The 144,179-nt window shown below is 36.3% G+C and overlaps 8 protein-coding genes, 3 long non-coding RNA genes and 1 other non-coding gene across 15 annotated transcripts; 7 read left to right on the forward strand and 5 right to left on the reverse strand.

Annotated features, from left to right (window-relative positions):
- Positions 1–2,886: 2,886 nt before the first annotated feature.
- On the reverse strand, positions 2,887–8,098 carry LOC110800376 (thioredoxin M3, chloroplastic-like). The gene is made up of 3 exons (XM_022005686.2): positions 7,918–8,098; positions 4,981–5,219; positions 2,887–3,564 (listed from the first exon to the last, which is right to left on the reverse strand). Exons 2-3 carry the CDS (start codon positions 5,189–5,191, stop codon positions 3,245–3,247), a joined length of 531 nt encoding a protein of 176 aa, XP_021861378.1. The 5' UTR covers positions 5,192–5,219; positions 7,918–8,098; the 3' UTR covers positions 2,887–3,244.
- A 10,081-nt stretch (positions 8,099–18,179) lies between these two features.
- LOC110800368 (pseudouridine kinase) lies at positions 18,180–25,554 on the forward strand. 4 transcript variants are annotated; one of them, XM_022005680.2, is made up of 9 exons: positions 18,180–18,370; positions 18,489–18,621; positions 20,715–20,817; positions 21,197–21,244; positions 21,726–21,823; positions 21,992–22,106; positions 22,765–22,847; positions 23,249–23,813; positions 25,048–25,554. In XM_022005680.2, the coding sequence occupies exons 2-9, from the start codon at positions 18,517–18,519 to the stop codon at positions 25,104–25,106; spliced, it is 1,176 nt and encodes a 391-aa protein (XP_021861372.1). In that variant the 5' UTR covers positions 18,180–18,370; positions 18,489–18,516; the 3' UTR covers positions 25,107–25,554. The 4 variants fall into 4 exon arrangements, with proteins under 4 accessions (XP_021861372.1, XP_056698178.1, XP_021861371.1 ...); XM_056842200.1 differs by having other exon boundaries at positions 18,218–18,370; positions 18,489–18,616; XM_022005679.2 differs by having other exon boundaries at positions 18,225–18,381.
- Positions 25,555–34,177: 8,623 nt separating this feature from the next.
- Positions 34,178–35,399, reverse strand: LOC110800371 (uncharacterized). The gene is made up of 3 exons (XR_008918959.1): positions 35,258–35,399; positions 34,797–35,113; positions 34,178–34,618 (listed from the first exon to the last, which is right to left on the reverse strand). It is a non-coding gene; the product is annotated as an uncharacterized lncRNA (long non-coding RNA).
- A 13,035-nt stretch (positions 35,400–48,434) lies between these two features.
- Positions 48,435–55,173, forward strand: LOC110800370 (HVA22-like protein k). The gene is made up of 8 exons (XM_022005681.2): positions 48,435–48,670; positions 48,813–48,871; positions 49,002–49,099; positions 50,589–50,640; positions 51,846–51,909; positions 54,056–54,151; positions 54,551–54,623; positions 54,821–55,173. The coding sequence occupies exons 1-8, from the start codon at positions 48,638–48,640 to the stop codon at positions 54,934–54,936; spliced, it is 591 nt and encodes a 196-aa protein (XP_021861373.1). The 5' UTR covers positions 48,435–48,637; the 3' UTR covers positions 54,937–55,173.
- A 1,747-nt stretch (positions 55,174–56,920) lies between these two features.
- On the forward strand, positions 56,921–59,911 carry LOC110800377 (deSI-like protein At4g17486). Its single transcript, XM_022005687.2, has 4 exons — positions 56,921–57,420; positions 58,190–58,458; positions 58,890–59,177; positions 59,324–59,911. Exons 2-4 carry the CDS (start codon positions 58,248–58,250, stop codon positions 59,566–59,568), a joined length of 744 nt encoding a protein of 247 aa, XP_021861379.1. The 5' UTR covers positions 56,921–57,420; positions 58,190–58,247; the 3' UTR covers positions 59,569–59,911.
- Positions 59,912–61,227: 1,316 nt separating this feature from the next.
- Positions 61,228–64,145, reverse strand: LOC110800374 (NEDD8-conjugating enzyme Ubc12). Its single transcript, XM_022005685.2, has 6 exons — positions 63,985–64,145; positions 63,523–63,636; positions 62,557–62,665; positions 62,034–62,112; positions 61,789–61,905; positions 61,228–61,693 (listed from the first exon to the last, which is right to left on the reverse strand). Exons 2-6 carry the CDS (start codon positions 63,629–63,631, stop codon positions 61,553–61,555), a joined length of 555 nt encoding a protein of 184 aa, XP_021861377.1. The 5' UTR covers positions 63,632–63,636; positions 63,985–64,145; the 3' UTR covers positions 61,228–61,552.
- A 1,195-nt stretch (positions 64,146–65,340) lies between these two features.
- On the forward strand, positions 65,341–70,836 carry LOC110800372 (dolichyl-diphosphooligosaccharide--protein glycosyltransferase 48 kDa subunit). Its single transcript, XM_022005682.2, has 13 exons — positions 65,341–65,743; positions 65,833–65,969; positions 66,484–66,609; positions 67,017–67,070; positions 67,169–67,282; positions 67,418–67,473; positions 67,580–67,621; positions 69,198–69,273; positions 69,432–69,503; positions 69,604–69,729; positions 69,815–69,919; positions 70,400–70,483; positions 70,605–70,836. Exons 1-13 carry the CDS (start codon positions 65,476–65,478, stop codon positions 70,650–70,652), a joined length of 1,308 nt encoding a protein of 435 aa, XP_021861374.1. The 5' UTR covers positions 65,341–65,475; the 3' UTR covers positions 70,653–70,836.
- Positions 70,837–71,298: 462 nt separating this feature from the next.
- LOC110800375 (uncharacterized) lies at positions 71,299–75,050 on the forward strand. Its single transcript, XR_002536608.2, has 3 exons — positions 71,299–73,306; positions 74,397–74,576; positions 74,659–75,050. It is a non-coding gene; the product is annotated as an uncharacterized lncRNA (long non-coding RNA).
- Positions 75,051–83,163: 8,113 nt separating this feature from the next.
- On the reverse strand, positions 83,164–83,312 carry LOC130460527 (small nucleolar RNA snoR83). Its single transcript, XR_008920383.1, has one exon. It is a non-coding gene; the product is annotated as a small nucleolar RNA snoR83 (small nucleolar RNA).
- A 2,655-nt stretch (positions 83,313–85,967) lies between these two features.
- LOC130471869 (uncharacterized) lies at positions 85,968–90,598 on the forward strand. The gene is made up of 4 exons (XM_056842208.1): positions 85,968–86,175; positions 86,518–88,762; positions 89,271–89,414; positions 89,501–90,598. The coding sequence occupies exons 2-4, from the start codon at positions 86,519–86,521 to the stop codon at positions 90,476–90,478; spliced, it is 3,366 nt and encodes a 1,121-aa protein (XP_056698186.1). The 5' UTR covers positions 85,968–86,175; position 86,518; the 3' UTR covers positions 90,479–90,598.
- A 32,020-nt stretch (positions 90,599–122,618) lies between these two features.
- On the forward strand, positions 122,619–123,457 carry LOC130472131 (uncharacterized). Its single transcript, XM_056842579.1, has 2 exons — positions 122,619–123,238; positions 123,430–123,457. The coding sequence occupies exons 1-2, from the start codon at positions 122,619–122,621 to the stop codon at positions 123,455–123,457; spliced, it is 648 nt and encodes a 215-aa protein (XP_056698557.1).
- Positions 123,458–138,953: 15,496 nt separating this feature from the next.
- LOC130459420 (uncharacterized) lies at positions 138,954–140,815 on the reverse strand. Its single transcript, XR_008918807.1, has 2 exons — positions 140,440–140,815; positions 138,954–139,392 (listed from the first exon to the last, which is right to left on the reverse strand). It is a non-coding gene; the product is annotated as an uncharacterized lncRNA (long non-coding RNA).
- Between the last annotated feature and the right edge of the window lie 3,364 nt (positions 140,816–144,179).

Below are 144,179 nucleotides of genomic sequence, written 5' to 3' on the forward strand. Positions count from 1 at the left end.
TAAGGGGTTTTATTCACCTTATTTTTACTTATTTTTATTATTACTCCGTAATAAATTTAGATAAAGATTAAAAAGTTTATATAAGGGTTGATAGGATTATTAGGATATTTTAGTTCAATTTCTAGCTAAAATAAGTTCTAATTAATTCATATATTTCCAGATAAGATTGGATAAATGAAAATTATACGGTACTCTGTATTATATGCTCATAAATGGAGGTCCCACCCGTAATATACGAAACTCCAAAGGAATCAATTCGAGTATAGTAGTCAACCAACTAGCTAGCTCAATCATGCTTTGAATACTCTGGATCCCTGCTTAGGAAGGTATTGACTACTTGTGCAGTTGATCAATCACCACCAAGACCGTCATCATCATGGTTTATTACTTAGAGCAACATCAACGCTAAGTCGTAAGATTTGAATTTTGCTGACATGTCATATGACTCATCTAGTCTTAAGATTACATATATCAATTTGTAGCATTGAAGTGAGATAGTCTTAATAAAATCTTAAATGGAGTCTTGAAAAACTAAGACTCAATGTGTGAGTTAAATAAAATAAAAAATTAAAGATGTTATATTATTTGAAATGTTTTAAATGAGTTTGAGGGGTGAAGAGCTAAATTTTGATGAGTCTGAAGAAATCTTAACAAAATTTAATTAATTAAATATTAGTGGAAAACTGACATGGCATATGAAGAAAGTCTTAAAATAATACTCCCTTGATGTTGCTCTTAGACTAATCTTCGTTATTAATTTCAATGGTTTGTAACATACACGATTAACCATATTCAACACGTAAAACATCAAGATGTAATCGTTAATTAGACTAATCTTCATCATTTCTTTCATGGTTTATTAGACTAATCTTCATTGTTTAATTTCCAAATCCGGTTTGCCTAAGAGTGGTATATAAATAGACCTGTTATTGGATAGTGTAACCCAATAGGTATAGAGTTTGGGCCAAGTTAATAAGGTTCTGATTGGGCACGACTCTTATTGGACATGGTCTTTATTGGACAGGATTAATATAAGACCAAACTTAAAATACATGAATTTTAAAAACTAAAATAGTTAAGAATTTCGTATTCACTTAAAAATTTATATGGATAGTTTCGTATTCACTTGTATTTGCTTACGACTTTCATTTTTTTCTTTTTTCCTCCCTCGTTTATTGACCCGCATCCCACTTTGACTTGTCCATCGTTGACTTGCTAAAAACGACCCTTTGTTCACCCGACCCTCTTTCAACCCGTATTGACCTTGAACCGACCCGTCCAATAACCAGATCTATATGATATTATGTAGGTCCACGATTCCCAGGAATATATGAATCTTGACACATGTGTTATAGGATGTTTTGTTTTTAATTTATTAGCTCAACTCGACCATATCAAAACTCAAAAGAGAGGGCTATTGTAATGTACTACTACTCCCTCCGTCCCGGAATACTTGAAACCGTTTGATCGGCACGGAGTTTAATTCATTATAATTGACTTCTTATTTAATTGAAAGGTAGTTAGTAGTGGGGTATTTTTTTTTAATATAGATAGTGGGATGTGGTGGGGAGTCATGAATTTTTTAATGTTTATTTGGGGTAGTAGGGTTGTTGGTGGGCCTTTAAGTAAGGTGAGAAAATAATAAAATATTATATAAAGTTTCTATTTTTAGAAGCTTTTCAAATAATCCGGGACGACTCGAGAAGGAAAGCGTTTCAAGTATTCCGGGACGGAGGGATTACTACGTATGACGCATTCCGGATTTCCGGTGCCATATATGTTAGTGTGAATGTTTGTGGTGTGAAAAGTATTAATTAAAATAAAATGGTCTAATCATTTGTGGGAAGGGGGTGTAACATAAAAGTGATGGACAAATTGATTTTCTATAAATTTATTAACAGTCAACAATTTGATCTACCAGAAGGGCTTTATGATATTGTAAAGGTCTTGTTGGAAAAATTTGTACAAATAATATCAATAAATTGAATATTTAAATAAGTAGGTAGTACAGAAAAGATGTTTTAAGATAAGTTCCAACACTATATAAAAGAATATTCAATTATTCATCTTACTACATACGTAGATGTCACTTATCACATACTTCCTCCGTTTCGGAAATATCGCACCATTTGTTTTTTACACTATTCACACGACGATTTTGGCCATTTATTGTGATTCGTACGTAAGGAAATTTTAGTCATGTGTGGTCATGTTAGATTCATATCGATATATATTTTCTAAATATTAATTTTTTATAATTTTTACATGCACACGATTTGAGATATTAAGAGTCAAAGTAGTGGTTAAATGAGTAAAAGTCAACCATGGTGCGATATTTCCGGAACGGAGGAAGTATAATATATTCACATCTAGAAGATTTTCACATCATTTATATAAAAAAAATATTAATTGAATTAAAAGGGTCTCTTTAGAACTTTCATTCATTAAAAGTGCAATAATCATAGTGCAAACAAAAATAATCATCAAAATAAAAAGTTATCTTTGTAAACTAGCTAAAATGAAAAGGAATTTAATTACTACTAGGAGTATAATAACAAAAAAAGCATTTGAAATGTTTTGAAGGAACAAATCAACACAGTCAAGTAGTGAAGTAGTATCAATTGTCCGTTGGTTCAGTGGTGATTAGGGCTGAACTTGGTAGGGAGGACCCGTGTTCAATCTCCCGCAACAACAATTGGGAGGGGACTGGAACCTATCCACCCAGAACTCACCCCGAATCCGGATTAGCCATAAGGATGAACCGGGTGCTAACACAAAAAAAAAGCAGTGAAGTAGTCAACCACTCCATAATCCATATAGCCAAAGAACAAAGCAGTTGATTTGCCTAAGACTCGAGTAATATTCACAATATGAATTGGCCCAATATGGCACAAACAAATTAAACTTAAATTGGCCCAATAGGGCATAAACAAATTAACTAAAACTGTCCCACACATCCACACTCGTATCAACATAAAGGTCTTGTATACACCAGGTGAATAGTAACAACCTAACAACAATCTCAATCACCTGTTACTCGCCCTTAATCACATAAAAATCACTCCTTTGCGAAGTAGACTTTCATATGATTTGAAACAATTATGTTGTATACGATACACCTATGTACAAGTGTTTGCCTATAATACACGGAACTTAACCAACCAAACAACGTAAAATGATTGAAAAGGGGAAAATCGTTTTCCATGAAAACGTTTTACGCCCTACCAAACGGAGCCTAAGGTAGTTAAGAAGCCAACATTTTCTCAATAGCAGCCACATAGAATTCCTTTGGCATGGTACCGATGACGCTACTGTGTTTTCTCCCATTTTTGAACAGAAGAACCACTGGAACAGCTTTGATGTCATATTCCTCTGCCATTGCTGAATCATTGTCTGTATTGAGTGTAAAGCACTTGAGTTTACCCTTGTATTCCACGGCTATTTCATTGATCACTCGATGAACCATCTGACAGGGCCCACACCAACTCGCGTAGAACTCAACAAGAACAGGAGATTCATTTTTCGTAACTAGATTGTCCCATGATGTCTGTGTTACTGTTCCAGCTGCGCCAGATACATTCGGATGAGAAAATGTGAAGTGTTAACCACATCAATATATCCGTAAATCAAGCACGATTTTCAGATTATACGATGCAGCAAACTCCACACCCTTTTATAACATAAGCAGTTCGAACTTCGAAATATACACCATGAAAAGTAAGGGTGTAAAGCTCAAATTTCAGCATACTATGCTATGTGTAAGGATCCTCTCTATTTCTTTCCATCTATTTCCTATCTTAAGATAATGACACCAAAGGTAGTTAGAAAAAGAATTCCCAAATGCGTTTACAACTGTTGATTTAAGAAATGAACCCATCCATTTCTTTAGGAAATGGAGAGGGTCCTCACTCCCATGCTATTGGCCTCTGTGTATCTTAGTTAGCTGCAGATCCCTGATGGAAAATCCTAGCGTAGCTTAAGTTTTGTTATAAAAGTCTAAATTTATAATACTATATTCATACTCTCAATATTTTTTTTTTACATTTGTCTCACGAGTAAAAGATCCTAATTGATTCGAGCATATGGTGAATGCTATAAGATTACTCTTCAAATAGCGTAGGAATACTTAATTTACGCATTATAATTTTCTTGATTAATTTATTGACAATCAAACTCTATTAATCTACTCTTCTAGATATTATACTACATATTTATTTAATCAATCTAAATCTATATATTTATACTTCAAGATTTTAGTTTACACGGAAAAATATCGCATGCTTATATGACGCTCTCTATGTTGTTGAGAAGTTTTTGTTTTATATAGATCGATGCTCCATTTTAAACCATCAATTATCATGAGATTTTACATAAGCCAAGCATATCCAGAGGCGGATTACTCGACTAGAACAAACAATTGTTTCCCATGGCTCCGGGCAATGAGGCACCAACGAACTAAGATTGAAATATTTTGGGACAGGCAAAGCAGACTAAATTCAGTCCTGATAAGCCAGAAGCACAGACAAAACTAGAGCCTTATAGCTCAGGGCTTTTAGCCCTCTGAATTAAGGATGTATCATGACAAGTATCAATGATTCACTTGTTTCCAAGATTGCTCCCTTGCCCTGATAAGCCCCACTAAGGTATTACAAGCCCAATCAAATATTTCAACCATCCCAGATGAATTCCCTAGTTCAGTAGTTCTTAACAGACTAATTTTTTGGTCCAATTTTGATAATGTTAACCATTGATTTGCAAAATATGTTGTAATAGTAGCATTTATCCTGAAAATTTCTTTCCAAGATTAAATTCTGGGAACAGCCAACTTTGATCTTAGATACAACAAAAGGCAACTGGGGCATCTATAATTCTATATGAAACACATTGAGTAGCTAGCAGCTTAAAGTTGCAGTTGAAATAAGGATGATAAAGACAAAGTCACAAACACACTTTGGATAAGTATATGGGGTAAGTACTTACTCTTGGGGCGGATGGCACAAACAACTGAAGGGCGTCGTGTTGCTCTGAGACACCCTATGTGATTTTTCTGATGTAGAGAGAGGAAAGACGGAGCTGGAAATAATAATGCTCCCGGACTTTCATATGCAATTGGAAATCTTCCCTTGTATTGCTGGAAGCCTTGGCAACAATCTGAATATGAAATTAAGGCTACAGAGGCTGCTGATGCCATTTAGGAAGGATAATCGATCGATTCGATCCTGAAAAGTACACTTAAACTTTGAATTCTACATTCATATCAAAACAGTCCCAAGCCGTGAGGCCTCAAGTTCACACTTGCCCAAAAAGGTGCATTGAACCACAAACAAAATTCACAGAGATCATCAAATAATCCAATGATTCTTTAAAACCTGAAAATCCAGTTGTTGACATTCTATTCTCTTCTATATTTCTGACTTCTGAGCCTCAGGTCATTGCAAAGTATTTTCTAGGGTTCATTAGCTTCATTATCACTTTATCAGCTTAACGGTGGAGAGGGAACTTGCTTTAGTTGCTTATACTAATTTAAAGAGAAAAAACACTTGAATGAGTTGAATGCAACTTCTGGTCCAGGAAACTTGATTATGTTTTTCCAAAGTCACACAGAACCTACCAAGTAATCTAACAGAAATAGTCCATCGGTCCATCCATCAAATCATAATTGCATAAATAAAAGTGGAATTCAAGTAACAGCTTGAGAAACACAAGTATACAACAGGCACAACCGTACAAGCTAATATACCTCCCCTTGTATCCAAAGAAGAATCATGACTAGTTCCCAGACATCGAAAAGGAAGAAACAATATCATAGTTATCCTCTCTTTCTTCCTCCTCCCTAAAAGAATGGTAGACCAGTGACATACTGACTCCCACATAAATAAGTAACAGCAAAATTTACTCTCGCAAAATTTTATTCAGAAAAGCTTACATCTTGTGCTATGACTTGAGAAATACGAAGCATATTTGAAGGTTTTATGACGAAGGGGTATGACACTAGACTTGTAAAGTGCTCAGGGACGTCTTAAAGAATTAGGGTGGTAAAGAAAGATGAAAAATCGTTGAGGGCGTATGGCCATATCCTTTGGGACCAAGCATACTCATACAGTCATACTACTTGTTTGGTTCCAAATTCCCATCCCTGAAACTGATGCTTGGACCCCACAGAAATGGGGTTCCATTTGCTTGCCTCACACCCCCTTATTTCAATGTTGACGCCTGACTTTTAAAGGCTCTACTGAAGCTGTACTCACGACCAAGTTCAGGAGCAAGTGCTTTGTGTTGAGTTAACAACACATCTTCTCACAAAAAGCTCGACCACATCCCCATCCTTCGAGGATAATCCTGTGAAACGTAATCCTTCGTGATCCTGAGTAACCTAGAGTCTTAAAACATCTCTTTTCCCATTAATCTTCTGCAACTATATCCCTTGACTTTCCTCACTGCTTTCAGATTCAAGTTGTTCTTTAAGCATGCTCTTTCTATTCACATTATATCCCAAAGTATTTTTAGAATAAATACTTAGAACAGTGGATCTAAACAAAGACCTAATACATTAATGCTAGAAAACCCATCCAATGGCATTGCTCAAGAAGATCTGCAATCATATCTTCAAATCTTACTCATAATCCCCACTTTGATAATATCATTAATAAGTACAGTCCAAGTGATTTGCTGCTGATTGTTGTGGCTGAAGAATTATATGAAATACACACCTATATTGAACTCATGGAGCCAAAATGTTCCATAGAAAATAACCAAATATATTCAGCTCTTCCCAGACTCCTGCTACCATGTATGATCTCCCATAACTGTAACCTCCTTTACAGAAGCAATGCCAATACAACCGGGTATATTCCAAACATAGGCATAATAACTTCAACTGGACATCATATAAATCCACTATCTCAAGAGAAGTAGTGCTACCAGCCCCATACTGGACAGCCCCCTTGGAGTTACCCCACCCCCCATAAACACATTTGCATATTCACAATTGCAAGAGCTGCAATCAAACTAAGTTACATCAATAGCTATCAACTGGAATTAGTACAAGTACACATCTGAGTCGAACCTAGATGAGATTTATCTTTGCACCAGCTGCTCGACCATAAACAACCCGCAGAGGAAAATCACCCAAACACGAAAAAGACAAGCCATCCATTCCAGTACCTTAAGGATTACATGAGCATAAATACACTTCAAATACATTGCTTCTAATCAAGGCCATAAACCATAATTTAAGCAACATTGTTACTCTATTTCTTAAACAAGCAACAATGTAACAAAAACCGTCAAAATCTAAACCAAGTCTCCATTCTAATCTTCGGGCCAACAGCAATTATTGACATAAAGTTCCCTATATCCTACAGGAGGCGCGACTCAAGTGTATTTGCTGTACATCTCCTTAGAAGTTTGAAAAGTCTTTAAGATAAACAACACATAATTAACTGCATTTGACCAACTGAATCAGCAACCTCAGTTTTATCAAAAGTGAACCACCAAAATTCTAATTTCTAACCTCCAAATTTAGTAAGTAGCCAATAACTGGAACTGGATCATGAAATGTTAAATTTTGGGTAAAACTGAAAGGATATACAGTACCTCAATTTTTCACACTTTTCTCAAATCAAAGGGTAAAAAGATTTCAATATTTACTGCTATATACATGAAACATTCCAAAATCAAATCACTAAGACACTAACTCGCAAAAAAATTTAAAAGTTCGTCAAATTTTCAACTAATTAGTCCAAAAAAATCAATAAAAAGCCCTAGAATTCATCAGAAATCTGAAATTACAGCTCATTATATACACCATTACACAATTAATCACGAATAACAGCTTACTTAATCAACTATTAACGAGTGATTACGAGTGAATAGACAAGAAAATCAAGATTTGACTTCGTGATTTGATTCACTTACAGTGGAGGGTGATCGCGTGACTCGCGTCCGTAGTGAGCAAGCTGCAGACGAAAAAAAGAGTTTGGTACTTCTCCCTTGGCCCTTGCTCGGTTGCTCAGTTGCTCAGTAGTTCGCCAAATCGCCGGTAATGAAGAAAATGAATATGCATTTATTTATTATTGGTATGGTACTTTCGAATGTTAAACACTACCAATGACTCTGAATTTATATAGACTAGATTTTAGCCCGTGCGATGCACGATTTCTATTAAATTGTTACGTTAAAATAAAACTCCTACATATATCAACCGTTATATTTTATATATTAGATTAAATTGATTTTTTTTTTATTTTGGATTGAATTTCATTTTAAATTTATTTTTTAATTATTATAGTGTTTGATTTTGGATGAAATTGTATATAAGAAATATTAATAATTATTTAATAAAAATATATACGCGGTACCTAATTATTTATCTACGTGGCATTCAACTTTTTAATTCAAAACTAATTTTGAAGTCTTATTTTTCATTGGCTGAAACCGTTAGATTTCCTACGTGACGCTCTAATATTGGATTAATGTTTGATTTCGGATTGAATTTTGTTTTAGATTTATTTTTAATTGTTAGAGCGTTAGATTTTGAATGGAATTGTATGGAGTATATTAGTAATTAATTAATTAATTTAAATATCTACATGGCACCTAATTAATTATCTACGTGGCACTCGATTTTTTTAATTCAAAAATAAATTAGAAATCTTATTTTTCATTGGCCGAAACCATTAGTAATCCTAGGTAGCGCTCTAATAGTTCAGCAAATATGTCTCCTTTATATATGTATATTAGATTTAACTGAACTTATATTATCTGAATTTATATAGATTTAACGAATTTATATTATCTGAATTCATATAGATTTAACGAATTTATATTATCTGAATCTATATGGATTTAACTGAATTTATCTGACTTATATGAACTTAACTAAACTTATTTTATCTGAAATAAACTTATTTTAGTATGAAAATGTCTGAAACAAAATTATTTTTGTTGAACTTATATTATCTGAACTAAACTGGACTTATCTGAACTTATTTTGTCTGAAATAAGTCAAAATAAGTCGAACAGAATAGAGCCTAAGTTACTATGTGTGAGGCAATCACAATAATAGGAGTAGTCCAACTCTCGACCAGGAGGAAAATTTGGACCAAAAATATTACTCCCTCCGTTTCTTTTTGTTTGTTACGTATTTTTTTTAGGGTGTTTCACAATGTTTGTTACGTGGAAGAATCTTTCCTTTTATAAACTTATTATACTATTATTTTTTGTGCCATCTTTTAATTTTAATTGGTCCAATTGTTTCAACTCATTAAATTTATTTACAATTTCCCAAGTATGTTAAGTTAGCAATCTTTGTGCTTTTCCATTATTGGCTCATTTTGATAAAAAAAAAAACAATATTATTGGTTGTTGTAATGATTAGTGGATTGAGGTTTTACATATTTTTTTTAATAAAAAAAAGAATCTTTATTATACATTAATAAACGTGCAAAAGTCCAAACGTAACAAACAAAAAGAAACGGAGGGAGTAATAGGAAAATAATCAAATATGGACCAGAAAAATGAATCAATGGTATCAAGGGCATGATATGTTGCAAAAATGAGTCAACGGTGTCAAGGGCATGCTATGTTGCAAAAATGAGTCAATGGTGTCAAGGGCATGCGATGCCTGAAATTACTTCGCATGAAACATCGATCTCAAGCAACCATGGGGCGGTTGAGCATCACAAGCAACATCGCAGGCAACTAAGGGGCGGTTGGGGCAAAACATCACAACTTTGGGGGCGGTTTGGCATCGTTGGGCTCCATTGTCGTCCATTAGGCCCGTATCATCGCCCATCGAGTGCGCCCTAAGCTCCGAGAGCAGCTCACCTATAGTGGTTTATTTTGGATTGACCAAAAATTTATAGTTAACACCAAGGCGTTTGCGGGGTGCAAACGATATCCAAGTGAGTCAAAAGTAAAACTCACGTATTTTGTGTCAATAAAGACCATGGGCGGACCATACTTGGGTTTGAGGCCTGCAAATATGGGTTGGTGCAGCAAGGTACTCGATTGTGCAATGGAATTGCGTAACATAATAATGGAGCGTTTGGGGGGCCACACGGTATCCAAATGGGCCAAAACTTGGGGTAACTGATATCCAAATGGGCCAAAACTTGGGGGTCCCACGTATTCTGGGCCAGTAAAGACAATGGACGGGCCATAATTTGGGTTTGAGGCTCGTAAATATGGGTTGGTGCAGCAAGCTACTCGATTGTGCACCGAAATTGTGTAACATAATAATGACCATTTGGGTGCCAAATGATATCCAAACAAGCTCAAACTTGGAGGTCCCACGTACTTTTAACCAACAAAGACAATGGTCGGGCTAGAAATCGGGTTTGAGGCACGAAAAGAAATGTATTCGGCTATGCACCGTAATTGCGTAATATAATATAATATAGGGTTGTCTGGGTCCCAAACGATATCTAAATGGGCTAAAGCTTCGGGGTTTCACATATTTTCAACCAACAAAGACAATGGTGCAACCAAAATTTTGATTTCAGCACTGAAAATATGGGCCGGTGCATCAACGTATTCAGTTGTGCACCGGAATTGTGTAATCCTCGTACGTCAGTCAACCCACATAGTCACATACATATTCATCCACCCTGCTATACGCGGATGATTTTTTTTTTTTGGTGTTAGCACCCGATTCACCCTTAGGGCTAATATTTGTTCTGGATGGATAGGTTCCAGTCCCCTCCCAATTGTTGTTGCGGGGGATCGAACACGAGTTGTCCCTACCAAGTCCAGCCTCAATCACCACTGAACCAACTGGACCAATGATAGGATGTCGTACACCCGTCAAAAATAAAATCCTAACTAAACCTTCTAACAATGTAGCCGGGTAAGTAGGGTCGAATACACACTAGTAGAAAAAACCTTTATTGCAGCGGGCTTTTAGATCCCTGTTGCAGCGTATATCGTATGCTGCAACTGGGGGGCCGAACTTGTTGCAGCGTACAATGTTCGCTGCAAAAAGTGCTTTTTTGCAGCGTACATATGCATGTACGCTGTAACAAGTGCCAAAATTTCGCCAAAATCTTGACTTGTTGCAGCATACAAATTCGTGTATGCTGCAAAAAAAACCACCTGTTGCAGGGTACATCTATTTGTACGTTGCAACAAGTCTGAAATTTTGCCAAATTTTACACCCTTGTTGCAGCGTACATATATATATGTACGCTGCAACAAAGCACTTTTGGCGGGAAAATTTTAATCTTATTTAGGGTTACCTAGAGTGCCTTGCACCAAATATAGAAACCTGTCACAACAATAATAATATCACAACCTGTATAACAATTATTAAAACAATAACTGGTGTTTTAATTTGTATATTATATATCCCAAAAAAAAGTGCATGTAGTACATTTAAATATATGTACGTTCCAATTTCAACGTACCGCATACATTTTAATATAAGATATTGTTCAATAACATCTAAGCCAACTCGATCAAACGCGCTCAAGCCAATAATAAATACTTGCTGGTAAAAAACTTAGCCCATTGCTCACGAACCACATCAATTTCCTCACTAGCATAAGGCGCATTCCTCGTAGTATAGACCTTCAAAAACAAAAATTTGATGGGAGCATTAGATTAAATGTCATTTTAGTCTAAATATGACCTATAACGACCCAATGAGCCTTAAATGTGCATAAATAGATTGGAATGAGTATTGAAAACTTTAAAACTAAGCATATTAATCATGTAATAAGTTTGAAATAAGTCATTAGGTTATTTAGTTCAAAGTTGGGAACGAAAATGTCATTTTAGTATAAATATGACTTATAACGACCCAATGAGGCTTAAATGTGCGTAAATAGTTTGGAAGGAGTCTTGGAAACTTAAGACTAAGCATATTAATCATGTAAATGGTTTAAAATGAGTCTTTAGGTTCTTTAGTCCAAGATTAGGAGCAAAAATGTCTCATTTTAGCCTAAATATGACCTATAACGACCGAACAAGTCTCAAATGTGCATAATAGATCGGATTGAGTCTTGAAAAGTTAAAAATAATCATATTAATCATGTAATAAGTTTGAAATTAGTTTTTAAGTTCGTTAGTTCAAAGTTGGGAGCGAAAATGTCATTTTAGCCTAAATATGACCTATAACGGCCAAAGAAGTCTCAAATGTGCATAAATAGATTGGATTAAGTCTTGGAAAGTTAAAACTAATCATATAAAACATTTAATATGTTTAAAATGAGTCCTTAGGTTCTTTATTTCAAATTTGGGAGCGAAAATGCCTCATTTTAGCCTAAATATGACCTATAACGACCAAACAAGCCTTAAATTTGCATAAGTAGATTAGAATGAGTGTTAGAAAGTTAAAACTATTCATATTAAACATGTAATAACTATAAAATGAGTCATTAGGTTCTTTAGTTCAAAGTTCGGAGCAAAAATGTCATTTGAGCCTAAATATGGCCTATAACGACCCAATGAGCCTTAAATGTGCATAAATAGATTGGAATAAGTCTTGAAAACTTAAAACTAAGCACATTTATCATGTAATAAGTTTGAAATGAGTCATTAGATTCTTTGGTTCAAGTTGGGGACGAAAATATCATTTTAGCCTAAATATGAGTTGTTTATAAATGAGAAACTAAAGACTAAGGTGATGAATTTTTATGCTTTATTATTGTTTTTCATGAAGTTTCAGTTAATTTTTCATAGTTTGATGATGGTTTGGAGATATTGGCCTGACTCCATGTTGTATCGATCCATATAAATTAAGGTTTATTGTAAAGTAAATCCTTTGAGGATTGATCATAATAGCAAGTAGTGTTTATTACTCCGTACTTTGTATCTATTAAGGACCAACAAGGAAAGTAGGAAACACTCCACTTGTTACCGTATATTAACCATGTTCTAGGACTTGATTTCAGCAAATATTATTGCATTAGTCTCTAACTTGCAGCATCCTCAAGCCCAAAATCTCCAAATTTTAATAACGTGGTTCATTTAAACCGAAGGATATAACATGAAAACATGAAAACATTCAGAATTTGGTCGAAGAATGGTAAGGGGCTAACATTCAGGATATAACATGAAAACATTAAACCTTATCCTATTTTTGGTTTCTAACAATCAGCAGAAAGTAGCTCACATCTGCTACGAAAGTTGTATAGTAATTCCATCAAGATGATGAAGAATAGCATGATATTTCTCTTTAGTTTGTAATGACAATGAACACAAACAGAGAGAGCAGTGTGAAATTTTCAAGATGGTCAGAAAGTAGATAGATCATACCTTCACTTTCTTTGAGTTAGGAATGATCTTTTACAATTTTGTTTTCTCTTTCTTCTTCTGGCTTTTCTAAGGATGTCTGCAGTGTCTAGCTCCAATTCGTCCATAAAATAAATATCTGCATTTCGTGTGACATAAAACAGTGAACTTAGTGGTTATGAATCATGGCGTAATTTGTATGAACGACATGAAAAGGAGGATGTACTAGAATCAATGTTGTTAGTCCAAACTTATGTTACTCCAAGGTGGCTACAAGATTAGCTCGATCTCAAAATGCTTCTTTCTCTGCACTTAATAGTTAAAACACAAATTCTCAATTATTTGATTATAACTCTGTTACATTTACTACCAGATGAGGTCTTCTTTGTTTCAGATTTTGTCCATGTTGATTTGAGAAAGCAATTTGCTCTGCTTTTATATAACAAATGGTTCAGTTCAATTAGTGGAACAGAATTAGTGTGCTAGCTGAATACTACTGTGAGAAAATACAACAAATGGTTCAATTCAAACTCTATAAAGCTCCCTGTGCAGATAACTACTTTCAACAACCTAAATGCTTAATAATGTGGTCCTGCTGAGACTCTACATTTACAATAGCAGATTAGCAGGTGATCATGAAGTTAATATAGCATTACAGGAAGCTACAAAGTGATTAGATGGCTATTCTGTTCTTATGCAAAGCACATTTGGTAATAAGAAAAAGAACCCAGAGAATAGTGCTTCATGCATCATGACGCTCTTGACCCAAATATAATCTGAAACAAAGCAAGAACAATCTGGAGCTAGTGGAACTTATTCCAAGTACCTTATTGTGAATGGTTTCTGTAACGAAGAACCAGCAGCAGAAACCTGCAGCATTTAGAAAAGTGAGATCTATATCCTCCACATGTTACAACCCATAGCCCCATAGATGACGAATATGATGAGTACCTTTGGCCGAAGAATGGTAAGGGGCGAACTCTGATGTAAAGTTTTTATGCTGCACATAATCTCCTGCTCAAGAAGTAAATAGAAAACTGTCACTTGAAAGTTAAAATGGACTACAAAATTAAAGTCAACTCATCATCAGATAAATAACACTAGGTATATCAGAATGATAGTAATACAAGTACATTAGATTCCAACACACAAGTAAACGAAATAAGGCATGTCAAAATGGTGGACCTTGAAACGGGAAAGTTCACATTCCTTCAGATCTCTAGTGACTGAATATTCTGATAATTAATGGCATTCTGCTCGTGCAATTTCAATACTAGCACAGGGCAATCAAATTAAAAGTAGAGATCAATCTCATAGACATAGGGTTAATAACAGTTAAAAGCTACTGGAAATCAAATTACAAACTTGAAATAGGTACTTTCGGAAAGGATGAAACAGGTATGCTTGCAAATGCAGATGTCAATGTCTCTTGTAACGAAATGGGCAACTTTTTTCTACTTTGAACTGTCTCAAAGTAAGCATCATAGCCAACTATTGTCGCAGTATCCATTGTTTTGTTCTGTGATTTATCCATGTTTGAATTAACAGGAAAGATCTTTTAAATTTTCACTTATAATCTAAACTCATCAGATTCATAATTTCTGAAGTTAGTAAAATTGTAACAAATCACTCAGGATAATATCATAACAATTAACAAACACAGAATATGAATTCGATTACGTTTCCGATAAAATGCAGGCTTATATATTTCTTCAAGGATTCCAATATTTCAAGGCAGAAAATATAATTACAGTTTCTTATTATTATGACAAACTCTATCTTGTTCCATTTTCTTTTGTGGTATTCTTGTTCCAGTTTAGGTTGCACGAAAACAGACACGGATACCGCGACGGAAAACGACAATCTTAAGGCAATCTGTGACTGTAGTGCAAAATAACAATAACTAGATACGGAGTATAAAATAGTTATGGAGATTGATAATACCTGTTGGCTGTTGCAGAATAATACCCAGAATGATAATACCTGTTGGCTGTCCGAGTTTCTGAAACTACACTTCAATGCACATTGCGACAGGAGTTTCAGATATACATTTGGAAAAAAAAACTTCTGATGTAACATAGAATAACCTTTTGTCGATTAACGATTTAACAAGATAGTCATAGAGTCAAAAGAGGAATGTTTGATAGACTTTTTGGGATCGGTTCCATTAATATAGTTTATGCTGAGATCACTTCATCACAAGACAGCTAATAAAAATCTTTACCAATATACCTGGCAACACCAACAATATAAACAACTTTCTGTCTAAATGCCACATAATTTTAACACCATGTACATAATACCTGTAAACAACTATGTTGTACGGAGACACAATTTTCATCAATTAGGAAACTTGGTACCCAAAGACTGAACCAATAAGATGGTCTTAAGACAAACAATTTAGTGAAACATCATTCTATTAACTTAACAGCCTGCATAACATAAAGCCAGACCAGGTAATCCATTGCTTAATTCGTTAACTTCCCAACTGACCACTAAACTAATACTTTGTTTAACTTGCCAACTCCAGTTAACTAAATCAAATCAACCTACAATCGCAGTGCACAAGGCTCTTGATTCTTGAATTCATATTTACAAGGTATAAACATAATTGCACAAAATAATTCAAATACAATTTAATTAGTAATTTTAATTGAAAATACAAAAATAACAAAACAGACCTAGCTTGCTCCGTCGACCACCACTGCGGGCTGTCGTCGGTCACTCACGCCGCTGCTGTGGACTGGTTCCGAGTGGTGCTCTGCCGCCGATACGAAAAGCCCTAACTCCCAAATCCCCAAATTCTAATTCACAAACCCTAATTCCCTAAACTTAATTCCAAATGAAAATCCCGGCAAAAACCCTTATTGATCAGTTGCAGCGAGGAAATAGACCCTTGCTGGAGTTACCACCGGTGACAGGCGAGACCCAACGGCGACTGGCGAGAACCACCGGCGACGGGCGAGACACAGGGAAAACTGAGGGAAGAAGAAGGGAGTACTGCGCGGGATATGATTTTAGAATTTGGTCTTCAAGTTTGAGATAAAATGTTGCTTAATTCGTTAACTTCCCAATTGGCCACTAAACACTTGGTCTGAATTAACTTTGCAGCGAAAAAAGTTACAACATGCAATTGCAGGGGGCTTTTACCATGTACGCTGCAAAATAAAAAGGCTATTGCAGGGGGCTTTTACACTGTACGCTGCAAAAAACTCTTTTGCAGGGGACATTTAATTTGTACGTTGCAACAACCCTTTAAATGATTTGACCCGCGTTGACCTTCTTGTTGTTGCAGCGTATAAATACATGTACGCTGCAACAAGGGGGCTGCAACAACGTATAATTTTTTTTTTTTTGGTGTTAGCACCCGATTCACCCTTAGAGCTAATATTTGTTCTGGATGGATAGGTTCCAGTCCCCTCCCAATTGTTGTTGCGGGGGATCGAACACGAGTTGTCCCTACCAAGTCCAGCCTCAATCACCACTGAACCAACTGAACCAATGATAGGCTGTCGTACACCCGTCAAAAATAAAATCCTAACTAAACCTTCTAACAATGTAGCCGGGTAAGTAGGGTCGAATCCATAGAGAGATGACTATTTAAATCTAGCTTTCAAGGTATGGCGAAACTAACAATGTCACGAAATTTAGGATTGAATGTTTAAACTAAAATAAAGGAAAATAAACTAAAAGATCTAGGGCAATGGTTCACCATGTTCATAGTTCAGAATCAATCAAAACATCATCAACAACTCAAATATTCAAATTATCTAGAGCACAAGTTAATCCTACGGTCGAGTCTTAACACTCTCAATTCAACATATGCAGTACGATCGCTAACATAATCAGAATTGCTAGTTGTAGGTAAGCCTCTAAAATTCGATCTTTCGATTCTAAATCCTATTAGCATGATTTAATCAAACAATTGATCAGATTGCAAAGATTAACAATATAAACCTAATCAACTAGAAATATCAATGAATAATCAAACCATCAACAATAATAATAAGGATTCATAATATAAACATGGATTCCCAAACCCTAGAAAGCGAACTACTCAATCATGAAACGAACAATGAAAATCAAATCTAAGAATGAAAACATAATTAAAAGCAATAAACAAAATAAAGAGAAAAATCGATAATACCTCAAAGAGTTACATTGATGGAGTTTTAAGAAAATCTAGGGTTCATGAAAGGAGAAGAGAAAAGAAAACGTTAAAATAGAATTCTAAGGGAATTAAAACCTAAAGAAAAATAAAGCATAAGGGAAATAAATTAATTCCCTTGAAGTATTTATATGCTACCTAAATTCTAAACAAAATAGGAAATAACAATAATTACATAAGCTATGATTTAATTGAACGATCACGAGAACGAATGCAACGAATCCACGCGGAAACCATATAGGCGCAGAAACCAGCGGGCCCACTGGTGGGTCGCTGGTTTTCGCGCCCAAGGGGAAGAGTCGGGCCAGCTTTGTGGGCCGTGGGCAAATCGGATAGTCGAGCCACCTTGTTTATATCATAACTCTTGTTCTACAATGCCTATAGGGACGTGTGACCTGTCGTTGGAAAGATCTTGAAGCCTACTTTCTAGAACAATCAAAATCGTCTCATTCCGACATGTAGAACTTGAGATATCATCAAAATAGTAAACGCTTGTCCGTTTTGATGCTTAGAAAAGTAGAGTTTAGCTTCGTTGTGGACTCAAAATTATCCCTAGAGACCTGCAATGATCCTCGAGTCAACATTCTATCCGTTCATCATCCAAATCAACTCATAACACTCCGAAAACATCCAAATGACCGTAAAATCACCTGAAACATTAAGAAAACACAAACGGGTTCGCGGATGATAGTAGATCAGCAATCCGTGTTATTTCCCTTTTCTTCAATGATAAAATCCGTTAAATCTATCTTTTACTAACCCTGGTTTAACTCATCGCCGTTGTTACCGGTTACCACCCCTCATCTTCGCACTATTTAACCTCCACACTCCCCCCCCCCCCCATTGACCATTGTTACCACCATTCAACGGTTTCACCTCCACTTCCTCTTCCTTCAACCTCACTCTGTTTATGAGCAGTGGTCGATTGAGGGTGCCATTGTTGCGGAAGGTTGCGGAAGGTTTTTGAAGGTTGGTAACTGGTAATGATTTATTGTAGTCTAAATTTTCTCGACTGGGGTTGCTGCCGATCATCTTCTTTGCCCTTAAATTTAACCCATCTTCATTCCCTCTCTTTCTCTGTGTAAAGGTTAATTGTTGTGTAAGGGGCAAAAGAGATGAAGAAATCAAATGCAATGCCAATTATAATTGGAGGAATGGTGTTGGATATTCATGCCACTGCCTCCGTTCCTTCTACTGCTAAAAGCACCACGCCTGGTCAGGTTTGTTTGTGTTTCTTTTACCCCCAATAATTTCCTGAACTTTTTGAGCCCTAATATCCGTTGTTTCTCCTTAGATTTAGATGATTTGGATGAATTTGCTAATCCTCAAAACTTTGTTGGTAGTATACAGTTTGCATTTGATGGATTGTAATTTGTTGTTAGCTAATTTTCTGCATAATACTAAGAAATGAGCACCTCGTACAGTCGAATCGCACGAAAATTAAGAAATCGCGAGTTTCTCAATCCTTAATCAGATGATCTGTATTTGTCCTGTTAGTATGAGGAATTACTTGTGTTTCTGAAGTTGTGTTGAATTAATATGAAAGAGCTACAGGTACTAAATTGACTCTGGTAATGGTTTTTATCAAAGAGTATCTTGGAGAGGTTAGCTGGACTAGGATTTTAAGGAAGTTTTGGATGGAATGAGAAAGTACAACACTGATGTTTAAGAAATGGATATAGTGATGAGGAACCTAACAAAGTGAAGCGAGAGAAAGAATGAGATTTGAACTCAGAGGAAGATTGTGATTTGTGAATGTCTAACTATTTGCACATCTAAATAGTTTGATACTCTGATATGAGAATTGATTTGTGTGAGATGCTAATTTTCTGTGTATAGGTATTGACGTATAGCAAGTAGTGAATGAGTTGTTATGTGAATGAGTGTATCTCCCGAAAATGAGGGGTGAGCTATGTGAAGTAATAAACGAGTTCTAAGTGGATCATTCATATCGTTAATGGTAATGAAATGATGTCTTTTACGTAGCACCCATTGACATTTTTGTAAGGAGTGTCTCCTTGTGAGGAGATTATGTGGTCTTAAAGAAGAATTGGTAGAAATTAATAACATCAGGGCCAATAGAGTTCTAAAATTGATGGATAAGCAAGGTTTTTCTCACTATTGGCCCCCTATTCCGTAAATTCAAAATTGGTCTTAAGAGTGACTGTTTATTCCTGGGTTTAAAGGTAGATTATGGCTGGGGTGACCCTTACTGCTAGTTTCCTATTCCTGAATCTAAGGGTTAGCATTCACATTAAAAGAATGAGAAACCCTGCACAGTTGCACACACATTCGAGGCCCACTTGAGTTGAATTCAATTCAAGAAATACCATGTACTTCTTTCAGCGCCTTCCTTGGGAGGTTGAGGCAGAAATTGAAGAGGAGCAGGATCTGAAAAGCGGTGGCTTCTACAAGAATGGAATATTCCAAAGCAATTCGTCAGCGAAGGAAGGCCAACCGAGCGAAGCTATTTCTATGACAATGATTCGGATTTGGGGATTGAGTTTCACATACGTGTATTCGATTATTGTATTTTTTATAGTTTCAAAATACAAATCTCATATTACATCAATTTTTTCATTAAGTACATTTAAGGCCCATATGGTGGTTCGGATTGAGACTAAGAATTGGTGATCAAAGGTTCAAACTTCAAAACATTCTATGCCATTGGATAATACTACCAGCCAAATGCCATAATATTTTCCATGTCTTATGTAAGTGTGATGTGGTGCCAAGTTATTGATGGGGTGGGGAGGCAACATGGAGGACTCTTCTGAAATGTTGCACCTTTTAGACAAATAGTATAGGTTCATTTGCTTTGCTGCTGCAGTTGAACCTTTGTTAGTGAAGCAAAGTCAATGTCTGACTGTTTGGTCACTGAACTCTGAAAGTTATGGTAGAGGCCTCCCGGCTAAGGATAAGCACACATGTCATCATACTGTCTGGCTTCATGTGCCTAGAGGACAGGTCTGAGATAGAAGATGAGTTACTTCCCACAATGGACAAGTTCGCTGGTAATTTGCGCATCATATGCGGAGGGTGTTCAGCTGTTCTAGATTCAATCATGAGCCATCTTTGAATTTAGAGTGACACCAGATTCTATATGCTAAATACACGTTTTGGTGGTTCCTCTCGAGATGTCCATTCCAGATTCTGTAATTGTCCCTAAAGTTGATGTCTTAGCACATTAATTCCTGCGTGTGGAGATTTTGGAGTATTGACTAGTGGGTCTGTTAATGTATTTGTTGCCCAAGGTATATCATTGTCAGAATGTAAAAAATTCTGAACACCACATCCCTTTTTTCCTCTGCAGAATGAATTTATACTAGGAGGTGTAGCAAGGAACATTGCTGAGTGCCTGTTAAAGCTTGGAACAAAATCGTTCATGATCAGTGCTCTGGGATGTGACCTGCCAGGTGCTTTACTGTTTTGTTTGATAATTTGCATCTTGATTATTTCAAATGTGCTTGAACCTGATGTCATTTCTTGAATTATGCTAAATAACTGTATGGAGCTGGTTATGTTTTCCACTAATTGAGTCCAAGTTTCTGCAAAGTTCTGTCTCTACCAAAATCTCATACTATTGAGTATTGACTATATATATTGTCTAGTTGTCTTTAAAGAACATAAATATACATATTACTATTAGTTCCCAATGCAACTTTTATTAGTCAAATCAACTAGATTCTAGCTTGTGGATGTGTTAATTGCCCATTATTTTCCCGAGAAATTAACCAATTTGTTGTGGAAGCTACTTGTCATACTATGCCAAAAATGACACCTTTTGCTTAACAGGAGACTTGTTGTTGGAACAGTGGAGATCAGCTGGGTTACTGACGGAAGGTAACTTTTTACTGGAACGTGATTGCCAATTTATGTACATTATTGTGTTTATTATCGATGATACTAGGGCCTCTCATAGGCTTTTTTACGGCATAGAAAATTCTAGTTTTAGGCCCTTGGTTGGAATTTGTTGGCAGAAATGCTGCTTTGCAACAAATAAATACAGGGTGATTCTAGCAGGACATTTGATGCAGTTTGTAATAAACTATAGTTGAAGTACAATACAGGTGCTTTCAGCTCCTTCTATGCAATGTATCTGATTACTTATAAAGAACTCATAACTAAAGAAGTGAAGCCACTTAGTATTCAAACACTCTTAAGATAATTTTACCGCCCGCCTCAAGGGTGTAACCAATATCACTGTTATTGAAGCATCCTTGAGAACCTTTGGAAGTTAGATATTAGTACGTATTCTGTTCCAACTAATGCTATATTTATAAAACAATTATTAAGTTCTAATACTGATGGTCTCACTGATCAGGTATACAACGAGGCCTGGACATTACGACAGCTTCTGTATGCAACATGTTCGACATTAATGGAGATTTGACAGCAGGTGTTGCTAGCGTGGAATCAATTGTGAGTGAGAGGATTCATTATTTGTACCTTGATATGTGTATGTCCATTTGTGACATGGTTTTGTTAAGTTAAAATCAACCAGTTCTTGAAATTATTATAGTTTCAAATATGTAATTTTGCTACATCAAAGGGGGATAAGGGCTAATGTGTCTTAACAATCATATTCAGGAAAAATACGTTACTCCTCAGTGGATTCAGCAGTTCAAGTCCATTGTACATTCTGCTCCAGTGATGATGGTTGATGCTAATTTGAGCCCTGAAGCTCTCAAAGCTTCCTGTAGAAGTAAGTACACCTTTCTTCTTTGCAACTATTCAGATTAAACCGTGTGTCAGGGTAGTGAACTTCTATATTTTAAATTTCCTCGATTTTAGATGTATCTGACATAGACTTGGTTGTTACTAACAAATCCTCTCTTGGTTGTTACAAAACAAAACCTCTCATGTCCTGGCCTGCTCGTGGGCTTGCTGAAGAAGATACTCTTTCTCATTAACTTAATGCAACAAACATACAATTTAGAGCGTGACCCTAAATTTCTTGCTTGTTAGTTTGAGATGTCTCCCTAAATGGCCACCTTTCAGCAATTGAGAATGTCTGCTGTTTTCTCTTGAAGCTACTTATTATAGTCGATTACTTTGTAGAAGTGAGACATTTGAACTGGAAGGGAGATCGGAGGAAGTATATATATATATTTTTTTTTGAGCTTCAATTGCTTAGATAATGAGATTTTTCTAAGTTTTACATTAGTTCCTCTGAGCTTCATTTGATGAGATGTTACAAAAATTTTTGCCTTTTTTCTTTCCTATATTTTGTCTTCTTGATTTCTTAGGGGTTAAGGCAGCATACATCTTGACTTCCCTAGACCCTATCTTGCATGAATTTTACTTGATTTTTGTTGTTTTGGGTCTTATTTCCTGAAGCTTATGTGAGCTGTACATTTCAGTGGCCGCTGATTTTGATGTTCCGGTGTGGTTTGAGCCAGTTTCAGTTACAAAATCTGAAAGAGTCGCTGCAATTGCCAACTATGTGAGTACCAAAATCTTCTTGCTATAGTACACAGCAAATTGACAGTGAATGAAAACATCAAGAACTTTTAGAACAGATTCCGACATATTGGATACTAGATCAGATTTCAATATATTGCTCAGTAACAAAAAGTGGTAGTCATCAAGAATGTTTAGATTTAAATTTGAAAAAAGATGTGTGCAGTTGTTATAAAATGGGAGTTGACTTCTCTGTGATGCTACCCACTGATATTGTGGATCTTTTCTTGGTTTGCTTCTTGAGTCATATGTAACAGTCAGTTGATTATAAGATTTATAACCAGATTTCGATCCGAAAATAAGAGTTAAAAAGTAGCAGTCTCAAAAATTGCATACCATCTGTGTTCTGGTACTGTGATCTTAACACCGCTTTCCTTTCAACAGATCACTTTTGCCTCTCCAAATGAGCATGAACTTATTGCAATGGCAAATTCCTTGTCCCGTAAAAATAAATTTAGGCCTATTGAGAGGGATCAAAGGAAGATGAATGCTTCCATAGAGTCCTTGTTCAAAGAGCTGAAACCAGCAATCTTAGTCCTGCTGCAAAAAGGTATCAAGTATGTGCTAGTGACACTTGGACCTGATGGCGCATTCTTATGTTCCGGAAGTGGGCCCTCTGGTTTGAGAGAATGTTTGAGCAGCACAAAAAGTTTTGATAAAAAGAGAGAGATCTTTGATAAGGTCAGCAATAGATGCCCTACACATCAATATTTGGGTCCCACACCATACAAAAAAGGCTCTCAGTTATTTGTAATGCATTTCCCTGCACTTCCTGCAACAGTTGGTAGGGTTAGTGGTGCTGGAGATTGTTTAGTTGGTGGGATGCTTGCATCGTTGTGTTCGGGTTTGGATGTCATGCAGAGTGTAGCTGTTGGTGTTGCTGCTGCTAAGACAGCCATTGAGGTGAAAACCAACGTGCCTGACAAATATGATTTAACAACAGTTGCAGGTATATGAGCTATCTCCAACACCTTGAAATCAAGTTTTTACTCCCTCTGTCCCCTTTTTGTTATTTATGTATTTCATTTCGGGTGTCCCATTTTGTTCTTTACATTGAAAATGTTTCCTTTTATATTATCACATATATGACTTATTCTATAAAAGTTTGTGCCCAAGGATTATTTTAACCCACAAATTAGAAGATGCACCCGGTTGTATGTAGTTCTACATGCAACCGGGTTAAAAACAATTTTTTTTACGCCTTAATAGCACATTTTACCTATTTAAAAGCACATTTTAACGATTTAAAGCACATCATCTATTTAAAAGCACATACTTGTATATCTTTCGTTTCTTTTACTTACAACACTTTTTTTTCCATCTGTAACAACATACTTATGTGCTTTTAATTTGTAAATATGTGCTTTTAGGAGGTTAAAGGTATAAAACAAACCGGTTACATGTAGTTCTACGTGCAACCGGGTGTACCTTCTACCAATTGATTTTAACCAATTAAATTCATTGAGGGTATTTAATCTCTCACACTTTTCCATTGACGCATTAAATCGTTCTCATTTTCCCAATATCAGATTTTTGATAAAAGTGAAAACGTTTTAAATAAACGTAATTTGTCTTGTTTAAATAAAAAAAATTAGAGGAATCTCAATGCATGTTAATTAGTCATTAAATTGCGTGCATAATACCAAACGTAAAGGACAAAAAGGGGCAGAGGGAATATTTTGGTAGAGTGCTTTAGAAGAAAGAACAGGGATCCCCCTTTCACCACTATTAAGTTAGTCTAACATGTGACTCTAAGATAGATATATGAAGATATATCCCTTCTCTCGAACCCTTGGAATGTGGGTGTGAGGCCTTTTCTTCATCTCTCGTCTCTTCCCTAGTTTTCATCTTTTAAGCTCGGTCTTGACATTGAAGTTGAAACTTGGTAATTTAGATCAGTGGCTTTATGCGTGGGCCCAAATTTCTATGTACCATATTTTCATCAGTGGTCGTAGGATCATAGCTTCAAAGGAATAGTCTTACTATCCTGCATGAGCAGATTAATTAAACACAGAATTCTCTTATGAACTTCACATTGTAAAGGTTTTGAGGAAAAATCAGAGCTGAAGATTTTACACTGATTTAATGCTTTCTAATCTCTGTTACTTCGATTATTATCGACTTTGTGAGGCCTTGAAAGTATTGATCTATGTAACTAACTGGTGTAATTTCTGCGAATGCAGATGATGCAGGCGCGGTATACAGTGCTGCCAAAGTTGTGTTCCAGGAATCTATGTTGTGAAATTCTCAGACACGAGTAAACAATCAATGAACGATTTACAACTGTGTTTGAGATTGAGAATCCGCGTTAGCCTTTTTGGCTAGAGATCGGGGATTGGATTTGATGAAACCATTTTTAAGGTGTAAATTAGAAGGAGATTGAGATGGGAAAGGTAAGGCTGGGAAAAGGTTTGGTTAATGTACATGAGATTTGATACATTAGGAGTAGGAAAGTTTCATACACTAAGAGCTAATTATAAGTGGTCTATTATTTTGGGACGGAGTTAAATGTGGTCTATTGTTTACGACCAAAGTGAGTGTAAATATATTGTCCTATCAAAAAAAAAAAGAAAAGAAATGCTAGCAGTATTGATTGAGTTTGTCGATTTACACATATTTGTGTAGGTAATTGCCAACAGGAATTCTATAAGCGTTTTTTGAAAGAATTACAATTTAATCATTGTTTTGTATTTGATGGAGCTTACTAATTGTATTGTCATGCAATTCATAATTGAAAATGCTGGAAAGTTTGACACATCTCAAAGGAGAGGTATCGGTGTTGTTTTGGTCTAACGGTTAAGATTTAGAGCCTTGTATATAATAGGTTAAGTTCTAATTTCCCCTCCCTTGTTTGTAATTTATACTAGATTTTATCCCGTGCGATGCACGGTTTTTATTAAATTGTTACGTTATAATAAAACTCCTATATATATCAACTGCTATATTTTATAGTATTAGATTAGATTTTTTTTTTTTTTTTTTATTGAATTTCATTTTAGATTTTTAGATTGTTTTTTGTAATTATTATAGTGTTTGATTTTGGATGAAATTATATATAAGAAATATTAATAATTAACTAATAAAAATATCTACGTGGCATCTAATTATTTATCTACGTGGCATTCGACTTTTTAATTCAAAAATAATTTTGAAGTCTTATTTTTCATTCATTGGCCGAAACCATTAGGTTTCCTACGTGACGCTCTAATATTGGATTAATGTTTGATTTTGAATTGAATTTTATTTTAGATTAGTGTTTGATTTTGAATTGAATTTTATTTTAGATTAGTGTTTGATTTTGGATGTATTTTATTTTAGATTTATTTTTTAATTATTAGAGCGTTTGATTTTGGATGGAATTGTATAGATTAGTAATTAATTAATTAATTTAAATATCGACGTAGCACCTAATTAATTATCTACGTGGAACTCGATTTTTTTAATTCAAAAATAAATTAGAAATCTTATTTTTCATTGCCCGAAACCATTAGTAATCCTAGGTGGCACTTAATAGTTCAGCAAATATGCCTCCTTTATATATATATATATATATATATATATATATATATATATATATATATATATATATATATATATATATATATATATATATATATATATATTATTACACTTATAGTTCATCTGCACCCAATTTATTGTACACCACTTGTAAATAAAAATTGGTGTATTAGAGGACTCTTGTCAAGAGAAGATGACGTAGATGAGCAGAGAGACTAAAAGTGGTCAATGAAGAGTTAACACCACTATTCTTGCGTGGACATGCCTGTTCACAATAATATTTAAGTAAGGACCCAAAGCCAACAATTTTCTCTGGCAACCCCTTTACACATAACGATATTTATTGTTCTTATACTAACTATAAAAAAATTGTAACACCAATTTTCTTACTGTAGATATAGTAAACCTTTTTTAAAACTTAAATCACATTATTCAAGCGTAACTTTATTCAAAACACCAATTTAATTATAACCCTAATAAACATGCAAAAATAAATGAGTGTTTTCCGACAATAATGTTAGTAAATGCAGAAAATCCCAAAGCGCCACAATTTATGTATAATCATTCTACCTTACACATAAGCCAAAGTTACTAAAAAATATATCTATATATATTTTCTAGGTTTAACGATAAACTCGCTAATTCAAAAGACAGTTTTATATTGAAGCAAACAATTGGTAGTTTACTTGTAAAAATAATTTATTAAATATATTAAAATGCACTACACACGCACACACGCACACACGAACAAATTGTGTAAACATCACTCAACTAGTTTCTAGCACTGGCACAAGCATGCCCACATAGTATTTTGTAACATCTAAAATTGCGTGAAGTAGTTTCTAGCGCTGGTAACATCTAAAAATGTGTAAAGTACTGTAGTTTCTAGTGTTAGAAATAATCATGTAGGCCTACATGTATGACAGTATGTGTAAAAGTTATCTTAAAGTTAGCCCATAAAAGTGATCGGTTTTATATTTAGGTATCTTATTTGGGCTAATATGTGTAGAGACCCACTTCTATATCTCTTATTTTATGATGGGCTTAATAGGGAATATGGAAGACCCTATATATATAGGTGCTAGGTGTTAGAATCTGTTAGGTTATGATACATATGACAAAATATAAATCATGCGGAAAACCTTAATGCCAGGAAACATATTATTTACACATAATCATATAGCATAATTTAGATGCATACACTTTGTAGCGTGCCTTCCCTAGCTGCGCCCGAACCGAACAAGAACAAGTCTTTAGGACTCCAAGTGTCGTCCCTCCGTAGATAGTCCACATCACGTCCGGATCCGCCTTAAGCTTGACCAACTAGAATCGCCCTTAAGGTTCCTAGGATTTTCGGCTAAATGGTTGCAAGTGTTTGGCTGATTTTTTGCTTCAAAATCTTACCTTTGAATACTTCAATGTTGTATGTAAATATGTGACCCTAGGCACCTATTTATAGAGTTATGGAAAAGGAATTATAATCCTATTAGAATACTAATTTAGTTTAATTAGAATCCTGCTAGGACTCTATTTAAATAAACTTTATCTATTAGGATTGGATTTAATCATATGACGAATCCCGGTAGCTTTAGGATTCGAGTAACACACACGAGTGGCGCACAAGCACCGCACGCCCACACGCAGGCCTTGCGGCCCACGCCGAGCGCACAGCAAGGCCCAACTCGTCGCAGCCCCTTTGCTCCGCATGCGCGCCCAAGCCTTGGCTGGGCCTTGGCTTCGCGCTGGGCCTGGTCGAGGCTTGGCATGTGTTTGTTGCGCTTTGGCTTGCTGGGCGATGACCCGGCTTCGTGTTGGGCCTTCGTCTGGCAGGCCTCGTCCGATGCTAATTCGTACGATACGCTTCCGATTAAATTCCCGATTCCGGAATTCATTTCCGATACGAACAATATTTAATATTTCCGATTCTGGAATTAATTTCCGTTTCGAACAAATATTTAATATTTCCGTTTCCGGAATTATTTTCCGATTTCGATAATATTTCCGATTCTGACAATATTTCCGTTTCCGGCAATATTTCTGATTCCGACAATATTTCCATTTCCGATAACATTTTCCGATACGTACCATGTTTTCGTTTCCGGCAACATCTACGACTTGGATAATATTTATATTTCCGATACGATCCATATTTCCGTTTCCGGCAATATCATCGTTTCCGGAGTATTCATTTCTTGCTTTTGACGATCTCAGCTCCCACTGAAACCAAGATCCGTCGATTCCGAATATCCATAGATGGAGTATTTAATGCCATTAAATACTTGCTCCGTTTACGTACTATTTGTGTGACCCTACGGGTTCAGTCAAGAGTAAGCTGTGGATTAATATCATTAATTCCACTTGAAATGAAGCGGCCTCTAGCTAGGCATTCAGCTCACTTGATCTCACTGAATTTATTAACTTGTCAATTAATACTGAACCGCATTTATTAGACTTATCATTAAATGCATACTTGGACCAAGGGCATTATTTCCTTCAGTCTCCCACTTGTCCTTAGGGACAAGTGTGCATTTCCTAATTCCTTTGTCGCTCGATGCTTGCTCTTGAACATAAGGTAAGAGATGTCATCCTTATTACGTCCAGGGGTGTTTCTCGGTTTCAGAGTTCAACTGATCAAATAAACAGATAATCATAGCCCATGATTCATCTGAGCACGACCATGCATTTTACAGTTTCTAGCTCTCCGAGTGGCCTTGTACAACTTTTCAGCACCTCATCCCGATTTATGGGAGGACAATTCCAATCTTGCGATCTTGAGATTAGACTTCGTTTGATAGGTGATTACCTGAGCGTTGCCTTTATAGCCTCCTTTTACGGTGCGACGGTTGGTCAACGTCAAAGTAAGCATTTCTCAAACAAGTAATCTCAAATCACTCAGGTATTGAGGATTTAGTGTCTAATAACTTTAATGAAATTTACTTATGACAGATTTTCATCTCTTACAGTAAAGTTTCATAGGTCTGTCCGATACTAGTCTTCCCAAAGTAAGTATCTATGCAAATGATTATGACATTGCCATGTCCACATAGTTCAAGAAACAGAACTACTAGTCATCTTGCATTCTAGTCGTCTAACGTTTTCTATGCGTCCATATTTATAGAAAACTCCGACCAGGGACCATTTTCAACTTTTGATATTCAAGTTCACTTGATAGACATTTCTTACTCACAGGACTGGTCCTGACAGTCTATCTTGAATATTTCGTCAAATTGAAGGGACTCATCATTTAATAAACCACAAATTAAATGGAAAAATGAATTCTATTCATTTATTGTGAATGATTAACCAATAATGTTTTACAAAGTATTAAACTCTAAAACTTTAAAACATTAAACAAGGACATCAAAGCCATTCTCCAATATGCTTGATTCCCATAGCTACAGTATGCGAGTTGTGCTTCGCCTGCGGCAGAGGTTTAGTCAATGGATCTGATATGTTGTCATCAGTTCCAATCTTGCTTATCTCGACTTCTTTTCTTTCAACGAACTCTCGTAGAAGGTGAAATCTACGAAGTACATGCTTGACTCTTTGGTGGTGTCTAGGCTCCTTTGCCTGTGCAATAGCTCCGTTATTATCACAATACAGGGCTATTTCCTTTAATGGAGGGGACTACACCAAGTTCACCTATGAACTTCCTTAGCCATATAGCTTCCTTTGCTGCTTCATGTGCAGCAATGTACTCCGCTTCAGATGTATAATCCGCAATGGTGCTTTGCTTAGCACTTTTCCAGCTTACTGCACCTCCGTTGAGGCAGAAGACAAACCCAGACTGTGATCAGAAATCATCTTTGTCGTTTTGGAAACTTGCGTCCGTATAGCCTTTAACAATTAATTCATCATCTCCACCATAGACCAGGAAGTCATATTTGTGCCTTTTCAAGTACTTCAGAATATTCTTGGCAGCAGTCCAATGTGCCTCTCCTGGGTCTGACTGGTATCTGCTCGTAGCACTGAGTGCGTACGCAACATCCGGGCGTGTACATATCATAGCATACATTATTGAACCAATCAATGATGCATATGGAATCCCATTCATTCGTCTACGCTCATCAAGTGTTTTTGGGAACTGAGTCTTGCTTAGAGTCATTCCATGAGACATGGGTAGGTAGCCTCGCTTGGAGTCTGCCATCTTGAACCTTTCAAGCACCTTATTGATATAAGTGCTTTGACTAAGTCCAATCATCCTTTTAGATCTATCTCTGTAAATCTTGATGCCCAGTATGTATTGTGCTTCTCCTAGATCCTTCATCGAAAAACATTTCCCAAGCCAAATCTTGACAGAGTTCAACATAGGAATGTCATTTCCGATAAGTAATATGTCGTCGACATATAGTACTAGAAAAGCAATTTTGCTCCCACTGACCTTCTTGTATACACAAGATTCGTGTGCGTTCTTGATGAAACCAAAGTCACTGACTGCTTCATCAAAACGTATATTCCAGCTCCTTGATGCCTGCTTCAATCCGTAGATTTATTTCTTTAGCTTGCATACCTTTTTAGCATTCTTTGGATCCTCAAAACCCTCAGGCTGTGTCATAAACACAGTTTCTGTTAAAACGCCGTTTAAGAAAGCGGTTTTGACATCCATCTGCCATATTTCGTAATCGTAATATGCAGCGATTGCTAACATTATCCGAATAGACTTTAGCATTGCAACTGGTGAAAAGGTTTCATCGTAATCCACACCGTGGACTTGCCTGTAACTTTTTGCAACCAATCTAGCTTTGAAAACTTCAAGTTTTCCATCCTTGTCCTTTTTCAGTTTGAAAACCCATTTGCTTCCTATGGCTTGGTAGCCATCTGGCAAATTGACCAAATCCCACACTTGGTTTTCTGACATGGAGACTAATTCAGATTGCATGGCTTCTTGCCATTGCTTGGATCTAGGGCTCGTCATAGCTTGTTTGTAAGTCGCAGGTTCATCACTTTCAAGTAATAGAACGTCATAGCTCTCATTCGTCAAAATACCTAAGTACCTTTCCGGTTGAGATCTATATCTCTGCGATCTACGCGGGTTTACATCTCTAGATTGTCCATGATTCTCACCAGATACTTCTAAAGATCTCCGAGTTTCATCCTGAATGTCATCTTGAGCATTCTCTAGAGTTTTTTGTTCGACTCGAATTTCTTCGAGGTCTACTTTTCTCCCACTTGTCATTTTGGAAATGTGATCCTTTTCCAAAAAGATACCATCTCGAGCAACAAACACCTTGTTCTCAGATGTATTGTAGAAGTAATACCCCTTTGTTTCCTTTGGATAGCCCACAAGGATACATTTGTCAGATTTTGGATGAAGTTTGTCTGAAATTAATCGTTTGACGTATACTTCACATCCCCAAATCTTAAGAAAAGACACATTTGGAGGCTTTCCAAACCATAACTCATATGGAGTCTTTTCAACAGCTTTAGACGGAGCTCTATTTATAGTGAGTGCAGCTGTATTTAGTACATGTCCCCAAAATTCTATTGGAAGTTCGGCCTGACCCATCATTGATCTAACCATGTCTAGCAAGGTTTTGTTCCTCCGTTCCGACACACCGTTCCATTGTGGTGTTCCAGGAGGAGTCAATTCTGATAGAATTCCACATTCTTTCAGATGGTCATCAAATTCATAGCTCAGATATTCACCGCCTCTATCAGACCGCAGTGCCTTAATCTTCTTGCCTAATTGATTCTCTACTTCACTCTGAAATTCCTTGAATTTGTCAAAGGACTCAGACTTATGCTTCATTAGGTAGACATAACCATATCAACTGAAGTCATCAGTGAAAGTGATAAAGTAGCTGAAACCACCTCTAGCATTTGTACTCATTGGTCCACATACATCTGTATGGATTAAACCCAATAGTTCAGTTTCTCTTTCTCCAACTTTAGAGAAAGGTTGCTTTGTCATTTTGCCAAGTAAACATGATTCGCACTTACCATAATCCTCTAAGTCAAATGGTTCTAGAATTCCTTCTTTATGAAGTCTTTCTATGCGTTTCAAGTTAATATGGCCTAATCGACAATGCCACAGATAGGTGAGATCTGAATCATCCTTTTTGGCCTTTTTGGTATTTATGTTATATACTTGTTTGTCGTGATCTAATAAATAAAGTCCATTGACTAATCTAGCAGATCCATAAAACATCTCTTTAAAATAAAACGAACAACTATTGTCTTTTTTTAAAAAGGAAAATCCCTTAGCATCTAAGCAAGAAACAAAAATGATGTTTTTAGTAAGACTTGGAACATGGAAACACTCTTCCAGTTCCAAAACTAGCCCAGAGGGCAACGACAAATAATAAGTTCCTACAGCTAATGCAGCAATCCGTGCTCCATTTCCCACTCGTAGGTCTACTTCACCCTTGCTTAACCTTCTACTTCTTCTTAGTCCCTGTGGATTGGAACATAAGTGTGAGCCACAACCTTTATCTAATACCCAAGAAGTTGAATTAGCAAGTATACAGTCTATAACGAAAATACCTGAAAATGGAACGACTGTTCCGTTCTTCTGATCTTCCTTTAGCTTCGGATATTCTCTTTTGTAATGGCCTATTCCATCACAATAAAGACAACTTGATGTGGACTTGTCCTGCTTTGATTTAGCATTGCCCTTGGACTTTCCACTTTTCTTGAAGGGTCTCCCTTTAGCCTTGAGTAAATCTTTGGCTTCACAGTCGAGTATTATCTCAGCCTTTCTGACAAGGTGAACAAATTCTGCAACTGTTTCTTCTCTAGGTTCACTTAGGTATAGTTGCTTGAAGCGACCAAACCCACTGTGCAGTGAATTGAGCAAGATAGAGACTGCCATCCTTTCGCTTATTGGTGTTCCTATCAGACTCAAGCGATCAAAATATGAAAGCATAAGCTCCACATGGAACCTCAGTGGGACGCTTACCCTCTGTTTAGTGCGAAGGAGCTGAACATGTGTTTCTTGGACCTCCATCTTATAACACCTGTTAGGAGAACTAACCTTTAGACCAGACATTGATTCAATCAACTCATGGACGTTTAGGTCCCTGTCACTACTAGAAAAAGGACATTTAACGACGAACAATTTCGTCGTTAAAAGCATCAATTTTCGTCGTTAAAAGCTTTAACGACGGAAATTATGTCCGTTGTAACAGGTTCCGTCGTTATTGGCTTTAACGACGATGTTCGTCGTTAATAATTAATGTTTACTAACGAGGAATTATTATTTCGTCGTTAAGCATTAACGACGGATTATCGTTTCGTCGTTAACTTTTAACGATAAAATCATAATTCGTCGTTAATTATTAACGACGAAACGATAATCCGTCGTTACTTGTTAACGACGAAACGTTAATCCGTCGTTAACTGTTAACGACGAAACAGTTATCCGTCGTTAGAAACTTATTCCCGGTGATCAAGAAACAACGACCAACAAATCCCTTGTACAATGTCCCTCCCTAACAGTCAAAATTTTTGAAATTTGACAACAACGACCAATTGTTATGTCGTCAATATTGTACTCATAATAATATTATTTGCGTCCTTCGAAACACCTACATTTTCCCTATGAAATAATATAGAAAACTATAAATATCAATCATAAACAAATGAAAATTTCATTACTCAAAAGATGGTTGACAATACCATTTAAATTCTAAGAAACTAAAAGATAAGTCATTCTTGTTCAATCTAAAAGAACAAAATAAAATCTAACTAGTTGAAATGTTCCCTCTTGAAATGCCATCTCTTGCTTGTAGAAACACTTCTTTAAATGATTTAAGCTCATTAAGCTTATCAACTGTAGGTGCATTAGAAATCTGCAACAAATTAGAAACTTGATCAGAACACCAATTGACCAAAGAACAGAAATCCAAATAAACATAGACCAAACAAGTTCAGTGCATAGCAACAAGATGATAAGATTGACAACAACTCCAGAATTTTGTTGGAGCGTAAGCTCATTCCAGATAACACCTCTACTTTGACAAACCTGATAGTTTCCTTAAGTAGAAACCATGTATATTTTTGGGAAAGCATTAGCAAAGGGAAGATCTTACATAGATCAAGTCCTTCCCCTAGATTGTATATTTATAATTAGAGATAAAAATATTGCTCTCTTACTATAGATCAAGTCCTTCCCCTTGATTTTATATCTATAATTAGAGATAAAAAGACTGACCTGAGAGTCCCGGAAATATTTTATCCAATTGCAGATCATTGGAATTGTATCATTCAAGGTTTCACACATATCTTTTTCCTGTACTGCAAATGAACACATTAAATTGCATTATTGTGAGCAAAAGCTATGAGATTTCTCTCCTACAAGTTCAGAATGATGAAAAATGAAGACACTTAGGATAAGAGAAAACATTAAACTACAAATCAATAATACAACCTTCATATGGAATAGAAAACTGAAATCAAATTTCAAAGACCTCACCTTCACATGCATACATGCCTTGAATGTTTTTTTGAATAACACTCTTTGCAAATTCCTGAAGCGGCTCTATTGTGAGATTCTCCCTTAAAAGCCCAGCCTAAAAGATAGAGTTTCTAACATCACAACTACACAGGCTTTAGAAACCTACTCCTAATTTGATCTTAGTATTAAAACTCTAAACACAGAAACTAAATAAGGAGCAGGACCTGAAAGATTTGGTGCAGCAAGGTGCCAGTTAATGTTGCAGTAGAGGTTTCACCACCTCTCAACCTCTCATCCAACACTGCTCGTCTAGGACAATTGAAACTACCAGCGATCTAAAGGGCTGTCAGTTTCTTTTCAAAATCCTTCTCAGAGAAAATTGAATCAAATTAAATCTTAAGCCTACTATCCAAATTCTACACAATTGAGGTACTCACCCAAAATAATGCATAGATTTGACAAAAAGAAGAAAAGATTACCCGAGTCCCGGAAAGTAGTAGGTTTGGGTGTATAACAAGAAGATTATTGTCATGATTTAAATAACTAGTTCCCTGGTTATCAAATTCTCCAATAACTCGTACGGAGTCTCCATGCTCAATCACACACAATCACACTGTAGAACCTGCATGAGCAAGAACATGATTAACAATTTTAGACACAAAACTCGCCTTTTTTTCCCATCTCATAAGATAAAAAATTCTACTAGTTTATCTACAGTTCGAAATAAAGTAGGTAATGGCCACATATTGTAGCTATGTGGTGACTTGGAAAAGTGCAAATGATGTGTAATACCCCGAAATTTTAAATTCGATTTATTAAAATTGAAAATATTTATTAACTTAATTTCGTTTTAATTAAATTACGAATAATCGAATTTCGTTATTTTAATCGTTTTTACGAATTATTTTAAACGATAAATTTATAAACTGAAATTATTTATTTTCGTTAACGATAATTTATTTATTTTTAAGGAATTATTTTAATTAAACATTTTATTACAAATTCTGAATTTTTGCCAAATATTGTGAATTTATTATAAAAAAAAAAAATAAATGAAAATGTCAGCTTTATTTTCTTGCTCCCCACGCTCAAACCAGGAAGTCAAAAACTTCCTTCCTTCCCACATTTCAGTCCAAATGCAAATGCTTGGACCCCAAGCACAATTCCTAGCTTGTTCAACACAGTTCTCATGTACAAATTCAGAAACTTTAGGTGGAATTTCAACAACAATCAAATTCAATCTCAAACTCACTCCCTTGTTTCCTTCGATTCAGTCCACGAACCACCACCGCAAACACCACTGCAACCACCAGCCACCACTACTGCCACCACCGTCCAACAACCACCAGAACCACCCTAATCAAGCACAACCGCCGCCACACCCACCGCAAGCACCACCTCACCTCCCCTGCTCTCTTCGCACTCCCCTGTTCTCTCCCCTGTTTCCTCCCCCTTCGCCCCACCGCACCAACACCACACCACGCACCACCACCTCCAGCCACCTTCACCACCTAGGCAACCACCTGCTGCCATCACCGCACCGCCCTGTCGCCGCCCAGAACCACCCACGAAACACCCACCCATTTTCCCCTGTTTTCACCCCTGTTCGTGCTCCTTTCCCCTTCCCTCACTGATTCTGCCGCCGCGAACCACCCCACCGTCGCCTCCCGGCGCGGTTTCGGTGTTGCTGCGCCGCCCAAGACCCCGACCACCACCCCTCCCTCCTCTCTTTCCTTCCCCGCTCCTCTCCGTCCTCCCTCCCTGCTCGTGCCATATTCCCAGAAAAAAAACCAAAATCCAATTTTAGTTTAAGGCTTTGTTTTTTATTTTCCCTCAAAACCCACATTCAAATTTGGGCCATAATCCCTTTGGGCTTTTGGGTGAGTTAAGATTGATTTATAATTATCAGATTTTAATTTGTCAATGCTTATGATTTAATAATTTTTCTAAATGCATATTTACTAATAAAAAATTGGTTATTATTTTTCAGATTTTATTATCAACAAGATTCTAGATTTATTTAACAAAAATGGAATTTAAATAATATTCATGACAAACATTTTATAAAATAAATATATATATACATATATATTTTGATTGAAAATTTGATTAATATTAGTTTCATTAAATTTCAAAAGTATATTTTATTAAAACTCTTTATTTATAAAATTTATTAATTATAAATCTATGATTTTATAAACTATTAATTTTAAATTATATTATCAATTTAACTAAAATAAGTTACTAAATGGATTTATCAAGGACAAAATTTAAATAAGATTTTCGTGTAAATTAACTAAGGAAAATATATATATTTCGATTGAAATTTCAATTAATTATATATTCTTCACTAAAATTGGCGTTTAATTATATTTTCATTAAAACTATGAAATTATATATATTTTTTTTAAAACATTATTATTAGAAAATTGGTTAATTATAAAGTTTCGAAATTATTAAGTTAAATTATTTATCATTTTGGTACTAATTCAATTATTTAATATTTTGAAAGAAATTGGACTCGCAGCTCATGACGAACGAACCAACGAAAACCCTTAGCAAATCGCGGAAGTGAGGTAATGGCTATTGCTAGTACCCGCAATTCCCTTATAAATGTGATTATGAAATTACAACGTATGATTGATTTATTAAATGAATGTTTTGACATGTTTTATGAATTGCGGGAAATGAAATATGATTGAATAATTTATTATAATATGATTTGATGGAATTATTCCTTATTTTATGATTGATTATAAAATGCTATGATGATTGATTGAATTTCTTATAAAATGCTGTTTATAAGAAACCAGGAAAGAAAGGATGTTTGATCTTATGATCCAAAGGAATTATGTTACTTCAACTGAAGTAAAAAGACTAAAATGTAAAATTAAACGAAACATGATAAACGAAAGTGACATTCCTAGTCCGTTTGGCAGTATGTGTTCACAGGTTACGATTCTCGGTCATGCATGTACCCATGGGGCATCTGCCCATTGAGCCAAGGCTCTCATGTTTTCGGGCCAAGGCCCCATGTTTATGGACAGCGGTCCATCGTGGAAGACGTTCCACCATGTCATACTTGCCACGACTAGCATGTGCACCCTAAAGTTGAAAATGAATTAAATAAAGAACTTTATAAAATGTTTTACATTATTCTATTCTCCCTGTGTTATTAAATAAAATGAATTGAAATGAATTTACGTTGCTAGAATAGTTCGTTACTGAGTCTTCGGCTCACCGTTATTTTGTTTTCTGTTTTAGGTACCGCTGGGATCGATGGGAACGAGTAGTGGCGAGGATTTCACTTTAATAATTCCCACCTAGTTTATGTTTTAAGTTTTAATAGTTTAATTAAAGACTTTTAGTAATTTATGCACCTTTATTTTGGTAATATAAAAGATTATTATATTAATTTTTGGGATTTAATATCTTATGATTGATGGTTGCCTTGTAATTCCCAAGGGGGAGTTACGGCAGGTAAGACCCGACCGAATTAGGTTAATTCCGCTGCTAATTATGCTTTAATAATGTAATTAAAGGTCGGGGTGTTACATGATGTCTTACTAATGTTATCACGTTGGGAAATTTAAAGGATAATCAAATACCGAGTTGAATGTTAGCATGTCATAAGTTAAGTATTTCAAAGGAAATTCAAGTCAAATACATTATCAGTGTATCACGCTACATTTCTGTTTGACCTTTGGTAGAAAACATTATCATATCCAATCTTAAAATTACCTTCAACAAACACTGAGCTCCATCTGAAGTAGTGGCACGTTTCTAAGTGACCTACCAAAAACAAACAACGCACAAGACCATCTAAATCCACAGACAACAGCTCCAACAGATGCAACAAAGATAAGAAAGGGTTGGTGACAGGGGTTTAAGAAATGTAGTACCCTTAGAAGAGCATCTGGTGTTCGACACATACCTCTAAAACAAGAAAATAAGGATCAGAAAATTGCAAACTAGCCTCCTCTGGTGCCTTCATTTCCACTTTATTACTAGTTGACTTAACCTTTACAGGTCTCTTATCATTGGTTTTACTGCAAATACCAGATGAATGTATCTGGTCTTCAACCAAGCTGACCCTTCAACTGAAATTGCATTCTCTACTTGATCTAGAAGTTCAAGTAGGTCCTAAAAAAATCCGTGTATAGATAATAAGATAAGATAACCATGAGTTTTCCAAATTAAACATTTCAATAGTTTCTGTTAATTTTCTCTAAGCACACATGACATTTTAGGCATAGACTTGAAAGGTAACCACATAAATCGTAAAATGCATCACAATCTTAGGCACCGCAGACTAAGTTAAGTCATGTCCATTCTCTTAGACCGTCTTTATGAACATCACTCTCAGCAGGCTGCACTAGATATGGCCCATAAATTTCTGAATATTTTAAACCTTAATTCAAAAGACCCATATGTCTAGTACCTCATATGAGGTACATACGCAAAAAATAGAGGTTGTTGACTGCCATTCCAAAGCTAAGAAACAAAAATTGATGACTTTTTTTGATGACAAGTTAAAACCTGGCAACCTGGTGTGAACAAGTAGCCCATTTCTGTCATATATCTATTCAAAAATAAATATGCAGGCTCCAAATGTAAAATGAGGTTTCTTTAAAGCTAAAGTTTTCACATGCAAAAATATTATTTACTGTTTCTCAAAGGCATCGAATTTCCAGGGGATGCGAGCAATACACTATCCATACCAAGAAAAAGATCAACCTTCGATCAAAATCTAAACAACTGTTCAACATATTCAAACATATTAAATCATATCACTGGTCAGACCAAAGTCTAAAAGCTAATTATCATAATCCTTATTACGAAAAAGCTTACAACTACATAAATTCATGGGTAAACTTACAACTCTAGATATAAAGGTCCTTATATAGAAAGACCAAATGAATGATGCACTGCATACTGGCGTTAAGATATTGACTAAAAATAAGCTAAATGAGATTCCAACCAGAAATCCAAAATGCAAAGAGGATATTTAAAATTTGACCAACATACAATTCTAATTTCTACTCAAAGCAATACTATATAAAAGACAAAAGCTTCCATTCCAAATCAAATGATTCAAGGTAATTTACCTTACACATGCCTTGTGTTGGGTAGTATGAGAAGCTTTTAATTCTAATCGTGAGCTACAAAGTAAGGTTGTTCTTCCATAACTAGCCTTAGAAATAGATATTGAATGGGAATTTCATTCCAAATTCTATCGTATGAATCAAATTACAACTCAGAGAAGTAGAAAAAGTAAAATTGCGATGATAAAAGTCTGAATTTCCTTTATTCAACACCAAATGCTAACTTCTTCTCAGTTAAAGAACTAATACCATTTAGAACTTTGACTTTAAAATACTAGAATCACAAGCACCTAGGATAAGGCTATAGGGAGTGTTGAACTACATTTTTTTTAAAACTACAAATAATTATTAATGCACTAACTAAGTACTTATCATTACCACTTTCTTTCATTTATCTAGCTGCTCCGGTGCAGACGATTAATGTTCAAGGTCTGCAGCTGCTAGATAATGCACTAACCAAACTTGGTAACTTCATAACATAATTAAAAAAAACTTAGGAAACATTGTATACTTGACCAGAAGATGAAAAGGGGGAAGGAAAATACTTTGGCAGCCGCAGAGCATAATAAAAAGGATCCTAGAGGGAATTACAGTTCAAATTCTATCAAAATTTTCATATTGCAATTCAGATAAATAAAAACAGTAAATTTGGGATGATGGAAATACAGTCCACCTTTGCATTCAACAAAAAATACTAATTTCTTTCAATTTTCATTTCGGAGGCTATCAATAAAAAGAAATCAAAATTCCACAAACAGAGCAAGCAAATGGCCAATAATTAACAAAACAACAATAGGAATTCAATAACCCATCTGAGATATAATCACTTATGTTTCGTGTTTCAATTTAATAAATAGAAGAACTTTCAAATCGCAATAGACACTAAATAAGGATTCAAATCACAACAATTAACGTTTAGAAATAATTGTACTCCGTATGAATCAAGGAAAAAGAGAAAAATTACCAGAATTGTTGCAATTCGTGAATGACAGCTAGGTCTGAACCTAACTTCATCAATCAATTAAACCAAGAGGATAAATCAAACTATATATCCATCAAGAAGTAAAGTAATCACTTGAAGTAGAAAAGAAATTTAGAATAAGAATTTGGGAATCTCAAATGGAGGCGAGTTCAACGAGGGTTTTAGGTTAGAGGGGGGTGAAATTCAAGGCGGGATTCGAAACTCAAATATTGCGCTTATAGAAATGGAAAATAACGACGGACGTTTTATTTTGTTTTATTTTTCCTTTTTCTTTTTCACCAATTACGAGGAATTAATCCCTTTGTCGTGTATATAATAGGGCATTTATACTGTTAACCACTAAATATTGCTTTCGTCGTTATTTTGTTGTCGTTATTTATACATTTTTTAGTAGTGTGTCCTCCGTGCTTCCACGACAGATATCCCTCAGATTTTTGATGAGCGTAAAAGGTTCGTAAGCTACAAACCTTCTAGCCCATTCATCAGGGATATTGTTCAGCATGAGACTCATAACCTTTTTGAGATCCGAATCCCAGGCGGAAAATCTTTCAGGGGTCATGTCTTTGGCATAGTAGCTTGGCATGGGATATAACAGCACATACTCAAGTCCATTGAGTCTGACTATTTCAACTAGCTTAGCTTCCCATTCAAGAAAATTCGTTAGGTTCAGCTTGACCATATGCTCAGAACCCATGATGATGTTTTGATTGTTGTTTGCCATAATTAAAACTACAATTGAAAATGAATAAACAAATAATTAATCATTCACAGTTTCTCTTAATAAACTTAAATCCTAGCATACATGCATAATTTAATGTTCATTAAGCATTTTATTCAAGTTATGTGTTCCGGCAGGTGTGAATAAAATGATTCCAATACCCTAAAAATCATTGAAGAATTAAGCACATTATGTATTTAGACTCAATTCTAAAATCTTTTAGGTAAGCAAAAGCCTTTTGCTAATAGTCTAGAAACTACTCTTGGTTAATAGGTACGTCTAAGAGCTTATTAGGTAAACCTATCGATTTTGCCACGACATAAAATGACTCCTTACTTATATCGTTGAGTTTCACCAAAACTAACATGTACTCACAATTATTTGTGTACCTTACCCCTTTAGGATCAATAAGTAACACCTCGCTGAGCGTAAAACTATTACTAGATTGATGTAAAGGTTATCCAAGTAAGTGTTATTTTGGCATGGCACCTTTTAACTCAATTTTTAAAGTTTGGAACTTAAGGCTCTTACTATGTTGGTTAGATTTTAAGTGAACTAAAATCCTTAATCATGCAACATAATCAAGCTTCAATCTCATGCATATTTAAGACATATTTAAAAGCAATAAATAACTTAAAACATGCATAAGATAAATGTGATCTAGTATGGCCCGACTTCATCTTGAAGCTTCAACTTCAAAGTCCGTCTTGAAAATGGATTGGAAACTACGTCTTGAATTTCACTGTGGGAGACGTCATTTTCTTCAAATAGGAGCAGCTATAATTAAACTAATTACAACTATTTGATGGTACGCAGACCATATTTGAATTGAAAAATAAATAAATTTGGTGAATTAGACTAATTACATTCAAATTAATGGTACGCAGACCATATTTTCTATCCTATTTGGGTCATACTAGTCACTTCATAACCTGCAAAACAGCACATATACAATATATACCATTCACCCATTCATTATCATGAATGGCCCACATAGCTGGTTAGTAAAACACGTTGTATGCATCACATAAATATTTGCAGCAATTAATCAAGAGCACCAATAATCTACCAATTATTCAGTCCTTATTAATTCTAATCGAGTTGTTTAACCTTAAAGGATTTGTAGACCTAATCAAGAGTTTATGACCAAAATTGCTCCCACTTAAACCAATAACTTTATATGCTTTACTAATTTTAAACATAAAATTGTATTTCTAGTCTAACCGGAAACATACAAGTTTAATTAAAATTTAAAGCTCAAATAAAATTATAATCGAATCCATTTATTTAATTTATTTTTCAATTGAATTAAATAAATTTAAATTAATTCAAGGTTTAATTTTAGTAAAATAATTAGTATAAAATAAAATTTATAATAATTATAATATTCAAAATTAAGATCCGAGAAAACAATTTAAATTATCAATTTTAAAATTATTTAAAATTATTTCCGAACTGAAAATTTAAAATTAAAACGAAACACATCAATAGTTTGCAAGACGAGGCACTTGGGCTTGCGCCCAAGCCCCATCGAGCTACGAGGCCCATGCCCCGTGCCATTGATCGTTGCACAAAGCCCGCACAGCGACACCGCACACACGCCCCATGGCCACGCACACACGCAGCCTCAAGGGCCACGCTGCGCGCAGCTTGGTGTTGTGTCGTGGCTGCCTACCTTGCGGCAGGCTTGGTGCGTCGTGGCGCAGCGTGCTGCTGCCCACACGCATCTCGCTTGTTGCTGTGTGCCATAGCCCTCGCCCATCGCCTTGCACGCACGCCTAGGCCTGGAGCCTTGCGTGCCGCATAGCTCGTTGCTCGCTGCATTCGTACCGCACGGGCGACGAGCTCCCTTGCTCGTCGTCACGTGCCCGCACTATACAACACCCCTTAAGGGTAACACGTAGCTTCCATTGCTTTGTGCGTGCAACATATATGGGCGTTTTCATAAAAACTGCATTCGTACCGCACAGGCGACGAGCTCCCTTGCTCGTCGTCACGTGCCCGCACTATACAACACCCCTTAAGGGTAACACGTAGCTTCCATTGTTTTGTGCGTGCAACATTTATGGGCGTTTTCATAAAAAATTAAAATTTTTAATTTAAAATTAATGACAAATTAATAAATCATATTAATTTCATAATTTTAGGGCTAAAAATCGAAAATTTATTAATCAATTAATTTCTGATTAACATGGATTCAAATCTAGGTCATAAAATTTAAAATTTATCACAAATTAAAAATTTTTATGGTGGATTTTAATCATGGATACCTAATTAAATTATTAATTAATTATGAAAGTCAAATCAATTCTAAATTATTCGAATTCCAACAAATTAATCATAATTACAAATTAGGTTGTATAATTAACAAGTCTAGGCATTCAAATTTGTTGAACATATACTGTAGGTCAATCAAAAACTCAAGATTTATCAACAGGAATCGCAAATATTCAATTTAACATCTTAAATTTACAAACTTTTGCGTTTGAAAAACTAAAACCTCCGAAAAGTCATAGTTAGGCTTCGAATTTGGGAATTCTGGGTTTTAGCGAAAATTATTATTTTTGTCAAAATTTTAGAATGCCTTTTACATGCGAAATTGACACAAAAATCACTCGATTTGGTTGAGTAACGAATATTCTTCCGAAAACCTGCGTACATATAATTAAATAAACGCAATTTGCAATTAATTACGAAAAATAATCACCCCTTTTAATTCCTTGCAAATTTGTAAAATTTAACCATGTTCATGCAATTTAGATTATGAAAATAATAAGAGGCTCGTGATACCACTGTTAGGTTATGATACATATGACAAAACATAAATCATGCGGAAAACCTTAATGCCAGGAAACATATTATTTACACATAATCATATAGCATAATTTAGATGCATACACTTTGTAGCGTGCCTTCCCTAGCTGCGCCCGAACCGAACAAGAACAAGTCTTTAGGACTCCAAGTTTCGTCCCTCCGTAGATAGTCCATAGCACGTCTGGATCCGCCTTAAGCTTGACCAACTAGAATCGCCCTTAAGGTTCCTAGGATTTTCGGCTAAATGGTTGCAAGTGTTTGGCTGATTTTTTGCTTCAAAATCTTACCTTTGAATACTTCAATGTTGTATGTAAATATGTGACCCTAGGCACCTATTTATAGAGTTATGGAAAAGGAATTATAATCCTAATAGAATACTAATTTAGTTTAATTAGAATCCTTCTAGGACTCTATTTAAATAAACTTTATCTATTAGGATTGGATTTAATCATAAGACGAATCCCGATAGCTTTAGGATCCGAGTAACACACACGAGTGGCGCACAAGCACCGCACGCCCACACGCAGGCCTTGCGGCCCACGCCGAGCGCACAGCGCAAGGCCCAACTCGTCGCAGCCCCTTTGCTCCATATGCGCGCCCAAGCCTTGGCTGGGCCTTGGCTTCGCGCTGGGCCTGGTCGAGGCTTGGCGTGTGTTTGTTGCGCTTTGGCTTGCTGGGCGATGGCCCGACTTCGTGCTGGGCCTTCGTCTGGCAGGCCTCGTCCGATGCTAATTCGTACGATACGCTTCCGATTGAATTCCCGATTCCGGAATTCATTTCCGATACGAACAATATTTAATATTTCCGATTCCGGAATTAATTTCTGTTTCGAACAAATATTTAATATTTCCGTTTCCGGAGTTATTTTCCGATTTCGATAATATTTCTGATTCTGACAATATTTCCGTTTCCGGCAATATTTCTGATTCCGACAATATTTCCATTTCCGATAACATTTTCCGATACGTACCATGTTTCCGTTTCCGGCAACATCTACGACTTGGATAATATTTATATTTCCGATACGATCCATATTTCCGTTTCCGGCAATATCATCGTTTCCGGACTATTCATTTCTTGCTTTTGACGATCTCAGCTCCCACTGAAACCAAGATCTGTCGATTCTGAATATCCATAGATAGAGTATTTAATGCCATTAAATACTTGATCCGTTTACGTACTATTTGTGTGACCCTACGGGTTCAGTCAAAAGTAAGCTGTGGATTAATATCATTAATTCCACTTGAACTGAAGCGGCCTCTAGCTAGGCATTCAGCTCACTTGATCTCACTGAATTTATTAACTTGTCAATTAATACTGAAACGCATTTATTAGACTTATCATTAAATGCATACTTGGACCAAGGGCATTATTTCCTTCAAAATCCAACCCTCCTTTACTTGTATTTCTCCTTTCTATTGCTTTCTAGGATCTTTCTAATAGTTTTCTAGGCTTTAGGGAGAATTATTATGTTATTGTAATTCCAGTGTTCACTGGCAAGTTTTAGCTAATTCAAAATAAACCTCTATGAGGGGTATGAACCAATACCTCTCATCAGAAGTTGTCTTTGCTTAATTCATGTGTTGTTGCTAGGCTTTATAGATATTGTGTTGTCGCATGATTTTAAGCTTTTCAAGCTTTCCAAGACCCATCAAAGTCCCTCGTAAAACAAATACACTCTCGTCGTCGGTCCCGCTTATGCCTGTTGTGCGCACACAAGCTCCCCGATCGACCCTCGACCCTCGCTCTTGTCGCCAATAGGCAAGAGTGCTCATTCTAAAGCAAACACCCGCTCGTGCCCGATCCCTGAGATTTACTTTCCGCACAAGGCTTGCCCCCTTGCCGCCCCATAGGCAAGAGCTCGCCGCACGGATCCGGTGTCAAAACATTCGGACCGTGACACTAGGGTTAGGGTTATGGTCCCCGATTCAAATGGTTTTCTATTCTCTCTGACATCCCATCATCAATAGAATATCAAGGGAGACCATATAGAATTGGAAGATCCAAAACCCACCGCTAATCAATGCAATGGAGAAAGGTACGCTTCCGCAATTATACTACCGATTAATCTAGTATGAAGTATTTAGTTTGGATTAATTACAACATCTAGCACTGACACACATGCCCAGCTAGATTGTAGCGTGTAAAATCGTGTGAAGTAAACCGCCAACTGAGGGCATTAGCATTAAGGGGTTTGTGGAGATGTTTGTTTCATCTTTTTGAGGTTTGTTAACAAACATTGCTATTGTTGGATGAGGTTATAAATGAAGAGGTTTGTTTGAGGTTTGTTTTTACAAACCTCAAACAAACCTCAAGTGGAATAGTTGATGCATGGGAGTAGTTGGCACATGGAAAATGTGTTGTGGAGGATTTGCAAAAGGTTGTCCCCTAGACAAACCTTTGTCTATTGTTGGTCGCAAAACCTACACTTACCCCGTGGGTAAGTCTACTAAGCATACCCTTTCACATAATTGGTTATGTTTGCCAAGTCATATCCTAGTCAGTTCCTAACCAGATTAGAAATTTTCAGACCCTATTTGAATTTGAATTTCAAAAAAAAAAACTTATTTTCCTTTTAATTTTGATCTGGAAATTTTGATGAAACCAAAGTGTTTCATCCATTCTTGTTTTTGATCTGAAATTGATATGCTATGTCCTCCTCTACAGGCTACTTGAAGATTTCGATGTTGGATTGTTCATGTTTTAGTTTTCTTCCCCCATCAAACTTCATTTCGTTAACACATTTCCATTCAGACCCTCGAGTTTTTCAATGAAACCAAAGTTCAAGACCGCTTCAATGTCGATGATACCGAAGTTGTAGTTTTTGCGTTTTTTTTGTCAATCCATTGCTTAATTGCTGAGTGTTCCTGAATCAAGTGAATAAATCCCTTGTTTAATTGCTGAGTAAGTTTGGTCTGCGTTTTCTTTCCTTATTTTTTATCCTATGATTCAATTGAAGATATCAAATTTATTTTGGTGGTTTCGTTATTAAAATCAGATCTCGAATAATTTATCGAAAAAAATTAATGACTTTGTTGGTTTCTTAATTAAAATCCGAAATGAAACGAATTTTAATAAATGACTTTGTTGGTTTATGGAACTTATTAGAAACTAAACATAAGTTTTAAAATGTAATGACACAAAAGTTTGATTAGCATAAACTATTTCCAAGATTAACAAACAAATACATTAAGAAGATGAATTAAAATTTACCTTATAAAATTTATGGTTGTACATTGTAATGATAAGGTTGTGAGGAAAACAATGGAATATATATATATATATATATATATATATATATATATATATATATATATATATATATATATATATATATATATATATATATATATATATATATATATACATATATATATATAATCGAAAAATTGGGCGGTAGATTTTTGGCAGAAAGTTTGGTGAAATGAAATCCCCCTTATACAGGTGATAGTGGCGGTATTATCCCCAAATTTCCCCCCTTAGGTTAGTACTTTCCCCCCCAAAACATAATTTTCACTAGTTGATGTGTCAAGAGCCCATTTCAGGGTATGGTGATTAGACCTACCCTTGGGGTAAGTGTATGAGCTCCTATTGTTGGTGAAAGTGTTTGTAGAATAAGAGGTTTGTGTGATGATAATGTGGCATATGAACAAACCTTGAAGAGGTTTGTTCCATTGCTCATGCCCTAAGTTAGTGGTTTACTTTATTTAGCCGCTAATTCAATCGACGATTTTGTACTGACTGATTAAAAGAAAAAAAAGTAGACAGATTTTCTTGCTTACATGGATGATATCATCATAATTAACATAAATTGGGGTGTGTTTTAGGAATTTTAGCATCTTCTAACATTATTGTTGAAAATCGCTCAAACATATATTACTCCATAGAAAAAGAATTGTGAATTTCGTTTAGACATGACCCACAAATAAATTAAATTTAATATAGACCCGGTCCATTTAAAAATTGATATCAAATTAAATTATGGAACAATAATTTCCAGCAAAATTACCCCCATTATTAAGGGCACTCACAGTCCTTAGACCTTAAGTAATTGTCTGTAGTCTAAAACTTTAATCAAACAATAATACAGAAAATTACCTGGCAAGCGGCAATCTAAGCTAATTGATCATTTTCCTTCGACTTTCTTGCAAAATCAAAATTACAATTCAATTCTCAGAAATCAACCCAAATTTCCTTCGATTCCCCAGAACAAATTTGAAATTCTGTCATCAATTCGTCAATGGCGTTTCCTGGATCAATTAATCCACTCGAGGTTTCTCTCTCCATCCTTTTTGTATCATTTTCGGCAATTTTTCTAGGGTTTTCACTGTGAAATTCAATGAATTCAATTAACTTAGGGTTTATTTTTTTAATCATTCTGAAAATCAATTTCTTGTATTACTAATTAATTGCAGGTTGGTTTGCGATTGCTACTGAGTCCACCAGGTTCCAACATTGTTGTTCGAACTGCATGGTAAGTTTGCATATTTTCCAGAATTTTGATGTAAGAAATTAAGTTCGTAAATTTGTTGATTGTTGTTAATTTATTTTACATGAATTTTAATAATTTTTTGGGGATGTGTTTATATATTTTGTTTTTTCAGCTGCTCAGTGGGGGTAGTTTTGCCTGTTTATAATACTTTCAAAGCTATTGAAAGGAAGGATCCTGATGAGCAGCAAAGGTGTCTTGTTTACTGGGCAGGTTATCAAATTATCACTTGCTCCTTGTTTTTGGTTTTATCTGTTTCTGTTGGACTTATGTGTTTCATTTTGTTTCATTTTCGGAATATTTGGACTGATTTTTTTTTTTCTATGTATTCATTTTCGACTTCGTTTTCTATTATTTGGTTTGCATTGTTAAAATTTAGAGAGGAACGGGAGAAGGGAGATCGAGGGGTGGAGAGGAAGCTATTTAAGCTAAGGCATTGGGTGTAAAATGAGGCATTTCTTCTCCAATGAAGATAACTCTTTTCCATTCTTGGGAAAGATTTTTCGGCCCAACAAATTGTTTATTTACTCTGTACTTAGCAGACAAAAGCCGCAAAACATAGATCAATTTGAAATCTAGTTTTTGGAAGAGGACACTCTCTTCAATCAAATACCCCCTTCTACCAATATGCCAACAACTTTCATCAAAATGCACCATAGAAGCTTCTGTGAGGTTTAGATCCTTGTTAGTTGACATAGTTTTCTTCCACTTCATTGATCTTTAATCAACTAGTTATCCTGTTTTAATTTACATCTTGGATCCAAGAGCGCTTTAGATGGTTGTTGGTTTCCCAGGTTGCAAGTTAAGCTTCTAGAATTCTAGGTGAATAGTGAATTGGTCACCTAAATCGGCTAAATGTAATAAGCGGAACTGAGTCCTGTTTTCTTTTGTCGCATACTATTCTTCACCTCGTGTGATTGATTTGAAGTACTCAAGTACCTGTATTTGTTAATTGTGAAGCTGGTGAGGGGACCAATTTTAGTATCTCTTGCCTACAGTTGTATTGCTAAGATCTTCAGACTTCAGTTTGGGAGTTGTCTCTGTTACTTATTAAGTGAAACAAGCAGTTGTGAACATTCGAGCTTAGTGACTTATCTTGTAACCAAAAATCGCGTAAATTTTAATTTAGAAAATTGTTTGCTAAAGAGACAAAGGGTTGACATTATGTTCACGCCTGGAATAAGTGAAGGACACTATTAGACTTTGTTCTTTTCACCTTATTTCCACTTATTTCATGAAAAATAAGTTCAGATAAGTTCAGTTAAGTTCAGATAAGTTCAAATGATAAGTTCAGGAAAAATAAGGGTGGAACAAGTATAATTTATAACTAAAATAAGTTTTGATAAGTTCTAATAAGTTTTGATAAGTTCAGTTAAGTTCAGATAAGTTCAGTTCAATAAGTTCAGGAAAAATAAGTGAAAATCAGGTGAATCGAACTCACCCTTAGCCTATTAACCATCTCTTTTTAGAACTAAAAACATGACCCGGTTTTAAATAAAATAGAATGTTTAGCAGGTTATTTTATATTTTGCCAAGGTCAAGCTTGTATGTATGCAAACCCACTGGTATTGTAGTTCTAGGGGCATTGCTGATCATTTGTCTGTTTCAGATTCTCTTAGTTTTATTATTTTAGCCCATAGTCTACGGTGTTTTTTTAATAATATATTTCCCCTTTTTGACAATAACTCTTCTTCATCTGCAGCTTATGGCTCGTTTACTGTAGCTGAAATGATCACTGACAAGTTCATCTATTGGTACCTTTCTTATGCTTGACTTGGTATAACATCAGTACATCACTATATAGCTCTCAGCAGCTTTCTTGTGATTGAATTTGAGCAAGATTGAGAACTTTTATTTTCGTGTATTCATTAATTGCACAACCATTATTGTTTATTTATGCACTTGTTGTTTTAGAGATGTTAAGAAGTTGTGAGTTTCTTGCCATCCTTGGACAAATTTGCTTTGCAGATTAAACAAAGATGTCAGATGGTAAGTGATCTCTTGGCAAAGCATGAGTCATCAACTACAGTGTTGATATCACAGTGATATGCTAGGGTAGAGTCACGACTCACGAGAGGGAACTATGGGCAAAAGTATAAAAAAAAAAAAAGAGGCTCTACCCAGTGGGAAGTTGGGAATCATGGGAAAAACCTATTTACATATAATGAAGTGTAGGAAGGGGCTGCTGGAGCCTTGAGATTTTTACCCAGACAGGTTTACCTTTTCATCTTCTAGATTTGTGCTTATGAAGTGGACTTTTTATAACAGGTAAATCTCCGGTTAGTTGATCTGTGAAGCACATGGATGGTGTAATTATTTAGTGTTGAACTGCTCATTCCCCAGTGTCACAAGATGATTTATGATTATCATTTCCCCTTTTGGGATCTGCAAAATTCATGGGAGAAATGAGTGTATTAGGGTTTGGAATAAATATGGTATGGGAATTATTATTCATGATGATTTAAGGTTTGACTGGAGATGACCTACTTGTTACTCTTCGTGCAAGAGTAGGAGGATTAGTATTGCAAAGGCAGGAGATAAATTTCTACATCTCGTTACATATCAGTATATCACTGTGAATCCCATGATTATTCATCTTAGTTTCCTACTATAAATAAGACTGGAGGTTGAGGAGATGAGGGTGCTGTTGGGCTTTCCTAGTGATGCAAGTGCATGCTAGCTTATTTCCTCTTTTCCAATAAGGCTGTAGGGATAATTAATTGGTTGTAAAATTTCACTTTTTAAGCTTGTGAACTTTGGGAAAAAAGAAGAGAGCTTGAATACTATACTTGAATACTATACTTGAATACTTTGGACAAAAAGAAGAGTTTGAATGCTTTTTTAAGCTTGTGATTATTTTGTGCTCTTTAACCTTTCTTTTGCTCTTCTTATTTCATATTACTTCTGCTTGATTTTTACATTTTTGGAAACTAAAGTGTTCTCTGTTTCATATTTTCAGGTTTCCCCTATACTACCATATGAAGTTTGCTTTTCTTGTCTGGCTTCAACTTCCTTCAACCAATGTAAGCTTCATGCTACGGAGAGCATATGTTGGTAATAAATTTGGAGGAATTTCTTGTGGCTGGCATTATAAACATCTTTTATAATCCATTTTTTGAGAAAGCACCTTATAAAAATTATATTTTTTATGATGGCCTAAAAACCAACTTTCTGGTGAAAGTAAAATCTCTGGTGCTTTGACACGTTTTTCAACATTTTTTCTTCCACTTTCGACACTCACTCCCATACCTTAGCATCTTTTCTCTTTCTTCCCTCCATATTATGTTCCTTTACTCCATTGCACTAAACAAATCTTCTTCTCTCTCTCTCTCTCTCATCTTCTTCTGGTCTTCTTCTCATTCTCATCTTTTTTCTCTCTTACTCTCTAATTAACCTGAAGTTCAAACCAATGGGAAACTAATTACAGTCAATTGTACCTGTACTTCCTTGAACCTAATTTTACAGTTTTGCAATGAGGTTTTCAAGTTTCCAGTTTCAACTCCCTCCCGAATACAAATAGGAAAGGGAAATTGATTGGTGAAAAGAAAAAAGATGAAAGAAGAATAGACTGAATTTTGCTAATCTTGAATTATCTATTTTGGGGAGTAGAATATGAACCCTATTAAACTTTTATCCCAACAAAGTAGTTAAAAAGTGGGAGAAAATAGAGCTCGGGAGAATGTTGATATGAAGAAACTTGAGATGAAGGTTAAAAGAAAATGTGTTGCGATTTGCAAATGGTGACTTAATTTGTCCTTGTATGTATGGTTTTATTCAATTTAAGATTGGGTGGTGGACCTTTAACTGTGAGTGAATCAGGTTGATTATTATATAGAAATAGATGGCTGGCTGGAATTGCTGAATTGAAAAATACGAAGTTATTGTTGGGGTGTGTTTATGACTTTCCAAAGATAATATCTAGTTATTTGGGGTTTTCTGATAATGGTTGAATAAGAACAAATGCAATTACCTTGTGGGACTGTTGGTGATAATGGAGATTAGTGTCTGAATAAAAACTCCAAGTGCTTTGATGTTTGGCCACAGTAAAAGATCAAACGTCTGTGTGAGAGAGATGAAGAAAGAACAGGCAGGAATTTTCTGTGGGAGAGGGGTGGGGTCAATTTAGTCAGCTGGGTGGCACACTTGAGGAAAACATAAGGAAAAAGGAGAGAAAATGTAGCCGACAAGCCGGAAAGTGGGTATCAAAAGGTGCCTTTGAGACAAAGTCGTTGCAAGTTCGTTTTCTGGGGTTTGGAAAGTCAAAGGAGAAAAGGTTGTTGTGGCAAAATGCTTTCAAGGCTATCTTGTCGACCATTTGGCTGGAACGGAATGGTAGAGATTTTAATGGAGTGGCGTCTTGCCGTCTTCCCGTGATGGTGTATGGATAATGTAATTTTGTTAGCGTCATTATGAGCTATTGAGCTGGGGCTCTTGGGCGTTATACAATTGGCGTCTTTGGCAAAAATACAAAGGAATTGGGCTACCTTGTAAACATTTTTTAGCTGTTTCCCCTAGATGATACCTCATCACAATTTGTTCTTACAAAAAAATGTGCCTTGAGGCACTCTGTCATATAAGGTGCTTTCCCACAAAGGAAAAAATAAAATCATAAAAGATGCTTCCTCACAAAATGAAAGATTTAATTGGTGATTTCGGACAAAATTTCCTTAATTTTGTTGTTACTTCTGCTAAACTTTTATGCTCTGGGGTTTTTTACATCTAGATTAATGTCACTGGTTTGGTTCTTCCTTCACTTTTGGAAATTGTTAGAGGGATATGATGTGTTATTGATTTTTGGGTCTTGGAAAAAAGCTAGCATTCATGCATTATTAGTTTGAAAAGGTGCATGTTTTGTGACTTGCGTGAATGACATTTAGTGAAGACGAGATAGAGTGAGAATGTGGTTGCGTGAAGAAAGTTAGAATTACTTTTTGATAAATTTGGTCTTCTTGTATGATTCTAGATTTTCTTAAAATGAGAATGTTGTGTATTTGCATTTTGTTGCCGAATATTTTGTATATAACATTATAGCCTCAGCTTTTGCAAGTTTTTTCCTTGCTGTATGTTCCCCACCTCCAGCAACTGGGTCAAGAGTTTGTTGGTTGTTGTGTGCACTGCCAATAGATTTTTTGATGGGATTAGTTGTTCTAATCATCTTCTATATGACAGGGAGCAACACAGCTGTACGAGAACCACCTGCGTCCTTTCCTATTGAGACATCAAGTTAAACTTGATTACATTGTGGGAATTCTGTATACTGAAATGGTAAGGTTCTTTTTGTTTAGGCATAGTAAATTCTGTAGAACTGCAAATAGAGAGACTCGTTGGATTTACAACTTACCAAAATGTTAATTGTTATGCTGTGTATCATTCTTGTGCTGCTAATTCAAACAAGACAGTTGGTTATCAAGCATCATATTTTACCCCATATTCAATAAAGCATGTGATGTACTTGGCTTTTAAATCATTGATTTGTAGCAAGTTCTTTCCCTTTGATAGTACATTCGATCATCTGGTACGTAGCTAATTATGTTGTCTTTTTAACTTGGTCTGAGATTGGACTCCAAGGAATGTAATTTTTTTTAACCTAGTACTGTGTTTCTTTTGTAATTTTCTCAAATTTGAGTAACTGTAACTGGGAGTTGACAAGTTTTACGCTTGCAGGCTAAATTTGTGTCCATGCACCAAGCAGAACTCAAATTCGTAAGGAGAATCCTTGCCAACATTGTAGAATCAGGTGCATATTTAGGCATTCTTCTTTATCAATTATATACAGTTCCTTTCATTTTACATAAAAAAATCAGTTTCCAAATATATACAGTTCTCATATTTTCTCCCACTTAGTTTTTTACCGTCCTATTTTGCTTTCTTCTCCAGATTACTGCAATGCATTTATCTTTTTCTTTCTCACTTACTTTTTCGGTTCTTGAACAGCAAGTCAGATATTTAGGGGAAGTCCGCGCTCTAACGGAGGTGGTGGTCCTGCTGCTATTGAAGGTCCAGCTGAACAAGAACAACATGAGAATATAGATTTGGAGCATGAAGATTGATTATTACCCCAATGTATTGATTTTTTTTTTTGATTTTTTTTTTTTAATATTTTGCTGCTGATCTTATGCTAAAAGAAAGCGCGAAATCAAGGAACTTAATTAGGTTTAGCTTCAAATCTAGCTTACTGCAGTTTTTGTAAATAGGTGATGTATAGGACCAATAGAGGTAATAGAATGTGTTGAAAACTTGAAATTATTTGTTCCAGTTTGTCAGAAATTCAGAATTATTATTGTGCATTTGCAGCATTTTCCAAGAGAAAAATTATTTAGCCAAAAGGAATAATTTCATATTATTAGGTCTTTTTTCTGTTGTTGTTTTCTGCTTGATATACTTCTTATTATAGTAGTGCATTATTTTTCCTATAATCATTTATTTTGTAAGGGTTTTCATCGAACAACCGGCTGTTTTGTCTGCTCATATATTTACGAGTTAAAAACTCTGTATTACTCAAATCATGTCACAAGATTCAAAAAGGTGTCTTGTGTGTATCATAAGGTACAATCGGTTGTATATAAAAAAATTACCTCATCGTTTTGCATCTCCATAAACGCGAAAGAAACAAGTGGGGCCCACTAAGCAGGCAAGAGCGCCATTATAGGAAAGTGAAATCATTCATCAAAAGCATAATCTAATAGAAAATCAAAGGGAATTGAAGCAAATCAGACAAAAGCTTAAAACCCCTATTCTTTTTGTCCTTTGCATTGCTTTTGCTGATGATTTTAATAAGTATACCCTGTATTACTCAAATCATGTCATTTTACCAAGTTGGAAGATTGACCATCTTCTTGTTGGAATTCCCTAGGAATCGGAATATAGGATCCTATTCTTCCGCTTAACAAACAGGTTAATCCGTAAACTTCACATTTTAGTTACATTTTAGTGGTGATTGTTCCCTTTTTTTAAGCTCTATTTTCGAATTTTAAAGGATAAGATACAAGTTTGTCTTGCAAAATGATAAAGACAAATTTACCCCAACATGATATTATTCCGTACTAGCTAATTAGTCCAACACTATACCACTTCAGTTTAGTATAGATTGTCGCGTATATTTCAAGTAAAATTTCGGATAAATTATTTTTTACTATCTATAAAAATTGAAAATTTGTTTTTTACCACTTAAAAAATATTAAAGCTTGTTTTTTTATCACCTGAAAATGAAAAAAATAGATGAAATATTTATGTATGCTACCTAATTCAATTTTTCTCCAATTGTTTACACTCCTTGTAGTTGTGTGGTTTTCTTTAACTCTTGCACCCTTCTCTATTTACTTCCATTAAATTTTGTTAATTTTGTGAATTAACGGTGGTGAAAAATTATGTAAATTCATGGAAGATAAGGAAGCGGAGGAAGAGAAGAGAGTTAAATACATGAAATCGTGGAGGAATAAAACATATCAGAAATATTACCGTTATTATGGCTCCCCACATAACATTTTCTTTTTATTTTTCCATTTTTCAGGTGGTAAAAAACAATTTATCCTAAAATGTCATAGTCGATTTCAATTTTTAAATTTTCGACCGCTTAGCATGTAGCAAAACCGCGTTACTGGCGAGACAAAAAAGCTCCCGATTTATAAAATCAAAGGAAAATGAGTTACCATTTCTTTCAATTAAATCGAAAATGAAATACCAGCAATAAATCAAGCATACATAACAATTAACAACATACGTAGTAAAAAGTAAGAACAATTCCATTGCAAGAAGAGTTTCCCCATAAGAAGTTTCTAAATTTTCAATCATAGGTCCGTACTACAGTTATTGACAAGAATTAAAAGAGGACATTATTACTAATTTGTCCAAGGAATCCTCCAAGGAAGATGGTTAGGAAAAATCCATATAAATGTGCTGTTTCTGTATAATAACAATAAAAATAGAAAGGGCCCCACTTTGTATTTTTCTAATCTTAATCATAAAATGAACATTTTTATGAAGACATACACATGTAGCTTATTATTTTTGTCATGGATTGTTTCCTTTTTCTTAGTTGGGGGACCTTTCTTTAATAAAGATTAAAGGAAATGGGAATGGCATTCTTGGGCAGGTCTTATACACAGCTTTATGTTCGGGTATTAATTTAGGAATAGCGTTAAAGAGTGAGTATAATTAATTAATTAATTAATTATGCGATAGTTTATAGTTAATACGGTTAATATCGAGTTAATTTCACTTTTAGTTTCTTATATGTAGCCTTCAAAAATTACGGAGTAAAGGATTATATGTGTGACTACGTGTGTAGTTTATACTGTTATACATATCATTTTTAAAAAAAAAATTCAATATATAGTCATTTTTGTTAGGAAAATGTGTCGGTTTTAATTCATAAGAAACTCCCACTCTAAGGTGCTTTATTATGCTCTAAAAATCCCAAAAAAAAGGGGGAAAAAGAGGAGTTTGTATAAGATACAAAAATGGCGGGTCTGAACTAGGCTGGTGAACCGGGCATTTCTCTGCAACTTTGATGGCGGTTTTTCCTTGACCAAAAGGTAAATTTGGGTCTCTTTAATTTTTGATTTTTTCATATGGGGTATTTCTCTAATTTCTTGTTCACATTTCAAAAGAATCAATGGGAAAATGCATTTTACAAAAAAAAAAAACATAGAAAATATAAGAAACCCCTTAGAAAAAACAGTTTCATTTTTCACATTTCTGATTAATCCGGGTTTTTTATTCATCTTGATTTTTGATTTTCAGGAAAGATTGAATCTTTTACTGATATTGTTCATTATTTGTGGAAAATTAGATTCAAAATGTTGGAATTTTCCCGTTTTTATTGGGTTCTCAAGAATATCCCCTTTTTTTTGCATATTTTTTCTTAGGCTGATTTGCTTTTGTTGAATTTTTTCTCTGGGATCTGAATTGGTTTCCCAACAATAATAAATAGTTTATCTGGGATCTGCTAGTATTTTGGTTTAATCTGCTGATTCAAGATGTATCATTGTAATTGTTTCATGTTTGACTGTAGCAGATGTTGCAAATCCCATCTGTTTTGACATTGAGAATCAGTTTCTATGAATCTTTAGATATTGCATAAGGAAGAAATAGTTAAATTTAAATTTGGTTAAAAATGGGGACTATTTATGGCGCAACATGATTGTGGAAGTAATTATTTTAGCGGATTTTCACCAGACAAGCTATATTTTGTGAGTCAATAAGCTGAAGAAAGTACACAATTATTTTAGCGGATTTTCACTAAACAAGCTATATTTTGTATGTGTTCCTAACTGTGGAGCTGTGATGGTATTCTATTTGCAGGTTGAAACTACACATCAAGGAATTCCTCGTTCCATAGTCTCTCATCTTTGCAGAAAATATGAAACTAGAATCCAAAGGTGGCTCGTCGAGTGGTAAATCTAGTCGTAGTAGAGGCAAATTTGCCTCTCGTTTTTGTATGTTCCCCAAGGTGAAATCAGTTGTTACCGGTCCAGGCTCTGCTCCGGTTTACCTAAACGTTTATGACTTAACACCTATCAATGGCTACATGTATTGGGCAGGAGTTGGTATATATCACACTGGTATTGAAGGTTAGCATACCTTTTCTTATAGAGTTATCTGGTTAATTGCGCAAATATTAAGACAAAGGTAGAAAAGTTGACTCGCAAAACATAGTTATCTTGTTGATTAGCTAGTCTTCTTGTTGATTTTTATCAATTTATACAATAAGATTGACAGACATTATCAGTGGACATTTTTATCCTAGGACTATTGTGAAAAGGATGGAATTTAGCTCATGTTTCTTGCCTTTTAAAGCTTATGTTTATTGAAATAATTGATCTCATGATGTTCAGATTATTCATTTGGCAGAACTAGAGGTCGTTTATGTACAATACTTATGTGTTAGTCAATTATAAGCAAATGAAAGGGAAAGTCACTAATAGGTGCCTCACTTTCAATGGGGTTAGTACAAATGGATCCGATAGTATTAGTTGATCCTGAATTTTCTGCTGTTTGACAGTCAATGGCTCAGAATATGCTTTTGGTGCTCATGACTTCCCGACTAGTGGTGTGTTTGAGGTTGAACCTCGGCAATGCCCTGGCTTCAAGTTCAGGAAAGCAATATTCATGGGAACAACATCTCTACAGCCTAGTGAAGTTAGAGAGTTCATGGAGCAACAATCACGAAATTTTCATGGTGATGCTTATCACTTGATTGTCAAGAATTGCAACCATTTCTGCGACGATATCTGTTACAAGTTAACAGGAAAGAGGATTCCTAAATGGGTTAATCGACTTGCTAGAATAGGTATGTAGATTTGGACCCAATGCCTTCCTGAATGGACCTAATTTCTCTGTGTTGTGTTTTATGATGGGATCTCTATTTTAATGTGATCATTTTGATCTATCAAATTGCAATAATCTGATACAATGTTTGTTAATAATGAATGATAGGTTCAGTTTGCAACTGCATACTTCCAGAAAGTCTAAAGGCCTCTACTATTCCAGAACCCCATCTTGAAGTATATGAAAGCGACAAGAAGCACCTACGACCCTTCAGTTGCTTTTCATCCTTCTCAATGTCTCAGAAGGAAGAATCAATTTCTTCCTTGTTTTTACATTCACACTATATGGGATGTCTACCACCTTGGGATTCAAAAAGTAGGACAAAATCTGGGATTTTTGAAGAGGAAGACTGATAAGAAAAAGAACTCTTTTTTCTTCTTCTTTTCCAACCAGTTCAAGGATTTAGAGGCGTTTAGTGAACAGTATCATTTATGTTTATTGTGCATAGATCTTAGGGGGTGAGTGTACATGTGTTGTCTCGCCATTTTGATTCAATTACAGTAGTTGATTTACTGTTGTACAAGAGGACTTAAGTGTTGTCCTTGCAAATGTCTGTTTCAGTGTTAGTGCTTTTTGATTCATAAATGGGTTCTTTAGTTCTTGCATCTTAGTTCTATCCTCTTGAGCTCGAACACCAATCTTATTGTAAAGGATAGGTCTTCCTCGGATTGTTTAATCAAAGGTTGTTTTTCGATAGTTTTATGTCTTGAATTATTATGAAAATTCACATCAAAATAGGCAACTCTTGCGATGATTTTAAACCAAAATCATTTTAAGTTTTAAATTAATATTTTTATTGAATAATTGATATCGATGATTTATAGTTTTTCAACCAAAATATGGGATTCCTTTGTTCAAAATCCAAGGATTCTATAGAAATGATAAATACGCTAAATATCTTGAAGTAAAACAAAGAGATTTTGTGGATTGATATCGAAGGAGAATGCAGAGGCAACTTATCTTAAATGTCCACCTTGAAGTGATGCTTATATACAAATACAAATACAAAGACAAATGAGTGTTCCTTTATTCCCCTATCTAGAATCTTCATCACACAACCAAGCTAGATTGCTCAAGAGTTCTCTGAAACACTCTAGAAACTTTCGGGCCCAATTGCTACTTAGAGCAACTCCAATGGTGGGCTATAAGGTGATGTAGCTAAGTTTGCCACATCATATTTCTAGCTACAATTAATTTAAGCTACAAATTTTCACATTGGTGAGCTACAATCCCTTGTAGCTCCCTATAATATTTAACTCTATTTTTCAACCATAGAAGTTGCTCTTACTGTGTGCTGCATATTGGGCCTTAGCAGGCCTGATCTATGAAATCCGACCCAACCATCATCTTTAATAGTTCAAAACTGATGGGATCTAAAAGCTACAGTCGAAACGAACATCGTTTGTCCCAATAAATGGCCCATGCGACAGTGAGAGAGACGACCCATGACAACTAGGTCTTAAAGATGCTTCACAAAGTAATAGGGTTCATCAAAGTTTTGAAGAAACATCTCACCCAATCTTAGGTTGTATTCAGTATGGAGAACAACTATGGGCTATATGGAAGTGAATTGGAGTCGATCGTGGTTTCCAACTCTCCATCAACGGTTAGACGAGTTGTTTACGGGTTGAAAATTTCAACCTAACTCAACCTATTTAATTAAACGGATTAGATTAGGTTGACCCATTTAATTAAACGAGTTAAAAATCTTGACCCATTTAATTAAACAGGTTAAAAAACTTAACCCAATACTTTATTATCAAGTTGGGTTGGTATATTAGGTCAGTTTTTGCCAGCTCTACACGGACTTAATCAACAGCATACTGATTCACATATCAAAGGTCGGACAAAGCTCTGTAGCAGGCACATATTCAGCAAAAAGGTCTGTCAATCAATATCAACAACAATGCAGAAACCAACTATAATCTACCTAACAGCAATAACGATGATGAACAAAGAAAGACCCTGTGAGGTTTGACCACTGGAGTCCAGAATTAGTCTGCACATAAATGTGTAAAACTCGCACGATCAAACATATTTAATAATCTCCTCTTCACAAAGATGAAATTTGTTCTCCCCCCATTAGTACATACGACGGAGGAGGCAAAAGAAATACTAAAAATGTATGTCTGCATAATTAGTGTTAAACCAATGTTTTGGCATCAGAGGAAACCATGAAATTAAAAGCCCATTTTGGCTAAATTCTTGTTGCAACACAAAATACACCAATCATCATCAAATACACTCCTACCGAAACTGGTACAGATTTTAAGATATAGTAGTATCCAAGAATTCAATCGGCACCCTTTTGCATCCAAGTTTACAGCTTCATACCTCTCAAGAAACACACCTCGGGAAGAAGGTTTGACCCACGTAACCCCCAGCTATAGCTCTTCTCACATTGGACTCGAACATTTTAGGATTATCCCTCAATACAGCAGCGGCATCATGATTTAAAGGGTCTTCATAGTTTGGTTGCTGCAAACAAAAAAAAAATTATAAAAAAATCCTACTATAATGCAATGCATGAATCAATTAAGAACAAATTTCTAAATAAAGGGAAATGTTAGTACCGTGTAGAGGTGATACAACCCATAGATGACAGTGTTTACGTTCAAAACAGGTTTCCAGTCTTCTCTTAGTATGTTAAGACAGACATTACCTTCCAAGTCGATGTTGGGATGGTATACCTACAGACGCGTCGTACAAAAAGTGAGAACAAAATTGTAATAATAATCCAGAAATGCACATAAGAAATAAATGAGTTGTCATATTATGTAACATGAGACACGCTTTCATGCAGAATAGTTCTACTTACCTTTGTTTTGCACTTGACTTTGGGAGGCTCGTGAGGATATACAGATGGAACTTGGAAGGTAAACACAAATGTGCCGCCTCTGCAATCAAAATTTCCCATAGAATATCAGTACACTATGCCAATTAGAATTTTTTTTTATTATTATTTTAAAAAAAACAAACAAACAAGGACTGCATATGGAGAATAACCAAATAGAAATATAAATGAAGTTCATAGACCAAATAGAAATATTATTTCGACCAAATTCCATACTTTCCCTACTCCACATGGCCATAACAAACGTTGTGAAGCAGGCACTAAACACTAGTAGGCAATATCCTATGAGTTATGACTGGTATTAAGAGAAGATGTCAGTTGTGACGAAGATGAGCTTATTGATCTTTTATAAGTAAGTTACTTCTAAATACTATAATGCTAATTCAAATAGAAAGTTACTTACAATACTTACAATAGTCTATGAGTTATGACTGGTATTAAGAGAAGATGTCAGTTGTTGACGTGTTTTAGTAAAAGAGACACTTACAGATAATATCCCTCGTCAGGACGGATGGTAACTTCAAAATTCATCAGCTCATCCTTTCCATTGGGAAATGATATGGTACATGACTTTGGCAGGTTCAGTTCACTGATATCTAGAAAATGTCAAAATTGTAGAACCACGATAAGTTAACAGAAAAGATCGCCATAACGTGAGGCTAAATAATACATGATTGAACATACGTCTCATAAAAAGCTTTAATCTCCACAGTCCACAATGCAGGGTTAGTAGCTTATACCCGGGATCAAATGTAACAAATGAGATATTTATAAATTGCAACATGACATTATTCTAATTAAGGATATAGTGTGTCTTTCATTAAACAGAAAGGTAATTTCATAACAAGGAACAGGCAAAATATTGTGACAGAAAGTGTGAAGGTACTTGCAAGTTGCAACCACTTTCAACAAATCATGAAGTTAAATGGTCACCAACAAAAATGTGCCTAAGAAAAAAAAAACAAGTGTTTCTGGTAAGGACAGAGCTACTGAGGTACAAGAATCACACCCACCCCACTCAATACACAACACACACAAGAGAAAGAGCGAGAGGAAAACCCTTGATCCCAATCCCTTGCATAAAACTACAAATACATGCTCATATGCATATATCGAATCAAGGGTTATCGAACAATAGGCTGAATGGGATGAGGAACCCATATCAATCAAGAATCTCCTGCTTAGATAGTGAACAAGGGTAAGTGGGTCTCATTCATAGTGTGGTTACCTATAATTAAATAGGTTTGACATATATATAGGCTGTATTGTTGTGAGTAACACAAAAGGGGAGGGATCCTGATTTTTGTGCCAGAACTTCGGCAATTTTATTATACAACCGGTTGTACCTTTGTTGTAACCTTGATTGGCTTTATCACAAGGCCAAGACTACACCACCATCAAATATTCAAATATGATTATATGAGTACCAGCAGTAGCTTTCAGAAAATAATACCTTTATGAAGACGTAATTCTCCAGCTGTTTGCTTCTTGACATGCGGCTTTCCATTAAGATTTTCAGCATTTTCCCTTTGTTTGGCTTTCACTTTGAACAAATTAATCATATTTCCTGAACATGAAAAGGAAAAGATTGAACAACAAAATTCAAAAATTGGCAACATGATCAAAAAAAACCGACAATTAGGGTCAAGTTCATCAATTCCCAAATCAAACACAAATTCCAAGCTAAACCCACAACCAAAAATTATAAACCCAGAAAAACCCAGAAAGCGATTCATCAAACAACAAACAAAATTCCAAAAACCAATACTATAATCAGCTATACTGCAGAAAAGATCGCAAATTTAATACGCCAAAAAGACAAAAATTAATCCAGACCAAAGTTCATTAAAAAAAGTCGAATCTTCTATGATTGATGAACAAAAGTAATTAAATTACATGGAATAGATAATTCTACCTGCTGTGACGAAGATTCTAGAAAATACGAAAGAGGCGAAGAAAGAGAGAGAAAGTGAGTGAAACGAAGGAAGAGAAAGTGAGAATATATGAAGGAAAAATTGGAGAGAGATCTAAAGAAAGGGAAATTCTATTCAGAGAAGGCTTGGGATTATTTATTTACCTTTTTTTTAATTATTTATTTTACAATTTAGGAATTAAGAGTAATTTTGTAGACTGATTCTGAAATAGAAGAAAAATAAATTAATAAAAGTATTTTCTTTTGTCTTTTTTTTTATTTGCCTTTTCTCTTTTCTTGAATTTCAACGCTATGATAAATAATCATTGTGAATTTGTCATCCACATCCAACGAATATTGGGTCCTTTTTTATTCATGTTTTTGTCCTCTACAAGTCTAGGTTATCTACTTATCTAGTCTTCTTTTGAAATAATTGAAATGGCAAACAAGTTTTATAAATAGCTTTGTTATACTCAATTGATGGTGCATTATATCAATTGTACGTTGGTTAAGTGGCGATTAAGGTTGAAATTAGTAGGAAGGATCTGTGTTCAATCCCCCCGCAACAACAATTAGGAGGGGACTGTAATATATTCACTCGAAACTCGCCCGGAACCAAATTAGCCCTGAGGGTGAATCGGGTGGTACACCCAAAAAAAAAGTTTTCTTTTGAAATAATTGAAATGGCAAACAAGTTTTGTAAGTAGTCTTCTTACACCCAATTGATAGTGCATTATTAATAAGTTAATCAAATCATTCTCAATATCCTTTCTATTATAAACCCTATCACTTATTCGTCCACAATATATTAATTGCTTATCATTAATTTCATGTATGTATTGTAAGTAACCTTTTATTTGAATTAGCAATGCGGTGTCTATGAGTAACTTATTTATAAAAGATTAATAATCGCAAAATTTATGTATTGTTGTTGAACGTCATTTAAATGTATGTACAATTAATGGTATCGCGCGTCACATGTAAGAACTTGTAGGCTTGTATGCTTTTGAGTGTTGCAGTGTGCTTAGTTTTGAAGTAGTGTTTGACAAAAAGAACTACTCCGTAACAAAATTTAATTCCTTTTGTTTAAGCAACATTGTTACCAAATTCGCCACTAGTCGACAATTAACAACTACACTAATTACGACTAACATTTACTCCTACATATCAACAAATTTGCCGATCAAATATTTTAATACATGAACTCGAGGCTACCTAGTCGAAAGTAGAATAATGAATCAAAATTTTAGTTCCCAAAATTATACATACATTTTGGTCGAAATCACATTTTGAAAAAATTAAATAAAACAACTTTCACACTAAAAATATGATGAAACAAATTGAAAAAAAGATTATAGAAAAATTGCTCCAAACCACCAACTAAAACTCCAATCTCCCCAGAACAAGTGAGGAAAAGTAAACAGAAGTAAACGTTAACCTGTGTGTTCGTGAGATCCTAAACCCCTTTTTTCTAGCAGCAGGAGTTGCAGAAAAATGGCGAAAATCATCACAATCTTAACAATTCTTCTTCTGAATCTAACACATTCTCTCTCATTCTCACCAGAAAACCCTACAAATCGTAGAATTCTAGTTCTACTCGACGATTTCGCCATTAAGTCATCTCACTCTCTCTTCTTCGATTCCCTTCGTTCGCGTGGTTATCAGCTCGAATTCAAGCTCGCCGATGATTCTCAACTCGCTTTGCAGCGTTATGGACAGTTTTTGTATGACGGTCTCATCATCTTCGCTCCTTACATCGATCGTAATATCTTCAACTTTTGAACAATGTTTGTTTTTTTATTTTTTTATTGCCATTTTGATTGATTTGTGTGATTTTTGGCAATTTTGAAGGTTTTGGAGGTTCGATTAATCAGGCTTCGGTGCTTGAATTTGTTGATTCTGGACGTGATTTGATTGTTGCGGTTGATGTGAATTCGTCTGATTTGATTCGCGAGATTGCGACAGAATGTGGTGTTGAATTTGAGGATGTGAGCTTCTTTCTTAATTAATTGCCCTTTTTTTGATAAATGTGTGTTAATTAGATGCTGTATGTGTGTATTAGTGTTTAGTATCCTGAAAAAGGTTCACATTTTAGAATTCACAGTTTTGTTCTGTTGTTAATTGAACTATTTTTTTGATGATGTACAGTATATCTTTTTGTTATGTATATATATAATGTAGTACATCGGAGTTTTCTTGTGGTATTCTGTTGTAATTCGAGGAAAAGAGAAAGTGTATACATTGTATGAATTCAGAAAGTCATTTATGATCATAGTATTCTCTTATCAACGGACAAATGCCAAATGATTTGCAGGAACTGTTTTTAGTACGATCTAAATTTTACGTTCTTCTTTTGCCATTTTATCGTGTAAGCACATTGATGAGCTTTCCGCTATCCTTTTGAACCTACAAATAAGCGAGTGCGTCTTGTTTTGTGTGCTGTGTTTTTGTTTATCGAGCAATCTACCACTTTCTTCCTGATTTGATTTTTGTATGCTGTAGGATCCTGCGGCTATGGCTATAGATCACACAAGCTATGCGTTGTCAGAATTTGAAGGTGACCATACCCTGATTGCCAGTGATGACTTTATCGGATCAGATGTCATCTTAGGGACCAAGAAAATTGAGGTAAGTCAATTCCAGTCTTGTTGATCTGTTTAACATTGTATATCATCTTAAATATCTCTGGTTAAGACTTATACATCTGCATTTAATGATTTTGGGAGGGCAATTGTATGTGCAGCGTCTGATTGTGCTCTTGGAGGGTCATCTATGTGTCTGTAATTCTGTATTACTGTATATAGTGTTTTGCTTCTCTTGTTTCTATTAACTACTAATAGTAATATTCAGTAGTTAACTTGTACTGGTACTGTGTTGCCTAACATTTCAAGAATTATTGCTTGAAATTTACGTTGCTTTAAAGTTTAAACTATACTTATTTCACGACTTTCTATGATGTACATTCTGTTTTCATAAATGATCTGGAATTATGTTATCAATGAGTGATGGGTAATTCTAACATGAATGTGCTCCAGGCTCCAGTTCTTTTTCAGGGGATTGGTCATTCAGTAAATCCTTCTAACAGCCTCGTAAGTAATGCCCTATTGACCATGTATTACTGAAAAATGTGTTTAACGTTTTATTTTTAGAGTTATTGTCTTATCTTATTGTCTCTGCAACCCCGTAGGTGTTGCAAGTTCTCTCCGCTTCACCATCTGCCTATTCCGCAAATCCTATGTCCAAGTTATCTAGTGCCCCGACACTTACTGGACCCAGAATATCATTAGTTTCAGTCGTGCAGGTATTTCATTATTCTTAGCTCTTCTGATTTTCCTAAAAGATAAGCTATATAAGTATTATCTAGTTACTGCAAGACCATGCTCGTTTGTCGTGGACTGTGATAGCTGCTTGTCATTTGATCTTACTTGTACTGCAGGCAAGAAACAACGCTCGTGTTCTGATCTCAGGCTCACTAAAACTTTTCAGTGACCGGTAAACTTGTCTGCCTCTATAAAATAACTTTATGTCTCTGTTCTCTTTGTTATTGGAGTTTACATTTATTGATTTTTATATTATTGAATCCTGTTTCCTTGTTCAGATTTTTAAGATCAGGAGTGCAAAAGGCTGGGAGCTCGACCAGGTAAATACTAACAGAGCCTCAACTTGGAATTTTCTGTTTTTAGAGCATTTCATTTGGAGAGAACATTACAACTTTCTTGTCATTGGTTCAATCAGTTGCTCTGCTGATCAGTAACAGTTTTAACCTCCAAAATTAACTCGTAAATCTTACTTAAGGTTTCCGGTAATGATGCTGAAATTAGGGTCTTGCTTTCTCAGATGTGAAAGTTAGAATTCAGAGGAAAGATACTAGAAGATCCTAAACTGAATTAGCTCTAATAAGAATACACAAGAACTGATCCCCAAAATAAGATCTATTGTTGTCCAAGATGCATGAATGTCTTTTTTTCTGGTTTGGTTTCTGGATATAGTACTTTTGCTGTTTGTGCCTATTACATTTGGGCTTGTTGCAAGATCACTTCTTGTTGATCTGAATCCTTGTAAACATCTATGTAGTACTTCCTCTTTCATGAACTGAATGGTTTCTGTGTGGACCATTTACTTCTTTTTATCAGAATGTTTCCCCATCTTTGGGCCCAAGTGCTAATCGAATATTTAATGCAAGATTCTTCTCAGTGGTTCTGTGTGATATGCTGGCATTGCTTTTATCATTGGACAAATAGAGTGCTGATTTAGGCCTCTCTGAGTTTTGCTATCACATTCATCTTCATATATCTTTCGCCTGCATGTAAGTGATAGGATCTGAATTTGTTCTAAAAAAGATTAGGAAACATTGACACTATAGAGTCCCCACTATGTCTCAACTTCTTTAAGCAGTCCCAACTATTGATTAACTCATAATAGTCCCACCTTTGGAGTTGTCTTCTCAAATCGGTCCCGCTTCACATACAATCTGTTGAGGAGGTGATTTTTTTTTTGCACTTATATTTTCTCTCTCCGTTTCCCATAGCACATAAGGCCATGACCACCCCTTTTCTTGTTGCAGACTTGCAGCCCCCCTCCCAAGCAACCACCATCCTCACAAGTTAACAGCCATCACAAGCACTTTCCTTTAAATCCCAAGAACCACAGGCACCAGCCACCAGCCACCACCCCTGCCATTTACACTATCATCCTCTTCCTTCACCACTCCCTCAAACCTCAATCACCGTATGTCTCTGCCACGTCATTGAATATGAGATTATTTTGACTCAAAATATCCATAGATTCACATCAAATTGAACATTAACTCTTAATCTCTTATTTCATCATGTCGCACAAAATCACATTATTTATTCTTCCTTTTTCATTTATTTTTTTCACGGAGGATGCTCATATCTTGAGTTTCATTAAACAATATGGACGGCCACTACAGGAAGCTCATATATTTGATGGGCTGGTAAGCCAATTAAATGACTGCAAATTAGGGAAATTGCCCACCAAAAATAGACGTTAATTTGACTAGAAGCTATCGGTCTTTTCTAGTTTTACTTTCTCATATATGTTCTCTGTTTAACTTTCTTGATCCATCTTGTTTTGCATATGTGCAAGCATATCTTCTGATAAGTACATACCTACTTCCTTGGAATATGGTTCTGAAGAGGATAGTTTCATTCTGTCATTTGTATAATGAGAAGACGTGCTTCTTGTGATAACAGATATGACAAATCTGGCAATGAGCAGTTTGTGACTGAACTTAGCAAATGGATTTTCCATGAAAGAGGTCATCTTAAGGTGTGCCACCATTTTCTAGCTATTTATGTTAATTCCATTTTCTTATCTTAATATCATCTACACTATAGAAAGTAAGAAGATATCTTTTTTTTGAGTCAATTATATGTTAAATGTAAGCTTCTGGACTATGACTACTTACTAGACCCTTGCCTTTACAGGCTGTAAATGTAAGACACCACAAGGCTGGACAAACAGATGAACCTGCACTATACCGGATCACTGATGACCTGGTAATTTGTTTTTGCGTCATATTCTACCTGTTCTTCAATCTTCTATTCGGAAAATGCAAACAACTGAATATGTTTTCTGTTACTGCTTGTATGTGTCAAGGAATATTCTGTTGAGATTTATGAATGGTCTGGAGTGAGCTGGGAGCCATATGTAGCCAATGATGTTCAAGTACAATTCTATATGATGAGCCCGTATGTGCTAAAGACGTTATCAACTGATGAAAAGGTACTTATCTCGATTTCTATCATGCTCGTGTGTGAACTTCATTTTTTTCTTAGTAAATTGTCACCAACTTACCACTGTTTTGCAGGGTCTTTATTACACTTCATTCAAAGTGCCAGATGCATATGGTGTTTTCCAGTTCAAGATTGAGTACCAGAGGCTTGGATATACAAGCCTATCTCTAGCGAAGCAGGTATCTAATATTACTACTCCCTCTGTCCCATATTTATAGTCCCGTTTGACCAAAAACACGGGTTTTAAGAAAAATGGAATATAGTACATGGAAAAGTGGAATAAAGTACAAATGATCATTGAGTTGCATGGAAAAGTACATGAGAAAGAGAATATAGTACATAGGAAAGTAGAATATAGTACATGGGTGGGGTTTTCAACGTATTTTTAATTAATATAGTACATGAGAAAGTGGGAACCTTATTAGCCAAAATTAGAAACAATATTATAATTTTGGGACGGAGCGAGTAGTATTGAATTCATTATGTGCCAAAACCTTTTCTGTGTTAGAACTTGGTAGTCTTGTTTTAGTACGCTGTATGTCAAAATATTCAGTCTCCGGGACTTATCAGAATTCAGATCTGCTCATTTTAAACATTTCACGTCCTCCGGACAGCCGTCCATTTCACTGTGGTCTGATTGTTTCTTTCTTTGATTGCAGATTCCTGTACGACATTTCAGACACAATGAATTTGAGAGATTTTTAACAGCAGCATATCCCTATTATGGATCATGTTTTTCAATGGTACAATATACTCTTAACAATGATCGTTTGTTTTTGCACTGGGTTTTGTTTATGAGATTATGAAACTTTTACGAAGATTGTTTGTTGTAGATTAATTTCATTTTCTTTTCCCTTGATGCAGATGGTTGGCTTCTTCGCCTTTGCGCTTGTCCATCTCTATAGCAAGTAGAAGGAACATGATTGATTTGGTTGGCAACTTTCATCCAAAGTTCATGTTCTTATTTGTAGTCCTAGTACACAAATTTTGCTAGTTAACTGTCAATGAGATTTTGATAAATTGATAATTGCCTCATATATCAGTTTATTCCTTTTAGAATAGATGAATTTGCGGCATTAGTTTGCTTGGATTACCATTCTCAGTTCCTTTCTTGCTATATTAACTTGTTCTCATTCGGTCATTCCTTCTAACAAATTAAGATAGCATTTTGAGAGGGTAGTTTGGTAATAAAGTTTAATCCGATGCATAAACATAAATAGGTTTCTGAAGAGCAATAGTTTCGTTAATAATTTTAAGTTTTTCTTCTCATATAAATACAGTGGAATAAGATCTTTTCTTCACATATAAATACAGTGGAATAAGCTCTTTTCTGCACATATAAATACAGTGAAATTTGAACTGACGTTAAAACCCCTCTCTGACTCAAATTCCTTTTCTTTTAGCTAGGGGCTGTAATCTTCCACTGGTGAATGATTTTGGTAATCCCCTAACTTTTTTCTTTGGTAGGGGGTTGTCAATAATTTGTCATCCAAGGAGTACCACTTTTGGTTATGGTAACTGGTAAGTCCCAATTTCTTGTTTATGTTTTTTCCCCTATAATTTGAGCCTTGTCACGTTTTGTCCCATATTTCGATGGGTTTTCGCTAGGTGTGTCAATTCGGACAAACGGAACGGGCTTGGGTCGGGTTTATCGGTGTGGGTTGAAACAAGTTCGTTTTGCTTACAGATTTGGTCTTGTTCGAAAGTCAGCGGGTCGGGTTGATTAAGTAGGGGTACACGTAGACTTGTCAAAAATCGACCCGGCCCGAAAACTGAGTCGAACCCGACCCGAAAATATCGAGTCTTGAACAAGATTTGTGACCCGTAACCCGATTTTTATCCGAACCCAAGCAATCCGAAAAGTAATGGGACAAAACCCGACCAAACCCGTTTTTGACCCGACCGATTGAAAATGATTGTATTTATAGTAAATTAGTAATAAATGAGATTATGAGGAATTTCAAGCATAGTAATCACATTGATTTTATTATTGTTGGGTGTAATATGATTTTAATTTAAATTACACGTCATTTAATGATTGAATTTGACTAAATATAAACTTGTGTAGGAAAATTTATGATTTTGTGCTCGTATTTGATATATATATTACCTAAATTAATGAAAATATAATACTCGTTTTAAAATCTCTTAAACCGTTGGGCCACCCGAAATTTCTAGATCTTGAACAAGCATTTGTAAAACCGAACCCGAAAGTGACCGATCCAATTTAACCCGAACCCAAAAACAATTTTTTATAACCCGATCCGAACGACACGTTTGACGGGTCTAAGTAGGGGTTTATATCGGGTTGGTCTCATATTGAATCGGATTATAATCGGGTCAGGTTGTAAACGGGTTTAGCCGGATTATAATAGGTCTGTATCATGTCATTTTATCGGATAACAGTATGAAATGACTTGAGTTTAACAGGTTTAGTCGAGTTACATCGGGTTCAGGTTCATATCGATTTGAGTTCTTATCATTTTGGTTCTTATCGGTTTGGGTTCATACAGTGTGGATAAATCAGTAGTGAGTTGTACTCCGAGTCAGGTCATTCCAGTCCCAAATTATAAAATCACAATTAAAATAAAAGAAATTCAATACGTTTATAAATTATAATATTGAGGCCTTTAGGAGACAAGGACGATAACTAACCTTTAAAAATATTAAAAATTTAAGATCAATAGCGGGATTAAACGGGTTACAGTTGTAAACTAGTATAGTACCCGTGCGATGCACGATTTATGATATGAATATTGAATTTGCATATCTAAACTTTTACTAAACTATAGTTATAGGCAATTATCATCAAAATAGAGCTTATAGATAATATTATTATTGAAACTAATGATGAATAGATCTGTTATTGCCTCATTCCTTGTCTTATTTATTTAACAAACTCAAAAAAAAAATTAAAAAAATAATAAGGGTACATAGATAAATTTATGCTTTTCCCCTTTCATAACCCATGTCAAACATAAAGTTATTCCCATCTGCTCTTTACTTCGATAGTCATACCCACTTAATACTCCCCTACCATCTACTCCCTTTGTTCCATAATGTTCCTCACTTTTCCATTATGCGCGATATCCAATGCACTACACTACAACAATTTACTAGTCTAGCGGCATTTATCTAGCGGCATTTATGTTAAATGTCACTATAATACGTCTTTAGGCGGCATATCTAGTGGCATTTCTTAAAAATGCCAGTAAAAGCCCAAATTTTCTTTGGCGGTGTATTAGCCCACTAGGCGCGGTGATTTGGACCAATTTAGTTTTATCCGCGCTTCGATTTTTTCCAACCCAAAGAAACCCTCACATAACTCCAAAAACAGAACTCAAACCCTCGCCTCCAACATTTTCTCTCTCATCTACAATTCTCACTACTCAAATATTGATGCAATTCTCTACCAACAGCTTTGAAATTCTTTATTTTCATTACAAAATTGGAGATTCTTGCTAAAAATACAAGAATTGAGGTGGAATTTGACCCGGTGGCTGCAACGGTGGTGGCGGCATCAAGGGTTTGATTGGTTAGGCGTTAGTGCTTCTTCGATCGAACGGGTAAGTCGACTTGTTAAGGAATAATCAAAGATCTATTTTCTTTTCTTTTAATTTGGTATAAGAGTTTAAGTTTATGGGCTTGATTTTTGTACTATCTTTAATCTTTGAAAATTGCAGATGAAAATTGGTCTAATGCTTTAGTTACGTCAGATTTGATTTCATTTAGTTTGCATTATGTAATCTCTGACTTTGCTTAGCTTCCATTTTATTTTCGCCTTGTTATGGACTTATGGTAATTGGTAATTGGTAATTAGTTTAATTCTTGTAGATGTTCTTGTTTCTTAGAGCCTTATTGCTGGTTAAGGTAATACTCGCACTTGTTTATCTGGTTCATAATTTGATTGCAATTTACTTGCTTGTCTTTCTTAATTTGACAACATACTTGCAGATTATGTTAACGTGATCTGGGACAAAGGAGTATTTAATCTCCTTTACCTATTAGAATATCACTGTGTATTTTAGCTTCTTTTTTTTATCGTCTATTATCCCCTCTTATCTGGTTACTTGGTTCAGATGGCATAACAATTCTCAAAGAGTCAAGGGACAAACTATTTCCTTGAATAATTGCACTTTTATGTTAATTATGATTGAAGAATTTATTTCATTCATTACATTATGTTCTCTTGATAATAGAAAGACAAATAGAGATTTTGGAGATTTACATAATTGGGTTGAATTCCCCTTCTTCTTTACCATCCAACATGTCAGCTATATACTATCTTAGTAATTTTGGAGGATTTTCGTTTGTTTAGTGAGGGATTAGGTAGCAATTGGACCACTAAAGATACCCTTATTAGTTAGAAAGTTAATTACGATATAATTAATGCTAAATATCTTGCTATTCTTCAAATATGCAAGTGTCCACTATGTTTTGACTTGAGTGGAAGAAAAACCGAGAAGTAGAGTAACTAGAGATAATGTTGTTTAATGTAAATTAGTTTGATTACTATATTTATAACTCTTTGTTCTTTATTCATCTCAGCTTATGTTTTAATACTAAGTTAACTATTATTTGAGTTCATTGATTTGCATACAAATTCAATGGGAAGACGAAAGAGGCTTCTAACATTGACTCTTCATTCCCATGAAGCTGATGATACTCAGGGAGCTACTGGCAATATTGTGAACACTCGAACAAATATGAGTCCTCCATCAATAAGCCTAGAAGAACTAGAAGATCAAATGATTGATGGGAGTTTAGAGAATTGTTAAAGGCATTGTTGCTAGGTAGAAGAGTTCATGATTTCAGTACTTAGTACCTAGTGAACAGGTACTTATAATTTATAAGTATTTGAATACGTATTTTAAATTTTACCATTATAATGTTTCATAATAGGATCTTTGCTTTTCAGGTTATTTTTTTTATCAAGTGGGGTGAACTTGTCTATTATTTGTGAAGCTTGATGCTGATTGTTGCTGGTTTTGGAAGTTGTGAAGAGCCTAAATAGCCTTTGAATTGTGAAGCTTAATGCTGATTTTTGCTGATTTTGGAAGTTGTGAAGAGCCTAAATAGCCTTTCAAATGGGTATTTGCATCATGTGTAGTTAGTTTTGAAGTAGTTCGAAGTATGAATTTGAAGTTCAACAACAAGAAAGATGTAACAAGTTTTTGGTGGTACCTTGGATGATGATGTAACAACAATTATTCATATCTATTAAATATATAATGATCTCCCTAATATTATACATTTGTGTATTGTTGTGATGGAAGTGAAATATGAAGATTTAAAGTATTCTAGAAGAAATTGTTTTGAAATAATCAAGCAGGAGCATGTGATATAATCTGTATATTTAATACAGGATTATTTTTTTATAAAAAAAAGACCTTTAGTGGCATATATTCGACCCTTTACCAGCGAATCAAATAAATCCCGCTAGATGTTCTCCCGACATTGGATCTAGCGGCACATAGGTAAAAGCTGCTAAAGGTTTTAGTGGCATTTTTAAATGCCGCCTAAGAGCAAAAAAAATGCCGCTAAAGCCCTGTTTTGTTGTAGTGCTACTTTGACCGTTAATAATTTCAATTTCGTAATAGTAAAAATTATAAAAAGTTGATATTTAGAAAATTTATATTGATACGAATCCAATGATATCCCACAAGTTAACATTTATACTCTTAATTATACTATTAATTATGGTCAAAGTTTTTTAACTTTGACCATATGAATAGTAAACATGAGAAACATTATGGAACAGAGGGAGTACATCATTAGCCGATCATTTAATACCCACTCCACCATATACCTTGTTCAGCTAAAGATAACTTTAAAGTGGGGTGGGTTGGTCTCTCAACACATGTACCTGCCTAAAATTTTCATCCCCATACTCGTCACCACAATAGGTATGATACTCATCTCCGTCTTAATCCCCATCTCGCGGGCGGAAAATAAAGTTAACTCTGCTTCATCACCCGTCCGTGTATCCACACCCGCCTCAAACCAAGCCCTAGACAACTGAACTCGACATTATTTTTTATAACAAAGTTTTGACTTTTAAAACTTCAAGAGTATTTTCATCCCCATTCATTACATGTGTCAAACCTTGCCGATCGACAATATTTTTTTGGTAAGAGTGTTTTTAATTTTAAAACTCTTTTCACAATTTGATTGTCTGATTACACAATACTTTGGACACATATACCTTATATATATTCTCAAATTAAAATTAATGATGGATAAATTTTTTATTACCCCATTTGGTGTCTTATTTATTAAAAAAAGGAAAAACAAATAAGGGTACATAAACAAAATTATTTCATCTATTCAACACATGTGTCAATCATAGTGTTTCTCATCCACCTTTCACTTCGATAGTCACACCTATTTAAGCATTTTATATTTACATCATTACCCGATCACTTAACACCTACTCACTATTTTCTTTATTCATCTAGTCATGATTTTGAGGTTGGTCGGTGTATCCGTACTTGTACTCGTCTAAAATTCTCATCCATATCCCTGTCACTCACAGTAGGAAAGATACTCACCCCTGTCAATCTCCTTATTACCCATCAAATAATCAAATACAAATAAACTAATAATATAAAATGAAACTATAAAATTCTTAAAATTGTTTTCCATTTGAAAGATTTAGGAACTATTAAATAAAAGGATACGTAGAAATTTAAAATTCGAGAAAGAAAAAAATACAAAGTTATTAAACAACTTTTTATTCAATGAGCATATTTTACACAACATTGATAAATGCTTCTTCAAATATTAAAGCAAAGGTAAATATTCGTTATACATATCCACAGTCAATATAAGACACATACTTTAAATTAAAATGGACAATACATGCAATTGGTCATTAATAAATGTAAGTTCAATATTTTAATGCATGCTAAGAGATGTTAAAATATTTTAAATAATTAAAAAGATGTTTTGGCCAACCTAGTTAAATTTTTTTTTCATTATTTTAAACATATTATTGTCATATTGTAAATATATTATTGTGATATTGAAGTAGATTCTTAGTATATTTTTTTAGTTAATAATCTTGGTGTATACATAGTACATTCCAAGAATTAGCCATTGTCGATCAACAGTTAGCATTTTTAATATTAGAACTATGAAATAATGCATTTGCCATTAATTAGCCATTATCGATCAACTGTTAGCATTTTTTTCAAAATAATCTCATACTCTATTCCAATACCACTTATTATTAGTATATTATGAGTAAGAATTCATAGAATATGTTATTAGTATATCCGAACTTAAAACATTAATTTTCTCTCTTTTAGTATATTATATAGATAGATAGATAGATAGATAGATAGATAGATAGATAAAGATTATAACATAAAATATAACAATAAACCCTTACTACGTAGTACTCCCTCCATTCCTTTTTGTTCTTCCCATTTCCTTTTTTAGCATTTCTTTTTGTTCTTCCCCTACTGAATCTTTACTATTTTTGGCCATAGTTTTTTTACCAATTTACCCTAAGATTCCCCACTATTTACAAAAAATACCCTAAGATTCTACCCTTTCCCACCCACTTTTACCCCACCCACCTTATTTAATTAATTTCCCATCCCCCATAACCCCACCCCACAACCGTCACTTTCACTTCAACCGATTTCTCTCTCTCTCTTCATTACCCTCCTCACATTTCTGATTTCTCTCTCTCTCTTCATTATCTTACTATCCCTCTCTCTTCATTTTCTTACTCTCAAGAACATCTGTTCTTGCATTTCCTCCTTCCTCCTCTCACTTTTCTCTCTCTCTCTCCTCCTTCCTCTCTCACTTTTCTCTCTCCTCGTTCAATATCGCCGCCACCACCACCACCACCACAATTCCGCCTTCGGCACCGCCCCCACCACTACGTATTATGGGTTTAGATGGTGAAATTCGACCATGAAAACCCTAGATCTAGAGTTTTCATGGTCGAATTTGACCTCTAAATCTTCAAAATCGTTATATTGAGATCATGTTGGTATGAATTTATTTTTGTGTTCTTATTTCGAATTTTTTGGATTGACTTTTGACGATTTTCTGGGTTATTTTTTGTTGAATTTTTGGATGGTTTTTGTTCGGGATTTTTGGTCGATTTTTTGGGTTTATTTTGGTCGATTTTTTGGGTTTATTTTTGGTCGATTTTTGGTCGATTTTTGGTCGATTTTTTGGGTTTATTTTTGGTCGATTTTTTGGGTCGATTTTCGGGATGGTTATTTTTTGTTGAATTTTTGTGTTCGGTATGTTTTAAATTCTAGGTTATTTTTGGGTTGAATTTTGGTTGATTTTTTGGGTTTATTTTGGTCGAATTTTTCGGTTGATTTGGTCGAATTTTTGCCTTGATCTTGGTCGATTTTTGGTTTAATTTTTCTGATTTTTTGGTCGAATTTTAGGGATGATTTTTGTCGATTTTCTAGGTTGATTTATTGGTGAATTTTTGGGTTGATTTTGGTCGAATTTCTTGTCGAATTTTTGGGTTAATGTGGTCGAATTTTTGCCTCTATCTTGGTCGATTTTTTGGTTGATTTTTTCTGATTTTTTTGGTCTATTTTTTTGTCAGTTTTTTGGATTGAATTTTCTGGGTATGTCGATTTTTTGGAGTTTTTTGTTTTCCGGGTTTGACGATTTTCTGGGTTTTTTGGTTGATTTGTCATTTTCTGGGGTTTTTTTGGTTAATTTTTTGGATTTTTCTTGATTTTTTTTTTTCGAATTTTTGATGATTTTGTTTGTTGATTTTTCTGGTTTGAACTTTTGTTGATTTTCTGGTTAATCTGATGTTTTTTGTATTAATAATAAAATATCTCCCATTTATCTTATTTTTTAAAATATTTTTTCTCTCTCCACTTAATTTTAAATATATAATCTCTTACACCCAATCATTACTCTTACACCCAATCATTACTCACATCCCAATACAAACCAAGATTCAGTTTTCTTAAACCACACCCAACATTCTTTAGGGGAAGAACAAAAGGGAATGGAGGGAGTATAAGATACAACCATTATAAACTTAGAAATTTCAAAATCAATTTCCCCTACCACCTCCAAGTAGGATATAAACCCTTATAAGATATAACCACAATCTTATTCATCTACATTTAAATCGAACTTAATATAAAGTTCAAAGTGTGATTTGCACGTCTAATTCCGAGCAAAGTGAATATTCAGTAATTGTGTTTCAATTGTAAAAATGGTGATTCAAATTCGCACGTCAAATTCCAGCAAAGTGAATATCTAGTAATTGTGTTTCCATTTTTTTTTTTTTTTAAATTATGATTGCATAGTAATTCCTGCCAAAAACTTTTATCCTAATAAATCTTTGCCATTTATTTTCTATCCCTTTTTATTTACCATTTATATATGGAAAAAATATATTCTTTTGTATATTATGGAAATAATATATGACACTTAATAATAATTTGCTAAAAATGATTTTTTTTTTTTAATATTTTAGTCAAATCGTTCGTAGTAGATGATTATAAATGAGTATCTTTAAGATTTATTAGTTATGCGGTAACTTTAGGTAAATAAATATTTCAGTGAAATATATTACTAAAAAAGTAGTTAAATATTTTAAATATCCGTGCATACACGGACCTGATCTAATTTTAGTAAAGTTAGAGCTTTATATTTAGCCTATGCATAAAAGTATGTATATTTTTATTATTGCAGACTAAATTATAGCATTATAAAGTTTTATATTTTTCATTCTCAATTCTCACACATACTCAGATTTACTTTTGGAGAAATTTTTACTGAAATAAGTATATCCCAAGATATTTTGACACAGTTAGATATGCACTATTTAAAATTTGCTTTACTATAAATTTCTAAAGTACCAATTACATGTTTAATTGTCTAGTATAATTGACATGCACTTTATGAAAATCCCTACACCAAACATAGACGCACCACACACATTTACAACCACTATACAGTAGTTTAATATCAATATCATGCCCTAATATAAAATTCATCAAATTTTACAATATTATAATGATATTATAACATCTAAAATTATAAGCGAAAGATCGTGTATTAATTTGAACCTAATATAATTAAGCATGTAATCAAACTATTTTTGGAAGTAATTATCACGCATAGCAGTGAATATATGTGATGTATATTTATTTATGTTATTAGATCCTTTATTTTTATTTTAAATTTAATTATTTACATTAAAAGAGAGGTCAATCAATGAGTGATATTTGTCATCACCATATTGATTTCCTCTCTTTTAGTATATTATATAGATGTGGTTCGAATAAGCTAGGTTTTTCTTCTCCATGTTTCTCTTATTTTATCCCATCGCCTCATATGGCTTATGTCATGAAGAGAAGTCGAATCTTCTACCCATACACATACTCCCTCCGCTTCTAACTGTTTGTACTATTTGTTTGGAATCTTCAATGTTTCCAACCCAAATGAAATATACTAAAATACTGATAATATATACAGAGTACTACTTAATGTATTCATGTAGGGTCTTTTTTTATTCGTCTTCAATTAAACTTTTTTCAAAATAGGGGTTTCAAAAAAAAATTATATGGATAATAGGTCATATTGACCTATTCAAGAACTATTATGTTTTTTTTAGCAATTTATGTTTTCACCAAAAAGAAATTTGAAAAGCACTATATGATATTTCCTCTATTTCTTTTTCAATCTCTTTTAAGGTACTTCTTTTTTATTCGCAACATTGTTTTGTGAAACACGACTTAAGGAGTGATTTAAAGAAGGTTAAAGGACAATTTAATTAAATTCAACCTAAATCACACAACTACTTCTTATTCGTGTTTAACTTTTAAATGATTAATTTATCCTTTTTTAACCTCTTTCAATTGTGTGTCATGTATTTATTTTTACAATTTAAAAAATAAACAAAGAAAGTACATAGTTATTCACATTCTTATTTTTCTCCAGTTGCCTTTGTTAGGTATAAAATTCAATTATCACATCATTCCATCATCATATATACCACTACAATCATAACCCGTTTTGTTATCTGCTCCACTACCTACATACCAATTTATATAAGTGTATAAACCTACTTTTGAGCATATTGACATAAAATTAGTATTGAAACAACAATATCTATGTACTCGGGAATTTTATGCACGGTGTATAATATAAATATAAATTTATATGAAATCTGAACTACAATGGTAAAAAATTATCATCAAAATATAGTTTATAGATACTTTAGTTCGTAATTAAAATCAATGATGGACATGTTATAACTCCATTCGATTTCTTATTTATTAAAACAAATAAGGGTACATATACAAAATTACTTGCATCCCTGAAAAGCACTTGTATCAAGCATAAAATTATTCATCCACCTTTTACTTTGATAGTCATACTCACTCAATACTCGTCTCATTTACCTCATTACCTAATCACTTAACACCTAAATTATCACTTAACACTTAAAGGACAATTTAATTAAATTAAACCTAAATCACACAACTATTTCTTATTCGTGCTTAACTTATAAATGATTAATTTATCATTTTTTAACTTCTTTCAATTGTGTGTCAGGTATCTATTTTACAATTTAAAAAAGAAACAAAGAAAGTACAAGATAAATAGTTATTTCCATTCTCATTTTTCTCCCATTGTCTTTGTTAGGTATAAATTCAATTATCACATCATTCCTTCATCATATCTACCACTATAATCATAACCCGTTTTGTTTTTTGATCCACTACCTACATACCAATTTATATAATTGTATAACCCCACTTCTGAGCATATTGACATAAAGTTAGTATTGAAACAAAAATAACTATATACTTGAGAATTTTATGCAAGTGTACAATATAAATATAAATTTATATGAAATCTGAAGTACAATGGTATAAAATTATCATCAAAATATAGCTTATAGATACTCTCGTAATTAAAATCGATGATGGACATGTTGTAAATCCATTTGGTTTCTTTTTTTTTTTTTTTTTTTAAATAGGAAAATTTGTTAATATTATTCCAACCTTTGGCCGGTTTTCATTTATTAAGTCCATCTATGACATATTTTTTTAATAATCCCACCTTTACTACCCAAATATTTTTATTGGACCTAGCATGTCATAAACCTGTTGTAGGCGGTAATATATCCTTACGTGTCAGTACTCTTTCTCTCTCTTCTCTAAACCCTAAAAAAGAAAATTAAGTAAATTAAAAATAAATAAATTAGAAAAGTTGAATTTTTATCCAGTAACCGGTCAGTGATGATGGACATGTTATTATTGAAATTATAAAAGTAGTTGGTAGTAAAGGTGAGATTATTGAAAAAAATGTCATAAGTGGGCTTAATAAAAAAAAATCGGCCAAATGTTGGATTAATATTAACAAATTTTCCTAACAAATAAGGGTACATATACTAAATTATTTTCATCCCTAAAAATCACTTGTATCGAGCATAAAAATATTCATCCCCAGATGAAGGCCAAGTGTATCTCCTATTTAAATACGGAGGGAGTATCAATTAGATGAAGGATAAGTGAGGGAGACGGGCCTAATTTAAAATTCATGGGTTGAAACGGATCAGGTTGTTGTGGAACGGTTTATTCTAGGGTTTTAAATCTTAATCAGGTTAATATTTTCAGGTCAACTCAGGTTAATTATAATTAGTTCAAATCAGGTTGTTGTGAAATAGTCTTGCCGTCTTCGCCTACGTAATACTCCGTATTATAATTTGTGTTGCACATGTAGCTCCAAACAAAACGTTTCATCTCAATAGTGGAATTTTGGATCGACATTACCAAATTTGAGGGACTAAATAATAAAGATTGATTTTCGATGGTACATTATGTTCAAAAAAATGTTCAAGTCGATCTAATAGTCCTATTTTACTAATTGCACATCAAATACGGATTTGAAATTTAGTTTCTGCATTTTTAGTTCTTCCGGTGACTAGTTGATCCGGCAAACTCAGCTAATGTTCTTCGTTATGTATATACGTCGTATGCCTAACCCGCCCATAATCGGGTCTTATATCCGAGTATCTGACGCCCGTAACCGGGTCTTATACCCAAGAATCTAACGCCCAACAATCCAACATCCGCTACCCAACACCGATTAATAATATCAAACTGAATACATTTCCCAAGTTGACAATTTACCAAATTAATTTTACCATTTTTACAAATCAAATCAGATCATGTTTTATTGCTAATTACTGCGAATTCACAGCTTAAAAAAGCTTCAATTAAAACGCAGAGTCGCAAACTTCTACACTTTGCTTCCCCATTTATTAATTTCATTAGCAATTGTCCAAACTCTAAAGTAAAAACCTTTAATTTCTAACTTATATTTTTTTTTAAATTTTCCCAGAAAGAAATATTGAACCATACAACCCAGAAAACATTTAAAAGATTATTGATTGATGATGAAGAAAAAATGTCGGAAAAGTAACTAATGAAACGCCTTCATTGAAAAAGAGAAAGGCGTTATCAGCGAACATTTCCGTTCAAAAAAATGAATTTGTTTTGGCCTCCCATGAATCAGCTAAGCACCGAAAATCGAAATTTTCAGCTTACCTGGGATTATGAAGGCACAGATAAATCTTTCTTCAAAAATTAACAAAATATTAAACCCAGAAAATTGACAACAACCAGAAATTAAAATCTATGAAACACAGTCGATTTCGGCGATTTGTTCAATTGGAAAAATAGCGTATTTATAAAGTCGCACGGATGAATTTGCAACAATAACCCTAGAATTAAAAGTGTTGTCGATTTGGTATTGGGCCCAGTGCCCACCAGAAAAACTGGGTACTTGGGTTGGGCTTTGTTATCTTTGAACGGTTAGATTGTTGATCCTAATTAATTATGCATAATTAGGGTTAAGGATGGAGGTTTTGGGCTCAAATAATACTATTCCTTGTGCCTAATAAAATTTTCCGAATTCCTTACTTTCATGGCATAATCAAGAATGAGAAAATAACGTACCATTGAACACATAATATCTATTTTTAATGAAATAAATCCCATAAGTGTCAAATATCATGAAAGTGGCCTATTTTGATCAAACTCGATATATTGCGGGGTATAAATAGAGTTTGATCACAACTAAAAATCAATTAGACACAATTTTGTATCGCATATGAACTAATAATATTCTTCAAAATATAGCTAGACACGAATTAGTTTCTCTATAAAATAGGTGAGTAGATTGTTCTAGGGGCCGGGTAGTACTCCATATAATGTATACAATGTATGTAATTCCGACGGTCCGACTCCTATATCTTTAAGCTACTCGTATCAATCATTAAATTTTGTTTTTCCCCCTTAATATTGTCAAACGTGTCTAAATAATTGTGTCATTTAAAAAATAATAGAGAAAGTATATATAAGGTAATAAAACCCCATAAGTATCAAATATCATAAAAAGTTGCCTATTTCGTGGTACAAATAGAGTTTGCTCGCAACTAAAAATCAATTAGACACAAAAAAAATAATCAATTAGACACAATTTATTATCGCGTATGAACTAATAATATTCTTCAAAATATAGCTAGAGTCGAATTAGTTTCTGTGTAAAATAGGTGGGTAGATTGTTTTAGGGGTTATGTATACAACGTATGTAACTCCAACGGTCCGATCCCTATATCTTTAGGCTATCAACCATTCAAATCTGTATTTCTTTAGGCCTTAGCATTATCATTGACTCAATTAATCATCAATGGGAAACACAATTACAAGTTTGATCAATTGGTTTAAACCAAAAGATCAAAAACCAAAAAACCCATCAAACAACAACCCATTACCACCATTACCAAACGATGTATTAGCCTCAATCCTAGCCAAACTCGACGCCGTAAGCCTCTGCCGCTGTACAGCCGCCTCAAACACGGTGTTCGCCGGAATCCTACCCCTTATCCCCTCCCTCTCTACCACCTTACCCTCTTCCTTCTTCCTCCCAGAAAGGGCAACCCTCTGGTACGGTAAACTCTTCTACTATTTACTTCGTAAATCAGAACATTATGTACTCCTTCCTTTACTCAATTGGGTTTCTTCTCCGTTGTGTTGTTTTGCTATATTGTTACCAATATCGTCTTTCTTCCTATGGATCCACTCGCCGAGAGTCTCTCCCTCCGGCCGCCGGTTCTTCTGCCGTCTAAAAGGGCTCAAATCGGTTCAACTCGAGCTTCCGACCCCATCCTCGGCCGATTACCTCACAAACCCTAATTCCTGGTTTCGGTGGGATGCCGAGTTTAAGGCTGACGGAAATTGTCATTTTCTCTTAGTAATCGGCGAAAAACAAGATAATGATGAGAATGAACTTAACAATGAGAGTACGATTTCACCGAATGAAGAAATGATTCGGAAATTTGGGGTGGTTATTCGACATATAATGCTTCACTTATTTACGATTATATATCTACAATTCTCTGGTATTTTTGAGTACGCATCCTTCCTTTTACTCGGCGAAGATAAGATGAAGTGGTTTCGGAGAGACGATTCATGGAGTACAGAAATTTATGATAAAAATCGTTATATGAGCAGAGATGCTACAAAAAACGGGAGAGTAATTGTGGCGGGGAATGTGGAAGATTCGAGGAATGACGATGCCTCGGAATTGAGAGCAATGGTTTGTTATGTTCCTACAACAATTACAGTGACAAGTCGTTCTATGAATAATGGTAGTGATTCGGTACGAATCAAAAATGTTTGGATCTTTCTTGTCGCATTTGATGATGATGCTAATCGTTCTACTGAAGATTTTTTAAGAACTTGTGTTGGTGAATTTGAACAAGGTGTTGATGATGATGATGATGCAATTGCAAGGAAGGAGATTGCAGAGGTTGTGACGAAGATACTGGTGAATGGGAACAGACGTGATTGGAATGATCCTAATTTTTGGTTACCTTATTAGTATTATGCAAAATTGTCAAAAAGTAATTTGTTTTTGCCCCAGTTTGTGAGCTAGTACCTTGTATTTTTAATTTTGTCAAATAGTACCTTGAATTAAAAAATTGTTTTAAAAATGGGACCTTACTCTAACTTTCCGGGCAAAATTATCCTTTTCCGGCCACCCATTCCGTTTGTTGGCTCATTTTGGGAGGGAAAGCAACGCGTGCACACACGCTTTTAACCTCAAAACACATTCAAAAATTTAACGCCCCTTCATCTTCTCATTTACTCCATTCTCTGCTCCAACTCTGAATCTTCAACCACCAACCACCATTTTCAGTCAACAACAAAACTCAACCACACAATTTATCACTTTCATCTTTCTGTTGCTGTCATTGATTCCAATTGCTGTTGTCATCTTCGTCCTTTCATGTGGTCCAAACACTGACAGAGTAAGGTTGAAAGAAAAGGGAGAAGTGTGGTCCTTTGTACTTGGACAAAAGGAGAGAATCGAATCAATACTGGTACTTCTTACAAATTGGGGAATCTTTCAGGTAATCCCAAATCTCTAAGCATATATGTTGTCCCCTAGCATAAATGTAGATTTTTTATTGAACCCTAGAAATGGTCACACAGTTAACAAGAACTTTTGCCCTTAAACTAATAAGCAAGCACAGTAAACAAAATTGATTAATTAAACTAATCAAAATGCTTAATTTTGTATTCTTGTTTTTGTTCCAATGCATGTTGAATTTGGTGATTTCCCAATTAAATTTTGGATGAATTTTGCCCAATGCCTGTTGAATTTGGACGAATTTGCCTTTAATTAAAATAATGTTGATGGTTTAGGTTAATGTGAGTAGTTAATTAATTAGTAATTTATGTTAATTACACAGGATGAGGACCAAAAGAGCACAACTTAGTGTTCCTACATTGCAACTTGCTAAGGCTGTGAATTTGAAAGTTTGGCATGGGGGAACTTTTATAACAAAGAAAAATAACAGGGTAGAATATGATGGTGTGGGGATTTACATTAAAGAAGGGGTTAGTCGGATTAGTTATTACACTATTGTAGAGGTTGTGAAACGTGAACTTGGGTACAGCAGTGGGGGTAAAATATGGTTTAGGAGGAAAGGTCTTAGCTTAGCAAAGGGTAGGAAAGAATTGAAGAAGGATGATTTGTCTATCAATGAGTTGGTTGATTCAATAGACTACAACAACTTCCTAAATGTTTTCATTGAGCACATTGAGGATTCAGCAGTTGTGTTGGAGACAAGGAGTTATGTTAGGGGTTATTATAGTCAGACTGATATTGAAGATAGTTCAGAGGAGTTTATGGAGGGTGATGATTATGTAAGTGAAGGAGAGGATGAAGAAGGAGAAGAAGAAGAGGGAGATGATGATGATGGAGATGGTGATGGTGACAGTAGTGTGCAGGATGATAGAGATGATGATTGGAGTGAAGATGATGGAGGGGGAGGAGGTCAGAAAGGTGCTGAAACTCAGGGAGGGCAAGCAGATCAGGTGGGTGAAGAAAAGGGAGATTGTGAAAAGAGTGAGAAAGGTAAGGGGAGGCAGGAAGTCAATGATATTCCTAAAGGGGATCAAGCTTTTATGGAATATTTTGATGGGTTGGATGAGTTGGATAATGAAGTGTTTTTGAATGTGGGCCTAAACCAAGAACTTTATTGGGATATTGGTGTAGGGAGCACATCAGGTTCAAGTCCTTTAGGCCCAACTTACCTAACTGAACAACTACACAAAACAACATCCACAACATCCACAACAAGACCCTCAAAACTGATTCCCTGCAGGAAAGAGATAACAGCAGCCTCCACCTCAAACCCTAAACTTGTTCCACAGCTTACAAAAGGAGGTATTCTCATTGATGATATATTGTACACTGAGAGGGGAGATGAGGACAGACCAACAGCTGATCTGTTTTCAGACAGTGTTGGTAAGGGTGTTACAGAGGCTGTGAACCAAAGCCTTGGTGTGGCTAATCCTATCCCCTACATACATGAACAAGCAAATCATCAAGTTCCAACCAGAAACAAGTCTGCCCCTCCACCATTTCAGCAAGGAAGAAATAAGCAGCCACCTCATCCACAACCAGAAGATGTTTCTGACATTTTTTTGGGGGAAGAAAAGGAACTGAATGAGGATTCAGAGGAAGAAGGAAGCTTGTATGGATCAGATGATGAAGCTGAAAGGTATCCTTCATTTAATCCAGATGTTGACTTTAAAAGGCCTGTTTCTTTAACTTTGGGTTTAAGGTTTCCTAGTTCAGATTGTTTGAGAAAGGCAATTAGATGGCATGCTGTACAAAAGGGTTATGACTATTATTTTTTGCATAACAACTTACAGAGGATTAGTGTCTATTGTAGACATAGATGTGATTGTCCTTGGAAGGATTCAAAGAAAGTGAAGTGTGTTTGTGATAATCCTAGGAAGTGTAGGTTTAAAATACATAGTAGGAAAATGAGAGGAGAGGAGACATGGCAGGTTAGGAGCATAAAATTAGACCATGTTTGTGGTTTTCAAGATGGAACTCCTAAAGCTTCATCTGAGTTCCTAGCTGAGAGGTTCATGGATGACTTTAGGGATGATCCCAAGATGAGCATTGAGACTTTTCAGAATCACATAAGGAGGCACTTAGGATTAGAGGTTGACTATTACAAGGCTTACTATGCTAGGATAATGGCATTGCAGTTCATCCATGGTAGTGCAGCTGAGCAGTATGGTAGAATTTGGGATTATGCTGCTGCTATTAGGAGATACAACCCTGGTAGTTCTGCATTTGTGAGGGTGACAAACATTGAGAGACCCCCAACATTATTCCAGAGGTTTTACTATTGTCTTCAACCCTGCAAAGAAGGGTTTGTGCATGGTTGTAGGCACATTTTAGGGGTAGATGGTTGTCACCTAAGGAGTACTTGGCCTGGAATCTGCTTGGTTGCTGTTGGAAAGGATGGAAACAACAATCTGTTTCCTGTTGCATGGGGTATTGTTGAAGCAGAGAACAAGGAAAGCTGGAAGTGGTTCTTGGAGCTGCTGGTAAAAGACTTGGGATCAGTGACTGAGCACATCACTTGGGTTCATGAAAAGGATGATTTGACTTTTATGTCAGATAGGCAGAAGGTATGCTTCTAACTCAATGAATACAATTGTTTCTAATACATGTCTAAGTGCTTTTATTTCTAATAACATGTCTAAGGGCTTTTATTTCTAATAACATGTCTAAGTGTTGTTATTTGTAATACATGTCTAAGTGCTTTTATTTCTAATACATTTCTAAGTGTCGGGAACGGATACATGTCTAATTGTCGGGAACGGATACATGTCTAGTTGTCGGGAAATGATACATGTCTAGTTGTCGGGAATGGATACATGTCTAGTTGTCGGGAAAGGATACATGTCTAATTGCCGGGAACGGATACATGTCTAGTTGTCGGGAAAGGATACATGTCTAATTGCCGGGAATGGATACATGTCTAATTGCCGGGAACGGATACATGTCTAGTTGTCGGGAAAGGATACATGTCTAATTGCCGGGAACGGGTACATGTCTAAGTGTCGGGAATGGATACATGTCTAATTGTCGGGAACGGATACATGTCATTAACTAACTTGTAATATGCAAACACAGGGACTCTTGGATGCCTTCAAAACAGTGGTACCTAATGCAGAGATTAGGTATTGTTGTAGGCATATATGGGCCAATTTCAAGCTTGCATTCCCAGGAGAAGCATTTAGGTTATGTTTTTGGAAAGCTGCCAGAGCTTCAACAAAGGTAAACTAAGCAAAAATATTGGTGAACTTACCAGGCATGTAGCTCAATTTTGTATTCTAACTCCACTGTAAATATGTTGAATGCAGGAATACTTTGATTCACAAATGGAATCCATCAAAATGCTGTCAAAAGATGCATTTACCTACCTAAACAAAATTCCCACAGACAGATGGAGCAGACATGCCTTCTCAACTAAGAGTAAGTCTGCCATGATCCTCAACAATTGCTGTGAATCTTTCAATAATGTAATTAGGGAGGCTAGGTCACAACCTATTCTAAGTATGATGGAGTGGGTAAGGAGGTATGTGATGAAAAGGGCATGCATAAAGAGGGAAGGGATGGAGAACTATGTGGGTAAAGTGATGCCTGCTGCCATGAAGTTGTTGCACTTATCAAAAGAGGGTGCAAAGAACTGCTTTGAGACCAAGTCTACTCCCCAATTGTTTGAGGTTAACCATGGAGAAAATCAATATGTGGTTAACCTTCAAGCAAGGACATGTGGTTGCTATAGGTGGGACTTGACTGGCATCCCTTGCTGTCATGCCTTTAGATGCATCATGAGAAACAGAGCTGACCCCGAAGACTATGTGCATAAGGCATACACCAAGAAAGCTTTTTTGCTTGCTTATGCCCCTGTTTTCTACCCAATGCCTGGTATGAAACAGTGGGAGAAGACAAAATCCCCACATCCACTGCCACCACCATTCAGAAAGATGGCAGAAGGTGAGGATGATGAACATGTGACTGCTTTGGTTGTCAAAAGGAGGAAGCCCACTAGGTGTGGCAACTGTGGTGATTTTGGCCACAACAAGAAGACTTGCAAGAATGATGCAGCTCCACCACCACCTCCAAAAAGGATGGGAAGGCTTAAAAAGCAAGGTCCTTTTACAAAGCCTGCATGCACATCAAAGAAGAACCTAGCTGATTCTGGTGCATCTGCATCTGCAACCAAGAGAAAGAGCAAGGCTGCACCAGCTAAGGGAAAGAGCAAGGCAGCACCAGCTGAGGGAAGGACTAGGGATGCACAAGGAACTCAGGAACCTGCTTCACAAGTTGATGATTAGTTTTTTTGTGCTATAATGAATGTTCACAGCTTGTATTTTGTAGTTAATCCCAAAAACAATTAGTGTTAAATGCATTAGTAAGTGATAGTTCACAACTTTTATGTTAGTGTTAAATGTATAATGACATTTATTTTGTGGAATGAATTTGTGGTGTTTTCACTTGTTAAGTTACTGTGTTTTTCCCCCTTTGTGCCTTCTCCTTTGTTTTGCTAAGTTTTGGCTCATGTTTTGGTGTCCGAGTTTCCGACTTGGTCTAGTTCGGGGTTTTTTTGACCAAGACTTTATCGAGTCAATATTTTGGTGTCCAAGTTCCCAACTTTCACTAGGCCGAAGTTTTGTTGGCCAAGTTCCCGACTTCCACTAGTTCGGAGTTTTGTTGACCAAGTTTATGCCAAGTTATCAAAATTCATGCCAAGTTATAATTAAGTCATACTTTTGTGTCTAGTCAAAGTTTCTCGTTAAAGCTTTGAGTTGTCGGAGTTTATAATTCTTGAGGTAAATTGATATTGCAAAAAGTCTTGAATATAACCAAACATTAATAACACCTTAGTACATCATTTTGTGTCACAATACGGGATTTTATAACCCTTTTGATTTAGAAACAAATACGATAACATTAAACACCCTAATACATCCTAATACATTAAGAACTTGAAATCCTACTACTTTAAGAACTTGAAATTAAACCTTCACCTCAAACTAGTCTAACAACCTAATACATTCTAGCTATTACAACACCAACAACAACCGAGACAAGCGCACAAACAACCAATTGGGTGGCAGTCAACCCTGTTTTCACAATAACCTTCACCACCCCTGTGTTCAGCTCTTCAATGTCAGCTACCATCTTGAACTTATCTTCTTCATGCCTGCTGATTTCTCTCTTCAGTAAATCAATTTGGGATTGCAAAATTTTCTTCTCAAGTATCAATTGGTTGGTAATATCCTTCTGCCAATCAAGGATACCTTCGTCCACCCACTCAAAAAACTTGCATCCTCTTCTTCCAGTTGCATAGTCATAGAACTTGCAGGCTATGAACCTTCTTCCTGGGTTTTCCATTGTCCACGCCTTGAGTGGCCCAGCATAAGGAATTCCACAGTGACAAGTGGTGCGAAAGCTTCGAAGAGATGAATTAGAATGGGAAGACATCTGTAATGGGAATCAATTACAAGCAATCAATTTCAACTCATTGCAACAAGAATTCCAAAAGAAGAGAAGAAAAGATAGAAAAAATTACCTTTGGATCTTGAAATCAGTTGGTTTCCCCCCAATTAACCTGTTGCTTCCCTCCAAAATAAATGCTGTAGATCTTAAAATGTTGTCTAGGTGTTGTTTGTTGCTGTTCTTATAAGAGGAAAGCAAAAGGCGCGTGAGTTTGTGGCTTGTTTGCTGCACACGCACAATGGTTTGGAGGGAAAATTGAAGAATTGCCCGGAAAAGGATAATTTTGCCCGGAAAGTTGGAGTAAGGTCCCATTTTTAAAACAATTTTTTAATTCAAGGTACTATTTGACAAAATTAAAAATACAAGGTACTAGCTCACAAACTGAGGCAAAAACAAGGTACTTTTTGACAATTTTGCCTTTTTTTTTTTGGAAGTATTTTTGTTTTATTCGGGGGTGTCGAATAGAGTCGCAAGTAGACTAGAAAAAGTCATAAACTTGTTGAATTGTATCGGACTGTGATTCAAATTTCCAAGTCCACATTGTTAATGTGTTAGAGAAGAAATTTGAATCAACCTCTAATCTTTGACTTAGAGTTCTAAAGGTCCAATTCTCTTTAAAATACCAAAACGGTACGCTCCATGCTGATACCCTAACCCTAAAACGGTACCACTGATTCTGTACCCGGATTTCATTTCGTTTTAGACCTGAACAAAAGGCGGGTCGGGCCGAGTTCGGACCGGGTCGGGGAAATGAAAATCTGCCCATTATGTCGGGCCGAGCAGGGCCGAACCAAGCTTTGGACCATTTTTTGTGTTCAAAACCCGCTATTTTGGGCTAAAATTAGCGGGCTTTTCGAGCCATTTTTGGGCCGAGCCAAGTTTTTAACTAAAACCGCAATTTTTTTTAAAGTACGAGTCGGGCCGGGCCCGAAAAGTGGGCTTGAATATTCTGCCCAAAACCCGCTAATTTTTGGGCTGGATCGTGTCGGGCCCATGATGATCAGCTCTATGTTGTTTTGTATCTACGGGGTTTGAAACAGGGCCTTCACTCTTTGATCTTTGAAAATTGAAACCTTGGACACACACATAATAATCTTTTTTTGAACATAAGTAGCCAATAGGAATTTACATTCGAAGTTAAGAACAGGAAAATGCATCTAAATCATTTTTTTAAACTGGCCTCATTCTATTCAGAAGAACACAAATAACTAGTCATGCAAAAGAATGCATTATCTGTAACTTTGAGTTTTGAGACAGGCATAACTGTAAGCACCAAACAATACTTAAACAGGGTTGAAACTGATATTCAGTGTGAGTATTATATCTGAAAAAACTTGACATTTCGGTTTTGCATTTTCTGCATCATGCATTCCATTTGATATAACTTCCCAGTGGTTCTCGAATTCCACCATATCTTTCTTCATTTTTGGTGAATTATCCCCAACAATAATAGCTTAATTGTTCTATAAACTTAAACCGAGCTGCTTCTGAAATCATTTGAATTACTACTAACAGGAATTTAGCTTCCTAATGGCATTCTCTAGATTTGGAATACCTAATCCCAAAGTCAACCTACTTACATGAGCACGTCTCTCAAGACTCAAGAGGATCATAACCAGCTTTAATTTAAAATCAGTGAACCTCTGTGTTGCTCCTGGGAAGAGCATGGGTTTGGCTTCCTCAGGAGCATCCTTAAGGAAGGTAGCCCTGAACTTCCCGTTATATTTCAAATTATCTTGATAAGCCCATATATATAATGTTTTAGAATCTAATCGATCCTAGTGTTACCCATTCTGTGTTACTAAACTTCAAGTTTACTAAAATGTATTCTTTACCTTTTAATGCTGTTTTTCTAGTTGATTTTACGCCACATATCATGGTTGGGGCTTCTACCCGGTTCCTTAGCCTTGTCAGAAATTTCCCATAACAGTTCTCACCTCTCAGGTCGAACAACAGGGTACTGAAATCACCCACTTGGTCAGCTGATTGCTCACCACAGTGATCATCATCTGCATCTTCTTCCATTCTAATTGTTGGCGAAAATACAATCAGTATTATAATGCACGCCCATAAATAACTTTTAGCTGCCATATTGAATAGTCTTAAGAGAAGAAAGAAAATATTTCCTTGTGTGTTATTGCTCAAAAATATTTGTTTGTGTGATTATTGCTCAACCTCTTTGGGTATTTAATTATTTATAATACAAGCTATAAGATGTTAAAGGAAAAACTCTAACTCTTAACTTACTAGAAATAACTATCTTATGGTAAATATTCCTGATTTCACATGCACTAGAGTCTAGAGTTCCATGTGGAAAAATGCCCAGCTTGGACACAAGAAAATCAAACTGAAACCGTAAGACATATAGTGCTATAAAATGTCCGCGAGATTTAATGAAATGCACCAAATACCCTCAACTTATTTATTATTTATTATTTATTACTCCCTCCATTCCCTTTTGTTCTTCCCCTAAAGAATGTTGGGTGTGGTTTAAGAAAACTGAATCTTGGTTTGTATTGGGATATGAGTAATGATTGGGTGTAAGAATAATGATTGAGTGTAAGAGATTATATATTTAAAATAAGGTAAGGAGAGAGAAAATATTAAATAAATAAGATAAATGGGAGAAATTTTATTATTAATAACAAACAAAAAAGGATTAAATTCGAACCAGAAAAATCGAACCACAAAATTGCAGAAAATTCGTACCAGAAAAATCAACAAAAAGATCAAGAAAATCCAACCAAAAACCCCCAAAAAATTCAACAGCAATCAACCCAAATTCAACCAAAATCAACCGAGAATTCAACCCAAATTCAACCAAAATCAAACCCAGAAAATCGAATAAAAAATTTTAAAAAATAAACCCAGAATTCAACCCAAATTAAACCCAGAAATACGAACAAGTTCAACCCAAATTAAACCCAGAAAATCGAGCAAATTTAACCCAGAAAATCGAGCAAATTTAACCCAGAAAACCGAACAACAAATTCAACCCAGAAAATCGAATAAATTCAACCAAAAATCGAGCAAAATTCAACCCAAATCCAACCCAAAATCAACCACCAAATTCGACCAAATTTAACCCAAAAATCAACCCAATAATTCAGCCAAAAATCGACGAAAATCAACTGAAAAATTCGACAAAAACCACCCAGAAAATTCGACAAAAACCACCAAAAATTCGACAAAAACCACCAAAAATTCGACAGCAATCAACCAAAAAATCTAGCAAAATAAACCCAGAAAATTCAACGAAAAAATACAAAATAATAATTAATAACACTTGATCCTTACTATCACTCACGATTTTAAGGATTTAGAGGTCAAATTCGACCATAAAAACTCTAGATCTAGAGTTTTTATGGTCGAATTTCACCATCTAAAGCCATATTTCCGTATTCTATAACTTTAACGGAGGGTGGTGGCGGCGGTGGAGGTTTGGTTGTGGTGGCGGCGGCGATCTCACTCCCGGTATGAAAGAACAGGGAGATCTTTAGGAGGAGAGAGTGAAAAACAGAGCAAGAAAATGAAGAGAGAGAGAGAGGGATAGTAAGATAATGAAGAGAGAGAGAGAAATCAAAAATGTGAGGAGGGGGGTTGAAGTGAAAGTGACGGGTAGTGGGGTGGGGTTATGGGGGATGGGAAATTAATTAAATAAGGGTGGTGGGGAAAAAGAGGGTGGAAAAAGGGTAGAATCTTAGGGTTTTTTGGTAAATAGTGGAGAATCTTAGGGTAAATTGGTAAAAAAACTATGGCCAAAAATAGTAAAGATTCAGTAGGGGAAGAACAAAAAGAAATGCTAAAAAAGGAAATGGGAAGAACAAAAAGGAATGGAGGGAGTATTTATTATTTATTATTTATTATTCATTATTTATTATTCATTAATCATTATTTATTTTTATTTTTATTTTATTATTTAATATTTATATTTATTATGAAAAAAGAGTGGTCAAGGGAAAAGGAATGTCAAACCTTGGGGTGTGGCAGGGTATCATTGTAGAAGGATTTGGGGGTAAGTGAAAAAGAAAATAGGGTACTGAGAATGACAAAAACCATCAAACAAACAACAACAAATGGAATGAAACCCTATCATTCCCTTTCCCTTTTCTAAAGACCCCAACCAAACGCCCCATAAGTCCAGATTCATCTCCCCAACCACCCTTCCCCTATTAAGGTATAATTGAAGCTTAAATCTACACCCAAGACTCTATTAGTGATCTCACAACATAATTTTTTTATCACATCATTTTTGTACAAGGTATTTTTTTTTTTTTTTTGACATCGGATAAACATACAATATTAAAAAGTTCAAGGATTACAACCTATACTAAAACTACTTAAGCTTTGGGGGCCGATCAAGACCCTTACACATCCAAAGCTATTAAAATGAGCTCTACTAGCTCTTACAAACCACTTACAACGCAAATAAAATAAAATTACAGAGATAGTAATCACCTTGTAATCTAGCTCTTGCTTGTTGAAGTCATCCTCCACACTTCTATTTTCACTTTCACTTGGGCCAAAACTTGGGCAACAAACACTAAGATGAACCCCTTTAAACCTGTAGCATTCAAAGGACAAAGAAAGACACGAAAGGACGGCAAGTTGACGAAATGGTTGACACGACCTTGTGAGCAAAAGCTCAATAACAAACCGAGTCGCCAAAGGTGACTCGGTGAACATGCTATGAACCCCCAAAAATATTTGGGGAGCAGTCTTCAGATATGAAATTTTGAATGCAAAGAGAATACAACTCTTTGCAGACCTAAAAAGATCAACCACACCTGGCAAACACCAAACACTCCTTCCGACACTCCTACACTCTTCTTCCTTCATCCTAGGACCTAACATACCACCTTCGAGGGTGGTATAAACAGCAGGACCAATACCATAACCTAGGTTGACTGACTCTTTTTTTAAATCAGTCGAGGTTTCACCTAAACCCAAAACAACAGCCCTTTCATTCCTTAACCTTGCACAAACCCACCATGTACAAGGTATATAGTTAATTACTTAATTACAATATCTTTTTATAACATTTTTTTTATAAGGTAGGTAAGTACAACTTTTTTTTTATAAGGTACTCCCTCCGTCTCTTTTTGTTCTTTACGTTTGACAGTTTTCACGCATTTTAACGATTAATTAATTTGCATTGAGATTCCTCAATTTTTTTATTTAAACAAGATAAATTACGTTTATTTATAAAGTTTTCACTTTTATCAAATTTTGATATTGGAAAATGAGAAAAAATTAATGTCCAATGGAAAAGTGTGAGATATTAAATGATCCTATGAATTTAATTGGTTAAAATAATAATTGGACACAAATTTTGATAGAATACTAAGTCATTTATGTGATAATATAAAAGGAAATGTAAAGAACATTTTTTGAAATACACAAAAAGGAAAAAACGTAAAGAACAAAAAGAGACGAATAGAGTACTTTTTTTACAAATTTGCCTATTTACTAATACAAAATTAGATTATTAATGGTTAACACGTATATTGAAAAAGATGCACAATCAAAATAAGAACGTCATTGAGAAAATGGAGGAAATATATACATAGTATATGGTGGTAAATTATACTAGCTCCGAATCATCATCCCTTAAATTAAAGAACCTAGCAAGCTCTATCGAAAAATATGTTTTAATTTGTGTTTATTTACCATATTCAATTAGATCACCATCCTCGTCATAATCACATTACTTATGTACAACTGTACAAGTCATTTATGTCGAAAGAAAATTGCATGAAATTGCTTATTATTCATTTTTATTATTGTTATTGTGCCACTTTCTTTTCTACCCAAAAATAAATAAAATTGTGCCACTTTATTTTTTTTGGTGCAAATGAGCCATAAGGGCGGGGATGAGAATCGATCCCAGGATCACTTGGAACCGGGATGGAAGCTCTAACCAACTAAGCTATCCATCACTCTCAAATTGTGCCACTTTATTACCGTTCGGTTTTCATAATTTATACGTACTTACGTATTAATGACAAAACCGTGTAATTTTAAATTTTAAATGGAGTCAAGTCCTAAAAAAGTGACTCAGATAGTATAATACGAAGTACTACATTAGTAGAGTACTACGGAAAAAGACCTGTATAAAACTAGCTCGATCAAAACATGTGATATTTGTTTAGCGAACTAAAAAATTTAATCGCCATCTTCGTCATAATCACATTACTTGTCCACAACCCATTTTAGTCGAAAGCAAATTGCGTGATAGTGTGATACAATACACTTTTAGTTTAACTAGTTGTTGGACAGTGCTTGCTATACAAATTGATTACGTAAAAGACTGACATTTACAAATTTACTTTAAATGCTAATTAAAAAAGACGATACTAAAGTTAGATTTGCATGTAATTAATGATATGATCATATATACGTTTACAATATTTGTGTCATTGGTATTGTAGCATTCCACAAGCAAGATTGACATGAGAGACGAGGGGACGGAAAAAAGCTATGTTAGAAAAAGAGTGACAGGAGAAACTCGGTGCAATGAGGTTATTGGGTTGCCAGCAAAAGGAAGAAGAAAAGGAGACAAATGATAGCAATATGACCAAGGGCATAATTGTCCTCGCACTATTGATAAGAATAAGACAAAAAAAATTAAGGCACAAAATGAGGGTAAAATAGTAAGTGCACTATTGGGTGAATAGTACTCCGTAATAGAAGTAATATAAAGGGGAGTTATTAACATATAATTAAGTTATTAACTAATTAATTAAATAAATAAATATTAGACTCTTGCCATAATTGACCACTTAATACGATAAGGTGGTAGATGATATTATAAAGATATTCCACCTAAAATTTATCCTACTTCCCTTTTACCTTCTTGTATATATATATACATATAAACTTTTGTTGGGGATCCAAAAAACCCGAGGGTAAAATCCACAAAGTATCTAAAAAAAATCCCAACCCTCACCAAATAAATATAGAAAATAAAGTGTTATTCGGATGGAACACTACAAGAGGGGGGGTGAATTGTAGTATGGAACTTGCTAGCCAATTTTGCGGAATTATAAAGAAACTTAAAGCAAGTAGAGAAACAATGCAAGAGAGATTTTACGAGGAAACTTTCTAGGCCCAAGTAGAAAGAAAACCTCGACCCACTAGGGATTTCAACTTAAACTCTTTTCACTATAGGGCAACAACTCAGTTACAAACCTATAAGGAACTAGGGCATTACTTGAGTTCCTCTACGAACTCTGAAGGAAATAATGCCCTTGGTCCAAGTATGCATTCTATGTTAAGTCTAATAAATGCGGTTCAGTATTAATTAACAAGTTAATAATTCAGTGAGATCAAGTGAGCTGAATGCCTAGCTAGAGGCCGCTTCAGTTCAAGTGGAATTAATGATATTAATCCACAGCTTACTCTTGACTGAACCCGTAGGGTCACACAAATAGTACGTAAACGGATCAAGTATTTAATGGCATTAAATACTCCATCTATGAATATTCGGAACCGACGGATCTTGGTTTCAGTGGGAGCTAAGATCGTCACAGGCAAGAAATGAATACTCCGGAAACGATGATATTGCCGGAAACGGAAATATGGATCGTATCGGAAATATGAATATTATCCAAGTCGTAGATGTTGCCGGAAACGGAAACATGGTACGTATCGGAAAATATTATTGGAAATGGAAATATTACCAGAATCGGAAATATTGCCGGAAACGGAAATATTGTCAGAATCGGAAATATTGCCGGAATCGGAAAATAATTCCGGAAACGGAAATATTAAATGTTTGTTCGAAACGGAAATTAATTCCGGAATCGGAAATATTAAATATTGTTCGTATCGGAAATAGATTCCGGAAATGGAAATTTAATCGGAAGCGTATCGTACGAATTAGCATCGGACGAGGCTTGCCGGACGAAGGCCCAGCACGAAGCCGGGGCCATCACCCAGCAAGCATGCGCGCCACAAGCCCAGCCAAGGCAGCGCCCAGGCCTACCGCAAGGCAGGCCCAGCGCGCGCCAAGGGCCACGGCTGCGTGGGCCGTGATGCGCGGGCTGCTGCTCGCACGCGCATGGGCAGCCCTTGTGGCTGCCGTGTGTGTGTGAGTTTGTGCTCATGCGTGATTCCTGAATCTGCAAGAGTCAGTGTATGATTAAATGTCTATTCCTAATTGGATAAATTAATTAAATAGAATTCATGTAGGATTCTAATTCCAATTAATTCGCATCCTACTAGGATTACGATTCCTTTTCCATAACTCTATAAATAAAGGCCTAGGGGTCATAATTTATACATAAGTTTCAAAGTATTCAAAAGTGAGTTTTTTTGAGAGAAAATTAAAACACATCTTGCTCATAAAAGTGCCGAATTTTCTAGTACCTTAAGGGCGATTCTAGTTGGTCAATCTTAAGGCGGATCCGGACGTGCTGTGGACTATCTACGGAGGGACGACACTTGGAGTCCTAAAAGACTTGTTCTTGTTCGGTTCGGGCGCAGCTAGGGAAGGCACGCAACAAAGAGTATGCATCTAATTATGCTATATGATTATGTGTAAATAATATGTTTCCTGGGTTAATGGTTGTTTCCGCATGATCTATGTAAATGTCATATGTATCATAACCTAACAAACTCAAGTTCCCAATAGTTGTACCTCAAACAACTACGCTCTCACTGGCTTCCCTAGAAGTCTCTCTTGACTATTTTGCTTCACTCAAAGCCTCTTTGCTTCTCTCTCATAGACTTCACTCAAAGCCTACCCAAATACAACAGGAACTCACTCAAGTTCCTACCCCGTACACATCAGGAACTCACTCAAGTTCCTACCCAAAACTTATACAAGAATTCACTCAAACCCTTTACAAATTACCCATTACAAGAGCTCACTCAACCCTTGAACAACTCTTAAAATATAGACATTTGATAATTGATTAAACTCTAATATGTAGAGAGTGAATAACTGTAAAGGAACTCGTAACTGACAGGAACTCGGAACTGCTGGAACTGACTGAAAAACGTGGAAAACAAATAAATTTTTCTATGAAATTATCCCACCTAAATCAGACCCTTTGGAATGACTGCAAGAGTCAGACTCCCTTGAATGAATGAGAAAGCTCTTCTTGAGGAAGAAACCTCAACCACTTTCTCCACAATCTTCTCCACTAACAACCACCAAGTCCTTCAATTAAGGCATGATCCCATGACTTTAATCAGTAGAGAAAATCATGGAGTGAGGGTCAAGAAAAACCAGATTTTCCATGATCTCCTATTCTTTCTCCATCAACGTAGGTTTTTCCAAAACAACGTAAAACAATATTTTTTATTTTCTAAAACAAAACCTTTTAAATATGATTTTAATAAAATAGAAAAATAAAGTTTATTAAAATAAAATAACTAACAATCAGATTTTATTTTACAAAAGATTAATTCTTATTTATTTATTAAAAATAATTTTTAAACACATAAAAACGCAAAAGATATTCAAAACAAATCCTAGATTAAATAGGACTTTATTAAAAACGAAATTTAAATAATAAATAAATAAATATATGATATTAAAATCAGAATCCTAACCTAGATAATATTTTACAAAAATTATCTTTTATTTTAAAAACATAAATAAATAGAGTTTTACTAGGAGATAAATACTCAAAGTCAAAGGTAAATCCCTAACAATTAGGAGTTTTAAAAGCCACGTTATTGACACTTAAAATTACCTTAATACTAGGAGTATTATAGGAAAATAAACTGACGTTATTTCTCATAAGTTCCGACAAGTTCCTTTTGGCACCATGTTCCTTAATTATTCAAGTTTCTACATACTTACATGAATCCTAGAAAATAAACTCTTATTTTCTTCTTCATGCTTCATGATGCTCCAACTCAAGAGCCTCATGTTGATAGTTCCGCCTCTGGAACTTCTCCATGCTTGTTCCTACTCAGGAACTTTACACTCGTTGTTCCTCTTAGGATCTGCTGAGGAACTGATCTGTTTGTGTTCCTTTGAAGAACTTTGTTGCTGCTTGGATACTTGATTTATTGACTTGAACTCTTCATGTTTGTTTCTTCATCAAACCTATATTTGTTTAGTATACATATTGGAACTCAAACATAGGTTAGTCGTTTGCTAGTTATCATCAAAACCATAAAGTCGGTGATGACAACCAATACAAGCAAGATGAAGAAAACTAAACTAATAAACAAGTATGTAGTAGTTAAGGCAATAGTTAAGGAAACAAACTCTAAGTCTAATGGTACACTTATATAATTAGACTTCTCCTCTGAAGTTCCTTTCACTTCTAGAGTTCCTTTCAGGAACTTCACTTCTTCTTGTATATATTTTCAGAATCTTCCAATTAAATGATATGTATTAACCGTCATTACTTGTTCATGCACATCTAAACAATACACACATTAGTTAGATAATCATCATTTGTTCATAATAATCAAAACACTATATTACTCAACAAAAAGTTTATACACAACATAATTGTTCATGTTCCATCGGCTTAAAACAAGCAATTCGTTTATGTGTGTTCATTTAATACTACTCTAAGGATTTTACTTAGATAGTTAGATGTTATTAGATGATTTTAAAGCAAGGCTATTGTTATTGATAATAAATGGTGATTGTAATTTCAATTACCTTAATAATAAGGATTTCATTCACTTTTTATTCTCCTCTATTTTATTTGTATTGGAACCTAATCCCTCTTCTCGTGTAACAAAAAAAACTGTCACAGTGGTGATTTTGGTATCTTTTCAGTTGTGTGAATTGTGCCAGTAGCTATAAAAATTGTTATACTCCGTATTAGTGAATCATCAGTCGTTGGTATTGATTTGAAACGACAAATCCACCTCTTATTGGTTGGTATATATGATCTTCGGTTATTTACTTAATCTTGATACTCGGCTTGGCATTTTAATAGTGGTTTGTTGGTTTAGGGTACTAAAAGTTTGAAATCACTATAAATATTAGGTGATTCCTCAAAATGTGAGAGAGTGCACCGTGCACCCGGTTGCACCTAATATGTTCTACTCCCTCCGTCCCGGAATACTCGACCCGGTTTGACCGGCACAGAGTTTAAGAAACTTGAATTGACTTATTTAATTTAATAGGTAGTAGTTGATAGTGGGGTATTATTTTATTGTAGTTAGTGGGAAATGTGTAAAGGGGTGGGGTTGGAGGAGAGTAGGGGTTGAATTTTTAATTATTTTTTGTATGGAGTAGGGGGTAGGTGGGTTAATAGGGGTGGAGTGAGAAATAATATAATATTGTTAGAATATTTCCATTTTTAGAAACATGTCAAGTATTAAGGGACGGCCCAATAAGGAAAACAGGTCAAGTATTCCGGGACGGAGGGAGTATATTTTATCCTCACGTGTAAAGAGAAAATGGAAGAGAGCGCATTGTACACCAAGTGCGTGTAATATGCTCTAGCAGAACAGAGCCTTAATAATGAACTGAACTTTTTCGTATTGAACGAAGTCATCCTTAATATTTAGTAGTTTGAGGTTTTGTTCGCAGTCAATAAGGCTTGAAAGGAGGGTGAAAGTATGGCTGGTGGTGTAAAAAGAGTTGATTCTCTTGAACACTTTCAAATAGGAAGGAAAAAAAATAATACGGAGTTCTTCGTAAAATGTAAAAATAATTAAATAAATATAAAAGATAAATTTTGGTGTGCGGTAAGTTACATAATATTTGATAGAATTAAATTTTGTTCTTCTTTTAAAAGAAGAATTTAGGGTTAGGAGGAGACTATTATCAAATCTTGATCTCTTTAGAAAGATAAAATTAAAGAAAACGAAATTAGTTTTAAATAGTTTTAAACTAGATTTAAAGCCCGTGCGATGCACGGGTTAATTTTTTTTTTTTTATGAGATATTTTTTCAACTTTAAGTGATAGTTAAGAATGGGTCTTTATTTATCTATTAAATTTTTAAAAAATAAATGTTTAAAATTTATCTCTTATAATCTTTTACCGGATCTTTATTTATCTATTTTTAATTTTCTCGTACTATCTTTTACTCCCTCCATTCCTTTTTGTTGTTCCCATTTCCTTTTTTGGCGTTTCTTTTTGTTGTTCCCCTACTGAATCTTTACTATTTTTGGCCATAGTTTTTTTTACCAATTTACCCTAAGATTCTCCACTATTTACCAAAAATACCCTAAGATTCTACCCTTTCCCACCCACTTTTACCCCACCCACCTTATTTAATTATTTAACATAACCCCACCCCCCTCCCTTTATAACCCGTCGCTTTCTCACACTTCACTCTCATCCCTCATTCTGATTTCTCTCTCTCAACTCTTCGGATCTCTCTCTCTCTCTTATTTCACTCTCTCTCTCTCTTAAAATCCCTCCCCTGTTCTTGAGAAAATCCTAGGTTTTCCGCCTCTGTTCTGGGTTTTCCTCTCCAAATCTGAAACGTTTTCGCCGAAAAACTTTCATAAAAATTACTCGGATTCATTTTCCGATCAGATCCCCTCTATGTTTGTCCCCTTTTTGGTCCCTAATCGTCGCTGATCTTTGTTTTTCTGGTACGTGATGGGTTCTTCTTTGTCTAGAACTCGAGGTCATTCTGGGGTGGGAACTTCTGGTCAAAGAATCCCCGATTCCAACTGTGATTGGGGATCCAAGTGCAACTGTCCCAATAACGAGCATTCCTACTCCGCCGAATATAAAAACAATCTGTATTTGGCCCAAAAAGAAAATACGAGTACTCGAAACTATTTGGAAGAATGGTTTCGGAAGAGGGAAGTGGAGCCAGGAGAGGAGGTTGAGTCAAAATATGACGATCGGAAACCCACTCCCTCAGATCTGCGTTTTTTCGGTGAAGGAGATTCCGATGAGGTATTACTTTTGATTTTTTGCGATTTATTTAGGGTTATTTATGTCGGTTTTATTAAAATGGTTTGATGATTGTTTGCATGTCTAAAAAAGTGGGATTTGTTAAATGTTGGATTTATTTGGAGTATTGTTCATTGAACTCGGATTATTTATTGGATAAGTTGCTCTGATTTCCCATTGCATGTGTTAAAAATGCAGATCTGATATTATTTCGAATTTGTTGGGAATTTTTTGGAGATTTGCTGGATTCAATCGGGCTTTTTATGTTATTTTTTGCTCTGTTTTCTCATTGCATGTTGTTAAAATTGAGTTCTGATTTTATTTTGTGCTCTGTTTTCTCATTGCATGTTGTTAAAATTGAGTTCTGATTTTATTTGGATATATTTGGAAATTATTTGAAGAAAATCGGAATATTCATGTGTTTTGTTGATCTGTTTTCCCATTGCATGTGGTTAAAAATGGGATCTGGATGTATTTGAGATTTTTTTGAAATTTTTTGGGTAAAAATGGGATCTGGATGTAAAAATGGGATCTGGATTTATTTATCTTTTTTACTTCCTAGCAAAATTTATCTTTTATTATCTTTTACCGGGTTTACAATTTTAAAAGACGAACATATCTGAATCATCCACCTAAATCGCATCCATATGTCAAACTGCTAATAAAGCAACTTAATTCCGTCAAAAAGAATGCTAAAACCAGATATAATAAGCAAAAATTAGGAGAGAAGAAGTACCAATAGATTCATGTAATGGTCAGGATCAAAGGATGGGGAATTAATTGTATCCAATGTAGCGTACTTTGAAGAAAGTGTACTTGAATTAGCTACTGAAATTGTTTGATCCGTGAAATAGAAGCTCGATAAAGATTAACTCGGCCAAGAAGTAATCAACATCGTGCAACAGAAAAAATAACACCATTGAATCTTCTCGGAGACTCGGAGTCATTGAGACATGAACGTAAAGGGATATTTTCAGCAACAAAATTCACCTTAGATGGTAATACAAAGCTAGAACAACGATGTGATTAAACCATAGGTAAAAGAATGGTCATATTATACAAACTATGGAAAACCGATATGATTTTGTCCAAGGTCGTCAAAAAGTTGATCTCAGGATCTTTGAAGCAATGTTAATCATAAAATATGATCAAGATGTTAACCGAGTTAAAGAACAAATCTAAACTTTAGCATAATTCTTTGCCTTACCTAGGATAATCCTTTGCAATTACTCGTATCCATTATGGCAAATCATAAAATCATTCTTGGAAAAAAAAAAGTAAGTACCCTACACAATGCCTACAAAGTATAAAGCATTAACAAATGAACAAATACTAATAAGGCTTACTATGAAAAATACATTCAACAAATTAAAAACAAATTATTAAGAACAAATTATACAAAACGTTTATTTGCTTAAAGGAATACGTTTATTTGTGCTGAAAGATATTTATTATCTCAATTATTCATCCCAAAAGGTTTCCCTCTTTATATATACAAAAAGGTAGAAGAGAAAGATAATTTTTTGTTGAAATCTATCTTTATCATATCTATATAATATACTAAAAGAGAGGAAATCAATGTGGTGATGACAAATATCACTCATTGATTGGCCTTTCTTTTAATATATAAAAATAATAATTAAAAATATTAGTCAAAATTTATTTGTTTTATTTAAGGAAAAATATGCACAAAGAAAATATTATTGATTGTCATTATAAATCTTTAAATTCTGTTGATAATATAACATCCTAAAAATATACCGTAAAAATGTAACTTACCAAGATTTACATTTTAAAATTAATATTCTTATATGTTATTTTTTCCCTCAAACTACGTACAAATCTGATTACATAGTGATGACAAGGGTCGTTATTTTATTTGATTATCTTATAATCTATATACTCCCTCCGTCCCGGAATACTTGAAACGCTTTCCTTATCGGGCCGTCCCGGATTACTTGAAACGCTTCTAAAAATGGAAACTTCACATAATATTTTATTATTTTCTCACCTTACCTAAGGGCCCACCAACAACCCTACTACCCCAAATAAACATTAAAAAATTCATGATCCCCCACCACATCCCACTATCTATATTAAAAAAATACCACACTACTAACTACCTTTCAATTATATAAGAAGTCAATTATAATGAATTAAACTCCGTGCCGGTCAAACGGTTTCAAGTATTTCGGGACGGAGGGAGTATTATACGAAAGGAGAGTAAATCAATATGGTGATGACAAATGTCATTCACTGATTGGTCTCTCCTTTAATATAAATAATTTAACTTAAAAAAAATGAAAACATCATATACTTTACGCGTTCAATTCTCTATCCCACTCTTTTATCCCACTATGTACAACTTAATACCATGCATTAGTCCACATCATGAAAGTACTCAATTTATTCATGCACTTTTTTGTTTAACTGGGTAAATTTTTACCGTCTCTTTCCTCTCCTCCCTAATCCCTTATTGAGTTATTGCAATTCTGCAAACTTCCACTGCTCACCACCATGAAATCTATGTAAATTTCCATACAAAAATGAAAACTGTTAATAGTTTATAATCATTATCAAGCACAATCATATATTGTATCTTTACTCTCTCCCAAACTCCTCTGCCATCACGGTGGAAGATCCTAACACTACGTCTAAGGTAATTATTATTCGTGATTTGTACTGTGTAGTATAGTACCGGTGCAATTCATGACTTATAATCTAAATATAAATTTTTATGAAAATATGGTAGACAATTATCATTAAAATAGTACTTATAGATATTCTCTTAATTGAAACAATGACGGATAAATTGTTATTGCCCCTATCAATGTCTTATTTATTAAAAAAGTAAACAAATAATGATACATAGAAAAATTATTTTTACCCCATGTCAAGCATTAAGTTATCTCATTCACCCTTCCTTCGGTAGTCATGCCACTTAGTACTCATTTACCTCATTATTTGATCACTTAACGCCTACCCACCCCTCTCAATCCCCGTCTTGAGAAGTTGGCTACAAAATAAAATTCATCCACACTTCATCACCCACCTGTGCGATGCAAGATTTACAATATCATCCACAGCCACCGACATTCTAAAAACTACTTTTTTATGACGAATAATAATTATTCACTCATATTATTGAAGTCTTAAGAGCATTTTGATTGGAATTTTGACTAATATATCGTAATCTATCTATATATTCTACGTACTAATAGAGAGGAAATCAATGTTGTGATGAAAAAGGTCACTCATTGATTCGTCAATGAGTGACATTTGTCATCACCACACTGATTTCCTCTCTTTTAGTATAATATGTTGATTAAACTAAATAAAAAAATTACAACGTCAAATATTGTACAACTCTATAATTTCACGCAAATAGTATAAAGATTCTCAAATGTAGGGGCTGAGAATCGTAATATCAAAGGTTAATTGCTTTTTACAAAATATAATATGCATAACGTACTGACACTTACTAAAAATGTTACTACGTTGATTATGAATATAAAAAAAATACTACTTTTTTATGACGGCTCTTAGCCTAGACTTAATCTTAAATGTCAAAAATAATTTTTTCCACAATCTCATTATCGTAATATTTTTATATAGAACACGGATAATAGTTTATTCACTTATATTATTGAAGTCTTAAGGGCATGTTGATTGAAATTTTGACTAATCTATCGTAATCTATCTATCTATATAATATACTAAAAGATTTACAACGTGGTGATGACAAATGTCACTCTATGATTGTCTATCTCTCTTTTAATATAAATAATTAAACTTAAAAAAGAAAGTACAACAATACAGTCCTATAATCGATCTGAAGCAAATAGTATGCAAATTCCTAAATATAGGGTTGAGAAACGTAATATCAAACGGTTCACTAATTTCTACCAAATATAATATGCATAACTGACACTTACTAAAAGTGCTAACACGTTAATTATGAATATAAAAAAAAATGTTACTAATAACTTACATATTATAATGTTTGTCCATTTACTTAGTCATTCTAATCATAAAAACAAATTGCCAAACACTCTATAATAGAGTTTTAAATTTCAAAATTGTCTTACCAACAAAAGAATTGAGTCTAGAGGTGGGTTTGAGGCGGGAGTGAATACATGGGGAGGGGTCATGAATAGGGGATACATTTTATTTTGTACCTCTCGAAACGGGGATTGGGAGGGGTGAGGGGATACATATATTACTATCGTGGATGGAGGGGATATGGATGAGAATTGTAAGAGGAGTATGGATGTGCAGGCCAAAAATGGATTATTTATCAAATATAGGGGTGTCATAGGGGTGTCAGATTGCCTGTGGATCAAGTTTTTTTGTGGATCCCCATGTGCATCCTTCCTAAGGGACGGGGATAGAGGAAAGTTTGGTGGAAAATCAATGTGGTGATGACAAATGTCACTCATTGATTGGCCTTTCTTTTAATATATAAAAATAATAATTAAAAATATTAGTCAAAATTTATTTGTTTTATTTAAGGAAAAATATGCACAAAGAAAATATTATTGATTGTCATTATAAATCTTTAAATTCTGTTGATAATATAACATCCTAAAAATATACCGTAAAAATGTAACTTACCAAGATTTACATTTTTAAATTAATATTCTTATATGTTATTTTTTCCTCAAACTACGTACAAATCTGATTACATAGTGATGAGAAGGGTCGTTATTTTATTTGATTATCTTATAATCTATATACTCCCTCCGTCCCGGAATAATTGAAACGCTTTCCTTATCGGGCCGTCCCGGATTACTTGAAACGCTTCTAAAAATGGAAACTTCACATAATATTTTATTATTTTCTCACCTTACCTAAGGGCCCACCAACAACCCTACTACCCCAAATAAACATTAAAAAATTCATGATCCCCCACCACATCCCACTATCTATATTAAAAAAAATACCACACTACTAACTACCTTTCAATTATATAAGAAGTCAATTATAATGAATTAAACTCCGTGCCGGTCAAACAGTTTCAAGTATTTCGGGACGGAGGGAGTATTATACGAAAGGAGAGTAAATCAATGTGGTGATGATAAATGTCATTCACTGATTGGTCTCTCCTTTAATATAAATAATTTAACTTAAAAAAAATGAAAACATCATATACTTTACGCGTTCAATTCTCTATCCCACTCTTTTATCCCACTATGTACAACTTAATACCATGCATTAGTCCACATCATGAAAGTACTCAATTTATTCATGCACTTTTTTGTTTAACTGGGTAAATTTTTACCGTCTCTTTCCTCTCCTCCCTAATCCCTTATTGAGTTATTGCAATTCTGCAAACTTCCACTGCTCACCACCATGAAATCTATGTAAATTTCCATACAAAAATGAAAAACTGTTAATCGTTTATAATCATTATCAAGCACAATCATATATTGTATCTCTACTCTCTCCCAAACTCCTCTTCCATCACGGTGGAAGATCCTAACATTACGTCTAACGGTAATTATTATTCGTGATTCGTACTGTGTAGTATAGTACCTGTGCAATTCATGACTTATAATCTAAATAAATTTTTATGAAAATCTGGTAGATAATTATCATTAAAATAGTACTTATAGATATTCTCTTAATTGAAACAATGACGGATAAATTATTATTGCCCCTATCAGTGTCTTATTTATTAAAAAAGTAAACAAATAATGATACATAGAAAAATTATTTTTACCCCATGTCAAGCATTAAGTTATCTCATTCACCCTTCCTTCGGTAGTCATACCACTTAGTACTCATTTACCTCATTATTTGATCACTTAACGCCTACCCACCCCTCTCAATCCCCGTCTTGAGAAGTCGGCAACAAAATAAAATTCATCCACACTTCATCACCCACCTGTGCGATGCAAGATTTACAATATCATCCACAGCCGCCGACATTCTAAAAACTACTTTTTATGACGAATAATAATTATTCACTCATATTATTGAAGTCTTAAGAGCATTTTGATTGGAATTTTGACTAATATATCGTAATCTATCTATATATTCTACGTACTAACAGAGAGGAAATCAATGTTGTGATGAAAAAGGTCACTCATTGATTCGTCAATGAGTGACATTTGTCATCACCACACTGATTTCCTCTCTTTTAGTATAATATGTTGATTAAAAAAAAAAAAAAATTACAACGTCAAATATTGTACAACTCTATAATTTCACGCAAATAGTATAAAGATTCTCAAATATAGGAGCTGAGAATCGTAATATCAAAGGTTAATTGCTTTTTACGAAATATAATATGCATAACGTACTGACACTTACTAAAAATGTTACTACGTTGATTATGAATATAAAAATAAAATACTACTTTTTTATGACGGGTCTTAGCATAGTCTTAATCTTAAATGTCAAAAATAATTTTTTTCCACAATCTCATTATCGTAATATTTTTATATAGAACACGGATAATAGTTTATTCACTTATATTATTGAAGTCTTAAGGGCATGTTGATTGAAATTTTGACTAATCTATCGTAATCTATCTATCTATCTATATAATATACTAAAAGATTTACAACGTGGTGATGACAAATGTCACTCTATGATTGTCTATCTCTCTTTTAATATAAATAATTAAACTTAAAAAAGAAACTACAACAGTATAGTCCTATAATCGATCTGAAGCAAATAGTATGCAAATTCCTAAATATAGGGTTGATAAACGTAATATCAAACGGTTCACTAATTTCTACCAAATATAATATGCATAACTGACACTTACTAAAAGTGCTAACACGTTAATTATGAATATAAAAAAAAAATGTTACTAATAACTTACATATAATTATAATGTTTTGTCCATTTACTTAGTTATTCTAATCATAAAAACAAATTGCCAAACACTCTATAATAGAGTTTTAAATTTCAAAATTGTCTTACCAACAAAAGAATTGAGTCTAGAGGTAATACATGGGGAGGGGTCATGAATAGGGGATACACTTTATTTTGTACCTCTCGAAACGGGGATTGGGAGGGGTGAGTATTATTACTATCGTGGATGGAGGGGATAGGGATGAGAATTGTAAGAGGAGTATGGATGTGCAGGCCAAAAATGGATTATTTATCAAATATAGGGGTGTCAGATTGCCTGTGGATCAAGTTTTTTTGTGGATCCCCATGTGCATCCTTCCTAAGGGACGGGGATATAGGAAAGTTTGGTGGGTGATGGGGTTTAAAAATGTATATGTTGTGGGGTGATAGGGCGATGATGGATTTTAGATTGGACTCGCCTGTGCCGCTAATCATACATATAATTGATTATGAATATATAGAAAAAAATACTACTCGGTACTAACTTAATAGTGCATATTATAATGTTTTGTTTACTTAATTATTCTAATTAAACAAACGAATTGTCAAAGGCTCTAGATCAAAGTTTTAAAATTCAAAGCTCCTTTGCCAAAAAAAAATGTTGAGTCTAGAGCTAAGTTTGAGGCGGATGTGGATACATGGAGGATGAGAAGTGAGGATGAATTTTATCTTGTATCTATCAAAATAGGGATTGGGAGGGGTGGGTATCATACCTATCGTGAACGGCGTGGATGGGGATGAGAATTAAAGGCGGATACGGTGTGCAGGTCTCACCCTGCCTTAAAGTCATCTCTAAATGAATAAAGTAAATGGTGTAGGTACGTGTTAAATGATCTGGTAATGAGGTTGATGGGGGAACGTGTATGTATTAAGTGGGTTTTACTATCGAAGTGAAAGGTGAAAGCGATAACTTTATTCTTGACGTGGCATGAGCAATAACAAATTATCCACCATCAATTTTAATTTGGGGAACATCCATAATTTACCAGATTTCATATAAATTTATTTTTAGATTATAAACCGTGCATCGCACGGGTACTATACTAGTTATCTACTAATTTAATCATGGCAAGGGATCTAATATTTATTTTTTATTTTTTAATAAACCTAAAATATTAGTTAATAATATGTGATGATGTGGAAATCCTACGTGGACGCTCTAAATGCTCTCCAAAAAACTCCCCTTTATATATATATTAGATTGAGAGATACTGGTTAAAGATGAAAGTGTTATGTGATTATAAGATAGAATTGAATATTCAGGAATGAAAGGGGTGAGGTTCTCGCAGTGTATATTATTATCAGGGAAGGTTTAAAGCAGCAAGAAATCTTTAGCAATCATCCATTTCCTGCATTACGTTTCCTACATCCTCCGGAAAATGATCCGCTTTATCCGCCGGGTTTTTTTAGAGTGATACTTGCTGACTCAGAGATACAAGGAATAATGTCTTTCATTCAGGTTGATGGATCTTGGAAGAAGAATACTCGAATAGCTGGAATGGGTTGGGTGCTTAGTAATCATCTGATAACATCGGATAGGATCTTAGGTGGAGCTTCTGTAGGGACAGCGAAGTCAGCTCTTCAAGCGGAGGTCCTTGCATGTTTGTTTGCACTTAGATGGAGCATTACAGCTACAGTTCGACATATTACTGTTCTAACGGATTCTCATATGTTGGTTGAAATGCTTCTCCAACAAAGCACGATTGACATTAACCTGCTTTGGACCATAACTGAGATTAAGCGTCTGGGAAGAATGTTCGACTGGTGCAGCATCCAAAAGGTAGGTCGAGATCAAGTTCAAGGTGCTCACGACATTGCAACCTCTGCAGCTGCAACTTCTATTTCTTTTGCTTTCTTTCCTTAATGTTTGTTTAGCACTTGTCAAAAAAAAAAAAAAAAACAAAAAAAAAAAAAAAGATAGAATTGAAATAGAGATTAATTAATTCCCGTTTTAATAATAATTACATACTCCATATACGAATTATAATGATTAGTTCTATGTGATTATAAGATATTTAAAATAGAGATTAAATTTTCTTAAAATCTAATATACATATATAAAGGAGGCACTTTTGCTGAGATATTAGAGCGCCACGTAGGATTAGTAATGCTCTCGGCCAATGAAAAAGAAGATTTCTTATTTATTTTTGAATTAAAAAATTCAAGTGCCACGTATATAATTAAGTAGATGCCACGTGGATATATATCTAAGTTTTAATTTTTTTTTTTTAAAAAACGTTAAACGTATTTGATAAACGTACATAAACGTTTGATGGGAAGAGTCCAAAAAACAAAAAGTCCTAATAATCCTACTCAATCTAAGTTTTGATTATAAAAAAAAAACAAAAAAAAAAAAAAACTTAGTATTAGATAAACGTAGATAAACGTTTGATGGGAAGAGTCCAAAACACAAAAAGTCCTAATAATCCTACTCAATATATACCTAAGTTTTAATAATTAAAAAAAAAAAAAAAACCCTTAGATATAACCTAAACGTTTAAGATAAACGTAGATAAACGTATACTAATACACTACAATTCTTTAAGATATAAATTGGAAGTTCTAATCATATTCAAATTTATAATTGATGAAATCCTATAAATTGGTCGTATTGTTCAATTCATAACTCATACACAATCACATCTTTCACTTTTAAGTTTGGTTATGAATGACTACTTCTTTGATCCATGATTTAAATTCCAGTAGGAACGACTGGAAAATTAAAGTTCGTGTTTCGCGCTTGATTGATGTGGTGAACTTCCGCAAACAAAATAGTTTAATTAGTTTGGACATGGTCCTCATCGACAAAGAGGTATATAATTCTTCTAATATTTACTTTATGATTTTACAACACACTTTTTAAATTAACTGTTATAATTTAACTGCAGGGTGATTATGTGCATGCCTCTATTAAATCCAATTTTGTCCAGCACTTCCGTCCAAAATTAACTGAGGGACAAATCTATACAATCAGATATTTTTCGGTCCAACCTAATAAGGAACAATACCGTATTGTTGGCGACAACAAGATAATGATAATTTTTTTTCAAAATACCGTTGTTAGGGCCGTTGGGAATATAGATAAGATTCCATTGCATCGATTTGATTGTGTACAATTACAGTACACTTGAATAAGTTTGTTAAAAACTACTCACTTCCTGGTATGTATGATTTTGTTATTTATTCCGTACTAAAGTTTATTTGAGTTATTGTGAAACAATTTTGCCAAATACTTTGTCTTTTTTTCCTTTGTTGTTTTTTTTCTCTTTTTAGATGTCGTTGGTATGGTTGTGAATGAAGTTGGAGATTCTATCAAAATAGAAGACCAATGGTACATATTTTTTCCTTCTTCTGTAGAGTTAATTAAATATATATATTATTTATGATGTTATTATTTATTTAGTTTTCTTATCTAAATTATTGCAGGGGACAACATTGACATTGAGATTGAGAGGTCTAGCTGAAACTGATGGGAAATCGAAGGTGAGATTTGATCTGGTTGTGATTGGGGAAGATGATTGAAGAGATAGAGACGACTGCATTTTGATTGTGGAGAAATAGATCGGAAGTTGCTGAAGTCTTTATCACACTAAAAAAAATAACAAGTACTTTAGTTTAGTCTAGACTTTTGCTCAATTATTTAGTTGTCGTAATAGGTTTACTTTTGCTCAGTTATTATGCACCATTTCATTTAACCCATTAATCCAATTATGGACAAATTTATTTTAACTTAATCTATTGCCACTAAATCAAACATAGGAAATAAATTAAGTTAAAATGAATTTAGATCTACTTAATGCATGTGTGTCATTTTTATCTTCCAAATGAACTTAATTATTATTATTGTTAATAGTTACTGATTGTCTTCCAAAAAAAAAATACCATCCATTCACCGTAACAAAACCTAATAACATAAATACAAAACCGTTACTAAAAAGAAACAAATAAAACGAAACCCGTGCATCGCACGGGCTTCAAAACTAGTAAAAAAATAAAATAGAGATTAATTTCCGCTTTACTCATAATTACATATATACGAAGTATAATGATTGTGATAACTATAGAGTAGTATTCATATAGGACTTTTATAGCCACAAATATGTAAAATGAGAAAGTTACATAACTTTCACTTCGTCCATACATGCATATCGTATTATTGTTATAATATTTATTTTACGTGTTTTATTCTTAATTTTATGATTATTTCGATTGTCTATAATTTGTATAATATGAGTAAGTGTCGGAGCTATAATGACGTCAGGATTATAGGGCCCTGTGTAATTTCTCAAAATGAAGCCCTATTCAATTACACAAATTCTTATTTACAATGAGTGTACAATAAATATTGTACACCGAAATAAAAGTTAACTCAAAATGCTTAAAAGTTAAGCTTATATATGTAAAAGTTATCTATTATTAAGTGATAATTTTTTTTCATTTTAATAAAACTTATTTTCTTCAAAATCACTAATAATGTATAAAATTAATCATTTAATCATTTCTATCAATTTTTTTTTAACTAATATAAAAGTTAATCAAAACTAGTTTAAAGTTACGAAAAAATGGGTAAAAGTTATCTTGGTGTACAATAAATTTATTGTACAATTTGTACACGCAAGACCTTTTGATTCAATTAAAAGAGAAAAGGAAAGAGAATAAAAATAATGAATTGTAAAGAATCAAACCCATGACCTTGTATAATACTTCGTACATAACAACACCTTAACCATTACTTCAATTTTGTTTTTATTAACATTAGGAAACTAATTATATTATATCTGAAATTTGGGGCTTCTGTCGTCGGTCACCCACACACCCCAAGAACCGCTTGTGAATGTGACCATTTATGTGAAGTAATTTGACATATTTTTATTGTGCACAGATTAGTAATACTATGCTCAATCACTTTTCGTTTTTCAAGGATCGGAAATGAATCTTAGAGAATGTCATCTCATTGTATGATAAGGTTGTCTATTTAACATATCAATGACTTCATTTCCCAATTTAGTTCTTCATTATTTGTACGTTCTCCATGAACTTTTCTAATTACAATTTTGTAACGTATTTTGAATTTTTACGGCAAAATGCATATGTTTTGGTTAATCAAAACTATAATTATCGATAATTACGGAGTAATTCATTGCTTTGCATTTATCATTAATTGTCATAAGAACAACGACGACCTTACTTAGACAAGTATTGTTATATATGTTCATATTTCTCTGTATTCTCGACTTGAGTTTTAAAAAAAAATGTATCATCCGAGCACAAGGTATAAAAATTATGATCTTAAATAATAAAATACAGACTCGTGCATCGTACGGACTTCAAAACTAGTTTTACTAATTATGTAGAATATTTTAGAATGATAAGATGTTGATAAAAAAAAATGTTGATCAAATAATGACATAAATTTGTAATTTAAAATGAATTTATATTCTAAAAAAGTTTTACAGATATAGTATATGGTTGATATAACACTAAATTAGTGGAGGGAGTATAAGTGAATATCAAACAACTATATACAAGTAGTTAGCTCCATAGAAAGAATGTGTTTTGCGTATAAATTCACCATTCTCGATTGTCAAAATCATAATCAGCTCAACCGCAACTCAATTTTTTTCCCCCCAAAACAATCGCCATGAAACACATACCATACATATATTCAATATTTCACTTTTACTCAATTATATATAATTTTCATCCTTCATTTATCAAATACAAATTAAAGCAATCTAAAATTTATTTACCAAGTGTTTGGGCTCCCAATTGAATATCAATTGGGCCACTAAGTCCAAAGTCCAATGGCTCAATTCAACATCGAACCTGCCACCACCACTAAGGCTATTCAGCCATCAACCAAGGCCCAAGGCCCAATAGCAATAAATGACCTATGGGCATTTATTATGCAAACACTATAAATAGGCCGTCAAGGCTCAAACCTCAAGGTACGTCCAATTTATTGCCTTAAGATTACTCTCTAGAGAACTTCTGTCTCTAGAATCCGAGCATTGTTCTTACTTAGGCATCAGAGGGGCTTTCCTCGGAAACACCCCTGAGGCTAGTGACATTGTCTTTGTGTAGGTAAATTCGGATAACAACCATTCAAGCTAACAAGATCTTCAACACACTCAACAGGGCCTTCATTCGAAGCCCATTGTTCCATCCGCTTCAACACCGGAACAATTTGGCGCCGTCTGTGGGGAAGAACACTTTAAAGCCTTGAAAAACACCCCATTTTTCACGTAAGAAATAGAAATTCCCAACAATGACAACCAGAACGATGTCCTTGTCCAAACGGATTCGGGATCCGATGAAGGGGAACAACTGCACTCAGTGGCGAGATCACAGCCGACAAGGGCTACCGCCGCAACAGCCAGCAGACCTCCACTCCCTTCTCGAGAAGAGCTTGCTGCAACCATGACCATCATGCAAAACTTCCTCTTCAATGAGAAAGAACAGGCACAGGCAGCGGACCACCGAGAAACGAGGAGAATCAGGCGACAACTTCTGCTTAATAGGCCACCGCCTAACGAGGACGCCGCGGGACCCGAACGCACTCTCCCTACAATGTCGGGAACACACTTAACGACAAGATGGAGAGAGAGTACATGGGATACGCAACAGAGGGCAGAACAGCAACCAGAATGGTTTGAAACACCATCCCCAACACCGCAAGCTCTCCTAAGCGGAGCAAGTGACCGCACTCGGATCCGAAGCTCGGTACATAGCAGGTTGCGCCCTTCGGTCCATGATAGGCTGGGCAGCCCCAGCAGATCCAGTAGGCAAACCGAAGCCAGTGGCCAGTCAAGAAGGAGAAGGAGGAGTGATCGAACTCCTAGCCCCCTACACGCCCCCGAACAATCCCACAGAGGAAACTCGAGGAGCGATGGTATCAGGGCGAGGCTAGGAAAGAGGATCATGACCCCAACATCTTCCCCGTTCTCGAATGATATTGTTATGGAGGAGATTCCCAAAGTGAGGCTACCAGCACACTTAACGAGCAGCAAATGTTCCTGAGCCCCTACTCCGAGGCTTGTTGGTGCAAATACTTCCCAACCACGCTGACAGGAGTTGCAGGGGAATGGTTCAGGTCGCTGCCGAAGGGATCGATCAAAAGCTGAAAGAAGCTGAAGAAGAGGTTCTGCGTACAATTCGTGAGCAATAATCGCCCCGAACGAACTACCGCAGAACTGACCTCCATACAACAGGAACGAGATGAAAGTCTCCGAGACTTCATGGCCAGGTTCATGAAAGAATCAACCAACATCCCCAATCTGCAGTCAGATGTAGAAATCTTCGCCTTGAAGCACGCGCTTCGGGAGGGGAAATTCCGGGATAAACTGTCAATGAAAAACCCCTCCAAGATAGCTGATGTACTTCAAATGGCGGATGCGTTCATCAAAACGGAAGAATTCAACAAGGCAGCAGCTAGGCTGAGGAACCCCTCGGATACGAGGGATACCAAGATGAATCAGAGTAAGCCCGAGGGCAACTCAAGAAATGGAAAAGAGAAGGTGGGTGCGAGAGAAGCAAGCCCAAAGAAAGAGGGGAAGAAGGGTGAATTTCAACCCAAATACACCAACTACACTCCACTCACCACATCCCGAAAAGAAATCTTCAGCCTCCACAAGGATGACGAAAATTGGAAACTACCTGACAAGCTCAGATCAAACCCCCTCCGTAGGAACAAGAACAAGTGGTGTGAGTTCCACGATGACTTTGGACATACCACCGAGGAATGCAATTCGCTGAAAGACAACATCGAGGACCTCATCCGTTGAGGCTATTTAAAGCAATACTTGCTCGACCGGAAAACGGAGAGGGAAGAAAAAGAAAAAGCAACGTCGGGAAAACTACAAGAGCAAGCCCAGAGAAGAGTCCATGAGACCGAAGGGCAAAAGAAAAAACCAATTCTCGTGGTGTTCGGAGGCCAAAGATCCGGCCACGCCAGCAAGCAACACTTGAGGGCTCTCTCCCACCGAGTCAACTTCAGCACTATAGGGGAGAACCAGCCTACGCCCCCGAACATGACTTTTACTGCTGATGATTGCCTCGGAACCCAGTACAAACACGACGACCCGTTGGTAATTGAAATGGATCTCAATAACCACAACGTTCACAGAGTACTGGTCGATGGAGGGAGCGCCGTCAACATCATCTTCAGAAACTGCTTCGAGCAGCTCATCCTTGAAGAAGGAGAAGAGTCTCTGACTAAGGTCAGTTACCCGCTGATCGGCTTCAACGGATCCGCAGCCATTCCGCGGGGAAAGATCACTCTTCCCGTTACTATTGGCCAAGGCCTGGCGGCAAGGAACGTCCGAGAGGAATTCTTAGTGATGGACTGCGATTCGGTGTATAACGTCATCATGGGACGAACCATGATTCACAAGATACAAGCAGTCCCATCCACGTACCACCAAATGATGATGTACGTCTCGGACGCAGGTTTCACCTAGCGGATAAAAGGTGACCAGGAGGTGGCAAGGTCAACCTGTCACACTGCCATCCGAAAACCGAAGCTAGGAGACAGTCCTAGAGATGAGGATGAGAAAAGTAGCCCCCCAAAAGAGGAAAACGATGCAAAGAGGAGAAAGGCTGGCCCGAGCAGTCTGGTAAAACCCGCCGAGGTTGATGCTTGACCAGAAACCCTTTCTCCCGAACCAGATCAGGAAATGGAAGACATCCCCCTGGAAGATGATTCAGACAGAAGTGTCCAAATAGGCAGAGGCATGAGCTCGGGGCTCCGAATCGATCTGATCCAGTTGCTGAGGGATCACAAAGACATTTTCGCATGGTTGGAAGCCGATATGCCAGGGATAGATCCGGAGATGATCTGTCATAAGCTGGATGTCAACGCCGAGGCCCGACCAGTCAAACAGAGAAAAAGAATCTACTCCTCGGAGAAAAACAAAGTTATCGCCGAAGAGGTGAGGAAACTGCAAGAAGCAGGCTTCATTGAGCCATGCATGTACCCCAAGTGGCTGGCCAACGTGGTCATGGTCAAGAAAGCCAACGGCTCGTGGCGCATGTGCGTCGACTTCACGGATCTGAATCGAGCCTGCCCGAAAGACTGCTATCCCCTCCCGAGGATAGATCAGCTAGTCGACTCCACCAGTGGCCATGCATTTGCTTAGCTTCATGGACGCCTTTTCAGGGTACCATCAAGTATTCATGCACCCCGACGATAGAGCAAAAACCGCCTTCATCACAAGCGCGGGAGTGTTCAACTATAGAATGATGCCCTTCGGATTGAAAAATGTCGGGGCCACCTACCAAAGGTTAGTTGATCACGTCTTCGCCGATTAAAAAGGAAGGAACGTCGAAGTCTATGTGGACGATTCCATAGTGAAAAGTGTGAAGGAGGAGGATCACATCAAAGATTTGGCCGAAACTTTCGCCAACCTGAGGAAGTACAAAATGAAGTTGAACCCGAAGAAGTGTGTCTTCGAGGTTAGAGCAGGAAAATTCCTCGGATTCATGGTGAGCGAAAGGGGAATTGATGCAAACCCGGACAAAGTCCAGGCCACATTAGACCTACCCGAGCCAAAGACGAAAAGAGACGTGCAAAGGCTAACAGGCAGGTTAGCCGCACTTTCAAGGTTCATATCAAAAGCTTCGGACAAGGGGGCACCCTTCTTCAAAACTCTCAAACCAAAAACCCTCCCAGGAGGAGAAGAAGAGCCTGCCAAAAAGAAAGGCGTCCCGAGGAAGGTGGACCCCGAGCTAACGTGGGAACAAGAGCAGAAAGATGCATTCCAACAGCTCAGGGCTCACCTGGCCCAACTGCTGACACTAGCCAGGCCAAAAGAGGGGGAAACCTTGTATTTATACGTCGCCGTTAGCCCCGGGACAGTAAGTGCGGTACACCCTGCGAGAAGAAGAGAAAAATCAACAGCCAATCTACTTCACCAGCCGAACCCTAACAGATGCCGAGACTCGGTACCCACTCATTGAAAAAGTAGCATACGCAGTGGTGGTGGCAGCCCGAAAGCTTAGACCCTACTTCGATTCTCATCAAGTAGTGGTGCTAACTGACCAACCACTGGAAAAAGTGCTAGACAAGATAGAGAGGTCGGGAAGATTGGCTGCATGGGCTTTTGAGCTATCTAAGTTCGGTATCAAGTATCAGCCGAGGACCGCCATCAAAGCACAAGCGCTTGCTGACTTCTTGGCCGAATGCTCATATCAGGAAATGTTGGATGACACCAAAAGAACATGGGAAGTATACACCGACGGATCTTCCACAGTGAATGGATCGGGAGCCGGAGTAGTGCCGATACCTCCAGTAGGAAAAAGCATCGAATATGCCCTGAAGTTCGGCTTCAAGGCAACCAACAATGAGGCCGAATATGAGGCCGCAATCGCAGGGATAGAGCTATGCTTATCTCTGGAGGCCGAACATGTTTGCCTCAAAACTGATTCTCAGCTCGTAGCCAACCAAATCCGAGGGGAGTACGAGGCCAAATGGCCAAGTATGACGGCCTACCTAGTAAAAATTAAATCCTTAACGTCAAAGTTAAGATCCTTCGAAGTCATCCTCATCCCCCGAGGCCAAAACACACAAGCAGACGCACCGTCCAAACTTGCAAGCTCAATGCTCATCGACCTAAACAGGTCGGTCCACGTGGAAGTACACCAAGAAAGAAGCATTGACATGCCACCCCCCACAGTCTGCAGTCTACGTCCCGAACCGAGCTGGATGGACGCAGTCATTGCATACAAGGAGAGGGGAGAACTTCCCGAAGAAAAGCTGCAAGCAAGAAAGTTGAAGAGAGTCAACCAAAGGTTCGTCATTGACGCCAACGGAGAGCTCATGAGAAGGTCATTCTCAGCCCCGCTGCTGAAATGTGTCGGCCTAACTGACGCCGATTATATCCTAAGGGAAATCCACCTCGGCATATGTGGAAATCACATCGGAGGCAGGGCATTGGCACACAAGGCACTAAGGGCCGGGTTCTGGTGGCCCACCATGGTTTCCGAGGCAAAAGCGCTGACAAGAAAGTGCGAGAAATGCCAGAAGTTCGCACCAGCAATCCACCAGCCAGCTCAGACCTTACAATCAACACTCTACCCCTTGCCATTTGCACAATGGGGCTTGGACATCATCGGTCCATTCCCCTCGGCTGTGAACCAAAAGAAGTGGTTGATTGTAGGAGTCGATTATTTCAGCAAGTGGATTGAAGCCGAAGCAGTTTCGTCCATCACTGAGCCACAAGTCCGCAAATTCATCTGGAAAAACATCATCACAAGGTTCGGTATACCGAGGCTAATGGTTTTCGACCATGGAAAGCAATTTGACAACACACCACTGCAGACGTGGTGCAAACAGTTCGGTATCCACCTCGCTTACTCGGCGGTATGCCACCCTCAGAGCAACGGCCAAGCCGAAGCCGCGAACAAGCTCATACTCAACGCACTCAAGAAAAGAGTCGAGGAAGAAAAGAGTAAGTGGCTGGAAGAGCTCCCCGGAACACTCTGGTCCCTTCGGACCACCGAGAAAGAAGCCACGGGACAAACATCCTTCCACTTGGTATACGGTTCCGAAGCTGTCATCCCTGTAGAGATCGGAACAGAAAGCTTGAGGGTCCAAGCATACAACAAGTATGATGGAACCCACGGACAAAGCAATGATCAACTTCTGACCGAAGCCTTGGATCTACTAGATGAAGCTCGGGACGAAGCCAGAACTCTCAACGCAGCTTACCAGCAGAGGGTTAGCAAACACTACAACCGAAGAGTCAATGCCAGACCTCTGAAGGTCGGCGACCTAGTGCTCAGGAATGCTGCGGCAGTTCAAAAGGGAAGGATCCATGGGAAACTCTCGGCAACATGGGAAGGGCCATACATAATCCACTCCGAAAAGAGGACTGGCACCTTTATGCTTAAACAGTTAGACGGAACAATCTTGAAGAACCATTGGAATGCCGATGTTCTCAAGAAATATTTTGTATGACCTTACCCCTTTGTAATCCAAGTAAGTTTAACGAGTAAGTTTAATGAGAAGAGGAAATCCACTGGCACCATGTGTTTCATTAAACATATCTCTAATGTCTTTTGTCCTATTACCATTTTTTATATAGATATGCCTGCATGCAACTTCGGATCTGATCAATACGAAGCTAAAAATAATCCGAGGCAGCCACTCCTTGGAAACTAAACCCAAGGAGCAGCTAACTCAACCCAACCCGCAAGGTACCGTCCAGAATCCCCGGATTCGCGATACCCAGGGAAATTCCGTTCGCAACAGGGTCTCTCGAATAGTTATAAAGAGTTCGGCTCAGATCCAAGGATCCCCGGAGCTCATAACTAAGAGTCAGACTTGCGACTTCTTGCCCAGGTTTCCGAACCACAAGAAGTCGGAAGAATGGAAACAGACGTTAAAGAGCTCAAAAGTAGACTCTTAACAGATCCAAGGATCTGAAGAGCTCAGAAGCATACTCTAAACACGTCTACAAGCGTTAAAGAGCTCAAAAGTAGACTCTTAACAGATCCACGGATCTGAAGAGCTCAGAAGCAGACTCTAAATACGTCTACAGGTGTTAAAAAGCTCAAAGTAGCCTCTTAACAGATCCTCGGATCTGAAGAGCTCGAAAGCGAAACTCATGAGAAGAAAACCAATGTTTTCAAAGAAATCAAAGACTAAAGTCCAAGGCTACCGAATCCACCCGCAGAGCCTAAGTAAAACTCAAAACGAGTCTTAGAAAATCTACGGATTTGGAGAACTCGCAAACGAGGAAACACCTTAGCAAAACGGTGGATTCGAAAGCAAAAACAGATACTTCGGAAACACAAAAAATATACGAAACAGGAAAGTCATTTTTCATTCAATATTTGGGGGGACAAATACAATCATACCAACTAAAGCTCGGCACAGCCCGAGGAGTCCTCAAAAATTGAAAGCAAAATGACCAAAAAAAGCTAAATTCGGCAGCCATCAACAGACAAAACATCAGCCTACCGAAGTACTAAGAAAGCAAAAAGAAATTAAAGTACAACGCAGCGCCGAGGCAAAATGGGAGAGAGTCAAGCACAAGTTCGGAGGTCCTCAACTGGAACCGACCGACTCTGAAGAAGACGACTGCCCGAGTTCCTAAGGGACATCACCAACATGTCCCTGAGGAGCAGATCGCGAAGAGGCGCCAGCAGTGGTATCACCTTCCGAGGCGACCTTCCGAGCTTGCTGCGCCTTGGCAGCTTCTTTACGCTCCTTGGCAGCATCATCCCTATCAGCCTGACATTCCACCAAGTTGTCCTCGACCTCGAACCACTGAGGCACATGCTCGGTCCACTTAAAGTCAGGCATATGCTTGGCAAACATCCGACGAGCACCGAGGATCCCCTCCCAATACTGGTCTCGACACTGATCGAAAGTATACATCAAGGCCTTCTCCTCTTCGAGCTGGCGAACCTTAGCCTTAAGCTCATCAGCTTCATGCTCAAGCACGGGAATCCGCTCAAGGGCAACTGTGAATTTCTGAGCACTCTCACGAAGGTTCAGAATAACAACGTCCTTGCTCTTCAGCGCAGCCTCAAAGATAGCCTTCTCCTCGGCCTTCTCCTTCTTAAGAGCCTCGTGCTCCCAAACATCAGCCTCCATCTTCGACCTCAGATCATTAATCCCCTTGCCAAGCAGCTCAAGTGTGCCCGTCTGTTCCCGAGTAAACTCGGCAACCAAGCCTTTTGTTTCTTCAAGCTCGGCAAGGAGAGTGTTCGCCTTCTCATCCAGAAGAGGGACGTCCATGATCGTAGCGCTCTTCGAATCTGGCCAGCTTCACCTCGTCAAAATACTGACACTCAGCAGCAAAGGAGGACCAGAAGTGCGCCTACGAGGATGAAAGAGAAAAATGAATACTAAAGGAAGATAAAAGCAAAGTTCACAAAAAAGAAGTAATGTTTACCTCATTCAAATGAAACTGAGCCATTTGAGTAGTGTGGTTCGCCTCCTGTCCAGGAAAACGCCAGTCAGGGATGCCCCGAAGCATGTTCTCCCTTGCAGCACTAGGGCCAATCATGGACTCGGGGTGTGCCTCGGGATCTTCACCCAGAACAGAGGCCCGAGCAAACCGAGCCATGGTGTCCCTCACCTTCCGAGGAACCCTCCTGATCGGCACATCGAAGGAGGGGTAAGCCAAACGCTCCAACACCGAGGTAGATGTAGAGCCTAAAGTCTCACGGAACTTCCTCTTCAGTCCGTGTTATTGAGCAGGCTCCCCACCTTCGGGAACCGCAAAATCAGCGCCCTTGCTGGCTGAGGGACCACCTTCCTCATTTCCCGAAGAGGTAAGGTCGACCACCACCTTCGGGAGAACTTGCAGATCATCCCCTTGTCCGGCCGTAGCGGCATCCTCGGACCCAGGAACCTCGGTGGAATCAAGAGGGGGGTCAACCTCGAACTTCTCCACCATAGGAGTAATATCAGCGATAGTCCCCCCCACTAGAGTCAAAGGCTTCAGAGGCGAAGGTATATCAACCTCTTCGGCCATAGGCTGGTTCACAGGCTCGTCCTGTACCAGAACCGCCACACTCTTCAGCTTCTGGCCAGGGAGCGGAAGCTTACTCCGAAGGCTCTTCGGTGGACCCATCTCTTCCTTCTGCCGAGCAAGATAGCGTTCACCTGCCTCGGCGAGACTGGGATCTGCGGCAACAACCTTCCGAATTCTTTCCTCAGTCAGATAAGGACGACGGCTCAAAAACTCGAGAACTTCGGGACTAGGAGTTACCTTCGACGAAGAAGTAACTTTCTTCTTCAACTTCAAAGGGGACCTCTCTCTCTTATGCCTCATGGGAGAAGTCTCTCTTCCCGAAGCCTTCCTCTTCTTCAACTTCTTCGATTCCTACAAAAGAAAGAGCACATGAGAAGCGATCAAAACACTAAGAAAGAAGGCAAAAGGAGCACGGATGTAAGATCACTTACTTCGGGAGCAGCAAAAGAAGGAGGAGACGAAGCAGAGGAAATGACAGGCGCAGCAGCTGTTACCTCTGGTCCCTGAAAAACAAACACCGAAGACGGGGTCAAAACCGAGACCATGAGAGTCCACAGAACCAAAGTCTAAACAAAATGAACAAACTAATCAGTGTTACCGGATCAGAGGTAGTTACCAATTCAGGAAGCACTATCCGCCTCGGAACAGCCTCTTCAGGGTTCTGAGAATCCCAAGGGTCGGCTCGAACTTCTCCCAAGTGTGCGAGAGCGTGATCCGAGAACTCGTGATCCTCGAGCTTCGGCTGCCGAGGATTCTGCTTCTTGAAATCGTACGGCGGGCAACGAGTAAGAACCCCGTCACCGTTGAGTTGATAACCGAGCACCTCGGGAACGATGGCCTTCTCACCTTGATCTGCGCAAAGAGGATAAAAAGAATGAGATTCAAACAAATAAAAAGGGAGGTTGACACCTCAACTGAAGCACGATCTCAGCATAGAAAACCTCACCCCTGTCGTAGATCCTACTGAGACCGGCAGCAGCGAGGATGACCTCCCGTGTAATGTAATGCAAGTTCGGAAGCCAATACATCGGCTACCGAGAAGTTTTGGCCTTGAACTGTTAGGTTATGATACATATGACATTACATAGATCATGCGGAAACAACCATTAACCCAGGAAACATATTATTTACACATAATCATTTAGCATAGTTTAGATGCATACTCTTTGTTGCGTGCCTTCCCTAGCTGCGCCCGAACCGAACAAGAACAAGTCTTTTAGGACTCCAAGTGTCGTCCCTCCGTAGAAAGTCCACAGCACGTCCGGATCCGCCTTAAGATTGACCAACTAGAATCGCCCTTAAGGTACTCAGAAAATTCGGCACTTTTGGGGCAAGATGGGTGTTTGAATTTTCTCTCAAAAAACTCACTTTTGAATACTTTGAAACTTGTATATAAATTATGACCCCTAGGCCTTTATTTATAGAGTTATGGAAAAGGAATCGTAATCCTAGTAGGATGCGAATTAATTGGAATTAGAATTCTACATGAATTCTACTTAATCAATTTATCCAATAGGAATAGACATTTAATCATACACTGACTCTTGCAGATTCAGGAATCTCGCATGAGCTCAAACTCACACACACACGGCAGCCACAAGGGCTGCCCACGCATGCGAGCAGCAGCCCACGCAGCGCGGCCCACGCATGCGTGGCCTTGTGCGCGCTGGGCTGTGGCGTGCGTGCTTGCTGGGCGACGGCCTGGCTTCGTGCTGGGCCTTCGTCCGGCAGGCCTCGTCCGATGCTAATTCGTACGATACGCTTCCGATTAAATTTCCATTTCCGGAATCTATTTCCGATACGAACAATATTCAATATTTCCGATTCCGGAATTAATTTCCGTTTCGAACAAATATTTAATATTTCCGTTTCCGGAATTATTTTCCGATTCCGGTAATATTTCCGATTCTGACAATATTTCCGTTTCCGGCAATATTTCCGATTCTGGTAATATTTCCATTTCCAACAATATTTTCCGATACGTACCATGTTTCCGTTTCCGGCAACATCTACGACTTGGATAATATTCATATTTCCGATACGATCCATATTTCCGTTTCCGGCAATATCATCGTTTCCGGAGTATTCATTTCTTGCCTGTGACGATCTTAGCTCCCACTGAAACCAAGATCCGTCGGTTCCGAATATTCATAGATGGAGTATTTAATGCCATTAAATACTTGATCCGTTTACGTACTATTTGTGTGACCCTACGGGTTCAGTCAAGAGTAAGCTGTGGATTAATATCATTAATTCCACTTGAACTGAAGCGGCCTCTAGCTAGGCATTCAGCTCACTTGATCTCACTGAATTTATTAACTTGTTAATTAATACTGAACCGCATTTATTAGACTTAACATAGAATGCATACTTGGACCAAGGGAATTATTTCCTTCAGTCTCCCACTTGTCCTTAGGGACAAGTGTGCATTTCCTAATTCCTTTGTCGCTCGATGCTTGCTCTTGAACATAAGGTAAGAGTTGTCATCCTTATTATGTCCAGAGGTGTTCCTCGGTTTCAGAGTTCAACTGATCAAATAAACAGATAATCATAGCCTATGATTCATCCGAGCACGGCCATGCATTTCACAGTTTCTAGCTCTCCGAGTGGCCTTGTACAACTTTTAAGCATCTCATCCCGATTTATGGGAGGACAATCCCAATCTTGCGATCTTGAGATTAGACTTCGTTTGATAGGTGATTACCTGAGCGTTGCCTTTATAGCCTCCTTTTACGGTGCGACGGTTGGTCAACGTCAAAGCAATCAGTTCTCAAACAAGTAATCTCAAATCACTCAGGTATTGAGGATTTAGTGTCTAATAATTTAATGAAATTTACTTATGACAGACTTTCATCTCTTACAGTAAAGTTTCATAGGTCTTGTCCGATACTAGTCTTCCCAAAGTAAGTATCTATGCAAATGATTATGACATTGCCATGTCCACATAGTTCAAGAAACAGAACTACTAGTCATCTTGCATTCTAATCGTCTAATGTTTTCTATGCGTCCAGTTTTATAGAAAACTCCGATTAGGGACCATTTTCAACCTTTGACATTCAAGTTCACTTGATAGACATTTCTTAGTCACAGGACTGGTCCTGACAGTCTATCTTGAATATATCGTCAAGTTGAAGGGACTCATCATTTAATAAACCACAAATTAAATGGAAAAATGAATTCCTTTCATTTATTGTGAATGATTAACCAATAATGTTTTACAAAGATTTAAACTCTAAAACTTTAAAACATTAAACAGAGACATCAAAGCCATTCTCCAATATGCTTGATTCCCATAGCTGCAGTGTGCGAGTTGTGCTTCGCTTGCGGCAGAGGTTTAGTTAATGGATCTGATATGTTGTCATCAGTTCCAATTTTGCTTATCTCGACTTCTTTTCTTTCAACGAACTCTCGTAGAAGGTGAAATCTACGAAGTACATGCTTGACTCTCTGGTGGTGTCTAGGCTCTTTTGCCTGTGCAATAGCTCCGTTATTATCACAATACAGGGCTATTGGTCCTTTAATGGAGGGGACTACACCAAGTTCTCCTATGAACTTCCTTAGCCATATAGCTTCCTTTGCTGCTTCATGTGCAGCAATGTACTCCGCTTCAGTTGTAGAATCCGCAATGGTGCTTTGCTTAGCACTTTTCCAGCTTACTGCTCCTCCGTTGAGGCAGAAGACAAACCCAGACTGTGATCTGAAATCATCTTTGTCGGTTTGGAAACTTGCGTCCGTATAGCCTTTAACAATTAATTCATCATCTCCACCATAGACCAGGAAGTCATCTTTGTGCCTTTTCAGGTACTTCAGAATATTCTTGGCAGCAGTCCAATGCGCCTCTCCTGGGTCTGACTGGTATCTGCTCGTAGCACTGAGTGCGTACGCAACATCCGGGCGTGTACATATCATAGCATACATTATTGAACCAATCAATGATGCATATGGAATCCCATTCATTCGTCTACGCTCATCAAGTGTTTTTGGGCACTGAGTCTTGCTTAGAGTCATTCCATGAGACATGGGTAGGTAGCCTCGCTTGGAGTCCGCCATCTTGAACCTATCAAGCACCTTATTGATATAAGTGCTTTGACTAAGTCCAATCATCCTTTTAGATCTATCTCTGTAAATCTTGATGCCCAATATGTACTGTGCTTCTCCTAGATCCTTCATCGAAAAACATTTCCCAAGCCAAATCTTGACAGAGTTCAACATAGGAATGTCATTTCCGATAAGCAATATGTCGTCGACATATAATACTAGGAAAGCAATTTTGCTCCCACTGACCTTCTTGTATACACAAGATTCGTCTGCGTTCTTGATGAAACCAAAGTCACTGACTGCTTCATCAAAACGTATATTCCAGCTCCTGGATGCCTGCTTCAATCCGTAGATTGACTTCTTTAGCTTGCATACCTTTTTAGCATTCTTTGGATCCTCAAAACCTTCAGGCTGTGTCATAAACACAGTTTCTGTTAAAACGCCGTTTAAGAAAGCAGTTTTGACATCCATCTGCCATATTTCGTAATCGTAATATGCAGCGATTGCTAACATTATTCGAATAGACTTTAGCATTGCAACTGGTGAAAAGGTTTCATCGTAATCCACACCGTGGACTTGCCTGTAACCTTTTGCAACCAATCTAGCTTTGAAAACTTCAAGTTTCCCATCCTTGTCCTTTTTCAGTTTGAAAACCCATTTGCTTCCAATGGCTTGGTAGCCATCTGGCAAATCGACCAAATCCCATACTTGGTTTTCAGACATGGAGTCTAATTCAGATTGCATGGCTTCTTGCCATTGCTTGGAGCTAGGGCTCGTCATAGCTTGCTTGTAAGTCGCAGGTTCATCACTTTCAAGTAATAGAACGTCATAGCTCTCGTTCGTCAAAATACCTAAGTACCTTTCCGGTTGAGATCTATATCTTTGCGATCTACGCGGGGTAACATTTCTAGATTGACCATGATTCTCACCAGATTCTTCTAAAGATCTCTGAGTTTCATCCTGAATGTCATCTTGAGCATTCTCTAGAGTTTGTTGTTCGACTCGAATTTCTTCGAGGTCTACTTTTCTCCCACTTGTCATTTTGGAAATGTGATCTTTCTCCAAAAAGACACCATCTCGAGCAACAAACACTTTGTTCTCAGATGTATTGTAGAAGTAATACCCCTTTGTTTCCTTTGGATAGCCCACAAGGATACATTTGTCAGATTTTGGATGAAGTTTGTCTGAAATTAATCGTTTGACGTAAACTTCACATCCCCAAATCTTAAGAAAAGACACATTTGGAGGCTTTCCAAACCATAATTCGTATGGAGTCTTTTCGACAGCTTTAGACGGAGCTCTATTTATAGTGAGTGCAGCTGTATTTAGTGCATGTCCCCAAAATTCTAATGGAAGTTCGGCCTGACCCATCATTGACCTGACCATGTCTAGCAAGGTTCTGTTCCTCCGTTCTGACACACCGTTCCATTGTGGTGTTCCAGGAGGAGTCAATTCTGATAGAATTCCACATTCTTTCAGATGGTCATCAAATTCATAGCTCAGATATTCACCGCCTCTATCAGACCGCAGTGCCTTGATCTTCTTGCCTAATTGATTCTCTACTTCACTCTGAAATTCCTTGAATTTGTCAAAGGATTCAGACTTATGCTTCATTAGGTAGACATAACCATACCTACTGAAGTCATCAGTGAAAGTGATAAAGTAGCTGAAACCACCTCTAGCATTTGTACTCATTGGTCCACATACATCTGTATGGATTAAACCCAATAGTTCATTTGCTCTTTCTCCAACTTTAGAGAAAGGTTGCTTTGTCATTTTGCCAAGTAAACATGATTCGCATTTACCATAATCCTCTAAGTCAAATGGTTCTAGAATTCCTTCCCTTTGAAGTCTTTCTAAGCGTTTCAAGTTTATATGGCCTAATCGACAATGCCACAGATAGGTGAGATCTGAATCATCCTTTTTGGCCTTTTTGGTATTTATGTTATATACTTGTTTGTCGTGATCTAATAAATAAAGTCCATTGACTAATCTAGCAGATCCATAAAACATCTCTTTAAAATAAAACGAACAACTATTGTCTTTTATTATAAAGGAAAATCCCTTAGCATCTAAGCAAGAAACTGAAATGATGTTTTTAGTAAGACTTGGAACATGGAAACATTCTTCCAGTTCCAAAACTAGCCCGGAGGGCAACGACAAATAGTATGTTCCTACAGCTAATGCAGCAATCCGTGCTCCATTTCCCACTCGTAGGTCGACTTCACCCTTGCTTAACTTTCTACTTCTTCTTAGTCCCTGTGGATTGGAACATAAGTGTGAGCCACAACCTGTATCTAATACCCAAGAAGTTGAATTAGCAAGTATACAGTCTATAACGAAAATACCTGAAGATGGAACGACTGTTCCGTTCTTCTGATCTTCCTTTAGCTTCAAGCAATCTCTCTTCCAATGCCCCTTCTTCTTGCAGTAGAAGCATTCGGATTCAGAAGTGGGTTGACTGACCTTCCTCTTTGCAGATTTGGCGCCAGTTTGCTTAGTTGGGCTGGCCTTGTTGCCACCTTTCTTAGCATTCCTCTTCTTTCCAGATTTCTTGAACTTGCCCCCACGCACCATAAGCACTTCCTGCTTATCACTTTTGAGCGTCTTTTCAGCGGTCTTCAGCATACCGTGAAGCTCAGTGAGCGTTTTGTCCAGACTATTCATACTGTAGTTCAGTTTGAACTGATCATACCCGCTATGAAGAGAATGGAGGATGGTGTCTATAGCCATTTCCTGAGAAAATTGCTGATCCAGCCGACTCATATTCTCAATGAGTCCAATCATTTTGAGAACATGTGGACTTACGGGCTCGCCTTTCTTAAGCTTGGTCTCAAGAATTTGCCTATGAGTCTCGAATCTTTCGACTCGAGCCAGATCTTGGAACATGTTCTTCAACTCACTGATGATTGTGAAAGCATCTGAGTTGATGAACGTTTTCTGCAGATCCGCACTCATGGTGGCGAGCATTAGACATTTCACATCCTTGTTGGCATCAATCCAACGATTGAGGGCTGCCTGAGTGATCCCGTCGCCTGGAGCTTCGGGCATCGCCTCATCTAGGACATACTCCTTTTCTTCCTGCATAAGAACTATTTGCAAGTTCCTTTGCCAGTCAAGGAAGTTTTTCCCGTTCAACTTCTCCTTTTCGAGAATTGATCGAATGTTGAATGAATTGTTGTTTGCCATATTAAAAACTACAATTGAAAAGAATAAACAAATAAATAACCATTCACAGTTTCTCTTAATAAACTTAAATTCTAGCATTCATGCATAATTCAATGTTTATTAAGCATTTTATTCAAGTTATGTGTTCCGGCAGGTGTGAATAAAATGATTCCAAGATCCTAAAATCATTGAAGAACTAAGCACAGTTTGTCGACTTAATCCTAGAACATCTTAGGTAAGCAAAAGCCTTTTGCTAATAGTCTAGAAACTATTCTTGGTTGATAGGTACGTCTAAGAACTTATTAGGTAAACCTATCGAATTTGCCACGACATAAAAGGACTCCTTACTTATATCGTTGAGTTTCACCAAAACTAACATGTACTCACAATTATTTGTGTACCTTGCCCCTTTAGGACCAATAAGTAACACCTCGCTGAGCGAAAACTATTACTAGATTGATGTAAAGGATATCCAAGCAAGTGTATATTTTGGCATGGCACCTTTTAACTCAATTTTTAAGTTTGGAACTTAAGGCTCTTACTATGTTGGTTAGATTTTAAGTGAACTAAAATCCTTAATCATGCAACATAATCAAGCTTTTGATCTCATGCATTTTAAGACATATTTAAAGCAATAAATAACTTAAAACATGCATAAGATATTTGTGATCTAGTATGGCCCGACTTCATCTTGAAGCTTTGACTTCAAAGTCCGTCTTGAAAATCTCCGTGGGAGGCACCATTTTCTTCAAATAGGATAAGTTATAACTAATTACAACTATTTGATGGTACGCAGACCATATTTGAATTGAAAAACAACTTTGGTACTTTAGACCAATTACATTCAAATTAATGGTACGCAGACCATATTTTCTATCCTATTTGGGCCATACTAGTCACTTCATAACCTGCAAAACAGTACATATACAATATATACCATTCACCCATTCATTATCATGAATGGCCCACATAGCTGGTTAGTTAAACACATTATGCATCACGTAAACATTTGCAGCAATTAATCAAGGGCACCAATAATCTACCAATTATTCAGTCCTTATTAATTCTAATCGAGTTGTTTTAACCTTAAGGATTTGTAGACCTAATCAAGAGTTTATGACTAAAAGCACTCCCACTCAAACCAATAAATTCATATGCTTTACTAATTTTAAACATAAAATTGTATTTCTAGTCTAACCGGAAACATACAAATTTAATTAAAATTTAAAGCTCATATAAATTTATAATTGAATCCAAAAATTTAATTTAATTTCAGTCGCATTTAAATTAATTCATGATTTTAATTTTAGTAAAATAATTAGAATAAATGCCATTTATTATAATTATAATATTCAAAATTAAAATCCAAGAAATTAATTCAAATTATTAATTTTAAAATCAATTAAAAATTACGTGAACTGAAATTTTCAAATTAAACATTCAAAACGATCTAATCGTAACGCAAACACCCTACGCATTGCACGCCCATGGGCTGTACGCACACAGCCATTGCTGGCCATGTGCGCGCAGCCCATGCGCTCGTTGCATAGCTGCTGCTGTCCCATACGCAAGCCTCCGCACAGCGCCCACCGCACGCGAGCTATCGCTCGCAGCGCGCGCGCGTTACCGCGCTCGCTGGTGCGCGAGATCGCTCGCTGGTGCGCGCGAGCCATCGCTCGCTGGGGCGCTGCATCGCTCGCTGGCGCGCGAGATCGCGCGCTGGCGCGCGAGATCGCTCGCTGGTGCGCGCGAGCCATCGCTCGCTGGGGCGCTGCATCGCTCGCTGGCGCGCGAGATCGCGCGCTGGCGCGCGAGATCGCTCGCTGGTGCGCGCGAGTGATGCTGGGCGCAGCGCTCGTGGCACGCGAGCTTGCGCTCGCCGCGCACGAGGCTGCGCGCTGTTGTGCGAGGCAGCGCGCGCTGTGGCGCAGCTCGCTTGCTGCCCACACGCGACTGCCTTGGCTCGCCCCTCGCCCATGCCCATCCGTTCATTGCTCGTGGCACACGACACAAGGCAGGGCTGCTGCCTTGTGCTCGTGCACTACGCCCTTGCTCATTGCATTCGTGCCGCACGGGCGACGAGCTCCCTTGCTCGTCGTCGCATGCCCGCATTATACAACACCCCTTAAGGGTAACACGAAGCGTCCATTGCTTCGTGCGTGCAAGTTATTTGAACGAATCGCATAAAATTTAAAATTTATATTTAAAATTAATGACAAATTAATAAATAATATTAATTTCATAATTTTAGGGCGAAAAATCGAAAATTTATTATCCAATTGATTTCCGATTGATATGGATTCAAGTCTAGGTCATAAAAATTTAAAATTTATCGTAAATTTACAATTTTTATGGTGGTTTTTAATCATAGGTTTCTAATTAAATTACAATTAATTATGAAAATCAAATTAATTCTAAATTATTCTAATTTTCAACAAATTAATCATAATTACAAATTAGATTGCATAATTAACAAGACTAGGCATTCAAACTTGTTAAACATATGCAGTAGGTCAATCAAAAATTCAAGATTTATCAACAAGAATCGCAAATATTTAATTTAACATCTTAAATTTACGAAATTTTGCATTCGAAAAACTAAAACCTTCGAAAAGTCATAGTTAGGCTTCGAATTTGAGAATTCTGGGTTCGGCAGAAAAATATTATTTTTGTCAAAATTTTAGAATGCCTTTTACATGCGGAATTGACACAAAAATCACTCAATTCGGATGAGTAATGAAGAAACTGCCGAAAAACTGCGTACGTATAATTAAATAAACGCAATTTGCAACTAATTAACAATTACGAAAATTAATCACCCCTTTTAATTCTTGCAAATTTGTAATATTTAACCATGTTCATGCAATTTAGATTATGAAAATAATAAGGGGCTCGTGATACCACTGTTAGGTTATGATACATATGACATTACATAGATCATGCGGAAACAACCATTAACCCAGGAAACATATTATTTACACATAATCATTTAGCATAGTTTAGATGCATACTCTTTGTTGCGTGCCTTCCCTAGCTGCGCCCGAACCGAACAAGAACAAGTCTTTTAGGACTCCAAGTGTCGTCCCTCCGTAGAAAGTCCACAGCACGTCCGGATCCGCCTTAAGATTGACCAACTAGAATCGCCCTTAAGGTACTCAGAAAATTCGGCACTTTTGGGGCAAGATGGGTGTTTGAATTTTCTCTCAAAAAACTCACTTTTGAATACTTTGAAACTTGTATATAAATTATGACCCCTAGGCCTTTATTTATAGAGTTATGGAAAAGGAATCGTAATCCTAGTAGGATGCGAATTAATTGGAATTAGAATTCTACATGAATTCTACTTAATCAATTTATCCAATAGGAATAGACATTTAATCATACACTGACTCTTGCAGATTCAGGAATCTCGCATGAGCTCAAACTCACACACACACGGCAGCCACAAGGGCTGCCCACGCATGCGAGCAGCAGCCCACGCAGCGCGGCCCACGCATGCGTGGCCTTGTGCGCGCTGGGCTGTGGCGTGCGTGCTTGCTGGGTGACGGCCTGGCTTCGTGCTGGGCCTTCGTCCGGCAGGCCTCGTCCGATGCTAATTCGTACGATACGCTTCCGATTAAATTTCCATTTCCGGAATCTATTTCCGATACGAACAATATTCAATATTTCCGATTCCGGAATTAATTTCCGTTTCGAACAAATATTTAATATTTCCGTTTCCGGAATTATTTTCCGATTCCGGTAATATTTCCGATTCTGACAATATTTCCGTTTCCGGCAATATTTCCGATTCTGGTAATATTTCCATTTCCAACAATATTTTCCGATACGTACCATGTTTCCGTTTCCGGCAACATCTACGACTTGGATAATATTCATATTTCCGATACGATCCATATTTCCGTTTCCGGCAATATCATCGTTTCCGGAGTATTCATTTCTTGCCTGTGACGATCTTAGCTCCCACTGAAACCAAGATCCGTCGGTTCCGAATATTCATAGATGGAGTATTTAATGCCATTAAATACTTGATCCGTTTACGTACTATTTGTGTGACCCTACGGGTTCAGTCAAGAGTAAGATGTGGATTAATATCATTAATTCCACTTGAACTGAAGCGGCCTCTAGCTAGGCATTCAGCTCACTTGATCTCACTGAATTTATTAACTTGTTAATTAATACTGAACCGCATTTATTAGACTTAACATAGAATGCATACTTGGACCAAGGGCATTATTTCCTTCATGAACCACTCCAGCTGCATGGCGTGGTCAGAATTCTCTCTGTCAACGGGGCTAACCCGCGACATCGAAGGATCCGGCTTCACGAACCACTTCGGAGGCGAAAAATAGTGAGGGTGCCTCGGATCCACAGGAACACGGACTAGCAACCATTGAACCTTCCACCCATGGACCGAAGAGACGTACGGAAAGGAAGTCATATAAAGGTCCTCGCCTTTCCGCTTGTTTTTGTTATTTATGGCCCACCAGCCGGCCTCAGCATTTGCGTTCCTAACAAGCTCGTGCATCTCTTTGAAAACCTCGATCGACGGCTCATAGCCGAGGTAGTCACACATCCAGCGGTACCCCACAATATGACGCATAGACTTTGGCGTCAGCTGGCCCAAAGAAACGTTGTATTCCTCCAACACACGAGCGATAAACGGATCCAAAGGGAACCGAAGCCCGTAGTCGAAATGATGGAGGTACACAACAATGTACTCCGGAGGAAAACGAGTCACCCTCGCATTCTTCTGCGTCGGAAGCTCGCACCAGTAGCCCAAGGCATGCTGAATGCCATACAAATCTTCGGCGAGCCGATGATACGTTCCTTGCTTGGCTTCCACCAACCACTTCCCACCAACAGCCACACCATCCGGGCCCGCTATCTCGGATTTGTCCTCAAACAGACAAGCAAGCCTCCCCAAGGGGTCAGCCTCCTCCCACCGCCTCGGAAAGAATGGGCGAATGGGAAAGTGGCCCGTCGCACCAGCCCCTCGGCTCGATTCAGCACGATTTTCATTTCCCGAGCCCCCTTCAGCATTAACCTCGGGAGACGTTGATCTAGGCCCTTCGGAAGCAACCTTATTCTCCTCCTCACCACTAGAGGAGGACACCACACCGGATTTCTTCTTCTACCTTCCCCCAGCCATGGCAAAGTGGGGAAGCGCCGAGGATACACAGAAAAGAGTAGAGGTAAAAAGAAGTGAAAACAAAAGGAAATTACCTCTCCGGAAGCGGAAAATGCCGATGAAACAAATGAAGTCAGGCCCGAGGCAGATTCGCAGAAAATATGCAAAGATATGAAGAAAACACCAAATGGAATCACCGGAATTCTTAAGAAGTATGGAGAACGTTTGAGCGAATAAAGTTCGAAATGAGGAAAGAAGTGCGGTATTTATAGGCCACGTTCTGAAAACCGCCCAACTTCCGCCCCTTAACACTTGTCATCCGTTCGCGAATTCAAACCACTCTCTTTTCAAAAAAAGAGAGGGAACCTTTGGACTTCTTACAGCTGGAAACCCACCCATTTAATTCCAAATGGAATGGGTCTGGGGGGCATGTTGTTTGGGCTCCCAATTGAATATCAATTGGGCCACTAAGTCCAAAGCCCAATGGCTCAATTCAAACAACCTCGAACCTGCCACCACCACTAAGGCTATTCAGCCATCAACCAAGGCCCAAGGCCCAATAGAAATAACGGTTTTTTCATGAAATGCCCCCGAGGTTTGCAAAAACGCACCAAATACCCTCGCGTCTTTTGAATCACACAATATACCCCTATTTTTTCCCAAGTTTGCACCAAATACCCCTAAACCGACCTTCCGTTAGTCCTCCGTTAAGTCGTGTTTATAATTCACAGAATACCCCTATTTATAAATTTATTGCACAATATACACCTATTTTGAAACTAAGTTGCACCAAATACGCAAAATGCTTTTAAACTGCAGAATTTAATTTCCACAAAGCGTTCACCTAATTAATCAAATTAATCAACCAAAAAGTTAAACCTAAAACATGAAATAGAAGTAATAATCAAAGAAAATTGAGATGCTCAAACAACAAATCCAATAAGAAATTGATTGAATTGAACTTGATGCAACTGTTCGAGGAACTTGATAGGCAACTGGTTGATTCATTGTGGAACACTTGTTACAACAAGCCTTCTTTGCTTAGGGAGAAATGTCTTCTTGTACTTGCCAAGATTTACCTCCACCTGATGTTGCCAGCAAACACTTTGAACCTCCTCTTCGAGCTTGGGCTGCGAAACGTGAACCTAAGAAACCTTCTGAGCGAAAAGAAATGCATAAACAAATGCATACTAGTCATACACATTCTTGCAGCAGGTGCGGCACTGCAACACACAAAAAAGTACCATTAGCACCAACCTCAAGCATCTACTGAAAGCCTCACAGCAGGTTCTATCTTGTACAAAATTTTCACGAAGGTATTATTCTGATATAAACAAATATTCTCTTGCAACATAAGAGAAATCAAGCTCAAAGAATCATCAAAATTAGTCTCAATAATTCGGTAGTTCCATATTGGTTCAATTTTATTGAACTTAACAATATCCACCCACTATTCTTTAAACTTTGCATATTGATCAGTTATAAAGTCAGTCCGATCAACATATTTTCTCATACACATGTAATTAACAACCCAACTTTTAGCCTTATCAAACATGTGTTGTGAAGCCAAGTAGCTAACTCTACTATTTCATCTTCAGGAATATAGCAAAGGTTCAAGAGTGCTCATATACATCCATGAACCTACAGCTATTACCTGTTCATTTGGGGGAGAAAAAGTAGCCTTGGGTGTAGCTAGAGCAGTGTATAATGGAAATTGCACTCCCCCAGTCATCTACTGAGCTACAGAATCACAGGTCACCGTAAGAAGTGCAATTTTTCATGAACAAAACTAATTCAACCCTTGTTCACAGAAATGAGAATACCGAAACTCCAAATTTGGAACCATAGTTGAAAACCCAAAAACAATTCTCTCACTCTCCTCAAATAACGTTCCTTAAATACATTAATTCAATGAAAATTGATGAATTTTCAACCAACTAAACAATGAGACGAACTTGAAGCAATTTACTCTAATAGTCTATCACTTCCACCGACAACAACAACAACCAGAAAATTGACAGCAACAACAACAATGGCAAGAAAAAACAACAACAATCAACACTGAAATCAATAAATAGCAGCAAATGGATTATGTTTTGATTCGAAAAAAACAATAAATTTACTCTAATAGTCCATCAATTCCCAACAACAACAACCAGAAAATTGAAAACAATAACAACAAAAACCAACAACAATGACGGCAACAACATTCAACACAAATCAATAAATGCAATTCCAATCTAGTCAAGGAGAGAAGGAGAGAGTGGAACCTCACGACGGGCAAATTCGACAGCGGCGAATAAGGACGTCGGAAAGGGGAAGGAGAGGATCGACTTTCGTCGACGGTCAGAGAGCAGGAGTCGGACGCCGCCGGCGACCAGAGAGCAGGAGGAAGAACATCGGAGAGGAGAGAGAAAGAGAAAGAGAAAGAAGTTGAGATATTTTTTTTTTTTTTGGAATTTATGTCGAAAATTACGTATTAAGGGTAAAATAGTAAAACACGACTAACGGCAGACTAACGCCGTTAACTCAAAGGTGCATCTCATGAACAGTACGCAAAAATAGGGGTATATTATGTGATTCAAAAGACGCGAGGGTATTTGGTGTGTTTTTGCAAACCTCGGGGGCATTTCATGAAAAAACCGAATGACCTATGGGCATTTATTATGCAAACACTATAAATAGGCCGCCAAGGCTCAAACCTCAAGGTACGTCCAATTTATTGTCTTAAGACTACTCTCTAGAGAATTTCTCTCTCTAGAATCCGAGCATTGTTCTTACTTAGGCATCGGAGGGGCTTTCCTCGGAAACACCCCCGAGGCTAGTGACATTGTCTTTGTGTAGGTAAATTCGGACAACAATCATTCAAGCTAACAAGATCTTCAACACACTCAACATGGCCTTCATTCGAAGCCCATTGTTCCATCCGCTTCAACACCGGAACACCAAGTTTACATAAATAAAAAATTACTCCCTCCGTATTTATTTAAGAGATACACTTGGTCGGGCACGTGTATTAAGAAAAATAATTGAATTAAATAAAGTAATAAAACAAGTGGGGTGAAGTAGATATTTTAATAAGTAAAACAAGTGGGGACCATGTCGTTTTAGGGGATGGGGGGTGGGGATGGGGTGTAGATGGATTATTTAATTAGATGGTGGGGTTGATAAGTTACTAAAAATGGCAAGTGTATCTCTTAAATAAATACGGCCGGAAAAAGCAAGTGTATCTCTTAAATAAATACAGAGGGAGTACCAGAAAGTAAGTTGGAAAAAAAAAGCTATAATAATATTATTGAAATTTGTTCCCCTAAAAAAAAGCTATTAAGAAGATCCTTATAATGAGAAGAGATCATACTGTGAACTATAAAGAGATCTAAGGGCTCTAATTTCCTTCTGCCAAAAAAAAAAAAGCTCTAATTTCCCTGCTCCATTAATGACAAAGCTGTGAATAAGACTAAATCGCAAAACCAATGGACCGACAAGATTAGATCATATTTTACATCAATGGACGGACAAGATTTATTATTTACATCAAGTGAGAGATGCAAATTATTTTCCTTCCTCCCAATTTCCAGAACTTTCAATAAAGCTTCATTTTCTCTCTCCTCTCAAGCTTGGCATTCATCAGTTCATCCATTCACTAGTAGAAAAAACATAATTTGAAGCGCGCGTAAAAAGGGTTTTTGGAAAGATTTTTGAGCGGTGTAATTGTGATTTGTGAGGGCTGCAAATAATTGACTTTTATTTTCAGCAAACAAAAACGTTGGAAAAAGACATTAATGACAACGCGCTGTGTTTCACGCGCGCTGCAAAAAGTGTATTATTCACAACCTTTTGCAATACGCGGGCGTTACATAAGCGATTTTCAAAGGCAAATTTCTGACACTATTCACAACATTCACTTAACAGTGCGCATTGTAAATAGTACATTTATTTTACAAAAAAAAAAAGTACCGCAGAACGATGCATTATTACTAGGTACTAGCCTCTATAAAAAAATTTAGCACAAACATTCAACATAACGTACATAATAGTAAAAATGGGAGCCGGAGTTTAACTACAGGTAACATAAACATAAAAATACCACATCAAATCCCAAAACGTTGCGGGACTAGACGACCATCAAAAAGAAAAAACAAATTATCGGACCTGATAATGATTCTACGGCAACAACTGCCTTCCCCTTCTTCTGGATCCTGAGTGAACTGCAGGAATATCAACTAGGGCCTTGAAAGAGTCATGTGGACCATCATATTTTCACCTGCCAACATAGTCAATGTCTTACAAATTTCTCAACACACTATAGTTTTCAGAAACTATGAGCTAGTTTATGTGAGACCACACTAGATAAGAGAAACAACCAATTCTACCTCAATGACTGGTTATATGCATCAGGATTTTTAGCAAGATATTTCATAGACTTGGCAACCGTATCAATATCCTCCAGCTCTTTTATATGCATCACTGATCCAGGGCAAGGAGCAAAGTCTTGAATATTTGGAGCACCAACAACAATAGGATTGTTCCTACAACAACAGGAGCAGTCTCTAGTTATATTAAGTATGAAAAAAATATGAATAACAAATCATGATTTTCTTACACTCACTACATTGTTTTATATCCTCTTCATCATTTGTTGAGACTAAATATTAAAAGAATAAAAAGGTCAAACATACTACTCAAAAGCAGCCATCAAAGCCCTAAGCCCAGACACATCAATCAGATTATCACTACTTCATCATCTATACAATATCGATTTATAACCCACATGACAAAGCACCAACTAGTCTTAAAGAGGCTATTGACCAGCTAATACAAGTACACACCAAAAGGTTTTGGAGGCAAGTATGCAACCCATGCTATGATTTCACTATTAGAGTATTAGCTCAATATGGGAAATCCCATTGTGAGAGCACAGTTATATGTGAGGTACTTGTGCCAAAATCAATATAAGGTGTGACAATCAGTTTCCACTAAATATCCACCAACAAGTGACTATTGCACACCTCCAAGTGCCAAGCTAAATCTGTAAGTCTGTAACGCTTCAATGTTTCAACATTGTCAACTGAAATGTCAATGAACAAAATAATTTTAACTAACGTTTCAACAATAGGATGGTAATATAAATAAATAAAAAAGATGATGGTGAATTTGAAATCTATAAGATCTATACTGATGGAGTGATGGGATAAAAAAGCCAGTATAGCTTAGAGTTTTATAGTCATCTAGCATTCTAGCATAAAACATTCTCTAGTATCTAGAAATCAATTTGTGACACCAATGAGGTCAATGACAAAAGAATATGCACAACCACCACCGTCAATGAATTCATCAAAATCAGCATCAGACTGTTCCAGAGCATACATGAATTCATCCTATCACCCTTATGCAGATTTTAAAAAGAAGAATTTTAAAAGGTAGCAGACTGAGGTTCAAGAAATCATGGAAAATCACTGAGCTTTTCCCAGTATTTTATCTTTCGAAGTGTTATTAATCATCCAATGAACAATACTGTTTGGGCTCCCAATTGAATATCAATTGGGCCACTAAGTTCAAAGCCCAATGCTCAAAACAACAACATCAAACCCACTACACTCCAAAAGGGCTATTCAGCCATCAACCAAGGCCCATGGCCCAAAAGCAATAAATGACCTAGGGGCATTTATTATGCAAACACTATAAATAGGCCGCCAAGGCTCACACCTCAAGGTACGTCCAATTTATCGCCTTAAGACTACTCTTCTAGAGAACTTCTCTCTAGAATCCGAGCATCATTCTTACTTAGGCATCGGAGGGGCTTTCCTCGGAAACACCCCCGAGGCTAGTTACTTTATTCTTGTGCAGGTGAATTCGGACTCAACATACACGAAAGGGCCTTCATTTGAAGCCCATTGTTTCCACCTTTACAACACCGGAACAATTTGGCGCCGTCTGTGGGGAAGAACACTTCAAAGCCTTGAAAACACGAACCATCTCTTTCTGTAAAATGGTTAACGATGTTGTCAAC

Source organism: Spinacia oleracea, chromosome 4 (assembly GCF_020520425.1).
Source record: "Spinacia oleracea cultivar Varoflay chromosome 4, BTI_SOV_V1, whole genome shotgun sequence".
Lineage (NCBI taxonomy): Eukaryota > Viridiplantae > Streptophyta > Magnoliopsida > Caryophyllales > Amaranthaceae > Spinacia > Spinacia oleracea.

What these genes read in the sequence shown, in the direction of transcription:
- LOC110800376 (XM_022005686.2), bottom strand. Translation starts at nt 5,191, where the DNA reads ATGGCATCAGCAGCCTCTGTAGCCTTAATTTCATATTCAGATTGTTGC. An exon ending in TTGTGCCATCCGCCCCAAGA is followed by an intron (nt 3,565 to 4,980) that starts GTAAGTACTTAC and finishes TATCTGGCGCAG; the next exon opens with CTGGAACAGTAACACAGACA.
- LOC110800368 (XM_022005680.2), top strand. Translation starts at nt 18,517, where the DNA reads ATGAAGAAATCAAATGCAATGCCAATTATAATTGGAGGAATGGTGTTG. An exon ending in TTGCTAGCGTGGAATCAATT is followed by an intron (nt 21,824 to 21,991) that starts GTGAGTGAGAGG and finishes AATCATATTCAG; the next exon opens with GAAAAATACGTTACTCCTCA. An exon ending in TGATTTAACAACAGTTGCAG is followed by an intron (nt 23,814 to 25,047) that starts GTATATGAGCTA and finishes CTGCGAATGCAG; the next exon opens with ATGATGCAGGCGCGGTATAC.
- LOC110800370 (XM_022005681.2), top strand. Translation starts at nt 48,638, where the DNA reads ATGGCGTTTCCTGGATCAATTAATCCACTCGAG. An exon ending in GTGTCTTGTTTACTGGGCAG is followed by an intron (nt 49,100 to 50,588) that starts GTTATCAAATTA and finishes CTTCATCTGCAG; the next exon opens with CTTATGGCTCGTTTACTGTA. An exon ending in GAATTCTGTATACTGAAATG is followed by an intron (nt 54,152 to 54,550) that starts GTAAGGTTCTTT and finishes TTACGCTTGCAG; the next exon opens with GCTAAATTTGTGTCCATGCA.
- LOC110800377 (XM_022005687.2), top strand. Translation starts at nt 58,248, where the DNA reads ATGAAACTAGAATCCAAAGGTGGCTCGTCGAGTGGTAAATCTAGTCGT. An exon ending in ATATCACACTGGTATTGAAG is followed by an intron (nt 58,459 to 58,889) that starts GTTAGCATACCT and finishes GCTGTTTGACAG; the next exon opens with TCAATGGCTCAGAATATGCT. An exon ending in TAATCGACTTGCTAGAATAG is followed by an intron (nt 59,178 to 59,323) that starts GTATGTAGATTT and finishes AATGAATGATAG; the next exon opens with GTTCAGTTTGCAACTGCATA.
- LOC110800374 (XM_022005685.2), bottom strand. Translation starts at nt 63,631, where the DNA reads ATGATTAATTTGTTCAAAGTGAAAGCCAAACAAAGGGAAAATGCTGAA. An exon ending in AAGTCAAGTGCAAAACAAAG is followed by an intron (nt 61,906 to 62,033) that starts GTAAGTAGAACT and finishes ACGCGTCTGTAG; the next exon opens with GTATACCATCCCAACATCGA. An exon ending in GGTTGTATCACCTCTACACG is followed by an intron (nt 61,694 to 61,788) that starts GTACTAACATTT and finishes TTTTGTTTGCAG; the next exon opens with CAACCAAACTATGAAGACCC.
- LOC110800372 (XM_022005682.2), top strand. Translation starts at nt 65,476, where the DNA reads ATGGCGAAAATCATCACAATCTTAACAATTCTTCTTCTGAATCTAACA. An exon ending in TAGGGACCAAGAAAATTGAG is followed by an intron (nt 66,610 to 67,016) that starts GTAAGTCAATTC and finishes AATGTGCTCCAG; the next exon opens with GCTCCAGTTCTTTTTCAGGG. An exon ending in GCCTATCTCTAGCGAAGCAG is followed by an intron (nt 69,920 to 70,399) that starts GTATCTAATATT and finishes CTTTGATTGCAG; the next exon opens with ATTCCTGTACGACATTTCAG.
- LOC130471869 (XM_056842208.1), top strand. Translation starts at nt 86,519, where the DNA reads ATGAGGACCAAAAGAGCACAACTTAGTGTTCCTACATTGCAACTTGCT. An exon ending in TTATGTCAGATAGGCAGAAG is followed by an intron (nt 88,763 to 89,270) that starts GTATGCTTCTAA and finishes ATGCAAACACAG; the next exon opens with GGACTCTTGGATGCCTTCAA. An exon ending in CTGCCAGAGCTTCAACAAAG is followed by an intron (nt 89,415 to 89,500) that starts GTAAACTAAGCA and finishes TGTTGAATGCAG; the next exon opens with GAATACTTTGATTCACAAAT.
- LOC130472131 (XM_056842579.1), top strand. Translation starts at nt 122,619, where the DNA reads ATGGTTTTCGACCATGGAAAGCAATTTGACAACACACCACTGCAGACG. An exon ending in GGCACCTTTATGCTTAAACA is followed by an intron (nt 123,239 to 123,429) that starts GTTAGACGGAAC and finishes TTTTTTATATAG; the next exon opens with ATATGCCTGCATGCAACTTC.